This window comes from Hyperolius riggenbachi, chromosome 10, assembly GCF_040937935.1.
Source record: "Hyperolius riggenbachi isolate aHypRig1 chromosome 10, aHypRig1.pri, whole genome shotgun sequence".
Taxonomy (NCBI): Eukaryota; Metazoa; Chordata; class Amphibia; order Anura; family Hyperoliidae; genus Hyperolius; species Hyperolius riggenbachi.
In genome coordinates this window covers 93,171,195-93,315,373 of record NC_090655.1, presented here as the reverse complement: position 1 = coordinate 93,315,373, position 144,179 = coordinate 93,171,195, and the positions used below count along the sequence as shown (strand labels likewise).

Here is a 144,179-nt window from a genome sequence, read left to right as displayed (position 1 = left end):
ACAAGTCACACTTACCTTCCATGTAGTCTACTCCTCAAACTCTTTCTCCTCTCCTGCGTCCTGTTTGTCCACTGTGATCAAGGGAATTCTCCGTCCTCCATTTTGAAAATGGCCATTACCCATAACAGCTTTCTGGTCAGCACACTGTTAAACTGTAACATCGCCCAATTGAGCCATAGGGAAACATGGACATTACCGGGCACTTCAGTTGTCCACTCAGCTATAACTGACAGCAACTGATATATAACTGACAGCAACTGATATATTTCAGTTCTGACAAAATGTTGTCAGAACTGGAAGGGATCATTGTCAGAAGAAAATGGAACACTTCTGAGATGAACTGATGGCAAGGTAACTATTTAATGTTCATTTGAAGTTACCTCATGTGTTTATTTTAAATATTTTTACTCAGTACAGGTTCCCTTTAAGCCCACAGGGTTGTTTAGTTTTTTAGTTACATAGTTACATAGTTATTTTGGTTGAAAAAAGACATACGTCCATCGAGTTCAACCAGTACAAAGTACAACTCCAGCCCGTCCCCCACATACCCCTGTTGATCCAGAGGAAGGCGAAAAAACCCCCACAAGGCATGGTTCAATTAGCCCCAAAAGGGAAAAATTCCTTCCTGACTCCAGATGGCAATCAGATAAAATCCCTGGATCAACATCATTAGGCATAACCTAGTAATTGTAGCAATAGATGTCTTTCAACGCAAGGAAAGCCCCCTTTAAATGCAGGTATAGAGTTTGCCATAACGACTTCTTGGGGCAATGCATTCCACATCTTAATCACTCACTGTAAAGAACCCTTTCCTAAATAAATGGCTAAAACGTTTTTCCTCCATGCGCAGATTATGTTCTCTAGTCCTTTGAGAAGGCCTAGGGACAAAAAGCTCATCCGCCAAGCTATTATATTGCCCTCTGATGTATTTATACATGTTAATTAGATCTCCTCTAAGGCGTCTTTTCTCTAGACTAAATAAACCCAGTTTATCTAACCTTTCTTGGTAAGCGAGACCTTCCATCCCACGTATCAATTTTGTTGCTCGTCTCTGCACCTGCTCTAAAACTGCAATATCTTTTTTGTAATGTGGTGCCCAGAACTGAATTCCATATTCCAGATGTGGCCTTACTAGAGAGTTAAACAGGGGCAATATTATGCTAGCATTTCAAGTTTTTATTTCCCTTTTTGCATCTGAGCAACTTTCACCTCCCATTCATTTGCCAATAACTTTACTCATTACAATGAATTGATCTATATCTTGTTTTTTCCGCCACCAATTAGGCTTACTTTGGGTGATACATTTTGTTAAGAATTAATTTATTCTAAATCCACTTTAACAGGAATATTAAGAAAGAAATGAAAAAAAATCATTATTTCTCAGTTTTTGGCCATTATAGTTTGAAATGAATGCATGCTACCGTAATTAAAACCCATGTATTTTATTTGCCCATTTGTTCCGCTTATTACACCATTTAAATTATGTACCTATCACAATGTATGTCGCTGATATTTTATTTGGAAATAAAGGTGTATTTTTTCAGTTTGCGTCCATCACTATTTACAAGCCCATAATATTTAAAAAAAATATATTAATATACTCCTTTGACATGCATATTTAAAAAAGTTCAGACCCTTAGGTAACTATTTATGTTTTGTTTTTTTTATTGTAATTTCTTTTTATTTTTTTTATTAAAAAAATGTATTTGGGTAATTTTTGGTGTGGGAGGTAAACAGCTAATTTTAAATGTAAAAAATGTATTTATTTAAAGAGGAGCTGTTAGGTATAAGGTCTCAGAGAAAAAAACACATATATCAGTAGCTAAAGATTGGCTGTACTTACATTACATATGCATTTCACTGTCCACGTTTGGATTTCACAGAATTTTTATATAGTATTTGCAGAGAATGATGCTCCTGACAGCTCATGGCAGGTTCCATGTTTGTCTGTCTCCTATGAAGCCAATTGTGTCGTCATGTCCTCCCTGCTTCCTGATGATTTGACTCACAAAAAAGATCCTACGGACAAAACTACTGTGCAGTGAATAGTAATTAGCCATGTGGCTAGGAACAATAGCGGACTCATGCAGTATACTCTGCCCTGTGATTTTTTTTCTGTGCAAGCTGGGATAGCCAGAATGTGGAGCCCCAGCCACGTGGGGCTTGTGAGGATGGGTAAAGGGTACTTGGTAATATTTACCAGTGTTTTTCTATTGTCATTACTACTGTAAATATTTTTTAAGTTTCATTGTTGAAGGGAAGACAATATTTAGCAATTTCATCTTCACCCCGCACCCTTTTTAATACCATTATTTTAAAATATTTACTAATCTAGTGGAGATAAGGATGAAGGATGAACAATAAAAAAAAATGTTGTTATAGACAATATTTTAGGATTTCGGCTCCCCCTGCACCCTTTTTTTCCTAGGGCCCTTATTTAATGTATGTCCCTACATCAAAGGCAAAACCCCTAACCAGTACTCTATCCAGCTAAAAGGGAGAAAGGTTGGTGTGAGAGTATGAGATAGAGAGGAAATATGATGAGATATTGCTGAAACAGGAACTTTGGCAACACTCCGCGCCAAAAACAAATAGCGAATACAGCTGTGTTCAAAATTATTCAACCCCCAATGCTGTAAAGGGTTTTAGGGAATTTAGTGTACATTTGTAATTGTGTTCAGAATGAAATCTTACAAGGACTTTTTAAAGAACCAAATGCAACTAAAATGACAACCTATTGTTTTTGTAACACAGTATCAAATGTTTTTTTTGTGTGTGATTTCTTCATTGACAAAATTATTCAACCCCTTAAAGACTACCACTCTTAAGAACAGAGGTTCATTCAAGTGTTTTCGATCAGGTATTGAAAACACCTGTGGATGTTAACGAGCCGCAATCAAGCATAATAAGCACCAATTAGGCAGATTTAAAATGACTGTGATACTCAGCTCCTTCTAGACATTTACTGGTGTGTTTATAAACATGGTGAAGTCAAGAGAATGGTCCAGGAAGACAAGAGAAGAGGTGGTTTCTCTTCACAGGGCAATGGCTATAAGAAGATTGCAAAGATGTTAAACATACCAAGAGATACCATAGGAAGCATCATTTGCAAATTTAAGGCAAAGGGCACTGTTGAAACGCTACCTGGTCATGGCAGAAAGAAGATGCTGACTTTGACTGCTGTGCACTACCTGAAGCGCAAAGTGGAGAAAAGTCCCCGTGTAACTGCTGAGGAACTTAAAAAAGATTTGTCAGATGCGGGTACTGAAGTTTCAGCTCAGACAATAAGGCACACACTGCGTAATGAAGGCCTCCATGCCAGAACTTCCAGGCGCACCCCCTTGCTGTATCCAAAGAATAAGAAGAGTCGACTGCAGTATGCCAAAAGTCATGTGGACAAACCACAAAAGTTTTGGGATAGTGTTCTGTGGACTGATGAAACAAAATTATAACTGTTTGGGCCCATGGATCAACGCTATGTTTGGAGGAGGAAGAACACGGCCTATGAAGAAAAGAACACATTGCCTACTGTGAAGCATGGTGGGGGGTCAATCATGCTTTGGGGCCGTTTTGCTTCTGCAGGTATAGGGAAGCTTCAGCGTGTGCAAGGTACCACGAATTCTCTTCAGTACCAGGAGTTATTGGATGAAAATGTGATGCAGTCCATAACAAACATGAGGCTTGGGAGACGTTGGACCTTTCAACAGGACAGTGATCCCAAGCATACCATTAAGTCCACTAGAGCATGGTTGCAGACTAAAGGCTGGAACATTTTGGTGTGGTCATCGCAGTCACCGGACTTAAATCCAATTGAGAACCTATGGTGGGACTTAAAGAAAGCAGTTTCAGCATGCAAGCTTAAGAATGTGACTGAACTGGAGGCTTTTGCCCATGAAGAATGGGCTAAGATACCTGTAGATCGCTGCAAGACACTTGTGTCAAGCTATGCTTCACGTTTAAAAGCTGTTATAACTGGAAGAATGTCGTACTAAGTACTAAGAAAGAATGTCACTTGGGGGTTGAATAAAACTGATAATGATATGAGCATATAAAAGACATTTGTGGTTATTTCATTATAGATGTTATGTTATATTTGTCTGACTTACAAGTGCCTCTTTGATTTAATTGTAAACAAGATGCCTGAAATGATCAAAATCAATGTCAAACTGGCCAAAATACTCAATTTCAGGTTGAATAATTTTGAACACAACTGTAAAACAAATGTACACCACTAAAGGAGCACTGAAATTACAGCACAAAAATTTAGACATTAAATGAGCTACAGTATGTAAGAAAGGATTCAGTGGGGATAAAACATAGTCTACTACAAAGAAAATACGGTTTATCAGGGGCGTAGCAATATGGGGTGCAGAGGTAGCCACCGCATCGGGGCCCTTGGGCCAGAGGGGCCCTGAAGGGCACTCCCTCAACTACAGTATTAGCTCTTTATTGGTCCTGTGCTGGTAATAATCACTTCTATAGATACTTTGAATAGTAGTGATTACTAACAAACAGTTCCCCATCCCCTTCTTGCACGTCTGACACTGTAGTTGCCATTGGCAGGTTTTGGTGCGCCGTATCAATTGCTATGTATAGAGTGCTTGGGGGGCCCCATTGTAAATCTTGCATCGGGGCCCACAGCTCCTTAGCTACGCCACTGCGGTTTATCCATCTCTTGTGACCATTGTCAGGAACTGGGCCCCATGGCAATCCTGCTGTGACAGTACTTGACAGTTTTAAACCAGATTGAGAGTAGGAGCAGAATTATTTAAGGGTAAAACAAGGCTGTCGCCCTCAACCTCACCTTACAAGACTCAGCCACCACTTGTAGTCGTCTGCAAACGAATCTGCTAGACACCATACACACTGTCTATGGTAATTACATCAATTTCATGCACTGCTGTCGAGCTGCACACACTAAGGCTGGCGTTCACATATCTAAGGTCAACCACAAATCTTAGGTCAAACTATGGGAATACCACACACAATGCAATCTCACACAGGTAACAATACAACCGAGCATACAATATGGCACTGAGATGTAACACTATACACTGCAGTCTTTCTAGGAAAGGTCAAGTCCCTGTTTAGTACACAGAAGACTAACTTATTAAATAAAGATGTAATATTCCTAAAAGGTGTAACAAATGCAGAAAGAATATATACAAAAATAATATTTACAAGAACAAAAGCCAGTGAAAATAATGCCTGGTCTCCCATAATGCTCTGGGAGGAGAAATCCACATAGCTTAACAGCCCTGGCTAAGCATCACTGGGAGGGAGAGGCTACATACTAATATACAGCAATATAAGTGCCTCTGATACTGAAACCAGGAAAATTGCCAGTACCATAAAAGTCAGTATCCTGAATAATTTGCTGTATTCTACTACATGTTTCTACAGTGCTTCTTTAACTTAAAGAGGAACAGTCGCTTAAAATCTCAAAATTTAAAACACAAAAATAAGAAATATGTTTCTTCCAGAGTAAAATGAGCCATAACTTACTTCTCTCCTATGTTGCTGTCACTTACAGTAGGTAGTAGAAATCTAACATTACCGAAAGGTTTTGGGCTAGTCCATCTCTCCATAGAGGATTATCAGCATGGCCTTTATGGCTTGTGCACACTAAGGGCACTTTCAGGATTTTTCAAGTGCCGGCGCTTTCAAAAATTGCCCTAAAAGCGCTTGTGCAATGATTCCCTTTGAGAGTGTTCACATATGAGCGGTTCGATTACGATCCGCTCACCAAAGCGCTGCCTGTCCCATTTTCAGGGTGATTTGCCAATAATGGCAGGTATAGGGAAATCGCAAAGTATTTAAAAAAGAGGTTTGAATTGCGATTTCCAGAGCGCTTTTAAGAATAAATACATTGTATTTATTCTTTTCCGGGTCAAAGAGTTAAATTCGCTCTGCAAAAGCACTTAGAAAAGCGCTGTACAAAACAAACTACCGCGCACAAAATCGCAAAACACTGGCGTCACCGTTTGCGATTTATGATGTGAACAAGGCCTTATCCTTTATAAAGACACTCCCTGAAAAGGATTTATACAAAGATGCTGGCCAGCTTCCCTGCTCACTGTACATTTTTTTGGCAGTTGAACGGAGAAACTGCCATTAACTAAGTGCATTTTGAAAATTAAGAAGTCCCCGTGAACCCCGCATAAGGAGACGGGTTAGTCCAAAACCTTGCTGGTTCTGTCAGATTTCTACTACCTACTGTAAGTGACAGCAGCATAGGAGAAAAGTAATTTATAGCTCATTTTACTCTGGAAGAAACATACTTCTTATTTGAATATGTTTACATGCATTTTAAATGTTAAGATTTTCGCAACAGAGGTCCTTTAAAGAGGAACTGTAACATGAAAAGATCCCCTGGGGGGTACTCACCTCGGGTGGGGGAAGCCTCCGGATCCTAATGAGGCTTCCCACGCCGTCCTCCATCCGTCAGGGGTCTCGCTGCAGCCCTCCGTGGAGTCCGTGCAGCGGTGACGTCAATATTTACCTTCCTGGCTCCTGCGCAGGCGCTCTGACGGCTGTCGGCTCCGAACTACACGGAAATACCCGATCGCCGTCGGGTCCGCTCTACTGCGCAGGCGCAAGTTTCCTGCGCCTGCGCAGTAGAGCGGACCCGAATGAGATCGGGTATTTCCGTGTAGTTCGGAACGGAAAGCCGGCACAGCGCCCCCGCTGGAGCCAGCAAAGGTAAATATTGAACTGACAGTCGGCACAGTCGCCGGCTGTTCGGAGGGCTGCGGCGAGACCCCCGTGGGACAGAGGACGGCGTGGGAAGCCTCATTAGGATCCGGAGGCTTCCCCCACCCGAGGTGAGTACCCCCCAGGGGATCTTTTTCATGTTACAGAGTCTCTTTAAGTTAAAGCTGAACATTATAATAAGGCATGAAGATCATGAAAAGACTCCTAGCACACAGTAGTTTAGCAGTACGTGATGTGCATTAGGGATCCACAGTACTGAATCAGCAGTGCCATCAAATGTACATCAAAAGGCTCATTAAAAAAATCAAGAGATCTCTATGCTGGCAAGTTTAAAATACCAGGCTTTCATATGATGCGGTCATACGCTGCATTTAATATTCATCAAGTGTCTGCCTTGTATTAGCTCAGTGGTGTAATGCTTGGCTGGTTTGCCTCTGGCATGTGTGCATCAGGTACAGAACAATCCATATGCTACCTGCTGACATGTAACAAGGGATTACCATTTTACACATGATTAATTTACAGAACTCGAAATGGCATGATATGCTATACCGGCCAGTTTGTTTGAATAAAAAATAACGTTCCACGCTGTGCTACAAAGAATACTGGAATATGGTGGGATGTGATAACACGCAGAGTACCAAGGCTCTTATCTCTCAAACTTACAGTGGTTTGGTCTGCTTAGGAAGATTCACTGAGATATGAAAGACTGCAGAGAACTGACCCGTGGATTGGACTGGAGCTGGCTGCACACTACAGAGCTACTTACTAAAATCCCATCTGCAGTTTAGCAAACACAGCCGAGTTACTGTATGTGACGCTCACTTTAAAGAGGAACTGTAACCAAGGATTGAACTTCATCCCAATCAGTAACTGAAAAATCTTTACCTTTTCTTGACTAGTTCATCAGGGGGGGACTGCATGGCTGATATTGTAATGAAACCACTCCCACAGTGTGATGCCAGGACCTAGGTCCTGACACTTTCCTGTCTGTGAGCCTTGTTGCATTGTGGGAAATAACAGCTGTTTCCAACTGCCAAGCACCCAGTATTTCCCTTCTGTGGCTGTGCATATGTATATCTATGTAAAAAAAAAAAAAAACTTTTAGCCTATCATAATGATAAGGGGCGTGGTCACAAATAATGACAGTTGGTGCTGTGTAATTTTTTTTTGTCTGCCAGTAGTAAAGATGATGACGTGCAGGCTGATTGTTGATCAAACAATATAAACAAATCACATGGTGAACATCAATCATTTCTTGATCTCTTCTACTTCTTAACTTCTTACTCAATGTATTGATTTATTTTTTCCCCTTTTCGCTAAAGTTCCTCTTTAACATGTTGTACGGAGAATCACAATCACTGCATGTTGTTTTTAAATACTTTATAGAAGCTTACATTTGCTCTGTAATTTATTCTAAAAAAACTATTTAAAATCACATGTACGATTCTGGCACACAGTTTCATGTGCTTTTGTAGGATGTAGAAGTCATAATAATATGTCATAATATGACATCCCTAGGCGCTAATCTAAAATTGCCAGCCAATAACTCTGTAAGCATACAAACAACAACTACTGATGAATAGTGCTTGTTTTTATATACTGGTATGTATTTATTTTTTCCCTATATTGCTGTCACAGTAAGTAGTTGAAAATCTCCCGGATTTCAGAGGATTTGGATTAGTCCATATCCCCCTAGGGGATTCTCAGGAATTTCCTTAATTTCAAAAGCACCCTCTGAATGGCAGTGGTACAGTCCTAATGCCAGTATAGTGTGCACACAAGTAAGCAGGCTTGCCTGCATTGCTCCATAGGTCTTTTCCGCAGAGTGCTTTTGTAAAGAATAAGGCTACATTCAAAGTGGCGGTGGCATTGCGTTTCTTGTGGCAGCAGGAAGCAATGGATCGGGAGAGCAGCACTGCATGTTATGCTCGCGCTGTGTCGAGTACAATTGAAGCATACAGTCAATGAAAAGTGTGTTTTACTTTTACTGGTAACGTGTGTCACAACTTGTTATACCGTAACACACCTGCCGCACTACAAACGTCACATAGGCGGTGCATTGCAGTGCCGTAAGTTTTATTACACTGTGTTGCAATCTGATTGCAACAAAACAAATTTAGTGTGAAACAGCCCTAAACCACATAACGACCAGCTAACGCCGATAGGCAGCGGCTAGTCGTTGGTGGGTTTCCATGGAAATGGCCACTCCTGCGAGCGGCCGTTCCATGTCAGTTCACGGGAGCGTAGTGTTTAGCCAAAATTTTCAAAATTTCGCGTCACTATAATTACGCTTGCGAAATTTGCTATTACGATGCAAAAGTATGGTAGCGTAATTGCCATTAAAATCGTAATTGAAAATACCGTAAGCGTAATTTTCAATGCGTAATTTCGCGTTTCGTTAACGTAATTTCGCGTTAAACCATAACGTAATTTCGCATTTCTTCGTAATTTCGCGAATTTCGTAATTACTTGTTAGCAGGGTTGCTCGCGAATTTTCGCCAAAGGCATTTTCGCCTGCATGGCGAATTTTGATGCGAAATATCACTACATGGCGAATTTTATATGCGAAATAGCATTCCGTACCGCGAAAACGACGCGAAAATTAACGCTTACAGTAGTATGAACTATCGCGAAATTACGTTATGTAACTACGCTTACAAACGGTTGCATGCAAGGCAAACGAAATTTCGCGATACCCACTGTAATGCGAAAATTACGCGAAAATTACGCTTACGCGGAATTTCGCGAAATCCTTCTTCATTACAATTATGTACTTACGGCCATAATCGTAATTACACTAATTACGCGAAATTTTGTGAAATCGTAATTAAGTCATTACGCTCATCTCTACACGGAGGGTGTCTCCGTGAACAGCCTGCGAGCCTCTGATCGCGGCTCGCAGGCTAAATTTAAACACGCGGGGAAGAAATCCCCTGTGTTTACATCACACGGCGCTGCTGCGCAGCAGTGCCGTAAAGGAGATCGGTGAACCCCGGCCTCTGATTGGCCGGGGATCGCCAGCATCTGATAGGCTGAAGCCTATCAGAGGCGGCGCAGGACGGATCGCCGTCCTGTGCCGCCCATAGGAAGGGAAGGACAGGGAGCGGGGGCTTTGAGGAGCCCCCTTTGCTTGGCCACACAGAGCGGCGGCGATCAGACCCCCCCAGCAGGACATCCCCCTAGTGGGTAAAAAAGGGGGGAAGTCTGATCGCCCTCCTGCAAACACGATCTGTGCTGCGGGCTTTTAAAGTTGTAGTAATTTAAAATCACACACAAATCTGTATGTGTATCTGTCACGATCGGTGTAGCAGAGAGAGGGTCTGATTACCGGTGAACTGCAGTATCACCGAGAATGCAGAATATACCCGATTATCGATGATCTGCAGTATCACCGATAATCCGATATAACGCTAACCTCTGAACACCTGAGTAGTGTAAGTGCTTGGTGCAACAGTAATACCTCGAGGACTAAGCCTCAGAAACAAGTGCCATACAGTATGAAGTACTGCAGCAATACAGATTCCTTTCGAAGGCCTGGACTCTCCCGGGGAAGGAGTCAGGCGGAGCGTAGGAAGGACAGAACGTGAGTGACACCTAGGAGAGAGTGTCACTAACAGATCTGGGATCTGCCTCTAACAGTAAGGTCAGTTCTCGAAGTCAGGCAAGCCAGGTCGTAACACACGGACAAATACAGTACAGATTCAGAACGCAGAGGCGGAGACTAATAAACAAGCAGGGTTCGGCAACAGGGTATCAGAAATATCGGGGTACAGAATCAGGAGTCAGATGCAGAGTCTAAGAGCGAGCCGAGGTTCGGCAACAGGGTTCCAGAATGACAAGGTACAAGATCAGAATACAGAAGAATAGTAACAAGCTTGAGGAACCTGAGGAGCAGGTTCCCAATGAATACAGGATGGGCCCTGGGGCAGTAAATACAGAGCTGGCCCTGTGGAGCAGGTGCCCAGCAAATACAGCGCTGGCCCTGGGGAGCAGGTGCCCAGCAAATACAGAGCTGGCCCTATGGAGCAGGTACCCAGTAAATACAGAGCTGGCCCTGTGGAGCAGGTGCCCAGCACATACAGTGCTGGCCCTGAGGAGCAGGTGCCCAGCAAATACAGCGCTGGCCCTGAGGAGCAGGTGCCCAGCAAATACAGAGCTGGCCCTATGGAGCAGGTGCCCAGCACATACAGTGCTGGCCCTGAGGAGCAGGTGCCCAGCAAATACAGCGCTGGCCCTGAGGAGCAGGTGCCCAGCAAATACAGAGCTGGCCCTATGGAGCAGGTGCCCAGCAGATACAGCGCTGGCCCTGAGGAGCAGGTGCCCAGCAAATACAGAGCTGGCCCTGTGAGCAGGTGCCCAGCAGATACAGAGCTGGCCCTATGGAGCAGGTGCCCAGCACATACAGAGCTGGCCCTGTGAAGCAGGTGCCCAGCACATACAGGCATGAACTATCTCCTAGCGATAGAGATAGTTCTCAGGGTCGGGAAGGCCAAGTCGGCAACTCACAGACAAACAAAGTACAGGATCAGAAGACAGAGGCAGAGTAGTCAGACAGGCAGAAAGTCATAACAGATAATCACAATCAAACTAGTACTTTAGACTATCAACAGAATCTAGCTAAGTGTAGGATTACAGCTCCAGCTGGTCCCGGCACACTTTCGGATCTGACTAAGGGTCTGCGTGCTACCACGAAGTGATTGCAACGACAGGCAACCAGCAACTGACTAAGCAGCAGAATATATAGTTGCTGGACTCTGCTGCCCCGCCCGAACCATTCAGCCAATCATGAGTCCTACAGGAGTCAGCTGACCTTCCTGATCAGCTGACACTTCCCCTGCTGGTATAAAGGTCCTGCATTCAGGCCCGCGCGTGCATAGCTCTCCATCTGTCTAGGTGCACTAACAGACCCAGCCACACCAAGCACATGCTGCTGCATGCAAACAGCCGCTTTGCTGTCAGGACATGCAGCGGCTTTTCCGCGTTCCACCACACAGCCAGACGCATGCAAACCGCCGCGTAGGACGCGGAGTCAGCCGCCTAGCTCTTGGCACACGCGGCGGCTTTTCCGCGTTTCCTCACAGTATCGATTTTTTTGTGATTTGCCAGTGTTTCAATACTCTACATTGAAGCGCAATCACTCCTAAAATGCTGCATGTCCTGTGATTGTAATTTTGCTAATCACAATCTCTACTGTGGAATTTGTTACATTTATTTACATTGGCAGAGAGTTTAGGGAAATCGCTAGTTATTTAAACGCTCAAAAAAGCACTCTACTGGGTTCCGGTCACATGTTTAAGGTGTATATGACTTAGACACTACTGATGTCAGAAGATACACAGCACTGCCAGGCAACTGGTATTGGTTAAAAGGAAATAAATATGGAAGCCTCCATACCTCTCTCACTTCAAGTTCGTTTAAAGTGGGAGTATACTCCAAAACTAAAGTTTCACAAACAAGTCTTAGTTACATACATATTTGAAAGCATTTCCAGTGTGTAAAATTGTTTATTTTCACTGCAGAGAGCAGTAGAATCTTGTTTTTCTCTAATCCCTCCTCTTGTCCCCCCCCCCCCCCAATTCCCTTTAGATTGTAAGCTCGCAGGGGCAGGGCTCTCTCCCCCTTTTGTGTTTTTGAAAATTAGTATACATTTTACTTATGTTACTTTTATCACTGTCATTACCAATTCTGCATTTTGTATTATTTATTTTGTATCATTTTTGTATTTTGTCACTAATTATGTATCTTGTATATTGGTGTACACTATTGTCTGTATTATTATGTACCCCATGTTAGTTTCTTACTTTGTACAGCGCCAAGGAATATGTTGGCGCTTTAGAAATCATTAATAATAATCATCAGCAAATGCAAGAATCTCTCTGTGCCTGTGTCTTCACTGTGCTCCACTCCCTCCGCTGAATAGACACATCACCCTGGCAGCTGAGTCACTTCAGCAGAAAAGGAGGGGGGCAGAGTGAAGACACAGGCACAGGGAGATTCTTGCCTTTGCTGATGACTAGAGATCAGCAAGTTTCTACTGCTTTCTGCAAAGAAAAAAAATATTTTATACACAGGAAATACTTGAGTATTCTTTCAAAATGTTTTGATGTAACTGAGGCCTCTTTCAGATGGATGGACTAACTGCAAGCTTGTCAGGCAGTTCAGCATCCCATTTGCTGCCCACGAGCACCATTGAGGAAACAATTAAAATGCAGCCGAGTGGCAGCATTTGTAACACCATGCGCATCATGCGGTGGTGCTACCCAGCAACAGAGAAGCTTAGCATGGCTGCAGCTGCACTTAGATGTGACTCCATGGTGGGGCTCCCTGTAAAGTGCCTGTACCGATCACTAACAAGTGCCCAGTCGGTGCAGGAGAGTAGCTGACAGGCAGCAAATTCACTTCCTGTCAGCTGCCCATCTGAAAGAGGCCTAAGGCCTTTAACCCACTAAGAATCGCTGCAGCGCTTTAAAATCGACTGTGTGCAGCGATTCCTAGGGCGATTGCGATTACCCAACGCTTAAAAGTAGAGTACAGTAAGTACAGTAATTTGTACAGCGCTTCCGATTAGCGAATTGGGTCATAGGTGCTTCTCATTGACCAATCAGAGAAGCGTCTGTGACCTCCTTCTGTAGGGGGCCGGGCTAGGCACGGACGCAGGAAATCCAGACACCAGGTGAGTATTATAAAGTTTTATTTAAACCGCAATCGCTCAGCCCCCTCAAAGCGTTGCAAAATCCCTTTGAGAAGCGATTTTGCAGCGCTTATATACTTTAGCATTGAGCGCTAACATGCTCAAAATGCTACATGTCCTGCGATAGCAATTACCCCTAATCGCAATCACACTAGTGGGTTCACCACCACCCACTTTCATTGACAAACCATTTTTGGCAATCGTAGGCAACTCCAAAACGCTGCCAAAATCTCCCTAGTGGGTTTCAGCCCTTAGAGTGGTTACTGAAATTTTAGTTTGGGAGTAGGATCCCACTTTAAAGCTCTCTGGCAGTTTGACAAATTCCTGTACTGCCACCCAGGCCTCTGCAAAACCAGCTGGCTTTTAAATAAAGATAGCACACACAATGAGAATTGCAGACAGAGTCCCCAGACTTGCTACTGTTTAAGGTATGATAAAATGACACTAGGTGAACACGGGTTAATTCTGAACAAACAATTTCTGAGTTTGTTTCTTTATTCATTTTGTTCTTGAATGCTTTCATCGGAGTATTTGTGCTATAAGAGAAATCAATGGACCTGAGATTATTATTATCTGGAGTGTTCTATGCTTTTCATGCTGTGATTATCTGAGCGGAGTGCTTTTATGTATCTGCCAAAACATTTGTTTATATAAAATAATAAAAAGATGACACAGACTTTATTTCACTTTCTCGCTTCACAGACAAGTGGCTAGGGATGGTCAAAGGGATGCAAATTATTTCTGTGTTCATACAGGATTGTGCACATTTTGTACGTACATTTAAACATAGTTTGGTTGAAAAAAAAATAAAGACATTCGTCAATCAAATTAAACCAAAAAGGGGATTGAAAAACCCATCCTGAACCCGCACATATCCCAGTTGATCCAGGGGAAGGCGAAAAACCCTACAAGGCCTGGACCAATTAGCCTTAAAAGGGAAAATTCCTCCCAGACTCCAGATGGCAGTCCCTGGATCAACTCTCCCGGCAACTTGAAAGTGTACCAATCAAATTCTACCTTTGCAGGGTGTGAGTGGACCATATTCAAGCTGCATAAATGTGCATGATCCTGAAATATTTGCATTTCATTTAATTGCAAATGGTGCAAGGAGCACGAGCTAGTATTAAATGCAGAAAAAAAACTGATGAATTGGTTGTGCAGTGCAGAAGGTGCCTTCCCACACTCAACCCAGTTTCCATCAAGGGCACTGATGTCTCCAGATTGTCTAGCATACGGTTCTTATGCACCACCAACCCCAATGATCTGAAGTGGGTGGATAACAGCACCAAAACCCAAAAGAAGGTGCAGCAAAGGTTGTTCTTCCTGAGACAAGTTAGGAAGTTTGGAATGCCCTGGAACTGATGACTTGCTTCTATACTGCCAGCATTGAGTCTATCCTCTGCTCCTCTGGTACGGAGGCGCAACAGCGAGCGACAGGCTCAAAATTCAAAGAATTAACAACTCTGCAGAGAGGATCATCAGGTCACCTCTGCCATCTCTGGACCTCCTGTACACCTCCAGATTGTGGTCAAGGGCAAACAGGATAGTGAACGACCCCACGCACCCTGGCAGTTGCCACTTCAGTCGGCTTCTCTTAGGCCACCGCTACAGCACCATCCCCACCGGAACACCTTTTACCCCAAAGCTGTCCTCCTGAACTGAACCCTTAAGCTCCCTTCTTTATCACTCATGCATCTTTTTTAGTTTTATTATTATAATATTTATATAGCACCGACATCTTCCACAGCACTGTACAGAGTATATTGTCTTGTCACCTAACTGTCCCTCAGAGGGGCTCACACTCTAATCCCTACTATAGTCACATGTCTATGTATGTATTGTGTTTGTGTTGTAGTCCAGGGCCAATTTAGGGGGAAGCCAATTAACTTCTCTGTATGTTTTTGGGATGTGGAAGGAAAGACACTCCGGCAGACACTGGGAGAACATACAACATCCATGCAGATAGTGCCCTAGCTAAGTTGAAACCGAGGACCCAGTGCCGCAAGGCAAGGGTGCTAACCACTATGCCATCCGTGCATTGCCAACTCCGACTTGTCTGTACCTTCTCTGTATGTCTGATACCTCTAAATGCCTGTCTGTAAATTGCTCTTTTTGCCATGTCATCTGCGCCATAGATAATTCCATGTGCGACACTTGTCACTTTAATCAGCGAATAAAGCCTGATTCTGATTCATTGACCATCTCTACATGTGACCACCCCACTGGCCACCCAGAAACTGTTGTGTTTGGTTGAACCATTTCAGAGCTGCTTAAATTTGTATAAAATCAACATAAATTGTGCATCAACTCAGAATTATTAACATTTCATTGACCGTCTCTGCTTAAAGTGGACCCAAATTAAAAATACAAGATTTCAGAAATAAAATGTATTTTCTAAATTATAATAATAAATGGCAGCATTTTTTCATCTGCATGATGACAAATATAAAATATTTTACATTTATTGGAGGAACCCCTCCCTTCCTTTCATATTGTCGGGACAGAATCCGGCAGACTGGTGGAGGAGATAAAAAACAAAACACAGGCTGCTACTGATGATGTCATAGGGGAGATGATCTCAGCTTGAGATTTCACATAGATGACGCCCTGTGAGGGAGGGTAGCAGTTGACAAACACACCCATGATCTAAAACCTCCTACTAAGCTCAGAAGTAATGGCTGCCACCTGTATAACCCTAAATATGAAAAGAGAAGGGTAAAAAGCATGCACTGAAATGCTCATAGGCTTGAAGGAGTGTTTATTTACAGTATCTTTGTATGTGTCGGAGTGGTGCAACTAAATATTTTTAATTAAAAAAAAGTTTGGTTTGGGTCCGCTTTAAAGGACAACTGTAATGAGAGATCGATATGGAGGTTGCCATATTTATTTCTTTTTAGGCAGTACCCAGGGCCGGCCCTAGACTTTTTGCCGCCTAAGGCAAATTTTAAAAAAATTGCCACCGCCGCCCCTTCCCCCCCCCCCCCCCCCCCCCCCGAGAGGGGGGGGGGGCGCTCTGGGGGGCCGCCGAACTGGAGGGGTAGCTGGCAGGACGGGGGTATTGGGCCAGCGGCGGGGAGGGGGGTCGGACCCCCCCCCTCCCTCGCCTGGGTCCCCGTCCTCCGCTCCCTTCCAGCCTAAATAGACGCAGCCGAAGTGTAAGAGGCACGGGCGGGGAAGACACTCACCTCTTCCTAGCGTGCGCTCCACTGACGTCACTTCCTGCAGCGTCCTGCAGGAAGTAATGTCAGTGGAGCGCACGCTGGAGCGAGGAGGAGGTGAGTGTCCTCTCCGCCCGTGCCTCTTACACTTCGGCTGCGTCTATTTAGGCTGGAAGGGAGCGGAGGACGGGGACCCAGGCGAGGGAGGGGGGGGTCCGACCCCCCTCCCCGCCGCTGGCCCAATACCCCCGTCCTGCCAGCTACCCCTCCAGCTCGGCGGGCCGGCTCCCCGCACCCACGGACGGGCGGGTGCCGCACTGCCGCCCCTGGAAATTTGCCGCCTGAGGCAAAAGTTTCACCCCGCCTCATGAGCGGGCCGGCCCTGGCAGTACCAGTTGCCTGGCAGATCTACTGATTCTATGCCTCTAATACTTTTAGCCATAGACTCTGAACAAGCATGCAGAAGATCAGATGTTTCTACCATTATTGGCAGATCAACAACATTAGCTGCATGCTTGTTCCTGGTGTTATTCAGACACTGCTGTATGTCCTGTCCTCTCACTTCAGGTGTCCTTTAACCACTTCCCCTCCCCCTGGACGAGTAACTATGTCCCTGCACAATCCTATGTCTCCGTGCAGGAACGTAGCAACTACGTCCCTTTCTGCTCGCCCCCTGCGCACTCCCGTGATCGTTACTACCGCCAATTGTTAGCCAGGAGATCAATGAGTTCCTATTAATTGATCTAAGTTCCCGTGTGAATGACTGCTGCGGTCTATTAGATGGCGCCACCATTCACAAAAAATGATATTTACCCATTCTCGGATTACTTCTTGTTTGCGTAGTAATACTACACACAAGGAAGTTATGCACAAGGACATCTTGTGGCCAAATAGTAAAATTACATCTGAACACTTTTTTCATCAAAAGACATTTGTTAAAATGCAAAATCAACCCCTTACCTCCTAAACTCCACCATGGTTACACCCCAGAAAATTTGTTTAAAAAAAATCTATATATATACCGGTATATAAGAGAAAAAAATAAAAATAAAAATAAATACATAAATAGTTACCTTAGGGACTGAACTTTTTTAATTTGTATGCCAAGAGGGAATTTTACTGTTACTTTATAAATTATGGGATTGTAATTAGGGATGGACACAAAACTGGAAAAATGCACCTTTATTTCCAAATAAAATATTGGTGCCATACATTGTACTATGGAAAAATGTAAATGTTGCAATAACCGCATCAAATAAAAAAATAAAATGTGTGGGTTTTAACTATGGTAGCAGGTGTTTTTTTTTAAACTATAATTGCTGAAAACTGTGAAATAATGAATTTTTTCCATTTTTTTCTTATTTTTCCTGTTAAAACACTTTTAGAATAAAATAATTCTTAGCAAAAAGTACCCACCAAAGAAAGCCTAATTGGTGGTGAAAAACAAGATAGAGATTGTTTTGTTGTGAAAAGAAGTAATAAAGCTATAAGCGAATGAATGGAAGGAGCATTGACAGGTGAAAATTGCTCTGTTTTTTTAAAGGATACCCGAATTGACATGTGACATGATGAGATAGAGATGTGTATGTATAGTACCTAGCACACAAATAACTATGCTGTGTTCCTTTTCTTTCTTTCTCTGTCTGAAAGAGTTAAATATCAGGTATGTAAGTGGCTGACTCAGTCCTGACAGGAAGTATCTACAGTGTGACCCTCACTGATAAGAAATTCCAACTATAAAATACTTTCCTAGCAGAAAATGGCTTCTGAGAGAAAGAAAGAGATAAAAAGGGAAATTTCTTATCAGTGAGGGTCACACTGTAGTCACTTCCTGTCTGAGTCAGGACTGAGTCAGCCACTTACATACCTGATATTTAACTCTTTCAGGCCTGGTGCACACCAGAGGAGTTTTTCTGAGCGTTTTGAGTTTTTAAATCTGCTGCTAAGGTTATCCTATGTGTCTGTGCACACTGGAACAATGAGGTTTTGTAAAAAAAACCCATAGCATTACATTGGGAAGAGCTTTTAGAGGTTTCAGAAGCTCTTCCCAATGTAATGCTATGGGGTTTTTTACAATACCTCATTGCTCCAGTGTGCACAGACACATAGGATAACATTAGCAGCAGATTTAAAAACTCAAAACGCTCAGAAAAACTCCTCTGGTGTGCACCAGGCCTCAGACAGAGAAGAAAAAAAGGAACACAGCAGTTATTTGTGTGCTAGGCACTGTACACACACGTCTATCTAATTATGTCACATGTCAGTTTGGGTGTCCTTTAAGGGGAAAAACCCTTGGAGTTGAAGTGGTTAAAGGAAACCTCAAGTCACACAAAAAAAAACCACCACAGTTTATCTCTACCAACTCCTGCAGTCCTCCTGTGCCCGCGCCATCATAGAACAATCCTCCGGTCCCCCGCAGTGGCTAATTTTCAATTTCAGCGACAGAGCCAATCGTTGGCCACTGCGTCTATGTGGCCCTGGCACATGCGCAGTACGAGATTTTCACGGACACAGGGCTGCTGCAGTGGGCCAGTAGAAGCCTCAGGTGAGTTTAACTGTTTTGTTGGTTATTTATTTATTAGGTTTCCTTTAAAATTGGAGTAAGCTCAATTATTGAACATAGTTTACATAAAAAGAAACACAATTTTAGTTATTAGCTTTTTTTTGGGTGTTTATTGACACAAGAACACTGTTTTCATTTGTCAAGGAGCATTAACTCCAACTAGCTTTCTAAATTTCCCGAAAAAGAAAATAGCTTTGCAGTTTACACACGCATGCAAAATATTTTCTGAACATTTTGCCACCCTCCCGTCTCATCGCATCAACAGCCATTTAATCACTGCTTTGACAAGGCCCGTGAGGTACCATTTTTCAATTAGAGCCTTATTTTTTAATGGGGGAGGTGATGAGTGCAATGTGATGTGCAGAGTTTGGCGTTTGATCCAGTAGCTGTACATAGCACGATGCTTGTAACATACAGAATGCAGAGAGTGCCTGGCAATTGAACAGGCTTTTTAGCAATTGCAGTTGATGTCTTCAGTCACCTCCAGCTGTGAACTGTGGCAGCCTCTCAATCTGCACTGCGGTTTCAGACCATTTGGAGTAATCTCAACCTGTACCGCGAGTTTGATCATGACACAGTAATACATTCGCTGCACTGTAAAGTCTTAGGGGTGCGCAGTTAACCTCAGGAGGGGCAAGGTGATTGTACTTAGTGATACTATCCAGTTTTGCCGAAGACTTTTAAGAAAATCATAGGAATGCTATATAGGTAAAAATAATAACAAAATGCTAGCTTTTAAACGACAGCTGTATCAGAGGTTTGAAGACTGGACCTGGTGAGATGTTTGCTTCAGACGGTTTGAAGCAAAATTCCTGTGGAGCATCTAAACATAGATCAGTTCTAAACTATTAGAACTGATCTTTTAATTCACAGCATTCTGTTTTTCTTTTTTTTTATTATTATTATTTAAACTAACAAACACAAATTGCATTTCTTTGCATCCATGGAAACAGAACAATTTTTGGAGTAAACATTGCCCAAAAAGTAATTTGATGCAAAGTAGGTGTGGTCAGTGAGATGCAAATGTTTGCAGCTTAAAAATAGACCAATCAAATCCCATTTTGGTGTGACTGGTCAATTTTTAACTGGTGTGGGAGTGAGAATCTACACCGCATCTGCGGCTTTCTAAGCCTGATGCAGCATAGATTCTACGCCACTGTCCCAAGCCAATCCCTGCTCGCTGCCACAAACTCTGCTGTCACATGACAGCCAAGCTTTCTGCTATGAGTAAGAAGCCAGTTTCCTTGGCTCCTTACTAGGTGAGCACTGTGAGCCAATCACAGTGATCACCAAACGGCATAGTGAAAAAAAGGCTCTGGTCAGAGCCATACCATCCTAAATGAGTTAACCACTAGCCGACCGCGTTATGCCGATGGGCGTGGCCGCGGTGGCAGCCCCAGGACCGCCTAACGCCGATCGGCGTAAAGTCCTGGGGCATGCATTTGCAGGAGATCTCGCGCAGGCTGCACGCGCATCTCCTGCTTCAGTCTCCAAACGGCGATTGACGCTCGGGAGACTGTAACAGCAAAACCGCAGCTTAATTGTATTGTACAGCGATGCGATCTGCAACAGCGCTGTGCTGGGGACAGTGGTGTGACACGGCTGTCCCCCTGGGGCAATAGAGAGTGATTGTCTCTTATAGGCTGAAGCCTATGCTTGCCGATCACCGTTATTGGCTGCCTGGGGGGTGGGAGGGAGCGAGGGGAAAAAATATTCAAAAAAATACACAAATTTAATTTAAAAAAAAGAACATAAATATTTATATTAAAAAAAAAAAACACTGCAGGGGCGATCAGACCCCACCAACATAAAGCTTGTTGGTGGGGACAAAAAGGGAGGGGGAATCACTTGTGTGCTGTGTTGTGCGGCCCTGCAGCTTGGCCTTAAAGCTGCAGTGACCAATTTTGTACAGAATGGCCTGGTCACTAGAGGGGTTTAAGCTCATGGTCCTCAAGAGGTTAAGCTGAATGAATTTATATACATAATATGCATGATTCTACATCAACTTAAAATATTGGCATCTCATTGAAAGAGAGTCTGAAGCCTCCAAAAATACCTGTTTTTACTTGTCAGTTCTCTTCTGCATTAATGTCATAGCTGAAATGCTGCATCCCCGTGGCTGAATGCTCAAATAATACCCCCAAAATCCCCAGGGCAAATTTCAGGCTCCTTCCTGGAAGAGGCAGAGCTTTGCACAGTAGCTCTGCCTCTACTCGCATCGCATCAATCTCCACGGATCTTCGTCTCCTCCCGCCCCTCTCAGTCTTCTTTCACTGAGATGGGCAGGAGGCGGAGATCCGTGGGGATTGATGCGAATGGAGGCAGAGCTACAGCACAAAGCTGTAGACCTGGAAAATCATGGAATTTTGCCCTGGGGATTTTGGGGGTATCAATTGAGCGTTCAGCTGTGGGGATGCAGCGTTTCAGCTATGACATTAACCACTTCTCAACCACAGGGTTTTTCACCTAAAAACCACAGCAATTTTCACATTTCAGGGAGGCAAGGGTTAATGGGCATAATGGGGGGTATAATTTATTTTTGAAAAAAAAACCTCACTGAGGCTTCCTGCACACTGCAAAGCCATTTTCAGATTCTGATTCCGATTCCGAATTTCAATTCCGATTTTCCCTGAATACATTCAACAGAAAAATGGATCAAAAAACGCAGCATGCAGTAAAGATTAAAAATCGGAATCGGATGTAAAAACCGATTAAAAAGCGGAATCGGAAATGCATGCAGTGTGCAAGAGGCCTAATGCTGATCACTCAGGATCCTCTCATGAGTGATCTCAGTAACTGTAACAGCATAGTGTTTATACACATTCTCAATGAATGAGCACTGTCATTGGCTTTGGCAGTGCTCATTCAAACTTGCAAGCACTTTGATTGGCTTTGTGAACACATGTTCACATCAGCCAATCACGGACCAGCGGGTGCCTGACGCGTACGCGCATGCGCGTGCACGCACAGCAGGAAAATAAACAGGAGTTGCTTATCTACACCCCTGTGACTCAGGTGAATTTTAATGGGGCGTAGATAAGCGTGGCTGAGGTTGCCAAGTGGTTAATCCCGAAGAGAACTGACAAGTAAAAACTGATATTTTTGGAAGCTTCAGACTCTCTTTAACAGGGTACATTTAAAAGAGTAGAGAAAAACACACGGCAACAGTTGAAACAGGTTTTTTTATTGGAGTACGAAATAAGTGTTTTTTCTTAAACAGACTTTGACTTTTGAGTCTTCTGAGGGGAGGTAAGCCCACCACTATCTCACCCCCTTTTATGGTTTAAATCTAATTTTACTCTTTACTGGGGCCTCTATTTTACTATACGTTGTATAACCACACTGGCAGAAGGGTATTTTTGCCCTTATTCTTTGCTATGGAGAGTGACATCTTTTACCTGAATGGGGACTAGATAATCAGCAGTGGTTGCCTTGAGGGTAATCCAATTTTGTGAGTAGTTTTCATATTATTTATACAAACAACTTCTACCTAACGTACTACACTATAGTGGGCTCTCGATTGTTCTTCCTTTCTTTTGTGCACAGTGTGATGGCATGACCAGACCATGCTATTTGCACTACAGTTCCTCTTTAGTTTCAAAGGTTTTTATGGTAAAAATGTCCTATTAACAACATAAAAACAGACATGATATGTCCCACTGGGACAATTATCAACTTGGTATGAACATAATATTACAGACAAGAGATAACTTGAACAGAATTACATTTCCATCATAACATTCACGGGCAACTGCAGAGATATCAGGTTCAACATAGTTACATAGTTACTCTTTAACCACTTCAGCCTTCAGTCGTTTTCACGTTATGCATCCGAGCAATTTTCACCTCCCATTCATTAGCCTATAACTTTATCACTACTTATCACAATGAACTGATCTATATCTTGTTTTTTTCCGCCACCAATTAGGCTTTCTTTGGGGGGTACATTTTGCTAAGAGCCACTTTACTGTAAATGCATTTTAACAGGAAGAATAAGAAAAAAACGGAAAAAATTCATTATTTCTTAGTTTTCAGCCATTATAGTTTTAAAATAATACATGCCTCCATAATTAAAACTCATGTATTGTATTTGCCCATATGTCCCAGTTATTACACCGTTAAAATTATGTCCCTATCACAATGTATGGCGACAATATTTTATTTGGAAATAAAGGTGCATTTTTTCCGTTTTGCATCTATCACTATTTACAAGTTTAAAATAAAAAATTTTTAGAAATATTTTATCTTTACATTGATATTTAAAAAGTTTAGACCCTTAGGTAAATATTTACATGTTTTTTTTTATTGTAATGTTTTTTTTTGTTTGTTTTTTTTTTGTATTAAACCTTTTATTTGGGTATTTTTGGGAGGGTGGGATGTAAGCCATTGTTTTATAATGTAAATGTGTCTTGAGTTTTATTTTTTTTACTTGTAGTTGTAGTTTTACTTTTTGGCCACAAGATGGCGGCCATGAGTTTGTTTACATGACGTCACTCTAAGCGTAACATACGTTTAGAGCGACGTATGGGGGACGTTACAGCCAGAAAAAGCACAGCTTCCGAGAGAAGCTGTCGCTTTTTCAGCGGGGGAGAGCAATCAGTGATCGGGCACCATAGCCAGGCTAACGAACCGCGGCCGGGAGCGCGTGTGCACGCGCGTGATCGGCCGCGGGAGCGCGCCGACGCGCACATGGCCTCCTGGGCATAGCTACTACGTCCAGGAGGCCAAAGTAGTTAAAGGACACCCGAGGCGAAAATAAACTAATGAAATAAACAATTGTATCTATCTTCCTTCTCCTAAAAATGACTTTTCAAGATATTCCACAGTTTTATTTTATATTTAAATCTAATTTTTAAGTTTGAACTGTTTTATTGTTTTTGCTCAATGACACATTCATTGAAGTGTGCCAGAGCTAAAATCTATGAGCTACTGACCCTTTTTATCTCTTTCCTGCTCTCAGAAGCCATTTTCTGTAAGGAAAGTGTTTTATAGTTGGAATGTCTTAGCAGTGAGGGTCACACTGTATGTGAGTCATGACTGAGTCAGCCACTTACATACCTGATGTTTAACTCTTTCAGGCAGAGAAAGAAAAAAAAGGAACACAGCATAGTTATTTGTGTGCTAGGCACTGTACATACCCATGTCTCATCTCATCATGTCACGTCACCTCAGGATACCTTTAAGCCATACATTAAACGATATCCAAGGCAACACAATAAATCTATCTTTACTTACCTGGGGCTTATTCCAGCCCCTAGAAGTCATGTGCGTACCTCGCCGCAGCATTTCTTTGTTACAGCTGATACTAATCCTGCAATAAATCTGCAGTTTGTCTACTTCATGCTTTCATGGAAGCAGACGTGTTGTTAACATCCTGTGTTCACCAATTAGCTCTCTGCCGTGGCAGGCAGCTGATACAGCTGAGGGATCAAATGACAACAACTACTACTACTTGTGCTTGGTCACAGATGAGGGGGAATTAGACTAGCTAAACTCTCTTAGCCTGCCTGGCGTTCTATCAAGATCGGCTGTGGCTGCGGGAGGGTTTTTTTTTTATAAAAAAAAATCTATTTCATGCTGCATGAAAGCCCACTAGAGGGCGCTCCTGCCGCGTACTTCTGATCGCCTCAGGCGATCAGAAGTAACAAGAAGGGCCGCGATGAGCGGCCCTACTTGTTTTGCTTTTCTCGTCGCCATGGCGACGAGCGGAGTGACGTCATGGACGTCAGCCGATGTCCTGACGTCAGCCGCCTCCGATCTAGCCCTTAGCGCTGGCCGGAACTGATTGGTCCGGCTGTGCAGGGCTTGGGCGGCTGGGGGGACCCTCTTTCGCTGCTGCTCGCAGCAGATCGCCGCAGAGCGGCAGCGGTCAGGTAGCACACGCGGCTGGCAAAGTGCCGGCTGCGTGTGCTCCTTTTTATTTGGCGCAAATCGGCCCAGCAGATCCTGAGCGGCACCCTCCGGCGGTAATGGACGAGCTGAGCTCGTCCATACTGCTAAGGAGGTTAATACATACAGGGTGAATTTCTGTATGCTTTCCTTCTGTCCTGTGCAAGAGTTCAGGTCCACCTTAAAGAGAATCTGTAATGTAAAATTCTTACAATAAAAAGCATACCATTCTATTCATTATGTTCTCCTGGGCCCCTCTGTGCTGTTCCTGCCACTCCCTACTGCAATCCTGGCTTGTAATTGCCATTTTTATGCAGTGTTTACAAACAAAAGACATATATGCTGATACGCTGAGATTAGCTCAGTGTGTGAGTCATACAGAGTGTGCAGGGGGCCTGGAGAGGGTGTGTATAGCTTCTATCCAATGACATGCAGCACAGCACATTCGAGCCTGAGTGCCTGAGCCCGACAAAGCCGACAGAGGAGAGAAGATTAGATCATATAACAGAGATAATACAGCCACTGTGAAAATAGGAAAGGCTGCAGTAAGACAGAGCACATTAGAACAGCTATAGGAACATACTGTATAGGATATAAGAAATAAGGCTCAAAATTGTGTTACAGAGTCTCTTTAAGATGGCAGTCTCCTCATTCCTCTCCATCTGCGTGTTTCCGCGAAGCATTATTCAAACTTTGATCCAATGCGCTGCTGTGCGCAAATGACTAATGCACTCTCTTTAAGAACAGCGGTGAACGTATTTGAAAATAGTTTTAGAATCCATCAGGAATAAAGGTCTCTCCCCACCTGCAGAAACACTGAACCTTATACTTCCCTGGAATCATTTACACTGAAATACAAACCGACAGATTGGTCCAACCATTAATTAAATCCGCAGCATTTGTAATTCACCACAATACCGTATCAGCTGCGGATAAAGACTCCTTGCGCACATACACAATGCAAATTAGAAATGTATTAGGCAGTAAATAGAGAAAGTAATCAGCAGGTTTCTTCCCGTGGAGATTTATATACGTATATATTATCAAACTCCAGCCACATAAATTACATTTCTACAGTCAGGTAATGAAATAACGCTCCGTATTTGCTTAATGGCAGCTTCCCTGGGAAATCTGCGCAGAGAGGAACTGGCAAGCTGAATTCATTTGTTTAGACCAATGGCTCCTCACATCAGTCCTCAAGGACGTTCAGCAGAGAAATCCTCTTTCTGAGAATAACAGAACATGATGGCTCAATCAGAATCCGTCATTAGGCGAGACTTTAGAACTGATCCTTGACCAATATCCACCATTTCAAGTTCTGCCGATTCATACAGATTATACCTTCCCCATTGATTATACCTTCCCCATTATGCATTGCATCAATAACCTTTTATTCTGCTCTTCAATTACATAGTTACATAGTTATTTTGGTTGAAAAAAGACATACGTCCATCGAGCTCAACCAGTACAAAGTACAACACCAGCCTGCTCCCTCACATATCCCTGTTGATCCAGAGGAAGACGAAAAAACCCTTACATGGCATGGTCCAATTAGCCCCAAAAGGGAAAAATTCCTTCCCGACTCCAGATGGCAGATGCCTGCCTTTTTTTATTTTCCTTTATTCTCTTTTATAAAATGCTGGCTGCCTGGCTGTCATTGCCGTCAGTAGATGGAGTCTTACACCTGAAGCAAGCAGAAGTTAAGAGTACCTGATTTGCACACTTGTTCAGGGTCGTTGAATGAAAAGGTATGAAGCCTTACATTACATAACCAGTACTATGTTCACAGTGGAAGTTATGTTTCCTGTAAAGACAGGATTGCAACCCGGGGCGGCTCTACCATGAAGCAGACTGAATCACATGATTCAGGATAGCAGACTGTAGGGGGCAGCATCAGCTTTACACTCAGCTGATCTTATTCAGTCTATTCCTCTGCTCTGCTGCTTTTGCCTGACTCAGGTAAGCTGCAGTTTATTGCTTTGCATGTATGAAAGAGGAAAGTATGGTTGGGGTGTGTGTGTGTGTGTGTGTGGTGTGTGGTGTGTGGTGTGTGTGTGTGTGGTGTGTGTGTGTGTGGGGTGTGTGTGTGTGTGTGGGGAACGGGGGGGGGGTGTGGTGTGTGTGTGGTGTGTGGTGTGTGTGTGGTGTGTGTGGTGTGTGTGTGGTGTGTGGTGTGTGTGTGTGGTGTGTGTGTGTGGTGTGTGTGTGTGGTGTGTAGCACCCATTCACTCACCCATCAGCATCCAAGCCAAAAAAAAAGGCCTCCGTCATAGAGATATACGTAAATTGCATATATATCAGTGGTTTCCTGGGAGATATACTCACAAGTTTGGTTCAGGAAGCAAAAAGTCTAGAAAAACCGGCCCAGAATGCAATGGAACAGAAAAATCGCACTGCCTATTGGGCTTGATTCACTAAACCGCGATAACTGATATCATGGTCGCGCTAACATTTTGCGTGCTTTATAACGAGCGTACATTTTTCGTGCGCAATCACGTTTGCGTGTGAAAACATTACGCGCGCTATAACACGTGCAAAACGTTAGCGCGACTGTGATATCAGTTATCACGGTTTAGTTAATCAAGACCATTATACGACTGTTGTGTCGCATACAGGCAATGGGAAGTATGTTTTAATGTCACCATTAATGTGTGCGTTATGCAGTAATGCACTACTTGCAGTGTGTTGGATGGTGCACGCTGTTACACTGCAATGGCCGGCAAAAGTGTAACCAGACGTAACAGGGCCCCCCTGCAAAAATGATAGCATGGGGCCCCCTTGGTCCCTGAACCCCACGGGATTGGGAGCTGGTGAATGGCAGCAGAGAGTGTTCTGCTGTGAAGCAGCCTCTGGAAGTAGGAAAAAATTACATACAGTATGTTCCTGCACATTTTGTGATGGTACGGGGAGGGTTTTTTTTTTGTTAATTGGCTGCACTTGCGGTTGGCGAGAGGGAAGTGGAGGGGTAACCAATGCCTCTGGGCCCCCCAGCAATGGCAGGGGTCGCAGGGGTGATTGTTACACCCATGGTGGCCGCACTGTAAAAGTCACATAAGTGGTGCATTGCAGTGTGACTTTCCACGTTATAATGCGGTTGTTACGTCACACAACAAAGAACCGCTGTGACATAGCCTTAAAGTGAACCTCCGGACTAAAAATCTACTCAGCAGAACTGAAAAGGCTTGGTGTTTCTTTAACAGTTTCACAGCATCAGAACTTTTTTTTTCTTACCAAAGCATCATTTTTAGCTGCATTTTTAGCTAAGCTCCACCCATCAAAGAAAAAAAGCCTGGGCTTTTTTTTCCCTGATGCTGTGCAGAGCATGATAGGATTTCCTATGTTGTTATTCACGTTGCCTAGCAACTGGGAGAGGTGCTCAGGACACAGGACAGTTGGAACTGTGTCTCATGCTCCCTGTCACCTCCTTTCAACCAAAAAGATGGCTGCCATCATGAAATCAAACATTTGCCTGTTCTTTTAAAACAGTGTGGGTAAAGGTAGCCATACGCTGGTCGATTTGCCATCAGATTCGACCAACAGATAGATCCCTCTCTGATCGAATCTGATCAGAGAGGGATCGTATGGCTACCTTTACTGCAAACAGATTGTGAATCGATTTCAGCCTGAAACCGTTCACAATCTGTTGTGGTGGTGGTGGTGGGGGTGCCGCAGCTCCCCCCCCCCCCTCCGCCGTATACATTACCTGCTCCGCCCGCGCGACTGCCCCCGGTCACCACTGCTCCATCTCCGCTCTGGTCTCCAGGTCCGGCATGCTTTCCTTCTTCCTGCCCGGCAGGAAGTTTAAACAGTAGAGCGCCCTCTACTGTTAAAACTTCCTGCCGGGCTAGAAGAAGTGAAGCATGCCGGACCCGGAGACCAGACCAGCGCGGAGACAGAGCAGCGGTGACCGGGGGTAGTCGCGCCGGCGGAGCAGGTAATGTATGCGGGCTCTATTGCATTGGTCGTCGGGTACTCGAACGCCGCTAGCGACGCGCTCCCTACCCGTGGGCGATCGACGGTAATTTTCCGCACGGAGCGATCGAGGGGATCGGACGAAATGGATCGAAATTCGGCGTGTTGCGGGAACGATGTGACAGCAGATTCTATCCCAGTGATCGAATCTGCTGTCGATCTGGCGGGAATCGGCCTAGTGTATGGCCAGTTTAAGAGATTATATTACCTATCTATTTTAATTAACATAACTAATGTAACTTAATGACAGTAAGTATGTTTGTTTAGGCTGGAGTTCCTTTTAAGCTGGCCACTAACGGTCCAATTTCGGAAGTGAAATATTGTAATACATCGTTCACTACACCATCAACGAACCAATCTTTGCTTCCTATCTATCACAACCAACAAGAAAATCCAAATTTTGGATTTCCGAAAATTCATTCGGACGACATTTTTTTCACTCGTTCATATTCGATTGTGTCCACCAATGGAGATTATTTACAACCAATTCGATTAGAATTTCTGATCGCTCGAACGATTTTTCGCTAGAAATTGGACCGTTAGTGGCCACCTTTAGACATTTTTAAAAAACGAAGAGCCCTTTCACACAGAGTTCATAGCATTGCGATCTTATTGTACGTAGCACATCCATCATAGCGAAAGATTCGCATTGCGCGGTAAGGCTGCGGTGCAATGACACAGTGGAGCATACAGTACGATGAAAGTATGCCTCACTGCCACTGTAAACAGGTGTTACCCGGCTAACACACAGCATGTTGTGCGTTACTGTGTCAGAACCTGCAGTGCAGCACTGGATGTGAAAGGCCCACAGAAATGTGAAATATCATTGCATCGCATCAGACTGCCGAACATTGCACAATTAGAGCGTCACGCGGTACATGGTGACATGCCCTAAACAAGTGCGCATTACCATAGCAACTCTCACGTTACACATGCACCATGGGTACAGCTTATTTGCACAACAGGCGGTACTCTACTGCCAGTAGTACCGGTAAAATTGCCGCGCACTGCATCAAGCCCTAGATTTGATAAAATCATTGAATCAAACTGAGGTCAAAAACTAAAGGCTTGTTCAATGACTTTGATATACCAATTGATAAATAAAGGCCATTCATTCATGAGACAGAGCTGCGCATGATCAATGTCTGCACTGCATCAAGCAGTATTAACGTATCAGTCAATATTCAATCTAACTAAATCTGGTAAAAGATCTAGTGTGGCAATGTAGGGATCACGTAAGTATTAGCAATCAACAAATAGTGTATGGGAGACTTTAGAGGCAGGGAAGCAACACAACAGTGCTAGTGGCACTTTAGCAGTGACAGATTGCATACGTCTCACTTTAGGGGACCATCTTCATGTCAGTGTTACCAACTCATCCCTTTAACTACTGACACATGAACTATACAGGTCTTGTGGCTAGGTAGATGCAGATATATGGCATATGCAAGTTGCCTAAGAATCCGCACAACTTAGATTGGTCAGTAATCAAAGTACAGATGAACTGAGAGAGATATGGAGGCGGATATAATCATTTCCTTTCAAACAATTACAGTTGCCTGTTAGTCCTGCTGATCTCTTTGGCCACAGTAGTGTCTGAATCACACACCTGAAACAAGCATGTGACTAATCCAGACCCTTGTCCGGGGTCTGTGGCTCATGGTATTAAAAGCAGAGGCTCATCAAGAATACCAGGCAATCTGCATTCTTTAAAAGAAAATAAATAAGCCAGCCCCTGATGTCTCTGGCGGTATCCCTGCGACTTGAATTCAAAGGATGAACTCCAGGAACTGAAAAAAAAAAGAGAAACCAGGATTACCAATATAATTGTGAAAGCCTGACATGAAAACCTAGTGTGCAGGTGTCCTCTGATGTCTTTAGTGATGCTGTACTGTAATCATATGCCCACAATGCCTTAACCATGATAAAAGGAATAGTGCTATGATAAAACCTCACTACACAGATACTGAATATAGGCTACCACTAGACAGATACATTTTTACAGAGGAACCAGTAAATTGTACTCATACAAATACCAGATGTGTGTTTCTTTTGAAGTCAAGTCTGCCAGCATCTTAGTGCAGAGCTACTGAGCTTGCAGAATGGCAAATAAAGCCTGCATAAGAACAAATCTGGCCGTCCGCACATTATCAGGTACCCAGGGACCAGCAGAGACTGACAGAGGCTGACCAGACTAAACTACACAGAGTGCATGCAGCCACAGAAGCTGTGACACCAGCTGCTTAAACACACTACAAATAGAACAGTGCTGGCTTCTAAAAAGTGACCCTTCTCAGCTGAAAACAGGACTTTTTCTTTACATTGGCAGCTGTTAGTATGAGAATACTGTACATATATTCAAAGTTATTAGGTTACTTGATACTTAGATTATATATACGTTTTGTATTTTGCACACTTGTGCTTAAATAATAATATAATGTGGTCATTTGGCCAGCCGCTGAGCATACAGCACGTCATCCCCATACATATCATGTTCGGGCCAGCGCCGCTTGCGTCATGCGTCAATATGTACGCGTGACGCGGGCCAGCGCCGCTTGCGTCGTGCATCATTACGTACGCATGACGCGGCGACGTGGAAGGGGGTGTGGCCACACTCCTTGCTGGATTCGCGGCGGCGAGTAATGGAAGATATTTAAGGCTTCCCCATTTTCCACGTTTTTATCTCCGAAGAAGCATCTTTAAGGGTGCGATACATGTGAGGTCTGTACTGCCCATTGGACCTGGGGGTGACGGTGCTCTAGCTCGGTAAGGTCAATTTTCCACATTATCATTTGTGTATTTTCCTGCAGGCCATTGCTTTACATACTCAGCTGCTGCTTTGCAAATACACTTGGAGCAGCAGGCAGCATCTTAGGATTTTCACATTAGTGATCAATTACTATTTTCATATACTTATCGATGTTTGGCACTCTGTATGAACATATATATTTATGGATTTGCATATCATTATACCCCCTTTGGCCAATTAGGCAGCACATTTGTTTTTAATTTTTGGGATAAGTCCTTAAATAAATCATTATATATTTTACATTTGTGTGCAGTTGTTGTATTTAGACCATGGACTACTTTCTTGTTGTTTAATAGTGAGGATACTGTATAGACACATGTATAGGTAAACTGTGACAGAGAATTATTATTATTGATTTATATAATGGCAGCATCTTCTGTGCTCCTGTACAATAGATTACAAGGTATAACAACACAATATAAACAGTACAACAGTTAACAGTACAAGATAATGGTGGAATACAGGTTATGGTGTGAACAAATGAATTACAGATTTTTACATAATGGTATGTAAGAGAGAGTATGCTTGCCTGAAGAGGTGCATTTTCAGGTTGCGCCTTAAAAGGGTAAGTGTGGTGAGTGGCGGATGTGTTGAGCGAAGGTGTTCCAGAGAAGTGGAGAGGATCAAGAGAAGTCTTGTAGGCAGGAGTGAGAAGAGGTGACCAGTCAGGAGGACAGGAGAATATTGTTGGAAGAGCGGATATTGTCTGTAGGATGGTAAATACGTTTATTTAGATAAGAAGGGGCTAGGTTGTAAAGTGATTTGCATGTGAGAGTAGTATAAAACCTGAAATGCAAGGAGGAGCAGAAGTGCTGGTTTAATAGAACGCCTACAGCCTTAAAGAGACACTGAAGCGAAAAAAAAATATGATATAGTGAATTGGTTGTGTACTATGAATAATTACTAGAAGATTAGCAGCAAAGAAAATATTCTCATACTTTTATTTTCAGGTATATAGTGTTTTTTCTAACATTGCATCATTCTATAATATGTGCAGATTACACAACACTCAGCATTCAAAATAAGTCTTTCAGAGCAGTCTGTGAAGTAATGACCTCTCCTCTAGCAGAGGAAAAGTAAATAGTCCAGGAACAGTTGAGATAATAAAAGTCAGATAACAGCCCTCTCCACGACTAACTTAGTCGGAGAGCTTAATGGCTTGTTTGCATAGAGATAACAACTGGAGTTTCTCAACTCTTCCTGTACTGGAAACAATTACACTGATGTATCTGATCTTAATGTTTTATTTCTTAGCTGTGCTACACATACAAATCATAATATCATCATTTTTTTTTCGCTTCAGTGTCTCTTTAAAGAGAAAAAAAGGGGCGTTCCTACAGGGTTTCCTGGGCTGCCATTAGGCAGCCCTCTCTCCCTGGCCGTTCCCTCTGCAGCTCCCCCACCTCCCTACATGCAGCGTCATGACCCAGAAAGGTCACGAAAGTGAAAGAGGGCCAGTGCGGCCCACAGGAGCTGCGGGGAGCGGCGGTTTTGGCGGCTCCCTGATCCACTCAGCCCCCCGATCAGGTAGCCTACTTTTATTTAATTTTATGAGCTCACCTCAGGCTCTCTAACTCTCGCCTCTCAGTAAAACACACATGAATATCCGTTAGAACACATTTTAATAGCAATCAATGTATGCCAAATACACAGCTATAACAATTAAGTAAATATCACGTTACAAAAGTTACATGTGTAGTTAGACTTTGGAAAAATAAAGGTTCACTACTCACACATTTGTGTATATTTTACTGTACATTTTACTGTTAATAGAATCACCACATTTATGAACAATCTGAAGCCAACCTGAAGCAAAAATAAAACTTACGAGATAATTGTATGTGTAGTACAGCTAAGACATAGAACATTAGTAGCAAAGAAAAGAGTCTCATATTGTTTTCTAGTACAGGAAGAGTTAAAAAAAAACAACTTCAGTTATCTATGTAAAACAGCTTCTCTGAGCTCTTTGATCCACTGGGTCGAATACATTCCCTTATTAAACAGCCAAGAAACAGTGAGAGACAGCTTGAGATAAGGTTTTACTGCAGGAAAGTTCAAAGGGTGTGGTTTCTAAACTGCATATATGACAGAATGATGCAATGTTATTAAAAAAAAACGAAATGAAAATATATATATGAGACTTTTTTCTTTGCTACTAATGTTCTATTCGTTAACCGTACTGCATATACAATTCATATCATAAGGTATTTTTCGCTTCAAGTTTGCTTTAAGACAAAGGCTTTCAGTCCAATTTCCAAATCTATCATACAACTTGCAGTACAGATCCCCGAGATATAAAGCGTCTGTGTGCCATTCCATTATTTCCATCCAAACTGTGCTTTTATACCACTGAGAAAGAGAACTGCCATTTTCAGTGCATTTTCCCAGTCCCAGTAACAATACATGGCATCCATGCAGGCTTATTCAATTAGGGAAATAACTAGGTACAGACGGAAGTAACTTGTTTCAAACAATGAGAATAATCCCTCGCTGATCTGACTCAAGTCCTCAGAAAGCACATTATCAATGCTCTGTGCACTGAAAAGGCTAGATGAGTTTTGTCAGACTCCATTGAGAAATTATTTGCTCTATGCTGGATTTCTTCTATTTACCATGGAATATGCTGCAGCCTGACAAAGCCCAGTCAGTAGTCTCTGAACAAAGCAGCAATAGGTAAGAAAGGCGACAGTGTCCCCAGACTGCTCCTGCATTAATGTATGCATTGACAGCTCTGCCCGAGGCAGAGACATTGACAGCTGGAGTGTGTGCGGATGTTATATATGCTACAGAGACCTACTGTGAAAATAGCAAGCCAGCTAGCATATCTAGTTTTTCTATAAGTTCAACTGTTCTACTTATAAGCGAATTAGTAATGCAGGTATGCATATTAGTAATGAAAATTGATGGTTACTACATCAGCTTCTCGGTTTTCAAAAGACACAGCTGCTTTACTGCACATGGCCACTAGAGTGAGCTCTCCTCTCACTTCCATTCCTCAGACAATGAACACAGTCTGCTACCTTCAAAACAGCAAATTAGAGATGGAGAATAAACACCACTTTGACTTTTGTAAATAGCAAAGTTTTGCATGGATAGTGCTACTCTAATCCACAGACTGATTCCAACAAATATGTCAAATTATTTGATAACCACAGCTTTAAAAAAAATGAATTGGAGTGTGGAACTTTAAACTGGCAAAACCAGCCATTGCACCACATACATTAGACATATTCCACCAACCTGTACAAAAAAATGGCTCCAATATCCATTCAAGCAATCAAACTAGGTATTTTACCTTATTATATAATACACAGGTACTGCAGTGGTTTATTAAAACACAAAAAAAATTACATTATGGCTCAAGTAATTAAAAAACAATTCTTTTTGGACTAATAGGCTTTGGCCCTTTAGCCTGTAAACGTTCCTGGGCGTAGATTCTGTCCTAAAAATTGCTCCTGTAAGTTCCAGGACTTACATTCTACTTCCAAGAATGAAAACCACAGCTCAATGTGCACTCCTCTATAAAGAAAATCTGTAACGAAAAAACGTCCCCTGGGGGTACTCACCTCGGGTGGGGGAAGCCTCCGGATCCTATTGAGGCTTCCCCCATCCTCCTCGGTCCCACAGTGGCGGCGAAAATCCTCCCGGAGTGGCGGCGATGTAAATATTTACCTCCGTAGCTCCAGCGCAGGCGCAGTATCCGTTCTTCCCACGGAGATAGGCGGAAATAGCCGATCTCCATCGGGCCACTCTCGGTGCAGGCGCAACTCGCCTGTGCAGTAGAGTGCACCCGACGGAGATCGGCTATTTCCGCCTATCTCCATCAGAAGAGCCGAAACTGCGCCCCTGCTGGAGCCTGGAAAGGTAAATATTGAACAGGCTGTCGGATTTGTCGCGCCGGCTTTGAAGGGCTGCAGCGAGACCCCCGTGAGACAGAGGAGGACGGGGGAAGCCTCATTAAATCCTGAGGCTTCCCCCTCCCAAGGTGAGTACTCCCCAGAGGACGTTTTTCTTGTTACAGTGTCTCTTTAAGGCCTCTTTCAGATGGGCAGCTGACAGGAAGTGAACAGGTGCTCACCCCATGGAGTCAAAACTGAGTGCGGCCGCAGCCATGCTCAGAAGCGACATGTCACAGTTCGCTGCCACCGGGTAACACCATCACGTATCGACAGTACCTAACACCTGAATGGTGCTTGTGAGCGGAAGATGGATACTGAACTGTGCAACAAGTGTGCAGTTTAACAAGGTCACAATAAAAATTAAAGATTTTTTTTTTAATCAGATTTGAAACCCTGCCTATTAACCCCTTGTTAACCTCTGTAATACCTATATCTGTTTATACTCCTTTAATGACTGTTGCATGTAGCGACTGGATGCAATTGCAAGGGCGATAGATTGGGGCCCCAATGCACTACAGATGCATTGCTCTAGAGTGCCTGGTGATGCTGCTTTACGGCACTGGGGCCCTTGAACTGTCGCCCCAACAAATGCATGTGATCACTACAGAAGTGCAAGCTGGGGAAAAGTGTTCACAGTAATGATAAAGTGAAACAGTAATGAAAAAGTGTCCAGCTAGTAATGAAATAAGGCATATGTAGTATTATTTAGGCTACATTCACAGTGGGACATAGCAGAGCTGCGTTATAAAGTATTATAACGCAGCTAACCGCACTGCAATGATAATCCTATGGGACGTTCACAGTGCAATGTTCACATTGCATTGTAACGTGTATCTAGAGTTGAGCTGAAATTTTCATAATTTCGCATTACTATAATTACGCATGCGAAATTTGCGATTACGATGCGAAATTAGCGTAGCGAAATTGTCATTAAAATCGTAATTGAAAATACCGTAAGCGTAATTTTCAACGCGAAATTTCGCGTTTCGTTCATGCCGTAATTTCGCATTAAACGCTACCGTAATTTCGCGTTAAACCGTAACGCTCCGTATAATATAAAAAAGCCGCCGACTTTAAGGGTTAATAGCAAAGCCCCCTTAAATGCTAAGAGCCTCAAATTTGGAGAATATATTAAGGAGATCAGGAGGAATAAGAGGAAAAAAAATTTTTTCAAAAAGACCTTATAGTTTTTGAGAAAATCGATGTTAAAGTTTCAAAGGAAAAATGTAAACATTTAAAAACCCGCCGACTTTAACGGTTAATAGCAAAGCCTGCTTAAAGTTTAGGAACACCAAATTCCCAGGGTATATTAAGGGGATCAGTGGGAATAAGAGGAAAAATTTTTTTTTCAAAAAGACCTTATAGTTTTTGAGAAAATCGATTTTTAAGTTTCAAGGGCGAAAATGTCTTTTAAATGCGGAAAATGTCCGTTTTTTTTGCACAGGTAACAATAGTGTATTATTTTCATAGATTCCCCCAAGTGGGAAGAGTTTTACTTACTTCGTTCTGAGTGTGGGAAATATAAAAAAAAAACGACGTGGGGTCCCCCCTCCCAGACCTCTTTAACCCCTTGTCCCCCATGCAGGCTGGGATAGCCAGAATGCGGAGCACCGGCCGCGTGGGGCTCCGCACCCTGACTATACCAGCCCGCATGGTCCATGGATTGGGGGGTCTCGGAAGGGGAGGGGCAGCCAAGCTTTCCCCTCCCCCTCCGAGCCCTTGTCCAATCCAAGGACAAGGGGCTCTTCTCCACCTCCGATGGGCGGTGGAGGTGGAGGCCGCGATTTCCTGGGTGGGGGGTTCATGGTGGAATCTGGGAGTCCCCTTTAAAAAGGGGTCCCCCAGATGCCCACCCCCCTCCCAGGAGAAATGAGTATAGAGGTACTTGTAGTACCCCTTACCCATTTCCTTTAAGAGTTAAAAGTAAATAAACACACAAACACATAGAAAAAGTATTTTAATTGAACAAAAAACATAACCACGAAAAAAGTCCTTTAATATTCTTAATTAACCATTAATACTTACCTGTCCCTTTAAATAAATGATCCCACGCAATATCCTCGGAAATGTTCTATCAGTTACAATGTAACAAAGTTATTATGTAACAACTTTGTTACATTGTAACTACGCCGCACCCGACGCCACTCGCCGCTCAGCCGCCGCATACGCGTCCGTGCAGGACGCTAAGTCCCCGCAGCTCCCGCTGTCCACCCCGCCCACATCTGTCACCCACATGTCACCCACATGTGGGTGACATGTGGGAGAGGCGGGGAGGGCAGCGGAGCCGGCGGGGACTTAGCGTCCTGCACGGACCCGACAGAGCTCTGAGCTATATAGCTCAGAGCTCTGAGAAGCATCTTTGTATTTGGGCTCCAAGGAGCCCCATTGGTCCTTAGCAGACCAATGGGGTGCCTTCAAATCAGAAGGAACCCCATTGGTCTGCTAAGGACCAATGGGGCTCCTTGGAGCCCAAATACAAAGATGCTTTCGAGAGCTCTGAGCTATAGCTCAGAGCTCTGTCGGGTCCTGCAGCGCAGACGCGGCGGCGGCGGTGAGTGACGTCGGGTGCGGCGTAGTTACAATGTAACAAAGTTGTTATATTGTAATAACTTTGTTACATTGTAACTGATAGAACATTTCCGAGGATATTGCGTGGGATCATTTATTTAAAGGGACAGGTAAGTATTAATGGTTAATTAAGAATATTAAAGGACTTTTTTCGTGGTTATGTTTTTTGTTCAATTAAAATACTTTTTCTATGTGTTTGTGTGTTTATTTACTTTTAACCCTTAAAGGAAATGGGTAAGGGGTACTACAAGTACCTCTATACTCATTTCTCCTGGGAGGGGGGTGGGCATCTGGGGGACCCCTTTTTAAAGGGGACTCCCAGATTCCACCATGAACCCCCCACCCAGGAAATCGCGGCCTCCACCTCCACCGCCCATCGGAGGTGGAGAAGAGCCCCTTGTCCTTGGATTGGACAAGGGCTCGGAGGGGGAGGGGAAAGCTTGGCTGCCCCTCCCCTTCCGAGACCCCCCAATCCATGGACCATGCGGGCTGGTATAGTCAGGGTGCGGAGCCCCACGCGGCCGGTGCTCCGCATTCTGGCTATCCCAGCCTGCATGGGGGACAAGGGGTTAAAGAGGTCTGGGAGGGGGGACCCCACGTCGTTTTTTTTTTATATTTCCCACACTCAGAACGAAGTAAGTAAAACTCTTCCCACTTGGGGGAATCTATGAAAATAATACACTATTGTTACCTGTGCAAAAAAAAACGGACATTTTCCGCATTTAAAAGACATTTTCGCCCTTGAAACTTAAAAATCGATTTTCTCAAAAACTATAAGGTCTTTTTGAAAAAAAAATTTTTCCTCTTATTCCCACTGATCCCCTTAATATACCCTGGGAATTTGGTGTTCCTAAACTTTAAGCAGGCTTTGCTATTAACCGTTAAAGTCGGCGGGTTTTTAAATGTTTACATTTTTCCTTTGAAACTTTAACATCGATTTTCTCAAAAACTATAAGGTCTTTTTGAAAAAATTTTTTTTCCTCTTATTCCTCCTGATCTCCTTAATATATTCTCCAAATTTGAGGCTCTTAGCATTTAAGGGGGCTTTTCTATTAACCCTTAAAGTCGGCGGCTTTTTTATATTATACGGAACGTTACGGTTTAACGCGAAATTACGGTAGCATTTAATGCGAAATTACGGCATGATACGACTGTAATGCGAAAATTACGCGAAAATTACGCTTACGCGAAATTTCGCGAAATCCTTCTTCATTACAATTATGTACTTACGGCCATAATCGTAATTACACTAATTACGCGAAATTTCGCAAAATCGTAATTAGGTCATTACGCTCATCTCTACGTGTATCGTTGGTAACACACTGCTTGCAGTGCATTACCTCTAAACGCACACGTTACCAGGTACTCAGGAAAGCATACTTTTCATTGCCTGTATCCTTCACTGTTCCTACTGTATGCAACGGTAATGCAGCATTAATGTGCGTCACCACAAAAAATTGCATCCACATCTACTTTTTCCCCATAAAATGACTATTAAAAAATTACCCAGAGAAAGACTAGATTGTCTTGAAAAACAAAAACACTATATATATATATATATATATATATATATATATATATATATATATATATATATATATATATATATATATATATATATATGTTCAAGTATGAGTCTAGAAATTTAGTTTTGATCCACTGCATAAAAGTATAGGGGTTGACTTATACACGAGTCACAGGCAACACTGAGCACACTGAGTAATGTGTGTATTTTTTAGTGACATTCACATTTGCAGCACTTTACCCTGTGGCAAGTGATACTTTGAGAAAATGAAACGCCAAGAAAGCACAGGTCTGAAAGTCCTGGCCACAACAATTAACAAGGAAAGGGGCAGGGTGGGAAATACTGGGCTTCAGGTGGGAGAATTAATGATTGCAGCACTTGGGGGCCTGGAAGAGTTATTGGCTGCACTTAAGGGACAGCAAGGGTTAATGATTGCAATACTGTATGCAGTGCAGTCATTAACCCCTCCTGAGCCCCAAGTGCAGCCATTAAAGAGAAACTCCGACCAAGAATTGAACTTTATCCCAATCAGTAGCTGATACCCACTTTTACATGAAAAATATAATGATTTTCACAAACAGACCATCAGGGGGCGCTGTATGACTGATTTTGTGCTGAAACCCCTCCCACAAGAGGCTCTGGTACCGTACGGTACTCTGGGCAAACTGCCACAATGTAACAATGACACACACAGGAAATGGCTGTTTATAGCTGTCTGTTAAAGCCAGAACTGCTACATAATCTGCCCACAGTAACAATGTCACCATGTAATACATGTCAGAATGTGAATATGGGAGAGGAAAGATTTTACAATGAGCAAACTCTGACTAAATCATGTATACATAATTATTGTAAAAATTAAGCACCTTTTTATATTAAATTATTTTCACTGGAGTTCCTCTTTAACTTTACTGGGTAGACTTATACTTGGGTCAATGAAAAATTCCAGCTTAAGAGGGTTGAATATTGGAGTCGACTTATACACAAGGTCGAATAGTATTCAAGTATATATGGTATATCACATTTTAGTAGTATAAATAATTAAAAAGTAACTGCTGTATTAAAAGCAACACAGCTTAAGTGTCAACAATGTCAGGGTCCTTAAAAATCTTTTTTTGGTTCCGCAGACGGGAAGCAGTTCAGCTTCCGTCTGCCGCCCACGACTGACATTTGGGTGCCATTAAAGTGCAGCCAAATGGCCTCAGTTGTAACATCATGTGTGTCAAATGTTATCGGGCAGCAAAAACAGTGCAACCACCGTGCTCAGATGCAACTCTATGTCAGATGCTCGTCGGAGGCCTAAGGGCTTGTACACACGGGCAATCGCAGGTCATTTCCCACCGGCTGCAGCGATTGTCGCTAAAACACTGCGCATTCAAGAAAATGGGCAGCGCCTATACTGTAGTGTGCTGCCGTTTACGGGAACCCCACGTTCTGATCACAATTTTTTCAGTGGTTTCAGCCAACACTGAAAGCAGCATGCTGCTTCAAGGGTTGCTTCCTGTCCTGTCTCCGTGTCCCACTGTGGGGAGGAAAACCGCCAAAAGCAACAGGAAGATGTTAAATGCTTTTACTGCATGCTTTCAGAAAAGCATTTGGCCGACAAACCAGCAGACGCCCATGTGAACTGAGCCTAAATGTGATCACTCTGATTGGCTATCAGTAATCACACAGTCAGAAGCCAGTTAGATTGCAGTGTAAAATTTATGGCTAAACCATTTTTTTTTTCAGACTCCGCTTAATAGGAGAGCTCTGTGATACATAGCACATGCTTACAATACAGGGGGTGTAAAGTAGGATAGGGCAATAGTTGCTCCGTCAGGCAACTCCTTTAACAGTGTTGGTCATTCATTGGTGTTCATGGTTTCAAGGCCTTGCACCTGCTGTTATTGTATAAGTAAGTAGTAGCAGTAGGGTATTGTACCGTGTTAGCCATCAGTAAAAGCAAGAAGTTTTAAATCAGGATGATACCATTTATTGGCTAACTACAAATGAATAAGAATGAACAAGCTTTCGGCCTTGCAGCCTTCGTCAGGTTTACATCCTGTTAGTTTAACTAACAGGATGTAAACCTGACGAAGGCTCCAAGGCCGAAAGCTTGTTCATTCTTATTCATTTGTAGTTAGCCAATAAATGGTATCATCCTGATTTAAAACTTCTTGTATAAGTAAATGGAGCATCTGATAATGGAAATATTTTCCTTCCACTTCAGTACAAAAGAAAATAACTCAAATCATCAATACAAAAGTCATTTTATAATGAAGTATCTTTCATTTTTCAGTCTGCAACTGCTAGATTCAGTTTTTAGAAAACTTGCTGGAAACCATGACAACAGTGTACAGCTTGGTGTAACTAATACCCAGAATTTCCCTCCATTTCAATGGCTCAATAAAACAAAATGCAAAAAGTAAAACTTGTTTCATACCTTTGCAAACCACCTGCTCTGCTGGGCTCAGTGCAATTCATTCCACAGGGGGGAGGATGACAACTACACATATGCAGGGATTCTGGCTCTGTGTATATGTTACAGCCAAAACCTGAAGTCTGGCCACCTCGGGTTTGGCCAGTCAAAACCAGAAGTGGCCTTCTCACTGCAGCCAATGTGAGAAACAGATTGAATCCTGCCGGCTCCTTCTCTCCCCGGCTCTGGCTCCTCCCACCACCACCCTCTTATTGAGTTCCAGCAGGCGCGGACACAAGCGTTCTCCCCCCAGAGTCGTTTGCCACGTCAGGGAAGCAGAGCCGGGAAGCTGCAGACAATTCTTCTGCCAGCACCCGCTCTACAGGATGGTGACTGTCACAGGACCCCTGGTGGCCAGACCGCAAATTGCCTTCCAATTGGTTTCACCACACAGGCCATGCAAGCTATGGTCGCAATCGGTGCACGGAAATCGACGGAATTTGGGCAGCAGCCCGACTAGAACGGAGCCTGTAAGGTACGGTAATTACAACTTACACACTATTTCAGGGTATAACTGCCACCACCTCTGTTACCATGGGACAGAGGAGCCCACTGACTGTCTGAGCCTAGCTCTACAAATAAAACAGTTAAACACACTCTATTCTGTCTAGCTAGCAACAGTACAAGAGTAGCGTCTCTTCAGAGACCCGGGTTCAGTTTCTGTATGGCTGAAAATAGGGTAGCTGGAACAACAACTGACGATAGCGTCGGTTTATTGAAAGCAATATAAATAATTAATATATACAGAAAATTATTAAAATCAACAATTATATAGCCGGTATGAAATAAAAAGGGAGAAAATACTTAGGGTTCGTGGAAAGATGTCCTTATGTGGGAAAACTTGTAAAGTCCTTGGTTCAGTTCAGTAGCAAAGTCCAAACAAACCAGATGCCAGCATGTCCTCAAGCTGGCAAGGATGTAATCAGGAAGATGTTCAAAGTGGAGGACACTGAGTTTGGCTCCTCTGCCATTCTTATGCCCCTGATCCAGTAGGAGGGAGTGAGGGCGGGAGCCACACATCCCCTTAGAATATGAGTCCTCCCCTTGTCCTAGGGACCAGAAATCATATCTAACCATATATGGGCTCTATCTCACAGAACCGTACAGGTCACGGCAGATTTACTAACATTTTCAGGTCTGTATCGATTTACCCAGCAGCCTGATACCAAACATTAGGGGTAGGACCCCTGTGGTATCATCAGGGCACTTTCGAACTGCCTAACTGGCAGTCTTTACCTCAGAATGTTCTGAAACGTTTTCAGAACCAGCGCCAGGCCAGGCCCAGCATGCTCTGGAAGTTTGGGGAGCCTGCCAGCCTGGCAATACGGGAAATATGACACATATAGCAGTTTATGGAATATTACAGTAACAGTAGGTCAGTTCTAGGTGAAGGCTCCTTTGAAGCTTTTGGGCAGCAAGCTACGTGTCAGCTCCCCTGCTGGGATTGTAGCCAGAGAGTCTGACTTTTCCCCACTAAATTGGTTCTGCCATCCTGCTTATCAACTTCATCTGATGGATGGGCCATTAGCACAGCTTGATGCCGGGGACACTCTGCAGCAGGCTCCTGCCCTTTTGGTGGAAGGAGGGAAAGAACTGTCTTTTAAAAAAACTTAGAAATGTCAGTTTTCTGATCACTGCAATGACTGACAAATCTGACCAAGAAATTGGAAAAATACACGGCGAATCCTCCAGATTCGCCTACATTCCTCCCGGCTGTTTTGTGACAGCTGGGAGAAAGAGAAACTCCAGGTTGCTACGGGTAGCCCCTACACAACCAATCCAGATTCTATTGATCTGAATCGCAATTGAGGCAGAGAATCGATTGCGATCGCATTATCTTCACGGGCGGTTCTAGGACGCGTCTGCGGCCAAGCAACCGTCCGTGACAGTGACCTGTGAAGAACCCTAGCAATCACAGGTACCTCTGTTTAAGGCCCAGTTCACATTAGCATTTTTTACGGAACCGGACATATGGATCAGGCCAGCTGGATCCGGTGAAAACGGTCCGTTTTACAGCCAGTGTGCTGTAAAACATCAGTTTTCATTGGTTCCTATACGCTGCAAAACCTTCCGTTTCCGTTCCGCTGAGCGAAGCGGTCCGGAAAATTGGGTCCTGCAGCATTTTCTCATGTGAACCGGCCTAATAGTTTATTATGTTTGAATAGAATAGAGATGACAGGTTATGTTCTTCTATTTAGAGATAAGTGTTAAATATGGATAAAATGAGACTTAATAAGGCAGATTTACTTACATTCTTCATTTTTTCATCATTAATTCTGTGTTGCAATACAAGCTTGTCACTGGCACAGGAGTCATCTGTATCCCCCACTCAGAGATTATCAGAACTTCCATAGTGGGACGGTAGCGCATTAGTTTCCTGTAGAAACAGCAGGATTTTTTTTTCAAAGACCATTTTCAAAATAATCTGTAGCTTTCAATGTAAGATTGCCCACTGCCTACACATTCAGTTCTGTGAGCCGTTCGACGTTTCAATCTGACCATTTTATCCGATCTAAGGAGAATCAGTACTGCAACATGACCACATCGATCCTTTGATTGATTTACATCTGAAATCGGTCAAAAAGGATTGATCGGGAAGCAAGGGCTCGATAAGACACGGTATGGGAGGGAGGGGGTGGTGACAATAGATTTTATGCTGAAATCTATTAGAAAGAGATGTGCTGTGCAAGGGCAGGCAATAGATCCCTTGGTGATCAGAGAGGGATCTATCTAATGCCGGAACTGGTAGCAAATTAAGAGCTTAAACTACCCAATTGAGGGGGCTTAAAAAAAAAAGGTGGGAGCGAGATAAGCATATTGCATATTTTTGTTCAGGGTCACATGTTATGACCTTTTAGTGACCACAAATAAATGAAATACTTTTTTCCTTTTATAACTTTAGTTTGGTGCCAAGAAAGCAAGGCCTGTTACTTTGTCTACACAAACATGTCCATTGTTAGCCATATAGAACGGTGCTAAATTAAACTCAATGAAAAGCTGTCCGTACAATTGCTTCTCCAGGCTGTGGGAGACCTGCTCAGCAACATATTTGACTATCCACATTGATGGCCAAAGCCTGATCAATACGGCTGATTGAACACCTGAATTGTACAGGGAACAATAGCAGCCATACAAACGTACTACCGAAAAACAACCGCGTCTTGCTGAGATGTACAATTTGCAAATGGATAGTCTGTCAGCCTTGAATGTCAGCACAAAACACACTCAGGCGTACTATTATTTTTCTTATCCAGAGTAGTTCTATTATAACTTTTGTTATACAAACGGACTTAGAATATTTCCAGGATGAATAAAGATTAAACTCCAAAATATAGACCAGATTTCCAATTAGCAGCAAGACTGAACTTTTTATGCAAAGCCAGGAATTGAAAAAGACAGTTAATGTGACCTGTATTATAATGAAATTCCAGTTTCGCTTAAAATTTGCATGGGTTAAGTGTTGTATGAATCTATTTGTAATTTAATGTTATAAAAAGAACATTACCCATACCAATTTTCAGCAAGTTATGAATTTCTGAATTTTCAAAACTGTCTGCAATGAGAAACAGCACTTAAAAAAAAAAATGAAATCTCTACTCTGCTTCTATTACAGACTGACCAGTCATTTTTCTCATCCTGCATGGGTAATCAGCTTCACAGAGCAGAAATGCTAATTATCTACACCTGTATTAACAGCTGGCCCCCTATGCAATTAACTTCACCTAAGTTATCTCCTAGGAGATAATTTTCATCTTTTCTTTAACCATTTCTGCCGCCCGGATGTGATCCTCACGTACAGACGGCTGCTCTGCTGTGGTGTCGCGCTTCGGTACGCCCCCGTGCTGTTCCCCGGTAGCCCTGTGATCAGTGAACGGGAACATGGTTCCCGATCACCGATCAAAATCCCCAGCAGAAAAACCGATGGTCTCTTACAAGAGGCTGCAGTCTTTCTGCAAAAAAAAAAAGTTTCCCCGTCCTCCATGTGCTTCCGGTTAGCAAGAAGCACAAGATTAAAAACAAATTCAAGGTGGCCAGCTTGTGGCCAAATAGTAAAACTACATCTACAAACATTTTTGAAGGGAATTCACACACATTTTAACATTTAAAATTAACTATTTATTTCCCACACCAAAAAATTACCCAAATAAAATTTTTAATGGAAAAAAAATTACAATTACAAAAACAAAAAAACAAATAGTCACCTAAGGGTCTGAACTTTTTAAAATATACATGTGAAGGGGGTATACTATGAACATTTTTTAAATTATAAGCTTGTAAATAGTGATGGACGCAAAACAGAAAAAATGCACCTTTATTTCCAAATAAAATATTGGCGCCATACATTGTGATAGGGACAAAATTTAAATGGTGTAATAACCGAGACAAACGGGCAAATAAAATACATCGGTTTTAATTATGGTAACATGGATTATTTTAAAGCTATAATGGACGAAAACTGAGAAATAATGTTTTTCCATTTTTTTCTTATTAATCCTGTTAAAATGCATTTCTACTAAAATAATTCTTAGCAAAATGTACCACCCAAAGAAAGCCTAATTAGTAGCGGAAAAAACAAGATATAGATCAATAACTTGTGATAAGTAGTGATGAAGTTATTAGTGAATAAATGGGAGGTGAAAATTGCTCTGATGCATAAGGTGAAAAATCCCAGTAAGCTGAAATGGTTAAACTAAATTTTCAACATTTTACCATTGAAAAAGCACCCACAAGTTGGTGAAAAAGGGTTATTAAATTTATGTTACCGTGTTTTCTTGCTTGCTGGTGGCTCAAAAGACATTTTATGACATGTTGTGAAAATATCACCTATGAGAACACTCAGGAGAAAAAGTAAATTGCATATGGGCCCTGATGGCAGCAGCTTATAGGATCCCTGAACTGCCATGATGCGATAAACATGGCTACCCATAATACTAGTAGTACAGCAGTACAGAGGCACCAGTAGTGTAAAATTTGATTAAAAGTTTAAAAACAGGGGAGTTAGTGGTGGACTTACCTCCCCAGTGTAGACACAAGATACTGTTGATTTGTTCAACATAAATTAATTTATTTACATACTCCAGTAAAATGCAACGCGTTTAGTGGGCAGATCCCACTTCATCAGGCTATAATGAGGAGTTCAACAACTTATGTGTTCTGGTGATCAGCTTAGCTCCTCTGTCTATCCTGAGTGGGGACAGGTCTAATACTCCCCACCTGCCTATACAGTGGTTACCTGGACGGTAACCCAGACTTGTGAGTATAATCACTACTTACCTTCACATTTCTTACAAATTCCAGTACATACTACATTATACTGGGCTCTCGGTGTCTCCCGCTCTTATCTACACATAATACTAGTCCTACTAAAAGATTGTCGCCGGTTACCGGGGCCGGCAGGGGGGCATACGGAGAGGAGTCAAGGAGGACGCCGGGGGACCTCGCCGCCTACGGTGGGCTGGAAAAAGCCCCAGGTAAGTGTAATCTTTTAATTTCTGGCACTGCTCAGGGTCCCTTTAAAAAAAATCAGCAAACGCTAATGGTGTGAACAAACCCTAAGAATAGCTGAGCACGGGATGATGATGACAAGGGACCAGGAAGACTTCAGGGGGCTAAAAGAAGCCCTAGGTAAGTAAATGAGGATTTTTTTTTTCAATTTAGGATTCCTTTAAGGTGTGCACATACATGCAGGGAAGAAGTGGGAATGGGAGGGTGATAGCCTGCCTCTTCCTGTATGAGAATGTTGAACATAGTCAAGTGTCCGATTTTTCAAGGAGTGATTACTGGGACTGGGGGGAATGAGTACAGGGACGGACAATGCAGAAAGGTATGTGGATCTCACATAAACATATGCGGACACATGCTTACCTTTGGTAGCTATTCCTCAGGTATCCTTTAAAGGCAATGGAAAATAACCATTTGATAAACCAATCTGCTATATTAGAAACACTGGAATATATGTATGTCTGTCTTCATAATTTTTTTTTTAGATTACACATGCAATATATAACTGTAGTATCAAAAGTTCAAGGCAACGCTTTAAAAATCAATTAACACAAAACATCTGCTGTACAAACTATGCTTGGTCCACTAGAAAAGTGACAATAGAGACTCAACGTGTACAATAAACATGCACAATGCATATCTAATGTATTCACATTAAACGGTTTCTGTACTGCCTGTGACTCTGTAATGCGGAATAACAAGAGCCACATCATAAGAGATACAAGATTTCCATTTGCAAATGTAGATTTTAGAAAAGCAGGAAATGTGAACTATGACTTCTTCAAAATTATTGCTGAAAAGGAAAGCATTTACCATACAAGCAGAACAATGAGGACGACAGGTATTTACTTGTTTTCCATTCTATCATTCTCAACTCCGGCTTAAAAGTAGATTTATGTGACCAGTTAATAAAATATTCCTGAGATATCAGTTATTGCAAATAATTTAAAGAGACTGATACGTTGACACTTCTCCATAGTCTTCTACCCCTTTATAGCCATTCATTTAAAGTGGACCTGAATTCAGAACATCGTCTCTGCTCTAAAAAATACACAACAGCATAATAACCTTTAAGCAAAAAACATTTCTTTGTTACGGCTGATACAAATCCTAAAATAAATCTGCAGTGTTTCTGCTTCCTGATTCATGGAAGCAGACATATTGTTAACATGCTGTGCTTTCAAAATATCTTATCTGCCATGGCAGTCGTGACACAGGGGAGAAATCTAACTTAAAGGGAAGGAAATAAATATGGCACTTGTCAAAGATTACAAGCATTACTTTTCTGCACACAGTTGTCGATGTGTCAATGGTAGTTAGAAGCTGTGCTAGTTGCAAGTGTCTAACTTAAGCCCTCCTAACAGAAGGACATTTGTCATATACTGAAACACAGCTTTCTTGAGCACTTTATAAACATGACATATATTAAAGGACATCAAAGGTGAAAATAAGCTGATGAGGAAAACAATTGTATCTATCCTCCTCCTAAAAATGGCTTTTTTTTTTTAGATATCCCACAGTTTTATTTTATATTTAAATCTATTTTTTAAGTTGTTACTGTTTCATTGCCTCTGCTCAATGACCCCTTCACTGAAGTATGACAGAGCTAAAATCTATGAACGATAAACCAGGTTATCTCTTTCCTGCTCCAGGAAGTCATTTAAAGTGAACCTTAAGTGTCCCAAAAAAAATGAGTTTTACTCACCTGGGGCTTACCTCAGCCCCCTGCAGCTGATCGGTGCCCACGACGAGTCGCTCTGATGCTCCGGGTCCCGCTGGCGGCCACTTCCGGTTTCGCCGTCAGGACCCGTCAGGCTGGGGAACGCGGCTGATACTACGCGTTCCCAGCCAAAATAGCACCCCTATGCGGCCATACGTCCGCATACGGGTGCCTATGCGGACATATGGCCGCATAGGGGTGCTATTTTGGCTGGGAACGCGTAGTATCAGCCGCGTTCCCCAGCCTGACGGGTCCTGACGGCGAAACCGGAAGTGGCCGCCAGCGGGACCCGGAGCATCAGAGCGACTCGTCGTGGGCACCGATCAGCTGCAGGGGGCTGAGGTAAGCCCCAGGTGAGTAAAACTCATTTTTTTGGGACACTTAAGGTTCACTTTAAAGGGAACCAGAGAGGATGCAATATACATACCTGGGGCTTCCTCCAGCCCCATACGCACGGATCGCTCCCACGTCGCACTCCTCCGCTGCCTGCATCAGCCGCCACCGGGTCCCGTCATTGCCGCGAGTCGGCAAGTCGGCCGGCGGACGCGGCCAATTCTCCGCATCACAGGGTGCTCTCCCCATACAGATACGCATGTGGCTGTTAACTGCGCAGCCGCATGCGTACATGTATGGAGGGAGCCCCTGTGATGCGGACAATTGGCCGCGTCCGCCGGAAGTGACGGGTCTGGTACCGGCGGATCCAGGAAGCTGAGGATGGCGGCGTGGGAGCGATTCAGGCTTATGGGGCTGGAAGAAGCCCCCGGTATGTATAAAATCTGTTTCTTTTTTCACCCCCCCGTTCCTCTCTGGTTCCCTTTAATGACATGAAAGTATTTTATGGCTGTAATTACAGTACTTATCAGTGAGGGTTATGCTATAGTCTGACCCGGTGCTGACCCAGACAGAAACTGTCACTTGCATACCTGATGTTTAACGCTTTCAGGCAGAAAAGGAAAAAAAAATAGCACAGCATCTTTATTTGTGTGCTTGGCACTGTACATACACGTCTGTCTCACGTCACATGTCACCTTGGTTGTCCTTTACATTGCATCCTGCTTCTGTTATGTAAATTTTTGTAGAGGTAGCTAAAATACATTTTCAGTATGCTGATCCTTTAACCACTTCAGTCTACAGGGTTGAGATTTGTTTACATCTGAGCAACTTTCACCTCCCATTCATTTGCCAATAACTTTAGCACTACTCATCACAATGAATTGATCTATATCTTGTTTTTTCCGCCACCAATTAGGCTTTCTGTGGGTGATACATTTTGCTGAGAATTAATTTATTCTAAATCCATTTAACAGGAATATTAAGAAAGAAATGTAAAAAAATAATTATTGCTCAGCTTTTGGCCATTATAATTTGAAATTAATACATGCTACCATAATTAAAACGTATGTACTTTATTTACCAATTTGTCCCGCTTATTACACCATTTAAATTATGTCCCTATCACAATGTATGGCGCCGATATTTAATTTGGAAATAAAGGTGTATTTTTTTAATTTGCATCCATCACTATTTAGAAGCCCATAATTTAATAAATTATATTGATATACTCATTTGACATGAATATTTAAAAAGTTCAGACACTTAGGTAACTATTTATGTTTTTTTTCTTTTTTTATTATTGTAATTTTTCATTTTATTTTTTATTAAAACTTTTAAGTGTTTTAAAATTTATTTAATTCATAGTGTTTTTTGGTGTAATTTGCTACTTGGCCACAAGATGGCCACAGTCAAACAGTCCTGGGAGCGATCGATCTCGCTCCCAGGAAGAAGTATGAAGACGGGGAACTTTTTGATCTCAGAAAAGCTGCAGCGTCTGAAGAGACGCTGTCGGCTTTTCTCCGGGAGGGTCCGATCAGTGAAAGGGATTTATAATCCCTTTCATTGATCGCTGGGCTAACGGCCAGCAGCGGGGGCGCGCACGGGGGCCCGCGGGAGTGCGCGCAGCCTAACTGGACGAAAATTTTCGTCCAGTTAGGCTGAAGTGGTTAAACACCTTTTTAAGTATACCTATGTATGCTACCAACTGTACTTTTAGGAAATGGTATTTGCCTGACTTGTGTGTTTGTGGCTTCAGTATTGCCTAGCGTTCTGGACGAGCTGAGCTCGTCCAGTAATGCCGCTGTGCACCGCTCCGGCCCTGGTGGGCCGATTTGCACAATTTTTTTTTTAAACACGCAGCTAGCACTTTGCTAGCTGCGTGTTTGTTTTGAACGCCGCCGCTCCGCCGCGAAAGAGGGCCCCCCCCCCGCAGACCGGGCCCCTTGCGCAGCCTGGCCAATCACCGCCAGGCTGCGCTATGGGGTGGATCGGGACTCTCTGTGACGTCACTCCGTTAGACGCCATGGCGACGGGGGAAGCCCTGAAGGAAATCCCGTTCAGAAAGGTGATCCTGCGGCGATCGGAAGGGTGGGAGGGAGCAGGGAGGGAGGAATCATGTAGCTAGGCAAACAAAACCCTCTGAACGCCCAGCAGGTTAAAGCAAGCACAGCTAAAGAGTGTGTGTGTGTGCGTGTGCGTGTGTGAATATTAATCTGATGAAATTTGACTATAGAAGCTCCTGTATAGACGTGTGCCTGTACTTTCATTACAGGGAATTTGAAGTAAATAAACTTATGATATGATTTGTATATGTAGTACTGCTAAGAAATAAAACATTAGGAGCAGAGACATATGTCTAATATTGTTTCAGGTACATGAAGAGGTAAAGGGAATCTGAAGTGAAAATAAACTTATGATATAATGATTTGTATGTGTAGTACATCTAAGGCCCCATACACACATCAGACCATAGTCTTTTGAAAATGAAAGATCACAGACCAATCTTACCACCCTTCATGTAGTATGAGAGCCATACTCTACACAGTCTTTTCTATGGAGCTGAACTCCCCATCAGCCAGAAATCTTTGCAAGATGCTGCACACAAAGATGCTGTACAGACACAAAAGATCAGTATCTGCAAAAGATCTGTTCCTGCCAAAAATCCATTCCTGCAAATTGCAATGATAGTCTATGAGATCTGCAGATCATCATACACACATGATTTAACTGACATTCATCTGCAGATCAGATCCACCAGGATGGATTTTCAGATCTGCAGATGAATGTCAGTTAAATCATGTGTGTATGATGATCTGCAGATCTCATAGACTATCATTGCAATTTGCAGGAATGGATTTTTGGCAGGAACAGATCTTTTGCAGATACTGATCTTTTGTGTCTGTACAGCATCTGTGTGTGCAGCATCTTGCAAAGATTTTTTTCTGATGTGGAGTTCAGCTCCATAGAAAAGACTGTGTAGATTATGGCTCTCATACTACATGAAGGGTGGTAAGATTGGTCTGTGATCTTTCATTTTCCAAAGACTATAGTCTGATGTGTGTATGAGCCTTAAGGGTCCGTACACACGCACTACATCCGGCAACGACGGGTCCGTCAGACCCTCCCGCTGGGCGGACGTTCAGCCGACAGTAGTGCGTGTGTACGCGCTGTCGGCAGACTGATAAGGCTGTTTCTGAACAATCCGCTCAGCAGGAAGAAACTAAAAGTGAACTGAAATTTTTCTCAGCAGTACTTAAAAGGCTTGGTGTTTTTTTAACAGTTTCACAGCATCAGAACTTTGGTTTTGTTAACCAAGCCTCATTTTTAGCTGCACTGAAGCTAAGCTCCGCCCCATGAAAGAAATCTGCCCGGGTATTTTTCACAATGCTGTGCAAAGCATGATGGGATTTCTGATGTTGATCTTGTTGGGTAGGGTGATCAGGACACATGACAGTTGGAACTGTGTCATGCTCCTTGTCACCTCCTTTCAACCAAAAAGATGGCTGCCCCATGAAATCACAAACATTTGCCTGTTCTTTTAAAAAACAGGGTGCGTAGGAGATTACCTATCTTTTTAATTAACATAACTAATGTAAATTAACCATTTCAGCCCATGGGTATTTTTCACCTTATGCATCAGATCAATTTTTACCTCCCATTCATTTGCTAATAACTTTATCACTACTTATCACAATTTATTGATCTATATCTTGTTTCCGCCACTAATTAGGCTTTCTTTGGGTGGTTCATTTTGCTAAGAATATTTTTTTTTTATAAATGCATTTTAACAGGAATATTAAGAAAAAAAATGGAAAGAAATCATTATTTCTCAGTTTTCGGTCATTATAGCTTCAAAATAATACATGCTACCATAATTAAAACCTATGTATTTTATTTGCCCGTTTGTCTCAGTTATTACACCATTTCAATTTTGTCCCTATCACAATGTATGGCGCCAATAATTTATTTGGAAATAAAAGTGCATTTTTTTCAGTTTTGCGTCCATCACTATTTACAATCTTATGATTTAAAAAATGTTCATAGTATACCCCCTTCACATGCATATTTAAAAAGTTCAGACCCTTAGGTAACTATTTGTTGTTTTTTTGTTTGTTTGTTTTTTTAATTGTAATTTTTTTCCATTAAAAATTTTATTTGGGTAATTTTTTGGTGTGGGAAATAAAAAGTTAATTTTAAATGTTATAATGTGTGTAAATTGCCTTGAAAAATGTATGTAGATGTAGTTTTACTGTTTGGCCACATTGAGTTTTTTTTTTAATGTCCTCCTCGCTTCCCGGAAACTTTTTTTTATTTCTTTTTTTTTTTAGAAAGACCGCAGCCTCTGATAAGAGACCGTGGGCCATATGCAATTCACGTTTTCACCTAAGTTTTCTCCTAAGTGATATTTTCATAACTTGTAAATAAAGTACATTTTACACCACCAGCAAGCAAACAAATGCTCAAAATAATTTTGGCAGTGCTTTCTCACCTACTTTTTGGTACTTTTTCATTTGCAAGGTGCTAAGAAGTTGATTTAAATTGAAAATGAAAAATTATCTCCTAGGAGAAAACTCAGGAGAAAAAGTGAATTGCATATGGGCCCGTCTGTTTTTCTGCTGGGGACTTAAATCGGTGAACGGGAACCATGTTCCCGTTCACTGATCTGAGGGCTACCGGGGGACAGCACGGGGGCGCGCCCACGATCGCGCGCGGCACTGCAGCAGAGCAGCCGCCTGGACGTGAGGATCACGTCCGGGGTGGCTTAAATGGTTAATGACAGTATGTTTGTTTAGGCTGAAGTTCCTCTTTATCGTTTCAAAAGTTTGCCATAAACCATGTACAGTTAGTAAGAGGTATTACCGGAATCAATGTTTGTTGGTTTGATGTCTGCATCTCTGCTCCTCGACTACCACCGGATCATACGTCACTTACTTCACCACGGAATATCAGAAGAGCAACATTGGATGGGAAAAACTAATAGTAAAAATGACAATTTCATTTTTAAATTCTCAATCCTTGTCCAATTATACTTCAAGGGATTCAACCTAACAGTGATGCTGTCTGGCTTTTACATGCTAAATAATCAGCCACTTTTTGTTGTTATTCCTCTTCCTGCTGTGAGACAGAAATCTTATCTAGGGTAAGGAACACTCTGCAAAGCTGCTTTCTAAAGAGTCTTCTTTGAAATCCACTCCTAGAGCAGAAGGTCATCAGCAGCACTATTTATCACAGCTTCTCAGCACATGCTGCTGAACAGTAGCCTTTGGGAAGACCTGCTGCATTAGGGCAAGAGTGGACCGCCATCCGATTCCCCCGCTAGGTAAACACAGCAAGGGGGAGCAGGCGATCAACACAAATTATTGCTTTAAATCTTAACAGTTAAAGAGGAACTCCGGTGAAAACAATGTAATAAAAAAGTGCTTCATTTTTACAATACGGTAATTATGTATATAGGATTTAGTCAGTGTTTGCCCATTGTAAAATCTTTCCTCTACCTGATTTACATTCTGACATTTACCACATGGGGACATTTTTACTGCTGGCAGGTGATGTCAGTGGAAGGAGATGCTGCTTGCTTTTTTGTCAGTTGGACCCAGCTGAAAACAGCTGTTATTTCTCACTATGCAATGAGGTTCACAGACAGGAAACTGTCAGGACCATGGCCCTGACATCCCACTGTGGGAGTGGTTTCACCACAATATCAGCCATACTGAAGCCCCCTGATGATCAGTTTGTGAAAAGGAATAGATTTCTCATGGTAAAGGGGGTATCAGCTACTGATTGGGATGGCCACGGTTTCTTTTTAAACTCCACTTTCACAAAAAAGAAAAACTGCTGCAAACATCAGCATTTCACAAATCATTCTGCAATATTAAAAAGGATTTCCTCTTCAACCTGCTGCCAGTTATAAAATTACTAAAAACTGATTGTAAGCACTAATTGCAAGTCTTTTCAGGCTGGAATCTGTATTTTGTTTGCAGTAAAGAACATAGCTGGATACTGTATATATACACACACACACATACATACATACCGGTTCTGGACGCAGCTAATTGAAAGCTATGCCATTTGAAGACTCATCTCTGCCAGGGCGTAGATTTCAATAATCCGTCTTCGCACTCTCCCATCATTGCTGCTCCTTTGTCACGATGCTCCGCTATCTAATGACAGCTGAGCTGCATGCTCTGGTCAGGGGCAATTTTCATTGGTCCCTAACCCTATGATCACTGTGAGCCAATCACAGAGATCACAGAAGAAAAATGTTAAACTCTTGAGTAGCTGTGTGCTTGTATGCACAAATAGAAAAGATAACCAAGTTGAAATGTTTGCCGTTCAAGCTAATCTATAGTAAAAAACAAAAAAACAAATACTTAGGTGTGCAGAAGGAAACCTCTGGGTACTCCAAAGGCTTCCCCAACCCTCCTCGACCCCTCCGCAGCCAGCCAGGACTGTCTCCCTCCTCGGCCAGGACTCGCCACCCCAGTGTAAAGACATGACCACAGTGCGGCCATTAGAGTCCGCACCAGCACAGGAGCCACTAGTTACTTTCATTTGTAATTGTTTTTGGTGAAAACATTAAGCTCTTTTATGATGACCTGTTCAGATACTGGACTTTTCAGAGATGGATGTCTATAGGAATGAACAAACACAAACCAATTCTAGCTTTCCAGCAATATACTGTTCAGGGATGATCAATGAGATGCAAATAATCTCCTTACACTCAAAATTCAAGTAAATATTATGCAGCTTGAAATTGGATGGATAAAAAAAACGGACAGGAAGTCATATTGATTGGTCCAATATCAAGCTGAATTTACATGAAATTTGAACGCAATGAGAAATTATTGATCATCCCCAATACTGTATAGTTAGTTACTTAAAGTGGACCTGAACTCGTGCACTGGACAAAAGGAAAACATGGAGTATTGCACCCTGTAGAGACTTTAGACTGTCTATTGTCCAATTCCCTCATTTGTGTCTAATCACTAGTTGTAATTTGATCTCCGTGTCACATGACTGCCATGGCAGATAAGCCCATTTGAAAGCACAGGCTCTAAACAATATGTCTGCTTCCATGAATCAGGAAGTAGAAACAGTGCAGATTTATTGCAGGATTTGTATCAGCTGAAAAAAAAAAAAGAAATGTTCTATGTTTAAAGGTTATTATGCTGTTGTGTTTCTTTTAGAATAGAGGACAGTCTGAGATCAGGTCCGCTTTAATAAAAAGCAACAAAAAACTGTGCAGCATCAGATAAGCTCCCTGCGGTAAAACAGTCTGTTAACTCTCTCTGTACATTTTCATGAAGATGCGCTTCTATAACTGTTACTACAGTATGGCTAATCTTAGAGCAGAGAGAAAGTGTTGACTATATTTCCACTTTAATCTCCCTAGCGATAACCACATTCAGTTTTCAAGCTGAAAATGCTATTCTCAGATGGTTAAACCCCTCCATTCGGGAAAGTGCCAGCGCTGTAGTATTCTGTACACAACATTCAGTGTTCTCTTGCCATCTAGTGGATAAATTAAAAGAATGCAGCCTTCAGCCTAGTAAGGTTTGTCTGTTCTGCTGCCATCTAAGGGCTGAAAGCACATTATGCAACAGCTGCATAATACTATTTCCAACATGCTTTAAATATTTAAAGGACAGAAGCAAATGGAGCATGCCATATTAACTCTCTTTTAAGCAATACCAGTTGCCAGGCTGTCCTGCTGATCATCTGCCTCTGATACGTTTAGCTATAGACCGTGAACTAGCATGCAGCAGATCAGGTGTTTCTGATATTATAGTCAGATGTGACAATTAGCTGCATGCTTGTTTCTGGTGGGGTTCAGACACTACTGCAGCCAAATAGATCAGCAGGGCTGCCAGGCAACAGGTATTGCTTAAAATGATATAAATATGGCAGCCTTCATATATCTCTCATTTCAGTTTTCCTTTAAGGCCCGGTTCACATTAGCGTTCGCTATCCGGATTTTCCGGATCTGATCCGGACCGCATACTGTACAAACGGAACGTACGTTCCGCATAGCAATGCAAAGGCTATGCGGACATTCACATACGTACGTTCCGTACAGTACAGAGCCGGACCGAATCCGAACTCTTTTCCAACATGCGCTATTTTTTGTGTCCGGATCTCCGGCCCACGTATCGTGACCGGAGCCTGACAGCACCATCCGGAACACAGAAACCAATGGGAAACGGAAGGCACAGAACACACTGCCTACAAAAACCTGACGTTCTACCCCACTTCCTATGCGTATCCAAGCGGCCATTTCGGATGGGGACACATGGGCCAAGCATGTCTGGAGTGGAGCAGCAGTGACAGACGTGCTGGAGCGGTTTGGCAGAATATCGGAGGTGGAGGTGATGCCTACAGCGGAGGAACCTGATTGTACATGTGCACCAGGTGCACCTTCTGCTGACCCCAACATTTTTTAATTTATATTTAACTATTTTTTGCCCACGGATCCGGATGGCAGCCTGATGCATGCCTGATACAAACGGACCGGATCCGGATCGGAACCGTACGGTTCTGATAAGGATCAGGTCAGGATCCGATCAGGATCCGGTCCGTTTACTTGCCAAAACGCAAGTGTGAACGGGGCCTAAAGCAGACCTGAACTCAGAACTTCCTCTCTGCTCTAAAAGATGCGCAACAGCATAATAATTTTTAAAGAAAAATAAATGTCTTTGTTAGAGCTTAAATAACTCTTGCAATAAATCTGCAGTGTGTAATTCCTGCCTTTATGGAAGCAGACAAAGGGTTAACATCCTGTATTTACATATTAGCTGTGTCTGCCAAATTTCTGCACTGGCACGGCTGAGAGCTCAAATTACACTTGTGATTGAATACAGATGATGGAATTAGACAGGCTATTCTCTCTAAAAACACATATGGCGCATCTCTCGGTTTCCTTGTGTCCTGTGCAAGAGTATAATACTCATTCACATTCAATAAAAAAACTGTCATTATGTTCACATTTTGCTACTTTTTCCTCATTCTATGCATACTATGTGCAGGGCTTGGGGTTTTTTTTTGGGGGGGGGGGGGGGGGGGGTAATATGATACATAAACTTTTAGACTGTTTCTGGGTGGGTTTTGAAGCAAAGTTTTATTTTTTTGATTTTTAAATACATTTCACTGAACAAATCCCAGTAGAATTTTCCCATGTGTAAAGCAGAATAGACTCTTCGGTTATATCAGTTATTAGGGGAGGGGGGGTTCAGGGTGCAGTTTAGTGTTTATTATCCAGTTGGCTAGCAGAATATTGTATTTATTACTTAGCTCAACAGCTGGAGCGGGTTAGGGAACACACTAATAGAACAGGAGGCTGCATCTCTAGTTATGTTGCTGTACACTCCGTTCACCATTTTTAAGCTGTGAAAATAAGGACTCTTGAGAGCCACCTTTCTTCTCCAGGACCTAAGCACATACTCTCACCCAAAGGATGATGAGGGACACCTGTTCAATTCCTCATGAATGCAATTATCTAATCAACCAATCACATGACAGTTGCTTCAGTGCATTTAGGGGTGTGGTCCTGGTCAAGACAATCTCCTGAACGCCAAACTGAATGTCAGAATGGGAGAGAAAGGTGATTTAAGCAATTTTGAGCATGTCATGGTTGTTGGTGCCAGACGGGCCGGTCTGAGTATTTCGCAATCTGCTTAGTTACTGGGATTTTCACACACATCCATTTCTATGGTTTACAAAGAACGATGTGAAAAGGGAAAAACATCCAGTATGCAGCAGTCCTGTGGGCGAAAATGCCTTGTTGATGCTAGAGGTTAGAGGAGAATGGGCTGACTGATTCAAGCTGATAGAAGAGCAACGTTGACTGAAATAACTACTCGTTACAACCGAGGTATGCAGCAAAGCATTTGTGAAGCCACAACACGCACAACCTTAAGGCGGATGACCCCACCGGGTACCACTCATTTCCACTACAAATGGGAAAAAGAGGCTACAATTTGCACAAGCTCACCAAAATTGGACAGTTGAAGACTGGAAAAATGTTGCCTGGTCTGATAATTCTCGATAACGCCAAATTCTGACTAACAGAATGAGAACATAGATCCATCATGCCTTGTTACCACTGTGCAGGCTGGTGGTGGTGTAATGGTGTGGGGGATGTTTTCTTGGCGCACTTTAGGCCCCTTAGTGCCATTGGGCATAGTTTGAATGCCACGGGCTACCTGAGCATTGTTTCTGACCAGGTTCATCCCTTCATGACATCCTCTGATGGCTACTTCTAGCAGGTTAATGCACCATGTCACAAAGCTCGAATCATTTCAAATTGGTTTCTTGAACATGACAATGAGTTCACTGCACTAAAATCGCCCCCACAGACACCAGATCTCAACCCAATAGAGCATCTTTGGGATGTGATGGAACGGAAGCTTCGTGCCCTGGATTTGCATCCCACAAATCTTCATCAACTGCAAGATGCTATCCTATCAATATGGGACAACATTTCTAAAGAATGCTTTCAGCACCTTGTTGAATCAATGCCACGTAGAATTAAGGCAGTTCTGAAGGCGGAAGGGGGTCAAACACTATTAGTATGGGGTTCCTAATAATCCTTTAGGTGAGTGTATATATAGCTATACATGATTATACCACCCATCCACTCTATAGTGCAACTGACTCAAATATATCTGGATTGTCATTGTAAACAATGAGAATTCAATGCCATGTTAATTCAGTGCTTGGTCAGAGCAGCTGTAACTTTTTTTTTATATAGCGAGATGAGACATGCCTGCTTTATCAATAGCATCACGTTTCAGTGATAAACTGTGAAAATGAATAAACCTCAGGCACTAGAACAGAATCCTGTTTTGGCCAAAGTAGCAATGTGGAAGCTGCAGATAGTGGCCATTAGTGATGGTCGTGTCTAGGAGAACTCATGGAGAAACGCGATTTGTTTTCATCAGCTGATAGATTTGCTGAAAGCTCAGATTTGCTGAGATCACATCCTGCTCTAGCACATGATCATGACTAGCAAATCAGAGACTTGCATATCTATCACCTGACCAAACTGATCACATGCTTCTTCTGTGATTAGTCACAGATGAGGGGGAATTAGACAGACTAAGCACTCTATATATACACTCAAGGTGGATTTCTCTGGGTTTTCCTTCTGTCCAGTGCAAGAGTTCAGGTTCACTTTAACAAATAAGCCAAATTCCCCCCAATTCAGTCAGATCCTCTAAAATTCCCAGGCTGGCTTCTATGTAGCAAGCACACAAACATCTATGCAGGTGAATATTTGTAATTGTGATCACTTGTGATGGTTCACACAAGTGCTTGTGCCATCAATAATAGCCTGGACCTACTAGTCTACAGTTTATGATTGAACAGTGAATGTGTGTTGATGTGCAGTGGGATGCAGGGTCATGAACTCCATAATTGCAGCTTTATGCACCCACAACTCTTACATGCATGTGTTCCCATAAGAGTGAGTCATGTGTGCTGTTGTGCAGTGGGATGCAGGGTCATGAACTCCATAATTGCAGCTTTATGCACCCACAACTCTTACATGCATGTGTTCCCATAAGAGTGAGTCAAATGTGCTGATGTGCAGTGGGATGCAGGGTCATGAACTCCATAATTGCAGCTTTATGCACCCACAACTCTTACATGCATGTGTTCCCATAAGAGTGAGTCATGTGTGCTGTGTGCTGATGTGCAGTGGGATGCAGGGTCATGAACTCCATAATTGCAGCTTTATGCACCCACAACTCTTACATGCATGTGTTCCCATAAGAGTGAGTCAAATGTGCTGATGTGCAGTGGGATGCAGGGTCATGAACTCCATAATTGCGGCTTTATGCACCCACAACTCTTACATGCATGTGTTCCCATAAGAGTGAGTCATGTGTGCTGTGTGCTGATGTGCAGTGGGATGCAGGGTCATGAACTCCATAATTGCAGCTTTATGCACCCACAACTCTTACATGCATGTGTTCCCATAAGAGTGAGTCATGTGCGTTGATGTACAGTGGGATGCAGGGTCATGAACTCCATATTTGCGGCTTTGTGCACCCACAACTCTTACATGCACGTGTTCCCATAGGAGTAGGCAAAAATGAATGAACAAAGATGGTGTTTGAAATTCCAGTACTTTTAATGATCTACCTCAGATTCACATCACAAAAATCTTGGTCACAAAAGACAATCATCTGCCTAGCAGTACACCAGATCCTACAATTCTGCAAGGCATGAAGACATAGTAAAACAAGCCTACTGATCATAAATTAATAATGATTATTTGAATCAATCATTGCATTTTAAGAATCCTGAACACAACAAGTTTATTAACAGAGGGTGGGTGGCATGTAGTGTTATCCAACATACAGGTAGACATCTTCAGTGAGATAGCTGCAGCAAACCTGGGAAATTACAATACCAGAAACAATGAAAAGTCCACATAGTAGAGCAGCTCATGGATGCAGCCAACAATTTTTGCAGAACTATTTACTGACCGCTGTATAGGGAGGGAAAAAAACATCTATATGCTGAATTCGATGAAGTCAGAGCTATTGGTAGAAAATCCAGATGAAGGTGAATGGTATCTTTTCTACCTATAGTTATAGCCAATCAGGACTCCGTTTCAATTACCTGGATCAAGTGGTCCCATTACAAAGCAGCCTTCAACATTATAAACTGTCAATTCACATTTCTAACGCCACGCAGAAATCATCCTATTTGTACAAAAAGCAATCAAGTACTCATCCAATCTATGGAGCTGCTGAATGCCTTGAGTCAAGAAGCAAATGCAGCCCCTCCCACTCAGGAGGCCAACCTCCAGTCAACCCTTTTTTAGCGCTTTCCCAAAAAGAGCAGAATACTTTACCACCTCATTGGTCATCTAAGTCACATGAGGTTTCCAAAATGTGACAGAGTAGGTGAGTTTGTATAAGAGACCGGTTTTATGCACAATGGGGCCCTGGGCAATGACACCCTGGCATTGTGTCCCTCTGTTTCTGACCCCAACCCCCTGTAAGCATTTGGGCCCTTTGCTTCTGACCGCCACCACCAGGGTGTTCCCCTGAGGCCACAGAGACGGTTTGCGGACACCCCTGGCTCTGCAGGGGAACCCAGGGACTACTATACACTTGAGCGGGAGACTGGGAGTGTCTGCAAGCCAGCTCAGTGGTCTCAGAGGAACACCTTAAGTGTGGGGGTCAGAAACAAAGGGGCATAATGCAGCTTATTGGGGGAGTTTGGTCAGCTTGCGGACCCTCCTGATCTCCCCCTCAACGCATACTAGCCCCTGGGCTCCTCCGCAAAGTATTTCGGCAGCAGAGTGAACTCCCCTTTCCACCCGGCGCCCTCCTCCATCAGTCTGCGTGCTTCAGTTTTCATCCTCTCATAGAGGTCACTGAGAAGAGGCAGCCAGTGGGGAGGAAGACTGGAAGCACACACACTGATGGGAGGAGCACACCGGCCAGAAAGGAGAGTTCACTCCCGCTGCTGAATACGCTGCTGGAGGCCACTATACACTGGAGGGAGGATACCTGGTAGGCCCAGCAGCCTCTCTGGGTCTTGGGCAATTGTCCAGTTTGCCCCCTATGGAAGCACTGGCCCTAAGAGTGTGTGTGTGTGTAAGAGAGAGTGTGAGTGGGTGTGAGAGAGAGGATGTATGTATGTATAAACACATACACGGGGATAAAAAAAAAAGTGTAGAAAATGTCTGCTTGCATGTGTGCAGCTTAAAGACAGAGCAAAATTAGTGACTGCATCCAAATTAGTATTGAACAGTTTTCAAAGTATACCTGTCTCAGGAGAAATACGATAGCAAACACTGCAGGCACTAAAAGAAAGAAAAAAAAAAGAAACCTTAATTTCCTGGCTTTATTGCTTTCAGAATGACTGGCCTAGAATCCATGAGCAGATCACTGGATGGGATACTGTATTGCATCCGTCCTGCTGCTGAGTGATTTACAAGAGCCTGACTAATGAGCAGCCTGCAGGTGGAGCAGAGTCCTGCCGCACACAAGCAATGCAGACAGGAAGTTAGAGCTGTAGTAACATCCGAGGAGGGACATATTAGGTAAGGTAATATCCAAGCTGCAATACTCATGATTCAGAGCTTTTGTAAAAAAGGTAGAAAACATATTTTTCTGAAGACAATATCAATCCACAAAACACTCTTAGAGATGCTTTGGCCGACACACGATCGTCTTGGGAGGAAAGTCTGTACAGCAATCATTGCAAAACGGTCACCTGAAGTAATCACCAATGAAAGGTTTGTGCAACAGAAGTTTTGAGTGTACCCATCTCTCATGTTATACATACAGGTTGTCCTCAGTTAACGAATAAGATGGGTACTGTAGGTTTGTTCTTAACCTAAATCAATTCTTAATTTTGGAACACTGTGCTATCTCTGTCCCCTGTGCATCCTGTGTCACCTCTGCCCACACACGGTGAACTCTGTCCTCCTGTGCCCTCAGTGTACTGCAGTAAGATGTCATTTTACTGGTTTAAAAAAATTTTCTTGGAATTTTTGAAAATCAACTTTTGCATAAACTTCAAGGCCATTTTGAAATTACCAATTTGACAGGTTCTCGCAGAATAAAATTTCACATTTTTGGACTGTTTGTAAGTCGGGTGTTCGTAAGTCAGGGACTATATAAATTGTACATTAATACACACAAACACATAACCTGACTGGTCTTCTTATCCCACAACTCTGCAGGCATCCATAAGTCACATGTAGGGGATGGTCACAAGCCTGGGAGACTTATTTAAAGATTCCTGGAGTTATATCATGAAGCCATCTCCAGGTCAGGCACATAAAATGCCATTCTTTTTTCTTTCACCTTTAGCAGTCCATTCATTGTTCTGCACACATCACTATAGCCAGCTATAACCCTGCGTTAGCAGCTCTGTTAGAAGAAAACCTAAACAGATAAAGAGCAGCAAAGTATTACATTTATATAATAGCTTCATTCATTCCTCTCAGTTTAGGCACATTTTTTTTATTTTCAAATGTACCCCAAGTACAAAAAAAAAAACAAACAAGAAAAAAAACAGCACATACATTTCCATTCCTTATCTACTGGCAACCCCCAGACACCCATACAGTCTCCCAGGCACCCAAGCGAACACTGCGCACCTGATTACTACTTCCGTAGGCTCTGAGTCAGACAGGACCAGGGTGGTTCACACAGTGCGCAATGCACACATTCCAAAAATATGTAAACTGTATTGGCCAATGTGTGCGTTATACCTCTGCCTCTGATACAGGCGACCTGGGTTCGAATCTCGGCTCTGCCTGTTCAGTAAGCCTGCACCTATTCAGTAGGAGATCTTGGGCAAGTCTCCCTATCACTACGACTGCCTATAGAGCGCGTCCCAGTGGCTGCAGCTCTGGCGCTTTGAGTCCACCAGGAGAAAAGCGCGATATAAAATGTTCTGTGTTTGTTTGTATACCATACACTTTAATTAAAAGCCTGCGTACACATACACACACATGAAAGTGTTCTGGCTGCACAGCAGATCCCAGCAGCTCTCCAGCTAGCCTGGAGTGGCAGAGAAGGAAAAAAAAAACAAAAAATGTATGTCCTGGCATCTTACAGTGCCAATAATTACACCCTCCTACTGTAAAAACACACACTTCGGGTTAATATTTTGTTTTAAAATTTGCCTCTGCTAAAGTGCATACTAAATTAGGGCAATAAAAATACACATATGTGATCTGTAAAAGTCTACAAAGAGAAAACTAAAAGTCCCAATGATCAGGTGCTCTGCACAGCCCCTCTAGCTTATTATGGATTTCATATAGATAACCACCACAACGCAGCATTGACCCAGTCACCCGTAGTTCTGGGACTCGATCTTTTCCTGGTGGTGTGCGATTGTGGCAGTTAATACCACACTCTTCCATAAAGTTCAATGAGTGTGTAGATATCCGATGCAACACTGAATATAGTTGTCTGTGGAGGTTATGGGGAAAGACAGACCTAGCCTCACATTCAACCTGCCTCTCGTGTCCTATGGGAGAAAGGTGTTGCCAGAAACAACAGGGTGGGAGGGTCCCTTGACCAACAAAGTTGAGGACTGTATTGAAGTAGTAGAACCACCATGTGGTTTTACTGCAGTCACCCCCCACCTTCCATAGACCCCATTTCCCTGAAAATAAGCCCTAGCTGGAATTTTGAGCATACTTTAAATATAAGCCCTAGCCCAAAAATAAACCCTAGCGGAAGTTAAAGAGGAGGAAGAGGCAGCCGGCAAGCAGAGACACAGAGGTGCAGTGCCCATTGGGCACCGGTCCTGTCATACCAGCACACAGCAAGGTTATCAGCTGTGTTCAGGGATGACAGGGCAGGTGCCTGATCAGTACAGTAGCATACCTTCAGATCCAGGGACAGCACAGTAAAAAGGGGCAGGAAATGTTCTGCTGAGAGACACTTCCTGATCGAAATATAAGACATCCCCTGAAAATAAGCCTTAGCCCATCTTTTGGAGCAAAAATTGAAGGAATGAATGAATGATACGGTCTTATTTTTGGGAAAACATGGCGCCATGCCTTATATTATAGAACTTGGTGTCACAGAAAGCTTGTGGAATTCTCCTCAAAGGGAACATAGCAGCAATAGAAGCAGCAAACTGGCAGAAGCTCCAAGTCTGGAATTGGACTTTAGCATCACATGAACAACGATCTTATCTACGTGTAAAGCACACAGTCCGATTAATGGAAACTAGAGGCCATAGCCCCCAAACTCTGTGTTCTACTTTCCCATGGTTTAACAGGAAAAACACACTGACAATGTGACAATGACAACACCCATCCATATTTGTTCTTCTGCAGTGAGCCGGATTCATGAGCTGTACTGCAAACAGAGAACGCTGGTTTGCAGCATATTATTAGAAGGTCTCTAACGTCAGCAAAGAGACAAACTGTATGCACAAGAGAAACACTTAAATCAGAACTCTACTCATATGTAATTGCCATGTTTTGTGGTTGCTGCAAAGTTCCTTCTTCGATCACCCTTAAAACTAAATACCGCAAGTATCTGAAACCAAAGCTGAAGACCCTGCAGCACATATAAAATGATCTTCATGTAAAAATAATGGTAATGGTGTCCTTTGCCTGCCAAGGAAAATAAAATGAACTGGTTTTGCTGCTGTAGCATGTGGAATGCAGAGCCAGGAGTTTTAGGAAGCATCCAATCACTTGTTCACCATGAAAATGGTCTCTCTCTGATCAAATCTCATCAGAGAGAGAGATCTGGTCCCTGTCCATACACTGCAAACCGATTTTAAATAGATCTCAGCAAAAAACTATCCTAAATTGGCCTAGCGCCTCGCGCCTCCGCGGTAGCCTCCACATATGACAATGTCCCCCCGGGTGCCCACGCTCTGTAAATTCTCACCTATCCACTGAAGCGAGTCCTGGCCTCCTTCACAGTCACCACCACGTACCAAGTTGCACATGAATATGTGACATGCGCCTAGTGGTACACGTGCTTGCAGTATGGCAGAGGAGGCCAAGAGTAACATCAGCTGACCACTGTTCTCTCCAGGCTCTTTTGACCGGGTGCACCACCTGGCTAATTTTGGTGAGCACCCGGCTGTCATCGACTAACCTCCTCATCCTCCAATGCGGTAAGCATAGTAGCGCCGGGCCCTACATTCTCCCGTCGCACACCACCTGGCTACTTTTTCATGCCACCCAGGGGAAGGTGGCTGGGGGTTGTCGTGATTTCAGACACTGTTACCGCCATGCACCCAATCCAGCACTTCCAGTACTTCTGATCAATGCTTAAAGAGACACTGAAGCGGAAAAAAATTGTGATATTATGATTTGTATGTGTAGTACAGCTAAGAAATAAAACATTAAGATCAGATACATCAGTCTAAAGGTAGCCATACACTGGTCGATTTGCCATCAGATTCGAACAACAGACAGATCCCTATCTGATCGAATCTGATCAGAGAGGGATCGTATGGCTACCTTTACTGCAAACAGATTGTGAACCTATTTTAGCCTGAAACCGTTCACAATCTGTGGTGGTGGTGGTGGTGCTGCCGCCGCTTCCCCCCATCCCGCATACATTACCTGCTCCGCCCGCACGACTCCCGTGTCTCCGCTCTTCTCCACTCTGGTCTGCTCTGGTCTCCGGCATGCTTCCCTTCTCCCTGTCTGGGGGAGGTTTAAACAGTAGAGCGCCCTCTACTGTTTAAACTTCCTGCCGGGACAGGAAGAAGGGAAGCATGCCGGAGACCAGACCAGAGCGGAGACGGAGAAGAAGAGCGGAGACACGGGAGTCGCGCCGGCGGAGCAGGTAATGTATGCGGCTTTATTGCGTCGGTCGTCGGGCACTCGAACGCCGCTAGCGATGCGCTCTTTACCCGCGGGCGATCGACAGTTATTTTCCGCACGGCGCGATCGGACAGAATGGATCGAAATTCGGCGTGTAGCGTGAACGATTGCCAGCAGATTCGATCCCAGTGATCGAATCTGCTGTCGAAACGGCGGCAAATCGGGCCAGTGTATGGCCAGCTTAATTGTTTCCAGTACAGGAAGAGTTGAGAAACTCCAGTTGTTATCTCTATGCAAACAAGCCATTAAGCTCTCCGACTAAGTCTCAGTCATGGAGAGGGCTGTTATCTGACTTTTATTATCTCAACTGTAAGTGAACTGTTTACTTTTTCTCTGCTAGAGGAGAGGTCATTACTTCACAGACTGCTCTGAAAGACTCATTTTGAATGCTGAGTGTTGTGTAATCTGCACATATTATAGAATGATGCAATGTTAGAAAAAACACTATATACCTGAAAATAAAAGTATGAGAATATTTCTTTGCTGCTAATCTTCTAGCCGCGATTTTTCTGATGCAGATTTCCCCTCCAGAATCCGCATATAGTGGACATAGGCCCTTAGACAGATTTCAGCACATAAAATATCTGAATCGGATCGTCGATCGGCCCACAAAATGCTAGATGTCCTTTGCTGCTCAAAGCCTCATGTTAAAAAAAAATAAAAAAATAATAATAATAATAATAATAAGTCGTAAAAATGATTTAATTCCAGTGAGGAGAAAAATCTTCCAGTTTTGTAAACAATCTGCAGGAGAAATTATATTCTGCTATTCTCAGAGTAATGAATGCGGCTTTTAACTACGGTAAATATTCTACTGGCAATGTGGAAATTGCTCATCTTTCTAAGCAGATTCAGAAAAAAGACACACACAAGTGGGATCTCAGCATGACTGGATATAAACATCTCTTGCTTATCACGCCGACAGAGCGAGAAGGCTCTACATGTCACTTCAGAAGGTTTAAATAAGCAAGAAGAAAAATAGAATTAATTAGTGGGAAATGCCAATTAATAGCATGCAAATCAACACGAAATCAAAAAGATACATTCAGCTAAAAATAGTATTTTATGGCGATGTGTTAGAAGAAAACAAAACAACTGCGCTATGATTATTTCCTTCATACAGTAAACAAAACACACTCATCTCAAAGTTCCATTTAGCCGAATACACTCTCCTCTGGTCTCACAAAGTGACCAATGACACACAACTAAGGCAGACACTTTTTGTGGTTCTCAGTGACTCGGAAAGTTGCAGTGGATGACATGACTCAATGAATAACCGTTCAATCGCGTTAATCACATTATCACAGGGCATGTAGAAGGTACTGAGCTCGCAGGAGAAATGGTTCATACGCATTACACAAACGGATGAGCTGATGAGGCTTTTAGCACCAGCTCGAAAGAAGTTTACACAAAGGGACATGGTGTCACATGAGCATGGCTAGCAATGTCTTCTGACAGCTCAAGGGTGCCTGGGAATTACTACCCATTACCATAGAGGCAGCCATAAATGAAGTTTTACAAGGTTGCTGACAGTGTGTCAGAACACTCCTTATACACAACCCAGTGACTGCAGCAGTGTGAAGTCATCAAATTGTTAGTAGTCCCACTGTAGCACAAAGCAGAATCTTTTTTTGTCTGTTTTGCCACATCAGAAAATGGACAGTGAAAGGATCCTATGTTATTATAGGATTCATTCATACCGGTCAATCCGCAATGGATCCAAAACAAAACTGGAACCTACACAATATTTCCTGAACAGCAAATGAGTTTTCCATAGAAGCCTATGGTGGAAACACAAGAAACAGAAGAGAAGCAAGGTCCGGGCACCAGATACGTTGCAGTAATCATCAATTTATTTCATCCCACCAAACAGATACAAATCACGGCTGGTCTGACAGCAGTTTCGCAAAAAACACTTGCTTCTTAAGATATATATTGCCCGGAGGCATAGTGTGTTGTTCACCTGGACCCCACCATAGGCTGCCAAGTGTGTCTACTGCCGATTTCTTAGCTCTCCAATCTGTAACTATGGTGGAAACACATCTGCTCCAGACTACAACAGACCATTGGAGCAGACACTAAAGTCCATTTCTGCTGGACATTGTAGATCCAGCACTAGTGGAAACCGAGCCTCAGACTACAGAGAAGCTACCCACGTGATTCTTATGCACGCAAGTACAGCTATCCGTTTCACCGCAGAGTACAACACAAAAGCTGAAGGAGTCCTCTTACCTATACATTCCTGACCAGTACATTCCTCCTCTGCTATATGCCCATCTCCTTCAGCAAACCCCCCCCCCCCCAACACACATCATTGTTTCAAAACATTAACTGCCATTTACCCAACTTACAGTAGCAGGAACAAAATGCCAGGGGGTGGGTCTTGTGACACCACAGCCTTTGTCAAGGTCTGTCAGAAGCCAATCGGTTATCACAGACATGGAATGATGTCATGTTTAGAAACAACTGTGCAAACGTGAAGGAGACAGGAAATCTGCTGCGACATCCAGATTTGCCCATCAGAAACATGCAAATAAGTGATTCCAATGACGTCTGTACTGTTCTCTGAAGGAGAAATTGGATAGCTGCAAACTCTCATAAATTAGTACTATCACACCAAATCAGGGGACACATTGGTCCTTTCAGGCAGGGGTGCCCAATAGGTCGATCGCGATCTACCGTTCGGCCGCGTCATGTAACATTTTGTGGCTGGCAGAATTTGCTGCCAGCCGCTGGCCAATCAGAACAAGAGGCGGAGAGGAGAGGGGCGGTACAGCCGGAGAGTAGAACGCGGCCGTGACGTCATAGCTGGGGGCGGTGCTGGGCCTGGGCACAATGAGTCAATGCATGCTGCCCCGCCGCCCCCTTCGCTTGCCGGTGTTGTGTCTGATTACGCTGCCTGTGGATTTACGCTGCCCCGCATGCGCAGTAGGAGACTGTGCGGCCACAGTTCCCATTGAATGATGCTGCTGGAGGTAAAATACTAAATATCTCCGCTTCCACACCTCCTACACTCCCCAAATTTTCAGGGTAGGGAGGGAACCCCCAGAACGACCTCTATGCCAAATTGCAGCCCCCAAGCCCCGCTGGTTCCCGAGATAGGTTACTGTAATCTGTCTCCTGAACCAGCGGGGCTCGGGGGCTGCAATTTGGTATAAAGGTAGTTCGTGGGGTCCCTTCCCTACCCTGAAAATTTGGGGAGTGTAAGAGGTGTGGAAGCGGAGATATTTAGTATTTTACCTCCAGCAGCATCATAAACTTCACACTGAGCATGCGTGCTACTCAGTGTGGAAGGGAGCTTCCGGGCAGCGCAATCAGACATTACACCGGACTCAGGAGGCACTCGCAGCGCGGCTGATGGAGGGGAGACCAGGAGGAGCCCCAGACACCGCCGCTGGAACTGGAGGGAGGTGAGTGGCCCCTACGCCTACCTACACTATACCTGGCTAACTATACTGAAGGCACCACACCTAACTACTCCATACCTGGCTAACTATACTGAAGGTCCCTGCACGTAACTACACTATACCTGGCTAACTATACTAAAGGTCCCTATACCTAACTACACTATACCTGGCTAACTATACTGAAGGCCCCTATACCTAACTACACTATACTGAAGACACGTATACCTGCTACCTAAATGTCGGTAGATCTCCTGGACTCGGCAAATTTTAAAGTAGCTCGCGATTTGAAAAGTGTGGGCACCCCTGCTTTTAGGTATACAAATATGAGGAAAGCTATCTGTATTTTTATTTATGGTCTGAGATACGATATCTTTATGGATTTGCACAGTCACATGTTCTACAATGACCACTTCCTCAGTATGAACAATTGGTAAGGAGCCTTCACAGCCTTAAGTTACCAAAGCTTCTTCAGGCATATTTCCAGATGTAAGCTGAAGTAAAACACTGATGCAGGTAAATAGTAAACACAAAGATGACAGTTGTGTTGGTTACTGTTTAGATGTCATGTGATCAGCAGGTATGTATGGTTAATTGTATGGTGTGTGGCCACCTTAACTCTTTCGGGCAGGGAAAGAAAAAAAGGAGCACAGCATAGTTATTGGTGTGCTTTGCACTGTGCATATACAGGTTCATCATCACGTCAACTCGGATGTCCTTCAACCACAGAAAAAACAAAAATACGTCAGTAAACTAGATCACTGAACTGGTAAAAAGGCAAGTAAAAGAATAGGCACTGCTGCTGTGTTCATGGTCCCATGTCTTCAGCTATGTAGTTCAGGTACACCCTCACTTGCTGTGACCCTGCCCACCAGTTGGGGTGAGTTATCCGAAACAGAATCCCATAGCTCATGATCTCTAGAATTGAAGGCATGGAAACCCATGTAATGCACATTATTTCATGGACCCCTCAAGCGAAAAACTCTGGTATTTTCAGTCAACTCTAAAAAAAGACCAACACATTTTCAAATTCTGCTGCACACTATAACTGCTGAATCAGAAAAGCTGTACATTTCTCCTGCCCAAATAGCCTTGATGGAGCAAGGAAGGACTGATCCAGACTGGAAGATGGGTGTGGCCTCCTGCTCCTCTTCACTCCACCCCTCCCTGCAGAAAGTGCATGCTCCATCACTCCCACAGGCACAGAAATAGGATAGCCAGATTATGTTCTGCATACATACATGCATCTAGTATCTCTAGCCATGTTAAAGCGGACCTGAACTCAGAACTCTCTCTCTCTGCTGTAAAAGATAAGCAACAGCATAATAACCTTTAAAGGTACAGAGACCAGGCAGATTGGTTACTTCTGGGTAACCTGGGAGCACAGAAAGGGTAAACTTCCTGTGTTTACATATTAGCTCAGAATTTGACAGACAGCTGACAGCTCAAATTACACAAGTTCATTACTTGCTTAGAATGGAGTATTAGACAGGCTGTTCTCTATAAATACACACAGGGTGGATTTCTCTGCGTTTTTCTTGTCTCCTGTTCAAGAGTTTAGGTCCGCTATAAGTATGGACTCACTCCAAATTATTACCGACTTGTGCGGGACTGCTACACTCATGAAGCATCAGTTACATCTGTGTAATAATGATATGAACTGTCCTTTTTTAGTGGATTTCGACAACCCATTTAAAAGCAAAATAACACAACTGCAAGAAATGCAATTCAAAAATTATTCTAAATTTCATATTTTGTATGGATTTTCCAGTTTTAAACTTCAAACCAATAAAGCTATAATAGATCATAGGAACCTCCAAGTAGCTTCATTAAGAAGGCGCAGTTTTGTTTCTCGTGGAAATAAACTGCCAAGATCAAATAATCAGAAATTACAATGCACAACATTTACAATCCATGTGCTCATGGAAGAATGGTCCCAAATTCAGGTTACTCTAATATAAAGAATAACTGTACCCACCTAGAAAAAAACAAAAACAAACTGTTACATACTCGCCTAAGAAGAGGGAAAGCTCTGGATCCTATAGAGGCTTCCCAGTCCTCTCTCTGTCTACTGGTTTCACCGCTGGGCCCTGTTCAAATCTCCTGCCGGCTGCATCTTTTGGTCTCCTTGGAAGGCTTCAGAAGTACTCGAGTATCAGAGTTCTTCCGAAGATGAGCTGCTCCGTACTACACGTGTGTAAGTCTGTGCTCGGAAACAAGCACTTTGGAAGCCTTCTGAGGAGGCCCAAAGGTTTCCTAGATATGAAAGTTGAATTGCCGCAATGAGGGCCCGGCAGTGGAACGAAGGAACCAAGAGATGACTGGAAAGGCTCTATAGGAACCAGAGCCTTCCCTTTTGAGTATGTAACTTTTTTTTTTTTTTAGGTGGGTTCAGTTATCCTTTAAGAGAAAGGCAGCATCCTTGCCATAGCACCATAATGATCCCCCCAATCTAACTACTACATTCTACCAGACAGGTACAATTATACCACCTGTTTGCCTGTTTAGAGATTCACTTCCCCGAAGCTTACTGATCACGTCAATATTCCTGAGTATTATTATAAAAAGACCCCTTCCACCAAGATGAAAAAGATCACAATGGAGAATCACAATAAAAAGGGGGAGGGGGAATAAAGTTACCACAATTTACAAGTGCAAATATTTTCCAAAGTATGATGTCCTTGTTTATCCGAGTCATTGGCTTCCATTCGCAATGACCCAACAAGTCACTCATTTAAAATACTCTGCAAGACCGAGATTAGATTTTTCAGTCCATAGATGTAGCCAGTGTCTTTCCCGTTATTTGGAAACACATGAGCAAAATCAATCATCCTCACATCCACCTGCAAGCTTTCCCTGGGCTCTGTGGAAACGTGACAGAAAACATTTTCCAGTTTAGACAGGCGATTGCCATTTAGATGTTCCAGTGGAACATTTTGACTCTTCCACGATCGATCTTGCTCTGCAGATTCTCCTTCCGTGAAAGCCTGGCTGTGAAGCCTTTTAGGACAGGTCTTCTTCTGCGTCGTATAGCTCCTAGGTAGTTTTTTCTCTGTACGTTCCTCTTCCTTCCCACCACCCATAGAGCTCACCATGTTAATGTTGTTATTACACTCTGGCACCTCAACATCTGTAAACAACTCTTTAGGGATGTCAATCTTATCCAGGATTTTACCATCCACTGGGCTTTTAGGGGTCTGTGGATAGGAAGCATCGTAAACAAACAGTAGGGAACTTGCATAAAAATGGAGGATGTCTTGGTTCTCAAACCAATTAAGAATTAGCTTCACTTTCTGGAGACAAACAGAAACTGCATCCTTCCTCAGACAGCAGCCATTATGGAAGAACTTGGAAATACCTAGGAAGCAGAAGACAAATATTAACCACTTAAAGACAACTGGACGAATATATTGTCCAGGGTTGTTGTGGAGAGTGCACCACCAGTTTGCTACTAAATGAGGCACATGTGGTATCATTGTAACCGTGATGAGTTGTAGAATTCATTTTGGTGTGTCTAAAAGCTGTGACCCACGTCACATGAAAATTAGGTAGGGACAAACTCAATCAAACATAAAAAGTCATTTTCAGAATTATGAACAAACTTGGGAAAGTTTTAGCGACACTACATGAGACATATGTGGTATCATTTCAACCATGATAAGTAGTAGAATAGAGTTTATAAAGAGTTTTACGGTTAAGGTCCATGTCTCTTGTATTCTTTTTAGTCACAAACTGAATCAAAAGAAATTACATTTTGCATATTCTGTACCAAAATAAAAGACTTGTAAAATGAAAACAAAGTGACAGAATATAAAAGAAAAAAAAGATATAGGGTTACCTTAGGAACCTGGCTTTTTAAATATTTATGCCATGAGGGTATATTACTATTATTTTTGAAAATAAAGTCTTATAATCATCGATAGTGTACAATGAGAAAGCAAAAGACAAAAAAATAAAATAAAAAAAAGACGCCTTTATTTCTAAATGCAATATTGTCACCATACATTGTGCTAGGAACATAATCTAAATCTTGCAATAACCAGGATGAATGAGCAAATAAAATTAGTGGGTTTAACTTATAGTTAGTATTGTTTAATGTAAAGCTATAATGGCTGTAACTGGGGAAATTGTTTTTTTATTTTTTCCTTTATTTTCCCTTTAAAATGCAAGGTGATTGCTAAACAAAATTAACACACACTAAAAGCCTAATTCGTCCTAAAAAACACAATATATAGATCATTTTGGTGTAATGAGTAGTAATAAAGTTATTGGCGAATGAATGGGAGCAGCGCCTATATGTGAAAATTGCTCTCGGGCTAAAGTGGTTAAAAATGTCAGTTTAAAAAAAAAAACAAAAAAACATTTTTCTTACAAATATGGCAATGAATTTACATTCCCCTATTTTTATAGAGAGGATGGCTGTATAAAGTGGAGAAAGTTTATTAGCAGGCATATAAAATGGTTTATGTTTGCCCAAAGATGTGGAGCAGGAACATGTTCCCAGCATATAGGGTACCAATTTGTTAATATAAGCACAGTGTTCTCCCCAGAATTTTTTTCCAGCCATGTGGCTTGAAAAAGTAGCTGGGTGTGGCACAAGGGGGGAATGAACGGCCAGCACAACTCTGATTACAGCACAGGAGGAGGTGGAGCACCCGACTATAAGATCCTGGGGGGAGAACACTTCAAGAAGAAATACAAGGGCAGAGGGAAACGGGAACTCATGCAGTGCTGCTTTCAGAATGTCTGTGGTGAAATAGTATTTTGCAAGGACAGAGATAGGCTGACAGTTTTGACAGTGGCATCATTATGTGTAGTGGAAGTGGGTTAGTAAAGAATGTAGGATGTGGTTTTGCAAGTGATGCAGTCATACTTTAGTGATTTTCAAATAATTTAAAAGGACACCTGAAGAGAGAGGTGTATAGAGGCTGCCATATTTATAAGCTTTTAAACATTAACATTTGCCTGGCATCCTACATAATGTGGCCCTATCCACCAAGGCATCTCCGAGGTTAATTCACACAACTCACCCTCTTTCACAGTCTCTTTTGTTAAGGTCCTCCCATAGTGCTGGTTTTGAGTTTCATAGCTGTCAGAATCAATATGGTACACCTAATAAAAAGCACAAAAAGAAACATAAGCAGACATCGTCAACTTCAGATACCTCCAAAACCTTTTTATTTGTGCAGTCGGCTTGTGCTACTGTCAGACCATTACGTTGTACATCTGCCAATACTCACAGAAGCCATCAGCCTGGCGATAGGCACTTCTGGCCCTAATGCTCAAATATGGTATTCAGGTGCAGTGTGTGTAGCAGCTGCCTGGCCTCAATTCAACTATGCAGAAAGATAGGAAGATATATTTACTGTAAGCTTTGACTGACAATTTTTTATATAATGTTCTATTATAAATAATGTACATATAAATGCGTGTCGCCTAAGAAAGACTTGCAATTAACGAGGTTTAAATTACTACAACATTTCTTAATGAACAGTACTTCACATAGAGGTGATGGATACAGAAAAACAAGGTAAAACACTGCCATCTAGTGCAGAATGCTGAACATAAAAGCTGGAATAATTGCCAGAAACATAAAAATGCATAGAAAGGCTCAGATCACTCTACGTACAGCAAAGGGCAGGAGTCTGACAAAAAGGCCTTCATTTAATTGTATTAAAGCTGCCTGAAGCAAAAAATAAACGTATGATATAATAATTGTATGTGTAGTACAGCTAAGAAATTGTTTTCCTGACAGCTGGAGATAAGGTTTTACTGCAGGAAAGTTTAAAGGGTCATTATTTCTGCTTTGTTTTATAGTCCAAAGCATACAGTAGAGTGTGCTTTAAAAATGAAACAGTGGGAGGGCATTCCAGAGGAGGGGTGAAGCACGAGCGAAGTCTTGTAAACGTGAATGTGAGGAGTTGATTCTAGAGGAGGACAACAGAAGATCATGTGCTGATCTGAGATTGCGATTGGGTTTGTATCTGGAGATTAGTGAGGATATGTACAAGGGTGAGAGATTGTGGAGAGCTTTGTAGGCTAGGGTTAGCAGTTTGAACTGAATCCTCTGGTTAATTGGCAGCCAGTGGAGAGCTTGACAGAGAGGGTCGGCAGAGGAAGATCGAGACGAAAGATGAAAGACGAGCAGCTGAGTTCAGTACCAACTGGAGCGGGGCCAGTTTGTTAGACGGTAGTCCACAAAGAAGTATGTTGCAGTAGTCCAGACGAGAAATTATGAAAGCATGTATTAACATTTTAGTTGTGTCTTGAGTGAGAAAGGGACGGATGCGAGATATGTTTTTGAGTTGGAGATGGCAGGAGCTGGTTATGGAGTGAACATGAGGAATAAAAACGCGGCCGCTGTTTGCGGTCACGTCCATTCACTCCAGGCAGTGCGATTGGGTAGAGGACCGCTCGGTCCTCTTCCCCAATCACTCAGCACGGGATCCCGACGGTAATGGCGGCGGTAGCGGCGCGCACACGTGCGGAGCGGCGGCGGGAACGCGCGATGTATTACACCGTCATGTTGCCATTAACAGGCAAAAGCATGACGTTTTAATACGCTATATTGCCGTTAAACGGTTAAAATAAATCCTGTCTATTAGGTGTATGCATAGAAATTATCACTAAACTCTAATCATGGAGGTGATTGCTTTGGTCAATTCAGGCCTCATTCACAACTAAAATAAAAAACGCAAACTAAAGCGTTTTGCAGGCTCCCCCCCCCCCCCCCCCCCCCTCCCCCTCCCGGTGCTCCGCTGAGCACTGAGTTTCTGGTTAAAGCACTTTTCTAAACGCTTTTCCAGAGCGGTATTGTAATTCACTCCCTGGCGCAAGTCAGGACGTGAACTCTTTGACCCGGAGAGGAATAAACACAATGTATTTAATCTTACAAACGCTCACGCAATCGCTGCACAAAGCAATTTTGTGAGCGTTTTTTTCCTATACCTTCCGTTATAGCAAGAACGGTACAGGCACCGCTTTGCCGACCACCAAGCGAACGCAATGCGCTGGTATGAACCTTCTCAAAGAGATTCATTGCACAAACGTTTTAAGGGCGATTTCGAAAATCTCCTGCGCTTGAAAAAGGGCAAAACCACCCCTAGTGTGAACGAGCCCTCAGTGTTATGTACAAATCTTACAGAATTACTTATCACACACTCACATTTTGGAGGCAATCCAGGTTCAAGCATACCTTACAGAATGCACACACACAACTTAACACAATTACTGTCTGATTCTGACTTTGTTGCAGGGATAGGTCCTCTGGTCTTTAAATGGTGGTCACTTAAAGTGGACCTGAACTCTTGCACAGGACAGAAGAAAAACATTGAGAAATGCACCTTGTAAGTATTTTGAGAGTTTAGCCTGTCGAATTCCCCACTCATCTGTGCCTAAGCACCACTGTAATTTGATCTTTGTTTTTTCAGCTCAGGGATCTCCTCTGCCATGGCAGAGCAGTTAATTTGTAAACACAGGCTGTTAACAATATGTGCTTCCATTAAAGCAGGAAGTAGGCACACTGCAGATTTATTGCAGGATTTATATCAGCTGTTACAAAGAAATGTTTTCTTTAAATAGTTATATGCTGTTGCTTATCTTTTAGAGCAGAGAGGAAGTTCTGAGTTCAGGTTCACTTTAACTAGCTTACATTAATCAAAGATCTCATGCCAAGTGGCAATTAAAATACCCTACAAGAATCCATACAAATGCATAGCCCCCTCCCCTAGAATACATGAGAGGGTCACACACTTTGTGAAGACTAGTTGGAAATCCTAAAGACATTAATCTCTCTCTATTTGAAAAGCTTTGCTTACATGACCCACTTGAAATGGGTATAATATCCCTACTGTACTCTGTTCAGAATCGACCACCTGACTCAGAAAAGACAAAATATAAGACGAGCGGGGAAAGGATCTGACAAGAGAAATGACACTGGACGAGTGTCAGTTTTCGAAGACCCTGCACACACACTCAACATTGCTTAAACCGCACACACACACACTCAACATTGCTTAAACCGCACACACACACACACTCAACATTGCTTAAACCGCACACACACACACTCAACATTGCTTAAACCGCACACACACACACACACACACACTCAACATTGCTTAAACCACACACACACTCAACATTGCTTAAACCGCGCACACACACACACACACACACTCAACATTGCTTAAACCGCACACGCACACACACACACACACACACACACACACACACACACACACACACACACACACACACACACACACACACACACACACACACACACACACACACACACACACACACACACACACACACACACACACACACACACCATTGCTTAAAGAGAACCCGAGGTGTGTTTAAAAAATGTTATCTGCATACAGAGGCTGGATCTGCCTATACAGCCCAGGCTCTGTTGCTATCCCAAACCCCCCTAAGGTCCCCCTGCACTCTGCAATCCCTCATAAATCACAGCTGTGCTGTGAGGCTGTGTTTACATCTGTAGTGTCAGTCTTGGCTGCTCCCCCGCCTCCTGCATAGCTCAGGTCCTTGCCCCATCCTTTCCCTCCAATCAGCAGGGAGGGAAGGGATGCAGGCGGGGACCGGAGTTCTGCAGGAGGCGGGGAGAGCAGCAGACTGACACTATAGAGATAAACACAGCCAGCTCTGACAAGCTGTTATTTATGAGGGATTGCAGAGTGCAGGGGGACCTTAGGGAGGTTTGGGATAGCAACAGAGGCTGGGCTGTATAGGCAGATCCAGCCTCTGTATGCAGATAACATTCTTCAAACCCACCTCGGGTTCTCTTTAAACCACACACACACACACTCAACATTGCTTAAACCACACACACACACACACTCAACATTGCTTAAACCACACACACACTCAACATTGCTTAAACACCACACACACACTCAACATTGCTTAAACACCACACACACACTCAACATTGCTTAAACACCACACACACACTCAACATTGCTTAAAGGGAAGGTCCAAGCAAAAAAAAAAAATGAGTTTCACTTACCTGGGGCTTCTACCAGCCCCCTGCAGCCATCCTGTGCCCTCGTAGTCACTCACTGCTGCTCCAGTCCCCCGCTGGCAGCTTTCTGACCTCGGAGGTCAGGGCCAAATTGCATACATTTTTACACATTCCCGCTAGTGCAGGAACATTAACACATACATTTTTACGCGTTAGTGGTGCAACTCGTAAATTTTTGTTCCTGCACTAGCTGGAATGCGTAAAACTTTATGCAATGTGGCCCTGACCTCCAAGGTCAGAAAGCTGCCAGCAGGGGACTGGAGCAGCAGTGACTACGAGAGCACAGGATGGCTACATGGGGCTGGTAGAAGCCCCAGGTAAGTGAAACTCTTTTTTTTTTTTTTGCTTGGACCTTCCCTTTAAACACCACACACACACACACTTAACATTGCTTAAACACCACACACACACACACTCAACATTGCTTAAACACCACACACACACACACACACACAACATTGCTTAAACACCACACACACACACACCATTGCTTAAACACCACACACACACACACCATTGCTTAAACACCACACACACACACACAACATTGCTTAAACACCACACACACACACACACAACATTGCTTAAACACCACACACACACACACACAACATTGCTTAAACACCACACACACACACACACAACATTGCTTAAACACCACACACACACACACACAACATTGCTTAAACACCACACACACACACACAACATTGCTTAAACACCACACACACACACACAACATTGCTTAAACACCACACACACACACACACAACATTGCTTAAACACCACACACACACACACACAACATTGCTTAAACACCACACACACACACACACAACATTGCTTAAACACCACACACACACACACACAACATTGCTTAAACACCACACACACACACAACATTGCTTAAACACCACACACACACACACACACACACACACACACACACACACACACACACACACACACACACACACACACACACACACACACACACACGGTCGCTTGAACGGCTTGTACACACCAGCCAACTACACGATATCTGCCCACTATTCATGTGAATTGTTCCACCCCGATGCCAGATATCGGTCGCTCGTCATTGTGGTTTGCCATTGTCTGGCTACATTTTTTTTAAAGAGTGTAATTGGATATGGCAAAATCTTGTTTATCGGGCATGTGTACAAGAATCGCAAAACGCCTGCGATTACCTGGACACTGCGGCGGTTTTGGAGCAATCGCGATCAACTGTGCTATATATGCTAATCGCAATCGCGAACCGCCGGCAAACCGCTGCATATAACACGTTTGCGGTTAACTCTAACCACAAACGCGGCAGTGAGAACACTGCCATGTGTTACATGTTGTAGCGTTTTTTTTTTAAAAAAACGCTAGCGGTTTGCCTTGAGCGGGAATCACGCGATTCCTGCTCAAGTGAGAACGGGCCCTTAGGGTAGCCTTCAGACTACTGTGTCAGAACATTTTAATCATGCTGATCTACAGGGATTGGACAAAATAATGGAAACGCCTAACATTTTGGCATCATAATCTTTGAACAGGTTTTAAGCAATAAAAACTTGACATATGTTACATTTTTTTTTAAGAGAGAACCTGAGGTGGTGCGGCGGGGGGCAGATGGGACACAGAGGCATGTTCCCTGCCTCACGACTAGGGATGATCAATGAGATGCAAATACTTCCAAATTATGCACTTTTTTATGAAAATATATGCAGCTTGAAAAGGGACAAATTTATTTAAACCTGGGTTTAAATTGATTGGTCCATTTTCAAACTGCATATAATTGCATGAAAATGTACATAAAGTTGCATCAACTCGGAAGAATTTGCATCTCTTTGATCATCGCTACTCATGACATGCCGATGTGTCCCCCCCACCCCACGAAATTAGTGACCATACTTGTTGCTATTCCGGAGGGTCATGGCAGGAGAGGGATTGCCTGCTCAAAACGCCTGCGGGGGCATTCCTGCAGGCTTTCCACAGCTTCCATTGGGCAGCTGTCTCTCCCTGGTCATGCCCCCCTTTTCCCACCTCCCTGCACGCTGGAAGAGAATCTCTCTCTCTCCTAGCATTGTGACCCCAGATGTCAGGAAAGCGAAAGTGGGCCCTAGCAGGCCTACAGAGCGGCAGGTATGGTAGCTACCTGATCCGCCCAGCATCCCACACCCCCCCCCCCCGATCATGTAGCCTAGTATTTTTTGTTTTTTATAACCCCACTCAGACTCTCTTTAAGCTTCCACCAGATTTTACCACTAATGCATAAATTATATGAAAATACAAAATTAATGGACAGCATCACTCATTTTAGAAAAATCTTGCAACCATGGGCCACCTACAGAGGCAACATGATTGTCATTCTAAACAGTTAAAGTTAACCAGAGACTGGATAATGAAAAAGATTTATACATACCATACCCAGGGCTTCCTCCAGCCCCATGCGCCGGGATCGCTCTCCCACGCCGCCGTCCTCCGATGTCTGCAGCTACGAGAACCGGGTCCCAGCAGCCACTGGAGAGATACGTAGAGGCCGCACTTCTCCAGCGTAGCTGGCTCCAATGACGTCAGTGACGGGAGCAATTACTCGTAGTTGCAGACATCAGAGGACGGCGGCGCGGGAGCGATCCAGGTGCATGGGGCTGGAGGAAGCCCCAGGTATGTATAAAATCTTTTCACTATCGTGTTTCTGGTTTCCATTAAGCTGCATATCGTGGTAAAACCCCTCCCACAGTGTGATGTCATGACCATGGTCCTGACAGTATGCTTTCTGTGAACCTCATTGCATAGTGGAAAATAACAGCTTTTTCCAACTGCTAAGCAAGCAATACATACCTCTGTGCTCAGTAACGAACATTCTGTACAGATCACCTGGCAGAACTAAAGATGTCACCACCAGTGATAAATTCCAGAATGTAAACCGGGGAGAGGAAAGATTTTACAATTGGCAAATAATGACTAAGTAATCGATTAATGAATATTGTAAAAAAAAAAAAAAAAAAAAAAAAGCAATTTTGTTCTTTACGTTAATTTTGGGTTACACAGTAATCTGTGGGGATTAGGGATAGTGGAACATAAAAAAAAATATTTCCTTCTGAGTGTGTTAAGCAGATATCCGCCCTGGATGCTTAGAACATAAATGGGTTTCTTCCTTGAATGGGTCTACCAAGGCTGACTAATTTATTATAGCTTGGATGGTGGGCCTCTATATTCCCACACTTCCACTTCTTAAAGAGGAACTTTAACCAAGGTTTGATCTTCATCCCAATCCCCTTTCCCAGTAGAACACTTTCACTTTCCTCAAATAGATAATCCCACAGTGTGATGTCATGACCCTGGCCCTGACAGTTTGCTTTCTGTGAACCTCGTTGCATTGTGGGAAACAGCAGCTTTTTCCAACTGCCAAGCAAGCAGTATCCCTCTCTGTGAATAGAAGAATCCAGGAAATTCGCACACTCAACCAACCAAGTCCAATATTTATTCAAATGTACTGACACAGTTCCATTCCATAAACAAACGATTCGTTTTGCGGGGCCTCGTGGGGTCCCCTTTGTCAAGGTAACAACACAGAACCATTCACCATCAGAACAGACCACACGGGGCCCCAAAATGAATCATTTGTTTATGGAACGGAACTGTGTCACTAAGTTTGAATAAATATTGGACTTGGCTCATTGAGTGTGCGGATCTCCTGGATTGTTCTGTACATTAGCATTGATCCAGCACCTCCACGGTGGTGTGCGTGGTGAGAGGAAAGATTTTACAATTGGCAAACACTGACTAAATAATCTATAAATGAATATTGTAAACTATAAGCAATTTTGTTCATTATGTTATTTTCACTACAATTCCTCTTTAAGTGCCAGTTTCCTAAAGCAGGACAAGATTAACGAAACCCTATGTTGATGCATACAAATACAGAACATTCTGGTGAATCAGGGGCCTGCCAGCATCAAAACACACTAATATCACTGAAGCATGTCATTTGTCCCGGCAGGCAATGTGCAGACTGTACCTTCTGTATCACGGGGTGAATGGCAGCACATTGACATTTCATACACACAATGCCTTGACCACACATGATGAATAGCTAGTTGGGATCAAACTGTTCAGTACACGCAGAATTTACAAGTTCAAGAGATGGCCAGAGTTCACACTGTCTTTTCTAAACCGCATGTACATAATAGGAAAGCCAGTCAGTGTCAGCAATGAGGAGAATGTCCTGGATAACGAGACCAGAAAGACACATTTAAAGTGAACCTGAAGCTGAAAATAGCATACGGTACATTAAGTAATCATGTATTGATTGGATTCATCCGAATACTTTCCTGGAATCTCACTTGAAGTGAGAGGGATACTGAGGCCATCATATTTATTTCCTTTTAAATGATGCACATTGCCTGGCTGTCCTGCTGATCCTCTATCCACTTAGCCATAGACCCTGAACAAGCATGCAGATCAGATGTTTCTGACTGAAGCCTGACTGAATTAGCCACATGCTAGTTTCAGGTGTGTGATTCAGACACTACTGCAGCCAAAGACATCAGCAGGACTTGTCAGGCAACTTGTATCGTTAATCATTATGGTAGCCTCCGTACCCCCCTCAAGTCAGTCCCTTTAAGCCCAAAGCATGTGAAGGCCATCTTTGCTGAGCTTATGAATACCTAATCTGCATACACATTTTGAGTCAAGGATAAGAGACAGTGTTAGGCCTGGTTCACACTTGCGCTGACGTGGCAAACTGATCCGTGAAAAACAGATCTGATGACCGCGGTCAATCGGATCGGTTTTCACTTTGATGCCGTTCCACTGCTTCCATTCAGTTTCCTCACATCCTGACCCCCGGCCCCAAACTGTATTTTTCTATTTAGAACAGTCAGTTTCTTCACTAGTGTGAAGAAGCGTTCCGTGTTTTCATTGCCCCCAATGCAACGCTTTAGCTTCTGTTCTGCTGGGCTCAGGGGTCCAGAAAAGTTGCTGCAGATCCAAAGTTGCGGTCCGTTCAGCGGATCGCACGGATTGGATCCATTTGAATGGCCGGATGCCAATGGATCTATAGGTTAACATTGGATCTATTTCATACCGATCCGGGAACAGACTTTTTATTAGGCCTTATGCCTAGTACACATTATGCAATTTTCCATCAGATTGACGGTGGAATGGATAATTTTTCTGATCTATTTTGTATAAAAGCAATAAAAAAAAAAATCAATCAGAAAAATTAGCGGAAGTCAGATCAAACTGGTCAGAAATAATCAACAACAGTCAATCTGATGGAAAGTTGCATCATGTGTACTAGGCATTAGAGGCACAGTATGAAGTCAGGTGAAGAGGGAGATAACCCAATACGGAAGCTGCCTATTGTACTTTTTAAAGGCTGCGCTTTTGGCTTCAGTCGTGTACAAGTCCCACATATGCAACAAGCAAGCATCTAAATGAAGCAGAACATCTAATCTGCCCGCTCATTCTGAGTGCATGATTGAAGAAGTGTAGCTACACATGCATAACCTTGACAGTTTCTGCAGAAACTGTAACTGCGTGTGCATTGAAATGCAGGTTACTGCAGAACCTGTAGCTAGGTTACCACATAAACAGACGTTACCTCTGCCCAGGTGTGAATATATCCCAGAAGATTATTGTAGCTACACCCACAAGTGTGTACATATCCCAGGAGGTTATTGTAGCGAACACACACACACACACACACACACACACACACACACACACACACACACACACACACACACACACACACACACACACACACACACACACACACACACACACACACACACACACACACACACACACACACACACACACACACACACACACACACACACACACACACACACGTTTCTAAATAGGAAGCAAAATACCCTTTCCCCCTCATGTATCTCATGTGTTTGTTCAGGGGCGCCTCTAGCCATTTTGTCACTCCAGCAGAGAAAACCTTTGGCATGTACAAGGCACAGAGATGGCAGCTGCCTGCAACTTATGCTATGTAGATGCAGCAGAAGCAAGTAGTAGAACACCCATGGGGGTGGGGCTTAGTCCCAGGGTGGCGCTGCATTTGGGGGCGGGGCTTAATTCAGCAACATGGCACCCCCAAGACCAATGGCACTTCAGGCAATGGCCTGTACTGCCTATGCCTAAAGGCTCCACTGCGTTTGCTCACTGTACTGCATCACAACCCCCACAATCTTAGATCAAAAAGATCTAATAACTTGGTCACCACCAGAGCCCACTTAAAAACCTTTGGAGACAGAGCCTTCTGTCATGCTGCCCCTACACTTTGGAACTCCGTGCCACATCCAATCAGGACATCTCCATCCCTGGAAGCATTTAAGTCCAAACTGAAAAGCCACCTGTTTCGTCTGGCAATTATGAACACCTGACTATTTCCCCTGTAGCACAGTCCAGCCTGCAACCCTGTATTGTTTTAAGACATATCTACAGTTTGTGCTTGGAGTCCTATGGGAGAAAAGCGCTTTACAAATCTTCTTGTATTACATTGTATCTTCCCTTTAACCCCCTACAGTGAGGAAGGAAGAAAAAAAGGAGGAAAACCAAAACAAAAAAAAAACAGCCTAGTTCTAAGTAGGACTGGAACTTTACATACACAGGTTTATCTTATGCTGGGAATACACGATGAGATTTTTCAGCAGATTTACTGTACGATTGTTTTTCCGATTGTTTTTCTGATTGATCTGCATTCACTTCTATGAGAAAGCGATCAGAAAAACCATCAAAAATCAGATCAGACATGTCAGAAATTACCTATCAAACCATCTATCTGCCAAAAAAATCTCATGGTGTATTCCCAGCGTTATATTACATGTTGCTTCAGGCACCCTTCAAAGTTTCTAGGAATAATCTCCCTAGCGTTCGATTCCTGCGGCCCTGCGGCCGCGGGAACCTTTTTTTGCACTTTTTTTTTTCATGTAGCTAGCCTATCGCTAGCTACATGATTGCCCCCTCTGTGCGGCGTCCCTCCCTCCCCTCCAATCGCCGCCGGTGCAATGGCCCGTCCGGAAATCCCGTTCTGAACGGGATTTCCTGGAGGGCTTCCCCCAGGCACTGATTGGCTAGGCAGCACACGGGGTCAGGGGGAGGGGCGCTCGGTACACGATGGATAGCGGCGCATCAGCGGCGATCGTCTCCAACACGCAGCAAGCAAAGTGCTTGCTGCGTGTTTAAAAAAAAAAAAATTATTAAAAATCGGCCCAGCGGGGCCTGAGCGGCACCCTCGAGCGTCTCTGGACGAGGAAGTGTATAGCTGAAAATTTGCAGACGCTGTAGATGCATTGAGAAGTGTGTGCGTTGTTTACAAGCTCTTCCCAGAAACTAGCTATATCCACAGACTCCAGAATGTTAAATTCTGTACCTCTCAATGATCCCGGAATGGAAAACAGAGTTTAGGATTTGTATGAAACTACTCCTACCCACATCTTGATATATTAATTTAGTGCGTGCTGCGGTCAGATAAAAATTCCATTTGAAATGTGAAAATAGTTTTACTTCTTGGCAGATAAATTCCAGGCATTTTCTCACATCCTAGTCTTTTAAAAGGCTTCATGAGGCGTATGTTTTATTAAACAGCAGCAATAGCGCTTAATCCCACCATGTTTATCTAAGCTTATGCATCTCCCACTATCACAACATCTACCGCCTTCTCTCCTGTTCATCTAACACTTGAGACTCAAATATAATCTGCTTGCTGTGAAGAGCAGTCTGATATAACTTGTAAGCCTGCCTTCTTATTAGCAACCAAAAAGGATACAGTTTCACAGAACTGCTTAAAGAGAAACTCCAGTGAAAATGATGTAATACGGTAAGGGCTCGTTTCCACTATCGCGAATCCGCATGCGTCCAACGCATGCGGATTCACACATGGTATACAAGTGAATGGGCCTGTTTCCACTGTTGCGTTGGTGATGTGCGTTTTTTTGAGCGGTGAAAAAACGCACAAAAGAGCCAACGAATTCGCCTGAGAGTGGAATGCATGCGAATCGCATGCAATGTATTTAATAGGGAAATCGCATGCGTTTTCCCCATGCGTTTTTTGCCGCGAATTCGCATGCGAATTCGCATAGGTACCGATGTAAATTCACACAGGCAGTGACATGGTTAAAATCGCCTGGCTCCTTGCCATGCGAAATCGCATGCGAAATCGCAGCTAAATCCGCATGTGGAAACGCAGCCGCATGCGATTTCTTCTGCGGTGGAATCCAGGCGATTCCGCACCGCAACAGTGGAAACGAGCCCTTAGTGCTTTATTTTTAGAATGATGTATAAATGATTTAGTCAGTGTTTACTCATTGTAAAATCTTTCCTTTCCCTGAATTACATTCTGACATTTATCACATGGTGACATTTTTACTGCTGGCAGGTGATGTCAGTGGAAGGAGATGCTGCTTGCATTTTTTGGCAGTTGGAAACAGCTGTTATTTCCCACAAGGCAACAAGGCTCCCACAGTGTGATGTCAGTACCTCAGTGCTGTGAGGTGCTGACATTACATTGTGGGAGAGGTGTCACCACACAAATCAGCCTTACGGAGCTCCCTGATGATCAGTTTAAGAAAAGGAATAGATTTCTCATGGGAAAGGGGGTATCCGCTACTGATTGGGATGAAGTTTAATTCTTGGTTACGGTTTCTCCTTAAAGGACCACTATCGCGAAAATCGTAAAATTTAAAAAAACATATGTAAACATATACAAATAAGAAGTACGTTTCTTCCAGAGTAAAATGAGCCATAAATTACTTTTCTCCTATATTGCTGTCACTTACAGTAGGTAGTAGAAATTTGACAGAACCGACAGGCCAACAATCAAACTGATAGTTAAGAAAACAACAAGTACAATCCTGTAACACCACTTGTGACAGTAAAACATATGGCACAGACTACATCTGTTAGGTAAAATAAACAGGCCAAAACATTCCCCCATCAAAGCACTCATTGAGACAATCTCCAAACTGATTCTGGCAGCACACAGGGAAAATGCATCTACACTGAACAAAGAGGACTGGTAAATATGCTGTGAAGAGGGCAGGAGGTGGCGCACATTCAAGTTGCTATGGGGAAGAGAGGAGGGGTGACAGCATGATGGGGCAGCTTCCAGCAGGCAGGGTGAGGAGGGGACACTGTGCTTAGTCTTCAACGTCAATTAACAGGTGAGAGCGATATAGAGGCGGCCATATTCCTATCCTTTTAAATAACACCAGTTGCCTGGTTGATCTTCTGGCAACAGTAGTGTCTGAGCAACAACCCTGAAACAAGCATGCAGGTAATACAGTCCCGACTTGAGTCAGAGCACCTGATTTGCATGCTTTTCAGGGTCAATGCTACTAACAATCTTAATTGTACAATTTTACCAAATCTACTGTATGTAGAAGGGTAAACAAACAAACTTGCAATGGATACTTTAGGCGGTCGCTCATATTGCATAGAAGTGGTAAGATTGTACAATAAAGATTGTATCATGTATGGACACCTTTAGGATTGTAGCACAGGAGAGAACACAGTAGATTGCCTAATGTTAAAGAAAGAATGAGATGAAAAACTTAAGAAAAGCAAACCAGTAGTGTTGTTGTTCCAATCCGGGCCATTCGAAAATCTGAATTGCCATACACTGCACTTCAGCACCAAAGCTAGCTGAAATGGTCACAGTGTTGTGCTCCACATGCATGTGGGGGGATTGCTATTTATTAGGTAGCAAGTGTTTGCAAATCTCACCAGGGTCAAATCAGAATACAGAGAAAATTAAAGTGGACCCAAACCAAACATTTTTTTAATTCAAAATACTTAGTTGCAGTACTCTGACACATACAAAGATAAATAAACACTCCTTTAACCACTTGCCGGCCGCGCACTCATACCGCGCGTCGGCAAAGTGGCAGCTGCAGGACCAGCGACGCAGTTCTGCGTCGCCGGCTGCAAGCTAATTAATCAGGAAGCAGCCGCTCGCGCGAGCGGCTGCTTCCTGTCAATTCACGGCGGGGGGCTCCGTGAATAGCCTGCGGGCCGCCGATCGCGGCTCGCAGGCTAAATGTAAACACAAGCGGAAATAATCCGCTTTGTTTACATCCGTACAACGCTGCTAACAGTAGCAGCGTTGTACCAGAACAGCGATCCCCGGCCAATCAGCGGCCGGGGATCGCTGTCACATGATAGGCAGGAGCCTGTTAGAGGCTGCACAGGACAGATCCGTTCCTGTGCGGCTTCGGATCTCCGGGGAAGGGAGGGAGGAGAGGGAGGGGGGAATTTCGCCGCGGAGGGGGGCTTTGAGGTGCCCCCGCCCCGCAACACCCAGGCAGGCAGGAGCGATCAGACCCCCCCAGCACATCATCCCCCTAGTGGGGAAAAAAGGGGGGCGATGTGGTCGCTCTGCCTGCACCCTGATCTGTGCTGGGGGCTGTAGAGCCCACCCAGCACAGATCAGCTAAAACAGCGCTGGTCCTTAAGGGGGGGGGGTAAAGGGTGGGTCCTCAAGTGGTTAAGCCTATGAGCATTTCAGTGCATGATTTTCACCCTTCTCTTTTCATAACTAGGGTTATACAGATGGCAGCCATTACTTCTGAGTTTAGTAGGAGGTTTTAGATCATGGGTGTGTTTGTCATCAGCTACCCTCCCTCACAGGGGCATAGTCTATGCGAAATCTCACACGAGCTGAGATCACCCCCCCTGTGACATCATCAGTAGCAGCCTGTGTTTTGTTTTTGTTTTTTATCTCCTCCACTAGTTTGCAGGAAAAAACCCGGCAATAAGAAATGAATGATGAGGGGTTCCTCCAATAAATATAAAATATTTGATATTTGTCATCATGCAGCTGAAAAAAGGCTGTTATTTATCATTATAATTTAGAAAATAGATTTTATTTCTGAAATCTTGTATTTTTAATTTGAGTCCACTTTAATTTAATCAGTCATTATGTATCTGTAGTACTTTAACCGCTTCCAGACCTTGGTAATTGATATGATACGCCGTGTTCGGGACCTGTTATTCCTGCCAGGGAATTGATTTCAATTACCACGCCACACACTTCCGCCTATCATGCGCTTTCCTGTCGGTATGACGGTAGAGCTCAGTGAGCGGGTCAGGAACCAATTTCATTGACTCCTGACCCTGTGACCAGCATGATTGGCTCCGAGTGATCACAGGTTTATAAGCCAATAAAATCGGCTCATGACCGGGTCATGGAGCTCTGCTGTAATACCAACAGCAAAGCAAGTGAGCTTCAGAGACGGGACAGCGGCGCGAACAGCGAGTGAGACTGGTCCGTGCGGCTTGACGTCGGTGAGACCCATTTTCTTACCAAAAAGTCATTGATACTTAAAGCAGATCAGAATTTCCGCTCTGCTCTAAAAGATAAGCAACTGCATAATAACCTTTAAAGAAAAAAAAGATTTCTTTGTTATGCTGGGGATACACGGTACGTTTCTGTACCGTGTATTGACCAGCTGATCCGGCCAGCTGATAATATTCAGCTGGTCCGATCACACTGCTCGACTCCCGCCCGCTCGATTCCCGCCTGCGGACAATGGCAGGAATTGAGTGCTGTTAAGGAAGTGCCAGCGGGGGCGAGCGGCAATCGATCTGCGCGGACGAGTGGCCACCAGTCGACCCGTGTAATCCCAGCATTACAGCCGATACAAATCCTGCACTAAATCTGCAGTGTATCTACTTCCTGCTTTCATGGAAACAGGCATATTGTTAACATCCTGTGCTTTCAAATTAGCCTCTCTGCCTTGGCAGTCAGCAGACACAGCTGAGGGATCAAATTACAACTTGTGCTTAGCACAGATGAGGGGGAATTAGACAGGTTAAACTCTCTAAATACATACAGGGTGCAATTCTCTATGTTTTCCTTTTTCTCCTGTACAAGAGTTCATGTCCACTTTAACCACTTCACCACTGAGGGGTTTTACCCCTTGAGCACCAGAGCAATTTTCACCTTTCAGCGCTCCTTCCATTAATTCGTCTATAACTTTATTATTACTTATCCCAATGAAATGAACTATATCTTGTTTTTTTCACCACCAATTAGGCTTTCTTTAGGTGGGGCATTATGCCAAGAATTATTTTATTCTAAATGTGTTTTAATGGGAAAATAGGAAAAAATGTGGGAAAAAATTACTACTTTTCAGTTTTCGGCCATTATAGTTTTTAAATAAAGCATGCTACTGTAATTAAAACCCATGAAATGTATTTAACCTATTTTGGTTCCTGGACGTAGTTTCTACGTCCAGGAACCATGCGCGCTACCGCGCGCCCCCGCGGCCGATCGTGCGCGTGCACGCGCACTCCCGGCCGCGGATTCGGTAGCCAAGGAATCAATGTATCGGGCTACGGAGCCCGATCATTGATTCCTCTCCCCCGCTGAAAAAGCGACAGCTTCTCTCGGAAGCTGCGCCTTTTCTGGCCGTTCCCTCTGCGATGAGTCACTCTAAGCGCGTGCTACGCTTAGAGTGACGTCATGTAAACAAACTATTGTTTACCTCCCACCCTCCCAAAAGTACCCTAATAAAATTTTTAGTGTAAAAAAAAAAAAACCATTACAATAAAAAAAAAAAAAAACATGTAAATATTTACCTAAGGGTCTAAACTTTTTAAATATCAATGTAAAGATGAAATATTTCTATATTTTTTTTATTTTAAACTTGTAAATAGTGATAGATGCAAAATGGAAGAAATGCACCTTTATTTCCAAATAAAATATTGTCGCCATACATTGTGATAGGGACATAATTTTAACGGTGTAATAACCGGGACATATGGGCATATACAATACGTGAGTTTTAATTATGGAGGCATGTATTATTTTAAAACTATAATGGCTGAAAACTGAGAAATAATGAATTTTTCCATTTTTTTCTTATTCTTCCTGTTAAAATGCATTTACAGTAAAGTGGCTCTTAGCAAAATGTACCCCCCAAAGAAAGCCTAATTGGTGGCGGAAAAAACAAGATATAGATCAGTGCATTGTGATAAGTAGTGATAAAGTTATAGGCTAATGAATGGGAAGTGAACATTTCTCACGTGAAAACGACGGAACCTGAATGGGTTAACCATTTGTCCCGGTTATAAAACCATTTAAATTATGTCCCTATCACAATGTTTGGCGACAATATTTTATTTGGAAATAAAGGTGCATTTTTTTCAGTTTTGCATCCATCCCTAATTACAAGCCCGCAGTTTATAAAGTAACAGTGTTATACATGCAGCGCAGCGCGATCATTGCGGGGGCTTAGATCAACGAACGGGAATGGATTTTCCCGTTCATTGATCTCCGTGCGAGCAGGCGGCGGCGTGCACGAGCGGCGGGAGCGCGGACAGCAGCGGTAGCGCGGAAGGTACGGATTTCTCCGTCACTGTTTTTTTAGGGGGGAAAAAAGGGACGGAGAAATTCGTACCGCGGGGGTTTAAGTGGTTAAAGTGCAACTGTCGGGCATAAAATCAAACATCAATTCTTTATTTTTATCTGGTAAACAAGTAATAAGGATGCTAACCAGGCCATCCAAAAGATAAAAACGCTTACTTTTCTTCTCCATAAAACATCATTCCCCAGTTTACCTGGCTCTCATCTTATCTGGCTCTTATCTGGTACATCTGCCGCACAAAGGAAGTTGCAGCGCATGCTGGGATTTCTTTTTTTCTTCTTTAAATTTCCCCTCAGACATAATGCATCTCGATAGGCTGAAGCCTCTTTTCCTTCCATTTTCCCCTCCTACACCTATGTTACTCTCTGAATGGCAAATATTTCTCATGCTGAGACAATGCACTTTCTACTGCAGAGCTGGGTGGGAGTGTCTGAAGACTTGGAGGAGGGCGGGCATTAATACACAGAGTAAGGGAGGAAATGATGTCAGGATTGGCTTCAAAATAGACAGTCAAAATAGTAAATCCTAAGAAGGATTTTTTCTTTTTTAACTGTAGAAAAATCACTCAAATCAAAACGTGGACAGTGCATGCATATGTTATGTAAGTAGAGCAAGTATTTATCTACCTATATTTGTGTTTGTTTTTTGAGATAGTATGGCTGACGGATTCTCTTTAAGGGGCCAGACTAGTAAGGAAGTGGTTAAAGAGAAAATATTAAATCCAGGCTGTCCAGACACCCCTTACCTAACAATTTTCCTTCCTTTCCGCAAAATCACTAGTTGTCTTTAGTTTAAAGGAAACCTAAACTGAGAAGGATATGGATTTTTCCTTTTAAAATAATACCAGTTGCCTGACTCTCCTACTGATCCTGTGTGTCTAACATTTTTAGCCACAGCCCCTCAACAAGCATGCAGATCAGGTGCTCTAACTGAAATCAGACTGGATTAGCTGCATGCTTGTTTCAGGTGTGTGATTCAGCTACAACTGCAGCCAAAGAGATCAGCAGGGCAACCAGGCAACTGGTATTGTTTATAAAAAAAAAAAAAAAAATCATCCATATCTCTCTCAGTTTAGGTTCCCTTTAACTACTTGCAGTCCCTATGACATAAAAATAGGTCTCTGCACTCTCCTTTCTACAAAATCTTAGACAACACTGTTTATTTATCTCTGACCTGATAACATCATTTCAGAGCTGTAAAATAATGACAGCAAACCCCTCTCCTCCTCCTAGGCAATTCAATGGCAGAGCTAATTAAAAAGTGTAAAATACACATTCCAGGAGCAGACAGTAGCAGATTGTACACATTACTTAATTGTTACATTAATACATTATCAAAACAAATGAACTGTTTAAATAAACAGGGGTTATAGACAAATAAAATGGGTGGGTTTAATGTACAACAGAACTGCTAACATTAAAGCTATAATGTATGAAAGTGGGTACATTGTATATTTTTTCACTTTTTTCCTTAATTCACTTTTAAAATGCATTGAAAATAAGGTAGTTACTAAATAATAGCCACAAAAAGCATTATTTGTCCTGAAAAAAACAATATATAGATCATTTAGTTATAATTATTGATAAAATTATTGCCAAAGTAATCACAGCTGAGCTGAACTGTGAAAATTACAAGAGCAGTGAAGTGGTTAAAGTATAGAACATCCAGAAGGTTTTTTTTTTCCTAAACAATGAAAGTGCCGCTGTACTTATTTCAGCAACTCAGGGTAAACCTCCATCCCAAGAACAGCATGTAAAGCCCTCAAACAAACAACGGCCTAAAAGTAAGCCACGTTTTGCCATTTAAAGGATATTATATAATGAATTCCTGCCAAAACACACTTAGTCTGCAACAAACTAAATTCACATTTGGCTGCCAGACAATATTTTCACGTCAGAACAAAAAAAAAAAAAAGTAAACAATGCATGGACAACATGTGACTCATCCAAGGATCTTGCGAAATGTCTCTAAAAAAATTAGTCCCCTGCAAGCTTATTATGTTTGACCATGTTCCAGTACTCAAATGGGGATTTAGAACAGTAGGTGTAAAAGCTTTGTGCAGGGGATAATGGCCGATAAGCTCCATTAGAGGCATTAACCCAGTTCATTGCCGGGTAAGCTGGTAATTCACATTGCTAAGACTAGCTGAAGATACGACCTAAACAGAAGACACAATGCCAGGAGGCATGCTATCTGACTGACAAGCTAATTAAAAAGCATGAAAAAAAAACACAAAGGATGAATCTGAGATACCTGTGGCAGTTATGGTAAGGATATTGGCCTCAATTCACTAAGCTGAACTCCTGTCTGTAATAACTCTTCTGAGCTGTTTTACAGTTATCACCATGGTGATATAATTGTGATAACTGTAGAACAGCTCAGAAGAGTTATTAAAGACAGGAGTGAAGCTTAGTGAATTGAGGTCTATGTCACAGCAAAATGTTTTTTGTTATTAGAAATGATGGATTGGCTTATGGATCACAAATATTGGAAAAAAACTAATTTAAATATGCCAAAATCGCGAGGGGGTGAAATTCAGCATACCTACTTAAAGTGGACCCAAATTAAAAATACAAGATTTCAGAAATAAACTCTATTTTCTAAATTATAATAATAAATAGCAGCCTTTTTTCAGCTGCATGATGACAAATATAAAATATTTTACATTTATTGGAGGAACCCCTGCCCTCCTTTCATATTGCCGGGACAGAATCCGGCAAACTGGTGAAGTAGATGGTGTCCAGCAAAGGAGAAATTGCTAATGGCTGCCACCTGTATAACCCCAGTTATGAAAAGAGAAGGGTGAAAAACATGCACTGAAATGCTCAGTCTTGAAGGAGTGTTTATTTATCTTTGTATGTGTCAGAGTGGTGCAACTAAATATCTTGAATTAAAAAATGTTTGGTTTGGGTCCGCTTTAAAGAAAACTTGTAACTGCAAAAAGTTCCCCTGGGGGTACTCACCTCGGGTGGGGGAAGCCTCTGGATCCGATCGAGGCTTCCCCTTTCCTCCTGTGTCCCACGGCGTTCTCGCCATGCCGCTCCGAACAGCGGGCATGTAAATATTTACCTCCCCGGGTCCAGCTCAGGAGCAGTATCCGCTCTCCACTCGGAGATAGGTGGAAATACCCGATCGCTGTTGGCCCGCTCTACGGCAAGTGTCCTGCGCCTGTGCAGTAGAGCGGACCCAACAGAGATCGGGTATTTCTGCCTATCTCCATAAGGTTTGCCGCAACAGCGCCACCGCTGGAGCCAGGAAAGGTAAATAAATCAGCGCTTGTCAGGCTTGTCGAGGGAGGATTCCAGGACACTTCGGGGGAGCCAGCGCTGGACTGCCTGCAGCTACAGCGGAGAGAGAAGCCTCATTGGGACCCTGAGGCTTCCCCCTACCGAGGTGAGTACCCCAAGGGAACCTTTTTTTTGGTTACAGAGGTTCTTTAAAGGGAATCTGAAGTGAAAATAAACTTATGATATAATGATTTGTATGTATAGTACAGCTAAGAAATAGAACATTAGTAGCACAGATATGAGTCATGTTTCCAGTACAGGATTGAGTTAAAGGATACCAGAAGCGAATAAAAGAAGTGAAACAGGGGAGCAGGCATATACTACCACCTGTCCTGATGCCCACTGTTCCAACCCACCCCCAATTCTCCTCTCTAGCCCTCCATCATACCTAAAAGATGCCCCCCGGGACCCTCTTCCAAGTCGCCGGAGTCAGGCTACCTGCGCAGGCGCTGGCCGGGAGCGCACTGCGCATGCGTATGACATGATGCGCATGAAGTACTGATGCGTTAACACTAAAAATAAAAATGAGACATCTTTCATACTAATGTTCTATTAATTATCCATACTACACATACAATTCATGATATACTTTTTTTCCACTTCAGTGTCCCTTTGATTACAATTTGTGTATTCTCAACACTATCTGTCCCAGGGTAAGGGAAACCGGGTCACACAAATTGCAAACGACAGATTCTTACCAATCCCAAGTACACACAATACAGGTTTCCCGTCAGATCAATGGGAAATTTCCCATTGTCCTATAGCTTTGAACATGTTTGATCTGCTTTAGATCGAGAAAGGGAACAATTTTGAGATCAGTACTGCAGTAGTGACATGCTGAAAATTATTGGATGGGAAATTTCCCACTGATCTGAATGGAAAATGATATTGTGTACCAGGCTTAAAGGGATACTTAAGTAAAAAAAAAAAAGATTTTTACTCACCTGGGGCATCCCTCAGCCACCTGAAGCTGTATGGTGCCCTCGCAGCCTCGCTCTGATCCTCCTGTCCCCGCCGGCGGCTACTTCCGGGTTCGACGACAGCCGCCGACAGGCTGGGAACGCGAGTGATTCTCCGCGTTCCCAGCCGCTATATCACCCTGTATGCTGCTATAGCAGGATAGGCACCATACAGCTTCAGGGGGCTGAGGGATGCCCCAGGTGAGTAAAAATCTTTTTTTTTTTTTTTTTTACTTAAAGTGAACCTCCGGACTAAAAATCGACTCAGCAGCACTGAAAAGGCTTGGTGTTTCTTTAACAGTTTCACAGCATGAGAACTTTGTTTCTCTTATACAAGCCTCATTTTTAGCTGCACAGAAGAAAACTGCCCGGGCTTTTTTCCCCTGATGCTATGCAAAGCATGATGGGATTTCTGATTTTGGTCTCGTTCTGCTGTTTTGGTGCAATTTTTTCTTTTTTTTACATTTTTAATTTGACATTTGAAGCCCAGCGCGTGCAGCTGGGAGGGGTCATCAGGACACAGGACAGTTGGAACTGTGTCTTCTGCTCCTTGTCACCTCCTTTCAACCAAAAAGATGGCAGCCCCCATGAATCACAAACATTTGCCTGTTCTTTTAAAACAGGGTGGGTAAGAGATTATATTACCCATCTATTCTAATTAACATAACTAATGTAACTTGAGGACAGTATGTTTGTTTAGGCTGAAGTTCCCCTTTAAGTATCCCTTTAAGATAAGTTTAGCGATAAGTACTGACAAAACTAAAATGCTCTGACAAACAAGGATGGGAAGATCACTACAGGACATAAAAATGGGGAATAAGAATTTGCAAAATAAATACTGTCGCATTAACCTAAACATTCATAGTATTGTTCATGCGGAGGTGCAACGCAAAAGCTACGTCCTTACCAATGGACATGGATCATGAGAGTCAAACTGTGAGCGATCACTTATATTAAGCCCCTCACTGACTATGGATGGTCAATGAGATGCAAATAATTCTGAGTTGGTGCAGCATTATGCAAATTCTAAATGAAAACATATTCAGTTTGAAAACTCCAATCAAATGTCACCTCAGTAGGATATGAGTGCTCCATTTTCAAGCTGCATAACTGCATTCAGAATCTGCACAATCCTGCATCAACTCGGAAGTATTTGCATCTCAATGACTATCCCTAATATAAGCATTTAAAGGCTGCAGTGAGCGGGACCTCATTTCAAAATAACAATTTTCCATATGTTTGCCTGCAGACAGCCAGAAAAATGTAATTAGATCTTTGAAAGAAAAGCTTTCTGGCAATGTGATGAAGTCATTAACGGTAGCAAAGAACTAGTACAGGTCCTCTATTGTAGGAAATTGTAAACATTGAAACATACATAATAAGTAAGGAAAAAAAGCAGAACCTATCTGCACCCAGGTCAAAACTCAATGAGTCAAAAATATAAAAATAATTTCATTTATTGATATGCATTAAAACATGTATATAAAAAAAAAAAAACATACAAATGAGGGTCTGAGTATCTGGACAGCTGAGGGAAAAACAATTGATGTTATAACATTCTAGCAATATAACTTCTTTACACATGCTGGCAGCATGTGAATCACCATTAGTTCAACAAAATTTGTTGAACTAATGGTGATTCACATGCTGCCAGCATGTGTAAAGAAGTTATATTGCTAGAATGTTATAACATCAATTGTTTTTCCCTCAGCTGTCCAGATACTCAGACCCTCATTTGTATGTTTTTGTTTTTTTTTTATATACATGTTTTAATGCATATCAATAAATGAAATTATTTTTATATTTTTGACTCATTGAGTTTTGACCTGGGTGCAGATAGGTTCTGCTTTTTTTCCTTGCTAAATTTCAACCCAAGTCACTCTGAGTCATATAGACTTTTCTATGTATGTTTGTATGGTTGGGAGTGGATTGGTGTTGGATGAATCGTTTATACAATCTCTTATACATAATAAGTACATGTTTCTTAAAGATAAATAGAATCAGAATCATTTATTTTGCCAAGTACAACGGGGTTGCACCCGGAATTGTTTTTGGCACATACAGGGTCGGCGATAGTACATTAAACAAATAGAACAAGTACAGTATAATATACATACGTGGCATTTATACAGCACTTAAAGGGAACCAGAGCTAAAGTAAAGAAAAGATTCTATACATACCTGGGGCTACCTCCATCCCCATACGCGCTGATCGATCCCACGCCGCCATCCACCGCTGCCCGCATCTACAAGAACCGGCTCCCGTCACTGACGTCATCGGAGCCGGGCTACGCTGGAGAAGTGCGCCCTCTACGTATCTCTCCAGCGGCTGCTGCAGAGATATGCAAATTGCGCACTTCTGCTACTCTACGTTACTGGAGGGGGCGGAAGACCAAAAATTCCCAGAAGAGAGAGTAAAAGACAAGGATAACTTCATCTTTGTGTTTGATTACACACCTATGTCAGGAAAAAGGAAATAATTTCCAAAAATTGGCTCATCTTAGAACGTGACACAGGATTAGAAGATAAGGTGCTTAAGGCACCTACTATAGCTTACAGAAAGGGGTTTACCCTGGGTTCTGTGGTTACCCAAAGCGATCAGATTCAGCAGCATCAGGATAATTGGCTAAACAGTAGAAGAATTATGGGAAGTTTCCCATGTGGTTTTTGTCCTACATGTAGCCACATGCTGAGAGCATCGAATGTTAGGTTGGGACATCTGGACGTCCAGATCAAACACTTTATTACATGTAGAACCGCATTTGTCGTTTATGTGCTCTTCTGTCCCTGTCTTCGATATTATATCGGTGAAACCACGCGTCCTATGCGTGAAAGACTTGTGGAACACATCAGGTCTATAAGAAAAGGTGAAGGAGGAGTACCTAGGCTGGTCGAGCATTTTAGTACGGCGCACAACAGCAACCCTTCACTATTGAGGATGGTAAGCTTGGTGCATGTCCAGAATCCCAAACGGGGAGGGGACCGTGAGAAAATATTGTTGCAGCGAGAAGCTTATCTAATTTCTAAAACCGAGGCCAAGGGTCCGTTAGGTTTCAATGATAAAAATGACCTTGCTGTGTTCCTTGAAAGGTAGAAATAAGATGACCTAGGCTTTTCTGCTCCTAATGTAAATACTAGATATGCATCTATAAATTTGCTGTAAGGGAATATTTGAGGGAGGGTTTATGTATGGGAGGGGTTAAGTGGGAGGGTAATGTGAATAGTCAAGCTATTTCTAATATGGATCTCCTTGATGTATTTCCTTCTTGGGCTGAATCTGTGGCGTTGTCTTTCTTGTTTCATTACACTTGGTGACCTTTTCTCACTTTTTGCTAATGATCTTCGTAAATATTTACATGTATGAGTTACCGTGTCTCCTATCTAGAGTATTCTTCCAGGTGGATGCACAGGCCGCCTGGCCATTGCTCCCCCTAGTTGGTCAGTAACCCTGTACTAAGAGCAACAAGTATTTTGCTAGGGATTGGCAGCATAATGTATCCCACGTGGATGAATGGACGCATGGTATGCGACGTTCAGCTGTGGGAGGCAGCCAACCCACATATGTCGCATGCGCATGCCTATTGCATATATGCGGCTGCGTCATGCGTACAGGAGAATCTGATTGGTCGACGGGGTCATGTGAGCGCACCCGGAAGTTCTTTAAAAGGGAAGCGCTGTCTTGCTGGCGTGGAGCTCCTGTCCCACGCTGCCAAGATCTGAAGGGTCCTTGATGATGCATCTCTGATGTGAAACAATTGTTGACCGAGGGGTCTCTATGCTGGGTGCACCTGGATGGGGTGAAGTATTGCCTTTTTGCTGTCAAATCTGTTGGAATGTTTGCTGCAATGCATCATTAAACACAGAGGTGTGCATTTTACTGGTGCCCACGTTTTTCTTTGCCTGTGATGAATAAAAATGGCAATTACAAGCCAAGATTGCAGCAGGGAGTGGCAGAAACAGCACAGAGGGCCCAGGAGAACATAATGAATAGAATGGTATGCTTTTTATTTTAAGAATTTTAGAGTACAGATTCTCTTTAACAATTAGATTTAAACATAAAATAAAACTGTAGAATAACATTTTTAGGAGAAGGAAGATATACAATTGTTTATTTCATTCGTTTATTTTTGCCTTAGGTGTCCTTCAAATGTGATAAGTAGTGAAAAAGTTATTGTCGAATGAATGGATTTTACAGGGAAAAACAGTAGTGAAGTACTTAAAATCAGGGTTGTGGAGTCGGAGTAATTTTGGGTACCTGGAGTCAGAGTTGGTAGTTTCAGTTGGTAGATTTATAAACTGGAGTCAAAGTGAGGAGTCCACAGCCCTGGAAAGTATTAGACTAAGGAGTGGGAGTCAAAGCCATTTTGGGAAACTGGAGTCAGTGGTTTTATAAACTGAGGAGTCAGAGTTGGATGATTTTTGTACCGACTCCACAGCTCTGGTTAAAATGTAGAATTTTTCACGATAGTGGTCCTTTAAACATACACTGCTGGAGAATGGCAGCAATGGATAGGGATGGATGAGGCAAGAAACTGAAGGAGACCAGGGCACCAAATGCGGTGTTGTGTCATTAAAAGAAGAAAGCAGAGGCAACTGTGTAAAGTTGCGATTCCTGGGCGATAATCATTTCATGATTAAGTTTTCCATATTTGCATGCAGATAGGTTGAAAAGATGCCATTGTGTTTTTATATATATCTGCCTCTGACTTTCCAGAGGACATTATATCCAGAGTTTGCATTTTTACACAGGAAGGCCCAATGCCCACAAATATCACATTACTGAACACTGCTTTGCCATAAACAAAGAAGGAAATGACCTTGGGTATAAAAGGAAGTAACGTTCTTCACATTTCTGGATAAAGTCTGCTAGAATAGGCTACTGTATGTGTGAGCAGCAGGCACAAAATGTTTGCTACACAATAATACAGGAGCAATGGGGTTTCCCCCTTTTTCAAGAAAGAGGAGGGAATCAGAGGAGATGCTTGCAAAGCCTACTGGGAGAAGCCATCATTTACAACAATAAATGAGATTTAAGAGAAAAGTACTATTTTATAAAGAAAAGAGTGCCATGATGAAAGCTAAATGAATACTTCTAATATATCAGAACAATCAAATTAAGTAATATGAGGCTGAGCAAGAGACTGAACCTGGCAAGGAACTCATACCCCTCCGACTCATGGGACTGACATGCAGTCAAAGAATGGACAACAATTACAACCATAGTTTTCAATTTGACAGGATATACCCCAAGGGCCCTTCCACACCAAATCCCAGCTGAGCTACGGACAATATCATCGACAGGGCTCTGGAGTCGAGATGGAGCAATTTTTGGGTATTATTATTATTTATTGTATTTATAAAGCGCCAACATATTACGCAGCGCTGAACATTAATTTAGGTTACAGACAATATTTAGGGGTGACATTCAGCAATATGACAATACAGGAATAATAGAAAACCAGATCACACAGCACAGTATGAGTACCAGGTAATGCTTAGTCAGTCACTGGATTGAGCATGGAGATTAGGCAAGTTAGGTTCACTCAGATGCATAGCACGGGTGCACAGTAATGGAGGTGCATGATCAGGTAGGACACAAAAGGAGGAGGACCCTGCCCAAAGGCTTACAATCTAGAGGGAACCTAGATTGTACCTAGATACCTAGTGGGTACCTGAAATAGGTGGTTTCATAAAAATGATAAGTCGGAGTCGGATGATTTTTTTTGTACCAACTCCACAGCCCTGGTAAGTTTAGACTAAGGAGTCTGAGTAATTTTGGGTACTTGGAGTCGGAGGATTCATAAACTGAGAAGTTGATTTTAGTGCAGACTCCACAGCCCTGATCATCATAGTGATATTGCCTATAGGGCTTCCACATAGAGTGCAGTGAATTCCGACACAGTAACAAACAGCGTGTTGTGCTTTAGCCAGCCAACGTGCGCATTTACAATGCAACTTTTTGGTCATGCTGCTCTTCGATATGATTGCAATATACTTGGTGTGAAAGAGCCCTTTATCACATTGGTCAAATAAAAGGAGAGGGATTTTCGCTTCTCCTTTTAATGCTTCCCGGTCTGAGCATTTCTGAGGCCGGGTGCAGATTAGTCAGGTTGTTTAGTTAATCGGCCTTGATTTTAAATTGTCTAAAGGCACCTCAGAATATCTGGGAAGGTGAACATTTGATATGGTCAATGAGATGCTTATAATTCCAGCTTGAATGTAAATTGCCTGCAGCTTGGAGCCAATCACTTGCCGTTCCTGACAATTTTGATTGCCCCAATTTCAAGCTGCATAAAATTACCAGTATTCACTGATCATCTTTAGTGGACACCAAGCAGTGCTACGAAGGAGGATTTGACTTACCCTCATGCCAAGTACCAGGAAGCCAATCTCTTCCATCAGAGGGTACTTGCTGACCTGCTGCTGGATCTTATCAGCAGAAGCATACGGGTCATAACTCTTCTGCCCGATTTTCACATCCATGATGCATGGCTTATTAAATTTCCTAGTTACATCTTCCAGTTTTAAATAAAGATCTGTAGGACAAAAAAAAAAAAAAAAAAAGTTTTCACATACCGTAAACGTCTCTTAATTAAAAATGATAAATCCCCAAGACAAATTAATTTCTAGGTTAACACAGATCTCAGATTATGAAACACCAAAACCCAGCTACCTGACAGAGGCATCCAGGCTATTAAGCGTAAGTGCTAAAAGAGATAAAAAACACAAATTGGTGTGGCTCTGTAAAATGTATTAAAGGACAACTGTAGCGAGAGGTATGTGGAGGCTGCCATATTTCCTTTTAAGCAATACCAGTTGCCTGGCTATCCTCTGTTGATCCTCTGCATCTAATACATTTAGCCATGGACCCTGAATAAGCATGCAGCAGATCAGGTGTTTTAGACATTGTCAGATCTGACAAGATTAGCTGCATGCATGTTTCTGTTGTTATTCAGACACTTCTGAATCTAAATCGGGCAGCAGGGCTGTCAGGCAACTGGTATTGTTTAAAAATGAATAAATATGGTAGCCTCCATATACTTCTCACTACAGTTGTCCTTTAACTACAGGCTCACTATATACCAGCAGTTCTGGATGTGCAGGCTTGCTTTCAGGGGCAGTAAGACATGATTTGCATATTCAGGAGTGATGCATCATGGGAATCCACAGTTGCTCACTTAATGCTGAATTATTGCAAATAGCTTCTGTTTAAAGAAGGCAAAATTACATTTTGCTGACAGTTAAAGTGGATCTGAGATGAACTTTTACACATTGCATAATTGTGTTCCTTTCCTATAGTTTATAGGGCATTCCTCAAGCCAAATACTTTTTTGTTTTAACCACCTGGGCGGTATGGACGAGCTCAGCTTGTCCATCACCGCCGGAGGCTGCCGCTCAGGCCCTGCTGGGCCGATTTGCGCCAAATAAAGAGCAGCACACGCAGCCGGCACTTTGCCAGCCGCGTGTGCTGCCCGATCGCCGCCGCTCTGCGGCGATTCGCCGCGAGCAGCGGCGAAAGAGGGTCCCCCCAGCCGCCTGAGCCCTGCGCAGCCGGAACAAAAAGTTCCGGCCAGCGCTAAGGGCTGGATCGGAGGCGTCTGACGTCAGGACGTCGGCTGACGTCCATGACGTCCCTCCGCTCGTCGCTATGGCGACGGTGTAAGCAAAACAAGGAAGGCCGCTCATTGCGGCCTTCCTTGTTTATTCTGGGCGCCGGAGGCGATCGGAAGAACGCCTCCGGAGCGCCCTCTAGTGGGCTTTCATGCAGCCAACTTTCAGTTGGCTGCATGAAATAGTTTTTTTTTTATTTAAAAAAAACCCTCCCGCAGCCTCCCTGGCGATCTTATCAGAACGCCAGGGTGGTTAATACTCTAATTCCCTATAAACTAAATAAACCCCACCCACAGTTTTCAGAGAGCCTTGGCAGTAGCAAGGGCTCATGGGAGCTCAGTCTGGGCAGGAGGAGGGGGAGGTATTACTAGCCAGAGATTTCAGCTCTAAAGCTACGTACACACATACGACAACGATCAGTCGACAAAAGAACAACCTAAGTAAAGTTAGCTTTTAAAGGTGTGTAACGATCTGATCGTTAGAACGAACGTTACATCACGTAAAGCAACTATTGCGCTTGTGCATAAAAATGAAAAGTTCCATGGAGAAATAGCAAAATGCGCATGTCAAGCCTAGTACGAACGACCGTTTTCCAACGATGTACTACTTTTGCAAACGATCGTCATTGGAAAAAATTCGCCAAGCTAGATTGTTCGTTTTTAACGATCTAGCTCGTCCGGCATTAGACTTAATGGTCGATGGCTGCTTTTTTTTTTAAACGATCGTCGTTTGAAATGATCGGGGAACGATCGTTTCAAACGACTATAGTCGCATGTGTGTACGCACCTTAAGACTTCACCACTGGGGAGCACTGCCGGCAATTTAAGCTTGTCAGTCGAGATTGCTGGTTAGTTGAGTTCCAGATAACCAGGATGCTACTGTAGTATCTTTTTGTCATTCCTTATCAGGTTGTTCAATTCATATTTCGCCTATATGGGTCTTGGGTATTCTATAGACCGCCTAGGTTCTAGGCAATGCACATAGCATTTTGAAATGAAAGAAAGCATTTTGAACTTTGCCTGAAAGGCTTTAGGCCTTCTATAGAAGACTTGAATTTCAAACATTGCCTGTAACATATATACTAATCAGACCTTCTGCCTGTAATTAAAAACATGCAATGTTCAGTCTGAGAACTTTTGGGGTGTTCATTGGTGTCGCTATCACCCCTGGAGATATTTCCCCCCATTTGCTGTCCCTTTGACTTCCAAGGAGTATTGTGACTTTACTATGAAAACTAGTGGTCCTGGGAACAGAGCATAAAAGAAAGAAAAAAAAAAAAAAAGTTAAGAGTCTTAACTTTTCCAACCTATGAAAAATAACTATTTGTTGCTGTCAGATTTCCTCACCTCCTATGTGGACAGGAAATTGTGTAAATTCCCACAGATGGGAACAAATCAAGAACCAATCCATTGAGTCAAGATCCCTCATTAGACTAACCAGAACTACAATAAAATATTACCTGGATGAAACCTCTTAAAAAGGAGTAACTGTCGGGCATAAAATGAAAAATCAATACATTTTTATCTAGTTATTAGTATTAATACTAAGTACTAATACTAAGTATTAAGGATGTTATCCAGGCAATACAAAAGGTAAAATCACTATTTTTCTTCTCCATAAAACAATTCCCTGGCTCTTATTTGGTACATCTGCCGCACAAAGGACGTTGCAGGGCATGCTGGGTTTTCTTTTTTTCTTCTTTACTTCCCCTCAGACTTAACTAATGCAGCCTGATTGGCTGAAGCCTCTTTCCCTCCTGTTTTCCCCTCCCATGCCTCTGATTAGCCAATATTTCTCAATGCACTTTCTATTGTAGAGCTGGGTGGGAGTGTCTGAAGACAGGGAGGGGGGGGGGGGGGATAATACACAGACAGAGTAAGGGAGGTAATGATGTCAGGATTGGCTTCAAGATAGGCACAGACAAATTGGACAAAACATTTTTTACTACAGTATAAACATTAAAATCAAAATGTGGACAGTGCAATACATATGTTATTTAAGTAGAGCAAGTATTTATCTAATTACATATGTGTGTTTTTTTTCTGAGATAGTATAGCTGACAACTCCACTTTAAATAAAATGCAGATTCCATTCTATTCTAGAGAAATGGCACATCCCAAGGGCCAGTGGTCTCATAACCGTAAAGATTTATACTTTTTAACAAGGCTGTATGCTTTGGGGTGGGCTACATGTAATAAGAAAAAAAAAAACAGTGAACTTATACTGGAACCGTACGTACCACTTGTAGCTCCTGGAGGCGACCATGTGCCAAAATATTTTGGCAAAAATGTCCGCAAGTCATGGAGCTTAGAATCTGTGCAGTCGCTTGAGAAAACCTGTGAAAAACAATGAAATGTGGAAAAAAATCTGTCATTGACATTTGACTACTTTGCAGTCATTTCTGGCTCTGATCCCTTTACAGGCAGCATCTGTGAAATGTTAAGCTGACTGATCATGATGTTTTTTCCATGGGAAAAGAACACATCAAACATCAGAGACACAGTAGCTGTGAAGTCAAACTTTTTCCCTAACGAGCTTGTAATGGAGCAAAAGTGTCGTTCATTGGCTCGAGGTCTGTTGTATCTTGCCAATTGTCAAGGTTCAAAGACAGATGAATGATCACAGGCTGCGATGAAGGAGAGATGTCCTCAAAGTAAGAAACAAAGCTACTCATTTTAGAATTTGGTATAGATATAAATCCAAAAGTTTAGTCTGGCCCTGACTCCTGATTAAAGTGAATTCAGTAACACTGGATAAACAACTAAAATGAAAACATTTCCCAGAAATGGACAGGGTGAATGTCACCATTGACTAATGTCAAAACCATTTGGAGTTAAAGTTTATCTACAGAAAAGACAGAACATCCCGATAAACACAGCGAAGGACCTCACACACCCTGAAACAGACCAAAACGGCGTCAGGAAATTTGGGTGCACCATGAGGCCACCATAGGCAGTAATGTGAATTAAGGCTGTAACTGCGAGAAGGTAATTTGGGCGTCAGCAAAAGACAGAGCCCAAATTACTTAAAAAAAGTGTAAATCAGCCTCCAGCAATAGCTGGCAGCAGAGTTACTCCCTTCCGCCCCTCCTGTTTTTTTGGTTTCACCGTGTCCAAATTCTCTGGAGCGGTTTTTGCATATATACTCCTAGAACCCTCCTAGACACTAAATCAGAGCTCTAGTGAAGTCATACTGCAGGATCTGACTGGGACTGCATCACGTCATCTCAGAAGCCCAGCCTCCTGCAGCCTTCTGGGAGGGGCACTATGCACGTGTCACTCATGCCAACCTTACCCTGCGCCTTTTGGACAAAAGCCGTAGCCATTAAACCACTCACACACGGTTACATGGTGGTGGAGTAAAAGTTTTAATAGAGTACAGAACATAATAGCTTTGTGTAGGGACTGTACCTAGCTTAGTAATTCAAAGTAAAAGCACCCATAAACTTGATTTTTAGGTCAGATTCCCTGCAGATTTGATTCATATACTGTGAATCCAATTACCCCAAAATGTTCGTTGGAAAATGAACAATTTTTTTTAACCAAAAATCATTGAAAATATCAAAACGGACAGAACAGAAAATCTAGGTTCATTGGGGGCGGGGCAGAAGTGGTAGCCGATCGATAGGCCATACTGCATCGAAAAGTTTGATCAATTTTCAACATGTGGTGTGTGGTAAAAATCAATTCTGACCAGAAAGATCCTTCAAAAGATCGGAGATGCAGAAGTTTTGAACTCAAGCCAAGTCAGCTGGAAAACTCACCTATTTAAATGCGCTGGGGAAGAACTAGAAAATAGATTATTGAAATTACAGCTAATCTATAAAGACAGCAGAGTGGCTAAGCTCTGCCTGAGAGATGTTACTTATTGGTAATACAGTGATGTGGAAACTGCCCACACATTCTGTGAGTCCATTTAAACTTGCTGTGATGCAAAATGTTCTCGGCAATCTTTCCAGGCATATAAGAGGTATATTCAGATTATCTGTAACATATAACCCCGTTTCAAATTAGCGATACAAAACAGTCTGTTCCAGGATCGGGAGAGAACAGATCCAATGTTAACCTAAGGATCTGTTCACATTCGTCCGTTGGAACGGATCCATTTTGCACGATCCGCTGAAAGGACTGCAAGTTTCCTCCTGCAACAATTTTTCTGGACCGCTAAGCCCAGCAGAACAGAAATGGATCCTAAAGCCCTACATTGGGGGCAATTAGAAAACGTTTCTTCACACTAGTGTAGAAACAGACCGTTCTAAAGAGAAAAATCCACTTTGGGGATGGGATATGGGGATGGAAGCAGCTGAGTGGCAAAAGAGTGAAAATTGATCCAATCGACCGGTAATCAGATCGGTTTAAACAGATCAGTTTGCCACTAAATTACCAGTGTGAACAGGGCCTAAAGGGATGATTTTATTGAGGACACCCAGGCCCATATGCAATTCACTTTTTCTCCTGAGTTTTCTACTGGGAGATATTTTTTCATCTTCAATTTAAAATAACTTTTTAGCACTATGCAATTGAAAAAGTACCAAAAACTGGTTGCAAAATTACTGCAAAAATTATTTTCAGTATTTGTTTGCTTGCTGGTGGTTTACCGTGGGAGGTTTTCTTTTGCCAATTTGTTTTTATCATGTAACTAGCCTTGCGCTAGCTACATTATTGGCTGCTCCCTGCAGCATCCCCCCAGCGTCTCCGATCGCCACCGGCGTGAAGTCCCATCCGGAAATCCTGTTCTGTACGGGGATTTCCTTTAGGGCTTCCCCCTTTGCCATGGCGACAAACGGAGTGACGTCATCGACGTCGTGACGTCACAGGGACTCCCGATCCACCCCTCAGCGCTGCCTGGCACTGATTGGCTAGGCTGCGCAGGGGTCCCGGGGGGGGGGCCCTCTTTCGCATTGGGTAACGGCGGATCGGCGGCGAGCGAGTTAAACGCGCAGCTAGCAAAGTGCTAGAGCGGTGACCTCCGGCGTCTCTGTGCTAGGGAGGTTAAAGGGCATTTTATTTTAAGTTCTGAAAATTTCACCAAGGAGAAAACTCAGGAGAAAAAGTGAATTGCATATGGTCCCTTGGGTTCTCTTTTTACAGTTAAATTGGATAAAGCTGAGAATTACAGAGAGATTTTCTATGTGGTTCAGACACCAAAGTGAAATAAAAGTATTAAAAACAGCATAAGAAGTAGAGAAGGGAAAAAGGTAAACTTACCTCCTCTTGAGGAAAAAAACTCAATGGTGACATTCAGAATTGTAATTTTACTAATCCAAATAAGCAAACAGATTGCAACGCATTTCTCGGGTCCAGGTTCCTTAATTCTTCTTTACTCTATATACCAGGCATATAGAATAAAATCTCCAATAAGCTGTAGTGGGGCCTAGCGCCTTATTTTATTTTTTTTAATATGCCAGCAGACGCAGTCACCTACTCCCAAAAAAAGCGTTGCAAACTAAGAGTTTTGCTCATTTGGATCAATAAAATTACAGTTCTGAACGTCACCATTGAGATTTGTACTCAAGCGGGAAGTTTACCTTTACCTCCTCTATTTTCAAAACAGGTTTTAATAATCTTAGGGCTGGTTCAGACGGACGTTTGTGCAGCGTTTACCGCCAGCGTTCGGGGCTTGGCGTTAAACGCTCCCATTCAAGTGAATGGGAGCGTTTGTACCAAGCTTTCATGCGCGTTTACACGAACGCGGCGTTTGGGTCCCGATTTTCACTGGCGTTCAAGGAGCCCCTGGAAGCTACATGTTGCTTCCAGGGGCGGTTAACCGCGACGGGTAATGTTCCCCTAGGGGAAGAAAAAACGCGACCGCATCCGAACGCAATGCGAACACTGCTGAAAGCCCGAACGCATTGCCGCCGCGACGCCAACGAACGCGACGCCTCCAAACGTCCGTCTGAACCAGCCCTTATTTCACCTTGGTGCCTGTGAACCATGTACATAATCATACCACCTCGTGTGGAGGGTAGATCACTTTGTTGTTTTGTTCATAACTGCAGGGCGCCACTTTTTAACCCAATTGGGGTCGGGTTTGTTCTCCCCACCCACCTGCTGTTGTGTCACTTCCATGGCACACAAACGTGAGTATAATTATTTACGTCGTATTAAAGAACTACTGTAGGGAGAAAAGGAACGGGTTGAACTTACCTAGGGCTTCTAATGGTCCCTTGCAGACGTCCTGTGCCCATGCAGCCATTCACCGATGCTCTGGTCCCCTCCTCCAGTTCACTTCTGAAATTTCTGACTTTAAAGTCGAAAAACCACTGTGCAGGCGCAGACCGTACTGGGCCTGCACAATACACTCCCGGTGATGTCAGTGGGAGCGAGGACACGGCACACAGACGCAGTAGTTTTCCAACTTTAAAGTCGGAAATTCCAGAAGTGAATCAAGGCAGGGACCGGAGCATCGGTGAGTGACTGCACGGGCACAGGACGTCTGCGGAGGACCATTAGAAGCCCCAGGTAAGATCAACTCTTTTTCCCCTACCCACCTACAGTAATCCTTTAATCCCTGTGTCACAAAACTTACTACACTATATTGGCTCTTGGTTCTCCCCACATTCCCCTCCCCCTCTTTTTCCTTGCAGACAGACTTTGGGCGGGTTACAAAAGGAGGAAGATAGACTCCCAGTTAAGCAAATTACATTTTTCAGAAAAATAAATGCAGAAAAATAAAGTATTAGGCTCCCTGCACACTGCAAATCCGTTTTGCGATTCCGATTTTCCCTGACTGCAATCAACAGAAAAACGGAGGAAAAAACGCAGCATGCAGTAACTATTAAAAATCGGAATCAGATGTTAAAACCGATTAAAAATCGGCATCGCATGCAGTGAGCAGGGAGCCTTAATCAGGGTCGGATCATCTACAAGGAAATTCTAGGCAGTTGCCTTGGGCCTGGAGAGAGTCTAGGGGCCTGATGGATCCTAGCCCCCACCATATCTTACTAGGAATAAAAAAAAGCCAGGTGACCATCACTGGTGGGAAAAACTGCTAACTTGTCTAGGGCCCCCATTTCCTCTTGATCCATTACTGGTGCTAATATTAAAAGCCTGTGCAGCCCCACTGGCCATTCTCCATGGTAAATACTGCAATGTGACCAAGGAACAAACAGACTCCATTTCTAAGGATTGGCCAAGTACACCAGACAGTTACCATATTATAGAAGTCCAGTTCTCTTGGTCCACGAGGTGGAGGTTGTAATTGCTTAAGGACAGTTCCATCAGGATGCTGCAATATTCCTAACAAAAGCAAAAAACAAAAATTAAATTATTCTGTATACAATTATCCCTTTACAAACAAAACAAAAAGATCTGAAGTAAATTTCACAGGTTAAAATTCCACCCAGGTCACTCGCTGCATGCAGTCTTCAGGTTTGGGTTTCCTCCCACAGCACAGCAAAACTACAGGTAGGTTAACACTAAATTCCCTCCAAAAAAGCTACCGTAAATTAATTCCTCCCAAAATGATGTCTAGACTGTTGTAGGAATACTAGATAATTTCTTTCCTTTCAGGTTTTCAATTTTCCTTTGGAATTTAAGTATTTTCAACAATAAGTAACAGTAGAGAAGAGGAGGGGTTAATGCAATAAAATATAGAGATGGAATATATTCATCTTGCTTACTTGCCATCATTGTCAAGTAAGCAGGGCATTTTAACAAGTAACAACCAGGTAACCAAAAGCCTTGTGTCCCTTGGGTGACATTTCAGGGCACAATGCTGTACAGATACGATAGTAGCCTATGTTACTAAGGAGGAGGCGGAGCCACAACATGGTGTGCGATGGAGTGGCTTCTAGCCAGTGGAGCAAACCATGGATTTTTTGGGATTGCTCAGGCGTTGCTTAAAGGATACCCGAGGTGATGTGACGTAATGAGATAGACATGTGTATGTTTAGTTCCTAGAACACAAATAACTGTGCTGTGTTCCTACTGAAAGAGTTAGAGGAACTTCAGCCTAAACAAACATACTGTCATTAAGTTACATTAGTTATGTTAATTAAAATAGATAGGTAATATAATCTCTCACCCACCCCATTTTAAAAGAACAGGCAAATGTTTGATTTCATGAGGGCTGCCATCTTTTTGGTTGAAAGGAGGTGACAGGGAGCATAAGACACAGTTCCAACTGTCCTGTGTGCTGAGCATCCCTCCCCTGTTGCTAGGCAACGTGAACAATAACATAGGAAATCCCATCATGCTGTGCACAGCATCAGGGGAAAAATGCCCGGGCAGTTTTCCTTGATGGGGCGGAGCGTAGCTTTTGTGCAGCTAAAAATCTTAGGTAAGAAAAACAAAGTTCTGATGCTGTGAAACTGTTAAAGAAACACCAAGCCTTTTCAGTGCTGCTGAGTAGATTTTTAGTCTGGAGGTTCACTTTAAACATCAGGTATGTAAGTGGCAGTTCCTGTCTGTTAGGACTGGGTCAGACTACAGTGTGACACTTGCTGATAAAATACTACAACTATAAAACACTTTCCTAGCAAAAAAAAATGCTTCTGAGAGCAGGAAAGAGATAAAAAGGGACAATAGTTCATAGATTTTAGCTCTGGCATACTTCAACGAGTGTGTCATTGAGCAAAAACAAAAACAGTAAAAACGTAAAAATTTGATTTAAATATAAAATAAACTGAAATATCTTTAAAAGTCATTTTTAGGAGAAGGATGATAGATACAATTGTTATTTCATTAATTTATTTTCACCTCGGGGGTCCTTTAAGATCCAGCATGTCCCAGGTGAGGTTTTTTTGGGGGGGGATCCATGGAGGGAGGGAACTCAAGTTGCAGTTTTAATGTTTATTCAGAGGAGAGAATGTACTATTTAAAGAAAGCCACAAACAGCAGCAGAGAAAAATCAGGCTGCTGGGAACTAAGCAGCCTGGCAGTATGTGAATTGTTCAGTGCCTTTTATATATCACAAAAATCACATACATACTAGGTTGCACATAAATTATCTACAACAATGAAACATTAAGGGTTCGTTCACATCATTTAGTGCACATGGCCGTGCGATCGGAACAAAACGCATATGATCGCATGCCAACTGTGCCGCTATGTGACAGTGAATGGGTCAGCGAAGCGCTTCCCAAAACATGCACGCAGCAGTGCGATAGCGCATCGCACTGCTGCGCAGCGCATATGATGGGAACAGCAGAAGTGTTGTCTTTGCACTTCTGCCGTTCTTGCATGTCGTAGATATTACGCGTTGCTAAAATGTGCACAGTTGTGAAGGAGGCCTAAAGCACTTTTCTTCCTGTAGGACCCAAAGAGCATAAGCTTGTCTCAGATAAGTATGTAGCGATGTGTTCAGTTGAAAAATGTACAAGTATGCAATATTAAATGCCAGCAAAATGCATTTTATGATGCTCTCATGTCAAAAATTGTGAAACGCAATCGCAAAACACAATCCCAAATGAAGTTTGCAATTTTTACTAGATTGGCCTAGATCAAAACGCAGGGGAAAAAATGCAGGACTTTTTAGAAAATCGGAAATGTGGTCAATATAAATGCATTCCCACGATTCCAATTGTAACTTTACTGTACTTGCATTTGGAAAATCGCAAGTCTCTGAAAAAAAAAAAAAAAACGCAGCTGGTGTGAAAGGGTCCTTAACAGGTAGTTTTGCTGTTCTGATTTAAATGTCTCCAGGGTTGAAGCTGTCTTGATTCGGTGTGACAAGGTGTTCCAAAGGGAAGGGACAGCATGACAGAAGGCTCGGACCTTAAAGAAGGATTTTAGTTGGACTCTCGGGGCGGTAAAAGTTATTAGTGGTTAGGGTGCCTAAATCATCTAGGCAAATGCAACAAATTAAAGTGAACCGCCCGACTACTCCAGACAATCTACTCAGCAGCACTGAAAAGGCTTGGTGTTTCTTTAACAGTTTCACAGCATCAGAACTTTGATTTTCTTATCCAAGCCTCATTTTTGGCTGCACAGAAGCTAAGCTCATCCCCATCAAAGAAAACTGCCTGAGTATTTTCCCCCTGATACTGTGCAAAGCATGATGGGCTTTTGGATGTTGCTGTTCTCGTTGCCTAGCAATTGGGAGGGGTGATCAGGACACAGGACTATTGGAACTGTGTCTAATGGCCCATACTCACAGGCAGCAAAAGTAGCCTGTCGCCAGCACACGTGAGCGTGTGGGCGACTGGCCGGCGACAGCTCGTCGCCACGTCCCTCCGCGTACACACGCGGAAGAGGGACCAGCGGCCGCGACGGAAGCTGTCGCCGACGTTCCTCCTCCCCCCGCCGGAAGCTATGCGTATCCCAATGGAGGTTGCTGTCGCTAGTCTGCGTACTCACGCGGACTAGCGACAGCTGCGGCGGAGTTGCGGCGGCGACTGTCGCCAGGCGATTGAACATTTCAATCGTCTGGCGACATCAGCGACGGGCGACAGTTCGGGTTGCGCGCCCGTTCCGGGCGACAGTTCGGGGTGCGCGCGGCCCATACTCACGGGCGACCTGTCGCCGCAACACGTGCGCGCCGCGTGTTGAGGCGACAAAAGTCCCTTGTGAGTATGGGCCATCATGTTCCCTGTCACCTCCTTTCAACCAAAAAGATGGCTGCCCCCATGAAATCACATTTGCCTGTTCACACAAACATTTGCCTGTTCTAAAAGAGGGTGGGTAAGAGTTTATATTACATATCTATTTTAATTCACATAACTAATGTAACTTAATGACAGTATGTTTGAAGTTCCTTTAAAAGCTCCAAAGACTTATTATAGCAGCAAGTCTATGGAGCTTTATGTTACTTTGACAAAGCTTTATTACAGAAAACATGCTAGGGAAGGTCGTGAATTCAAAACTCTGGAGGGGGGTTGGAGGAAGGACAGGAGGACATTTGTCATCTGAACATTGATTAGGAAAACTAATAACTCGTACAGGAGGCACCAAAGGATTATAAAGCAACTAAAAACAGGTTAAGAGAGAGGGGCTTACCCCTAAATAGTATAGAACCAGTCAATTGTTTAAAAACTTAAACTCATATTGGCTATCATTCATAAAGCATTTCCGCATGCGGAAATGCTTAAAACAGATGACTTTACCGAACATTTAGCAAATTCTCCATTCATAAAATGAGCAGCGCTACTTAAAAACAGACCAGTGCCTACCTGCAAAAGAGTGCAAGCCCCACTTGTGGGGTCGAATACACACCGAGCATACACATGACCTGTCTACCACTGGAGGAGGATGTTGGTTTCCTGTAACAGCTTGCATGCAACCTATTAAGTACTCGTCCCTCCCACTGCGAAGAAGTCAATCCTCCATGGGAGGGGCCTAACACTAACTAAATCCTAACCTATATATATGCATAGCCTGGGTGCGCTACCAAATAAAATTGAAAATTGCGCAAAAGGTGGATCAGCGCAACACCAGGCCGCCTCCGAATGGCCTCCAATCAGAGATGCGCTGAGCCCCCCCAGGAACTACAAACGCACCTTGAACCCAAACAGAAGCTCTGTGTATTCGACCCCACAAGTGGGGCTTGCACTCTTTTGCAGGTAGGCACTGGTCTGTTTTTAAGTAGCGCTGCTCATTTCCTTGGTATGTACTAATTTAATTTGTTTTTGGTCAGCTGCTCCCACCTAACAGCCATGCTTCTGGTGTATATGCAGAGCTTCTGTTTGGGTTCAAGGTGCGTTTGTAGTTCCTGGGGGGGCTCAGTGCATCTCTGATTGGAGGCCATTCGGAGGCGGCCTGGTGTTGCGCTGATCCACCTTTTGCGCAATTCTCCATTCATAAAAGCTCTTTCCGCATGAAAAGCTGACATTCCCGAGCAGAGCGATAAATCACTGCCTTGTGTGGTGACTATCGTAACAAATGTAGCAAAATGTTAATTCATAAAGATTTACGCAAGCGGTATGAGGACGGGAAATACCACTCCCTTGGTTGTGGCGATAACAATGTTTTGTTAATGGAGACACGGACCTCCCAGGCAGCTGCAGTAGATCGGAAGACGGAGAAATGTATCAACTTGGCAGCTTCCTGTGTTTCCACAAGCCTACCGCCTGCCTACCGCCAGCCTAGTTTGGGAAATCTCCGCACTGCTATCACAACTGTATACATTTTTATGAATGAGCACACTGAAGTCTAAAATACAGACAGCTGTGTTCTCCCCCACAGATTCTCTTTACCGACAACATGTTTATGAATGATAGCCAATGTGTTTTGAAGACTGCAATCACTAGTAACAAAAAAGATGCAGATGCTCAGTACCTCTGGACACCTTTCAGGCAACTCTTGCGAGTACCTTGGGGTTTTTTTGTGCTGTTTTGAACTTTAACATACTACAAACAGTGGCTTTCAGTTCATCCCAATTATTTTTCTTTGGGCTTCATAGTCTACATTGATTGGGAAGGGCCATTCCATTAACACTGAGTGGCTGTGAGTGTAGTGGGGCCATAAACACGAACTGCACAAGAACAAGGGCACACATCAAGTTTGTAAATAATGGATATCAGATAAGCTACAGATACTGATCGTTCACCACATGTAGGTGTACGCCCAGCTTGTGTACAGTGGAATGCGAAAGTTTGAGATCCGAGATGAAAAAACTAACAAGTAAAGCTAGCCATACACTGGCCCGATTTGCCGCCGGTCGACAGCAGATTAGATCACTGGGATCGAATCTGCTGCCAATCGTTCACGCTAAATGCACCCGCGGATCCGATTTCCTCCCGAAATCGGATCGGTCCGTCGATCGCGCTGTGCGGGAAATTACTGTCGATCGCCCGCGGGTAGGGGGCGCCTCGCTAGCGGCGGCCGATCCGATACAGGTATACATTACCTGACGCTGGCTCCCGGGCATCTTCTCCGCGCTGCACCACTCTGTTCCTGCTTCCATCCCAGCGTACATTAACTTCCTGTGTCACTCCAGTGACCAGGAAGTTCAAATAGCGGGCGCTCTATTTGAACTTCCTGGTCACGGAGTGACACAGTGTACGCTGGGATGCGGTGCGGGATGCGGTGCAGTGCGGAGAAGAGGACCCGGAGCCAGCTTTAGGTAATGTATACGGGTGGGGGGGGGGGGGACAGGCGGCAGGAGCAGCTCAACAGATTGTGATCGGTTTCAGGCTGAAATCGATTCACAATCTGTTTGCAGTAAACACAGCCATACGATCCCTCTCTGATCAGATTCGATCAGATAGGGATCTGTCAGTTGGTCAATCTAATGGCAAATCGACCAGTGTATGGCTACCTTTACTTGTCTCTATATCTTATCTAAAGTTTAGATAGTTTACACAGCAAATCTAGCTCCAAACAGCTTCAATAGAATATGATTATTTCTTCCTGTGATACAACAGCAGCCATGTTGTTTGTAAATATTATACAGAGGCAAGCTTATCTGCATCTAGAGCACTCAGGCCCATATGCAATTAACTTTTTCACCTGAGTTTTCTTCTAGGTGATATTTTTAAACTTGTAAATAAAATGCCTTTAAACCCCCAGCAAGCAAGAAAATATTCAAAATTGTTTTGATAGTACTCTGTTACCTAATTTTTGGTACCTTTTCAATTGCTATGTGCTGGAAAGTTAGTTTAATAGAAAATGAAAATTATCTCCTAACTTTCCAGCACATAGCAATTGAAAAGGTACCAAAAATTAGGTAACAGAGTACTAGCAAAACAATTGTGAATATTTTCTTGCTTGCTGGGGGTTTAAAGGGCATTTTATTTACAAGTTTAAAAATATCACCTAGAAGAAAACTCAGGAGAAAAAACTAATTGCATATGGGCCTGAGTCTGTGACAAAAAAAAAAAATCTAATCCCCCCTCCTCCTCCCTTCTGCCTCCGAAATCTCTGGCTAGTAATACCTCCCCATCCTCCTGCCCAGACTGAGCTCCCATGAGCCCTTGCTACTGTCTGAAAATGCCAAGGCTCTCTGAAAACCTGTGGGCGAGGATTGTTTAGTTTATAGGGAATTAGAGTATTAAAACAAAAAAATATTTGGCTTGAGGAATGCCCTATAAACAATAGGAAAGGAACACAATTACGCAACGAGTAAAAGTTCATCTCGGATCCACTTTAATCTTCATGATTTTATTGTACAAATCGTTGGTTGTTACGATAAAAAATGTCAGTTAAATATATCATTTAGGAGACACACACACACACACAGTGATATTTGAGAAGTGAAATGAAGTTTATTGGATTTACAGGAAGTGTGCAATAATTGCTTAAAGAGAACCTGTACTGAGTAAAAATATTTAAAATAAACACATGAGGTAACTTCAAATGAACATTACAGTTACCTTGCCATCAGTTCCTCTCAGAAGCTCACCATTTTCTTCTTACAGTGATCCCTTCCAGTTCTGACAATATTTTGTCAGATCTGAAATATATCAGTTGCTGTCAGTAAAATATCAGTTGCTGTCAGTTACAGCTGAGAGAAGAACTGATGTGTCCATGTTTCCCTATGGCTCAAGTGGGCGATGTTACAGTTTAACTGTGTGCTGACCAGAAAGCTGTTATGGGTAATGGCTATTTTCAAAATGGAGGACGGAAAATTCCCTTGATCACAGTGAACAAACAGGACGCGGGACAGGAGAAAGACACTTAGGAGTAGACTACATGGAAGGTAAGTATCACTTGTGTATGCTTATTTTGACTTTTAATTTTCAGTTCAGGTTTTCTTTAAATAAAATTAGGAAGTCGCATACATTTGGGCACTTATTTTATTGATTCCAAAACCTTTAGAACTAATTATTGGAACTCAAATTGGCTTGGTAAGCTCAGTGACCCCTGACCTACATGCACAGGTAAATACAATTATGAGAAAGTATTTAAGAGGGTCAATTAAGTTTCCCTCTTAATTTCTCTGAGGAGTTGCAACATGGGGATCTCAAAACAACTCAAATGACCTGAAGACAAAGATTGTTCACCATCATGGTTTAGGGGAAGGATACAGAAAGCTGTCTCAGAGATTTCAGCTGTCTGTTTCCACAGTTAGGAACATATTGAGGAAATGGAAGACCACAGGCTCAGTTCAAGTTAAGGCTCGAAGTGGCAGACCAAGAAAAATCTCAGATAAACAGAAACAGCGAATGGTGAGAACAGTCAGAGTCAACCCACAGACCAGCACCAAGGACCTACAACATCATCTTGCTGCAAATGGAGTCACTGTGCATCGTTCAACCATTCGGCGGACTTTACACAAGGAGATGCTGTATGCAACAATGATGCAGAGGAAGCCTTTTCTCCGCTTACAGCACAAACAGAGCCGCTTGAGGTATGCTAAAGCACATTTGGACAAGCCAGCTTCATTTTGGAATAAGGTGCTGTGGACTGCCAAAATTAAAATTGAGTTATTTGGGCATAACAAGGGGCGTTATGCATGGAGGAAAAAAAACACAGTATTCCAAGAAAAACACCTGCTACCTACAGTAAAATATGGTGGTGCTTCCAACATGCTGTGGGGTTTTGTGGCCAGTGCAGGGGCTGGGAATCTTGCCACAGTTGAGGGATGCATGGATTCCACTCACATATGCACCCGCATTACTACAGCAACCATCTGGGGTGCGTGTATGGACGAAGGACAGCGCTCGGAGGCAGCAGAAGACAAGGAGCAGTCTCAGACAGACGATGTATAGTGTACTAGGCAATGGAGGGTGCATTGCACATTAGGGAGCCAACATCAGGCCAGCGAGGCAGTGAATGCGGTGTCACAAGCCCGATACCAGATTAATTTCAGTCGCTTTTATGTTGGCTCACCACGGCCGTCCTCTAATCCCCATTCATGAGCTAGCTTGGAAATTAGCATGTGCGGTTTAGCCATTTGCGCACTGAACAGCGGGTAGCACACCAGATCTCTCAGCGACATATCAGAGTTGCTTTACACACACTAGTTTGAGAGAAATGGCCCAGACTGGCAACCTTGGCCAAGAGCTGTCTAGTGTGTGTACAAGGCTTTAGACTGCAGCAACTTCAATGTGGAAAGTCAGATTACTACAAATCTCATCATGCTTCCTTCTCTTTAAATATACAATGTATTTTATACATTCCATGACAGTGACACAAAAACACAAATGAAATACAAAAATTGTCTGCGCTGGCCACTGCAATAAACTGGTCCCCTTTCTAACCTGTCTTGACAGGACCAAAAGTTAGGGCATGGGAAGCTGACAAGCAGTAAAGTCTCCACCTGTCAGCTGCTCTCCTGCATCGGCCGGGTGCTTGTTGGCACCCCAGTACCAGCGCTGTACAGGCAGCCCCCAATTGAGTGAGATCTGACTCGACATGTCGCGGTTCTCTAAGTAACACCACCGCTTGACACAAGTGGTGTTAAAACCGCTGCAATTCGGCTGCATTTAAATGGTATCCAAATTGCACTGACAGACGGCATACAGGAGGCTGAACTGCACAACAAATGTGCAGTTCAGCTTTCCATCTGAAAGGGGCCTGAGACATTGACTGAGCCCACACAGTACACACGGACCAACCTGCAACCTGATCATCATCTGACTTCAGTCTGTCGGACAATAATCAGGCATGTGTACGCGTGCAAACAACTTGACGAGCAACTGATAACAGGAGGTTCGCCCGATCCAACTGTCGGATCTATGTTGGTCTGCAGTGTGTGTGTGTGTGCGTGCGTGCGTGTGTACAAGTTGTTTGAAAGACTTACTTGTTTTGAATGTGTAGTTCGTCATTACTCTTGAGTGTGCAGTAAATTAATTGAGTTGGTCGTTTAGCCGTCTAGGCGTGTAGACATACAGGTTGTGTGGTTCGTCAGGTTGGTCGTGTAGTTGTGTGAATGTTGGACGTGTGTGCGAGCCTTTATAGATGAAGCTTATTAACAATCTGCATCTGCTACTTGTACAATTGATAGTGAGAGAAGAAGTGGGTAGAAAAACATTGCAGTCTAAATACAAAATATTACATTGAAGCAGTTACTCAATTTCCAGCATGTCAACACTTTCTCAACTCTGAACCCAGCACAGAGGACAGAACACAAGGCTCTCCCACAACAAATACTCAGGCTATTTTCTAGCAAAGTGAAGTACTTATTAGGATGCCTCTCCATGGAGGTCAAGCTAACCTACTAAAAATTCTTCTACAACCACTGCATCAGTGAACTGTGTTTAGTCCATGCAACAGAATTAGTGCTACGTGATTTTCTGTAAATTTCATCATCCTTAGAGTTTATCACAGCAGTACACAGGGCAAAGATTAAATGCAAGATAATTTATTATTTTTAACACAACAGCCCCCCCCCCCAGCAGTAAAGTAAACAGCAAAGTAAATACTGGGCTCTGAATGCAGTCACACACAAAAAAAAAAATTCTGGACGCCCGCACGCAGGGGGGGGGGGGGGGGGGGGGGCTGAGGAGGTTTACGGCAGCAGGACACCTGGATGGCCGCGCGCAGTAGGGGTCGGCGGCGCACGCCCGCGCACAGGAGAGGGCGGCGCACACCCGGACGCCCGCGCGCAGGAGAGGGCTGCGCACGCGCAGGAGAGGGCAGGGCTGGGCTGCGCAGGAGAGGGCTGCCCACGCGCAGGAGAGGGCTGCCCACGCCCACGCGCAGGAGAGGGCTGCGCACGCCCACGCGCAGGAGAGGGCTGCGCACGCGCAGGAGAGGGCTGCCCACGCGCAGGAGAGGGCTGCCCACGCCCCCGGCCGCCCGAGCGCAGGAGAGGGCTGCGCAAGCCCGGACGCCCACGCGCAGGAAAGGGCTGCGCACGCCCGGAAGCCCGCGCGCAGGAGAGGGTGGCGCACGCCCGGCCGCCCGCGCGCAAGAGAGGGCAGCGCACGCCCGCGCGCAGGAGAGGGCGGCGCACGCCCGGACGCCCGCGCGCAGGAGCGGGCGGCGCACACCTGGACGCCTGCGTGCAGTAGGGGGTCGGCGGCGCGCGCCGGAGAGGGCGGTGCACGCCCACGCCCGCAGGAGAGGGCGGCGCACGCCCAGACGCCCGCAGGAGAGGGCGGCGCACGCCCGCGCACAGGAGAGGGCGGCGCACGCCCGCAGGAGAGGGCTGCGCACGCCCGCAGGAGAGGGCTGCGCACGCCCGGACGGCCGCGCGCAGGAGAGGGCTGCGCACGCCCGGACGCCTGCGCGCAGGAGAGGGCTGCCCACGCGCAGGAGAGGGCTGCCCACGCGCAGGAGAGGGCTGCCCACGCGCAGGAGAGGGCTGCCCACGCCCCCGGCCGCCCGAGCGCAGGAGAGGGCTGCGCAAGCCCGGACGCCCACGCGCAGGAAAGGGCTGCGCACGCCCGGAAGCCTGCGCGCAGGAGAGGGCGGCGCACGCCCGCAAGAGAGAGCAGCGCACGCCCGCGCGCAGGAGAGGGCGGCGGACGCCCGCGCGCAGGAGCGGGCGGCGCACACCTGGACGCCTGCGTGCAGTAGGGGGTCGGCGGCGCGCGCCGGAGAGGGCGGTGCACGCCCACGCACGCAGGAGAGGGCGGCGCACGCCCGCGCACAGGAGAGGGCGGCGCACGCCCGCAGGAGAGGGCTGCGCACGCCCGCGCGCAGGGGAGGGCTGCGCACGCCCGGACGGCCGCGCGCAGGAGAGGGTCCTGGACGCCCGCGCGCAGGAGAGGGCTGCGCACGCCCGGACGCCCGCGCGCAGGAGAGGGCTGCGCACGCCCGGACGCCCGCGCGCAGAAGAGGGCTGCGCACGCCCGGACGCCCGCGCGCAGAAGAGGGCTGCGCACGCCCGGACGCCCGCGCGCAGGAGAGGGCGGCGCACGCCCGGCCACCCGCGCGCAAGAGAGAGCAGCGCACGCCCGCGCGCAGGAGAGGGCGGCGCACGCCCGGACGCCCGCGCGCAGGAGCGGGCGGCGCACACCCGGACGTCAGCGCGCAGGAGGGGGCGGCGGACACCCGGACGTCAGCGCGCAGGAGGGGGCGGCGGACACCCGGACGTCAGCGCGCAGGAGAGGGCGGCGGACACCCGGACGTCAGCGCGCAGGAGGGGGCGGCGGACACCCGGACGTCAGCGCGCAGGAGGGGGCGGCGGACACCCGGACGTCAGCGCGCAGGAGGGGGCGGCGGACACCCGGACGTCAGCGCGCAGGAGGGGGCGGCGGACACCCGGACGTCAGCGCGCAGGAGGGGGCGGCGGACACCCGGACGTCAGCGCGCAGGAGGGGGCGGCGGACACCCGGACGTCAGCGCGCAGGAGGGGGCGGCGGACACCCGGACGTCAGCGCGCAGGAGGGGGCGGCGGACACCCGGACGTCAGCGCGCAGGAGGGGGCGGCGGACACCCGGACGTCAGCGCGCAGGAGGGGGCGGCGGACACCTGGACGTCAGCGCGCAGGAGGGGGCGGCGGACACCTGGACGTCAGCGCGCAGGAGGGGGCGGCGGACACCTGGACGTCAGCACGCAGGAGGGGGCGGCGGACACCTGGACGTCCACAGGCAGCAGACACCTGGACGTCTGCATGCAGGAGGGAGAGGGAATACCAGCAGAGTAGGCGGGAGCTGAGCTCAGTAATACACACCTACTTTATCCTTGCCATACATGTGGCCAGCCACCTGATGCGATAGAGGGACGCAGCCATTCAATAACTTGTCCTTCTTCAGCAGCTCGGGCTCCTTGTCCCCCGGAGTGGACTGGCGGAGGGGCTCAATGGCTCTGTGGTGGTGCTGGGTTGCCATCCTGCAGCGGGATAGGGAATGGGATGAGATGGTGGGTAGTCAGGTAATAGCAGCAGCGTCCTCTTCTTCATCGGCCGCTCCCCATCTTCCTGTCCTCCGGCGCTGCGCTGACCAGCGTGCCTCCACTTTGCTCACCCCGGCTCAGGTACAGCACGCAACCAGCCGCTGCCAGGATCTCCAGCTCCTGCGTCACCGCGTTACTTTTCTGGCCGCTCGGACACCACCCACTTCTTCCTTGCTGACGTCACGAGCTCCCCCCACGAGCCACAGAGAAGGCTTTCTCCAGCACAGGCAGAGCTCACGTGGGGGAGTGGCTATGCGGAAACGTCAGGGTAGGTGTGATCGCTATGCAAATCTCAGCTGTGGGCTCGCCTGTGGTGTTTGTCCAGGCTGGGTGTGAAGCCCTCTGGATACACTGGCTTGGCACTGGCAGTGTGAATGCTTTGCTGATCCAGCTGATCCCATTTCATTGTGGCTGGACAGAGCTCTGTCAGCTTAGCAATGCGCGAAGCAGCCTTTGTGCAAAGGTTAGAGATAAGAGGAAGCAGAGCAATGCTCATGACATGCTGTCACATGGCCAATGGAGCTGCAGATTTTGAGAAGATAAGTTTTAACGGCTCTTATTTACTTACTCTTATGTAATGATTTCTAGGGACATTTTCACAGGCAAACGCAGGGGAGATTACAGCTGCCAAGAAAAAGTTGAGACACTAGAATATCTGCAGGTATCCTGCAGCTCACAGCACTGCCCCCTTTCTTTCCCTGATACAGTTGACTTTGGATGTAGCAGCAGCGTGTGTACAGAGCATGGAGCAGCAGCGTGTGTACAGAGCATGGAGCAGCAGCGTGTGTACAGAGCATGGAGCAGCAGCATGTGTACAGAGCATGGCGCAACAGCGTGTGTACAGAGAATGGAGCAGCAGCGTGTGTACAGAGCATGGCGCAGCAGGGTGTGTACAGAGCATGGTGCAGCAGCGTGTGTACAGAGCATGGCGCAGCAGCGTGTGTATAGCGCAGCAGCGTGTGTACAGAGCTTGGAGCAGCAGCATATACGCAGAGCATGGAGAAGCTCTGGGGAACTTAACAGAGTCAGGTATGAGCACAGCCCTGTGCCCTGCTGGGTGAATGCTTCACTTTTCCCTTCATTAGCATGTCAGCTGTCCTCAATATTATCTGTACCCAAACTGCTCCTGAGAAATCCAGGAACCCTGATCAGAAGCGGATCGGACATTTAGAAAATAATTGTCAGATCCTGTTGTTGGACGGTCGGAAAATTGCATTATGTGTACCCAGCATGATGTCCTACCATATTATTATACTGTATTGTGCGTGGCTGAGAGACCTTTCTGGAATCCCCCCCCCTCCTCCCCCCTTGAAAATGCTGGGTTTGCCCCTGATTTTAGAGCAGGGACGCTGTGTGTTTCTCATATAACGACTATTACACAAACATATGATAGAATAAATATACAGTATATGTAAGATGTAAGTTTTGCTCATGAGCCTCCTATACACAGAGCAACCTGCTGCCTGATTATCGTCTGACTTTAGTTTGTTGGATGATAATCAGGCATGTGTAGACAGACGAGTGACTGATAACAGGCGGTATGTCCAATCCAAACGTCAGATCTACTCATACGTCTGTTGGCCTTATGTCCTGCAGTTGGTTGCGTGTACACGACGTTTGAACGACTTGTACTTGCTTTGAATGCTGCCCTATCGTGCAGTCCGTCATTCCACTTGCATGCGCAGTATGGTCGTTTAGACCTGTGGACATACAGGTCGTGCTGTTGGTCAGGGCGTGCAGTTGGTCGTGCACTTGCATATCTCCCAACTTTTTGAGATGAGAAAGAGGGACACTTAAGCCACACCCCTGATCACGCCTCTGTCACACCCCTAGTCACGCATACCATAAAGATTTCATAAGAAAAATGTGTTGTTTTATAATTCAAACTACACTGGTCCTATTCTATCCTGGTTCATTTTCCTTCATATTAACATTTTAAAATTGGCAATATATCAATTTAAAGGATGGGAATAAAGTTTAGAGTCAATCAAACACATTTTTTAGTAGAGAAATATATATATTTACATAGAAAGAGGGACAAAGTCCTGAAAGAGGGACAAATGAGGAGGAAAGAGGGACAGAGGGACAGGGCTCCAAAAGAGGGACAGTTGGGAGCTATGCACTTGTTGTGCGCTTGGTGGATGCGTGTACTGGTATAGGAGAGTATTGGTGATTAGTGGCAGCAGATGTATCTTTTTTATCATACCTCTCACCTTTGCGAGATAAAATAGCAGAATAGGAAGGAACTTTAACCACCTTAGCGGTATGGACGAGCTCAGCTCGTCCATTACCGCCAGAGGGTGCCGCTCAGGCCCTGCTGGGCCGATTTTGATCAAATAAAGAGCAGCACACGCAGCCGGCACTTTGCCAGCCGCGTGTGCTGCCCGATCGCCGCCGCTCTGCGGCGATCCGCCGCGAGCAGCGGCGAAAGAGGGTCCCCCCAGCCGCCTGAGCCCTGCGCAGCCGGAACAAATAGTTCCGGCCAGCGCTAAGGGCTGGATCGGAGGCGGCAGACGTCAGGACGTCGGCTGACGTCCATGACGTCACTCCGCTCGTCGCCATGGCGACGAAGTAAACAAAACACGGAAGGCCGCTCATTGCGGCCTTCCGTGTTACTTTTGGCCGCCGGAGGCGATCAGAAGAACGCCTCCGGAGCGCCATCTAGTGGGCTTTCATGCAGCCAACTTTCAGTTGGCTGCATGAAATAGTTTTTTTTTTATTTAAAAAAACCCTCATGCAGCTGCCCTGGCGATCTTAATAGAACGCCAGGGTGGTTAACCAAGGAATGAATGTCATTCCAATCAGTAGCTGATACCCCCTTTCCCACCAGAAATCTTTACCTTTTCTCAACTACCGTAGATCATCAGGGAGGTCTGTGTGACTGATATTGTGGTGAAACCTCTACCACAGCGTGATGTCATGACCAAGGTCTTGACGATTTGCTGTCTGTGAACCTTGTGGGAAATAACGCTTTTTCCAACTGCCAAGCAAGCAATATCTCCCTCTGTGCATAGAACTCTCAGTAACAAACATTCAGTACAGATCACTTGGCAGAACTAAAGATGTCACCACCAGTGATACATTTCAGAATGTAAATCAGGGAGAGGAAAGATTTTACAATGGGCAAACACTAACTAAATGATCTGTAAATTAATATTGAAAAAAAAAAATTAGCAATGTTATTGATTATATTATTTTCACTACAGTTCCTCTTTAAAGTCGACACCTGGTCGGGCTAAAGCGTAACCCACGCTGATAAGGAATTACAGCCTTAAATCACTTTCCAGGCAGAAAACGGTTTCTTAGAGCAGGAAAGAGATAATAATAGTCAATAGTTCATAGATTTTATACTAAGAACATACAATGTAACTTCCGTTCCGATCGACAGGAATCGGATGATTATTTCTGACCTGTCTGATCTGTTTCTGGATCGTTAGTAGACGTTAGGCGATCGATGTACACACACTAGATTCACCATGTGGCGGCAAAGGTGTATTTACAGGGGTGTAGGTATGGCATGTGCCATAGGCACCTCTTCCTGGAGGCATCTTTGGTGTTTTTCATACAGATTCTAGTTTTCATCTGGGGGACATTCTGCTGCTTGGTTAATTTGTTTGGGGGACAAGCTGCCATTTTTTTGGGGATATCTATATAGGCTGACCAATTGGAATACTCTATTGTTATAGGCCATGCTTCACTTTAACTTGGACGCAACCAATTCAACTGAGACTACACATTAAAATGTATGGAGGGGCACCCTTCCTCCCTGGGGGCGAATTTCAATGTTTGCCATAGGCACTGTTTTCTATAGGTAAGCCTTTGCCTGGTGGTCTTTTTCAGTCGCTATGGCCAAGTTCAATCCAGCATGTGTATATAGCTTTAAGGTACTTTCAAACTGACACGTTGGCATTGATTTACTGAGACAAATAGCATGCCTTGTCAGAGTTAACATGCCTTTTCAGAGTAGCATAGCGAGCGCTACAAACTTATGCCTGCTAATTGGTAATGACGAGAGCTCCACTCGTCCTGCCCTGAGCCCCGTCGGGTCCAATCACTTTAAAGGACATTATCCCTGCATTTTGATTTGCCCAATAGGCTGCCTGTCACTTGACAGGAAACTTGCAGGCAGCCTATTGGGCCAATCAAAGTGCGGGGATAATGTCCTTTAAAGTGATTAGACCCGCAGTGGCTCAGGGCAGGATGAGAGGAGCTCTCGTCATTGCCAGTTAGCAGGCATAAGTTGGTAGCACTCGCTATGCTACTCTGATAAGGCATGTTAACACGGATAAGGTGTGCTAACTCTGATAAGGCGTGCTATTTGTCTTAGTGATTCCGGGCTGCTCAAAACCACAAACCCAGTATTGAAGGTGAAGGTGGAATCCGCACAATGTCAGTAGAAATCGAATAGCTTTATTGAATCAAACACGTATTAGGGTAAAATTTATCACCACATGCTGACATGTTTCGGACGTGACACCGTCCTTATTCATAGCATGGAAGGGACACTGTATTGCGCACTGTAACATGGTGCGTTTCAAACTCTATGAACAGGTCACACCTCATCAGTGGCTGTGTTATGCAACAGATTCCATTGGTACAGTGCAGGACATATGCAGGGCAATGCAAGAATTTCACATGTTGAAGCGCATAATAGTTGTCAATTCACGGACACATTCATCAGTTGCTTCTTTGCCTGCATTACAGCCTGGTACACACTTTCAATTATAATTGGCCAATCACTGACCAATTTTACCACCTCCATGTAGTATGAGAGCTTTACTACACAATCTGTTCATAGTATTCAAAATCTGTTGGCCCTAAAACTGCATGAAGATGGGAAAATCGGCCAATCATTGGTCAGAATTTGATGAATTTACCAGGCTTTACATTGAATGCGACTGCGAATGTTATTTTTGGTTGCATTGTGTGTAAATTATAACACAACGCAATGCCTCAGTATGAGATGAGCCTTAATGCTGACCTGAACTCAGAACTTCCGCTGTGCTCTAAAAGATAAACAACAGCATAATAACCTTTCACGGAAAAACATTTCTTACAGCTGATACAAATACTACAATGAATCTGCACTGTGTCTACTTCCTGCTTTCATGGAAGGGTTAACATCCTGTGTTTACAAATGTGCTGCTCTGCCGAGGACTGTTAAGATTCCTGAGCTGACACAGATGAGAGATCAAATTACACATGTGAGTAGTCATAAATGAGGGGGAATTAGGTAGGCTAAACTCTAAATACATACGGGGTGCATTTCTCTAGGTTTTCCTTCTGTCCTGTGCAAGAGTTCAGGATCACTTTAACATCTTTTATTAGTTAGAACCACAATTGTGTTGATTCCCAGTTTCCTCCTTCATTACAAAAACATACAGATACGTTAACTGTCATATCCCTAAATTGGCCCAAGACTACTGTCAACATCAGGGCAGCCATCAGGGGTGGGCAACTGACACTGCAGTGAGGGCCCCAGGGGCAAAGCGCTGGAAGGGCCACATGTGCTGGCTGCGGGCCTGTGGCTCACTAACCAGCACACTGCGTTCCAGCACTGAGAGAAGAGTGACATCAGCGCTTGAACAGATGGGGAGCAGATGAGTGAGCCCGCTACAGCAGACTTTCTATACTGGGACCCCACCTATATCTGGCTACAGGCTACCTATACTGGGCCACCACCTATACCGGGCTACCTACACTGGGGCTGGAACCAACTATACCTAGCTACCTATACTGAGGCACCACTTATACCTGGCTACCTATACTGGGGCACCACCTATACTTGGCTACCTTTACTGAGGGCACCACCTGTACCTGGCTACCTATACTGGGACACCACCTATACTTGGCTACGTATACTGGGGCACCTATATCTTGATACCTATACTGGGGCACCTGTACCTGGCTAACCTATACTGGTGCACCACCCATACCAGGCTACCTATACAACTGGGGGCAACTATACCAGGCTACCTATACTGGGGCACCACATATAGTTGAATACTTATACTGGGGCACCAGCTATACCAGGCTACCTATACTGGGGGCATCTACACCAGGCTACCTATACTGGGGCACCACCTATAGCTGGCTACTTATAATGGGGAAATGTATACCTGGCTACCTATACTGGGGCACCCATGCCTGGATACCTATACTGGGGGCACCTATACCTGCCTAGGGCAGGGGGACGAGCTCAGACAGAAGGGGACAAGAGGTAACACAGGGGGACAAAAGCGGCACAGGGAGAAAAGAGATGAGACGGGAACATGAGGTCACACAGAGGGACACAAAAGAGGCACAAGCTGAGGTGAGACAGAGGGACACAAAAGAGGCACAGGAAGAAAAGAGGGGGACAAAAGAGAACGGATAAAGGATAAGAATGGACCTACAAGTCCCTATCTCATTTGTTAACCAGGGACTACCTGTATTTTCCTAGTATTTGGCTCCACCCACAACATGCCATGGCCACGCCCACACTTTGCTGCAACACGCTGTGCATGCCGCTTTCTTCAGTGTCGGAGCCATGCACATGTTTCGCCGCAATGCACTTCGCGCACTGACACGGTGGTGGGGTGGCTAGTGGGCGGGCACAGCAACCAGTGGGTGGGCTCAGGGAGGGGGGCCCAGGCCTGATGATGTGTGAGGGGCCCCAAAATTTCTAATAGCGGCCCTAACATAGAACTATGGTAGGTATAAGAGTTTGAGGTCCTCTGAGGATCAGTTAGTGGTATAAATATGTACTCTGTATAGCACTGCAAAAGATGTCAGCGCTATGTAAATACTAAGTAATAATAAATAGTAATTCTCCTGAGAATAGTAAGCTGTCTCAGGCCCAGCCCCTAGTTCTCTAGGGTTAATAGAGCATGCCGGATCACACGCAACAGGTATGGCAGTGATTGATCACCTAACTCAACCTGTTGGTGTTGAATAGCGCACAGAACAGGCTTGGTTTGTGTGGGTGTGAGGTGTTGAGTCTGGAAAAATGAATCTGATTCAGAAGCAGCTAGCTCTCAGGGCTTTCATACGGTATAGGGGTAGGGCTGCACCTACGTTTTTTTTAACTACTGACATTCTGAGTATTTCCTCAAGGATTCAAGCTGAGTACAACAAATTGATCTCCTCTCTTATTGTATCTCATAGGAATCAGTGTGGGACAAAGAAACTCATCACAGGGCAGATCATTTCTTTTTGGACCTTTGGACCAAAATATCAGATCATTAACGATATATTATATTACAGTTATTGACCAGCACAACTTCTCAGGCAACTGACAGGGGCTACATTTAAAGTGTACTGGAGCTGAGTAATAATAAAAGTTTTATACATACCTGGGGCTTCCTCCTGCCCCATCTGCAGGGATCGCTCCCACGCCGCCGTCCTCAGCGTTCTCCTAAAATAAAACTTTTATTATTAGTCAGCTCTGGTTTCCATTAATGCTACGCTGCTGCTACTGTGCACTTCATACAGGAGTGGGCCACCGCCAGGACCGCCAGGACCCCCGTGACGCTCAGCACTATTGTGATTCTCCAATAACTGCAGGGACGGTTCTAGACTTTTCCTGCCTGAAGCAAACATTTTGAGGATGGACCCCCCCCCCATCCTGCCTGCAGACATTTGAAATGCAATAGTTACCCCACATACGTCACACCGCAATTACCGCGCATATAAACTGCAACAATTGCCCCCACTGGTGTCAGTGGGCATTATAGATACAAAAAATACCCCAACATGGTGCGTATTATCCCTCCAACCAAAGTGCAGTCACTGCACCTGGCCATCATTGGTGTTCAGTGGGCAAGTGTCCGTGCTCCCTCATCATTCCTGCTCCATGTGTGTGGCGGATAGGGGAGAGTGATGCAATGTTGCAGAAGGTCAGAAACAGAGACAGTTTCAACACATTCAACAAATTTCATGCAGATCCCTTTTTTAAAACCAAAGGATATCCCAGGATGTTTGCACATACATAGCAGTTAGTAACCAAAGCTTCTAACAGAATCAATTAGCATGAGAAAGCAAGAAGTTCAATTAGATTAACCCCCCTGGCGGTTTGCTAAAAAATCGCCAGGGGGCAGCAAATCTTTTTTTTTTTTTTTATTTTTTTTTTTTTTCATGTAGCGAGACATGATAGCCGCTGCTCAGCGGCATCCCCCCAGCCCCTCCGATCGCCGCCGGCGATCGGCGATCAGGAGATCCCGTTCAAAGAACGGGATCTCCTGGAGGGCTTCGTCACCGGCATCATCGACGTCGTGACTTCAAAGGGGATTCCTATCCACCCCATAGAGCTGCCTGGTACTGATTGGCCAGGCAGCGCACGGGGTCTGGGGGGGGGGCGGCTGCGGCGCGACGGATAGCGGCGGATCGGCGGGTAGCGGCGGCGATCGGGCACTGCACGCAGCTAGCAAAGTGCTAGCTGCGTGCAGCAAAAAAAAAATTATGCAAATCGGCCGAGCGGGGCCTGAGCGGTGCCTTCCGGCGGCATAGCCCGAGCTCAGCTTGGGCTTACCGCCAGGAAGGTTAAGAACAATTGTTTTTCTTTGAATTGTACTTGTAGATACATGTGCTATAAGATTTTATTTGAGGATACTTCCACAAAGCAAATGAACAATTTCTGATAGTTCCTGGTGTTTATATGTATGAAGGTGCCCATATATTTGTTTATATATTCTGTCGATCCCAGGCAGATCGGATCACTCTGATCTCCAGACATGTAATACAGATTGTTCTTACCCTCTCCACTGTGTCTGTAATCAGATGCCATAAGGTCACTAGCCTGTGCGTGAATCTAAGGAATGTCTTCAGAGGGCTGGCTGAATAGGGGCAGTCTACACGTTTTTTTCAACCTGTGAATGCTGTTCCTGTGACTTTGTACAAGAATTTGTAGGCCTCAGTTACTTTACTTACTTACTGCCGATCGGGACCCGCCGGAACTAATTTATTTATTTAAAAATGTAATTTAGATACTAGCTAGCACTAGACTAGCTAGTATTGTGTGCCGGCACCTCCCGATTGCCCGCAATCCACCCCCGATCGGCTGCTGGATACATTACCACACCAGGATCCAGCTATCAAGCAGCCTCCAGCTCAGCTCCGGTCCTCACTATGGGGAGGATCGGGACTGCGCATGACGTCAGTGACGTCATGTACGATCCTCCCCATAGGGAAGACTGCAGCTGAGCGGGGAGGCTGCGCCTATCGCGGGATCCCGGCGTGGTAATGTATTCAGCAGGCAATCGGGAGGATCGGGGGGCTTTGGGAGGTGCTGGCACACAATACTAGCTAACCTAGTGGTAGCTAGTATCAAAATTACATATTTAAATTAATAAATAAGCGCGGGGGCACGGACAATGCAAAACCTCCTGAGCATCGTAACGCTCAGGAGGTTAACTGAGATTAGTTAAAAGACTTGATTTGCAGAGTATACCTTAAAGGAGCATTTCTAGAAGCGCTGAAGAACAGTGTGATTCAGACTGCACAAGGCTATTATGTACAGACAGAGAGGCAGTCTTGTTCTGTAAACATCGAGTGTTTTCATATTTCTTAAAGGTAAACAATGTTCTTTTTAGATTAAGAGTCAGGTCCCTGGAATATGGAATTTTCCAGGCCATGCACAGTAAAGACTGTGCTTGTCATGATATCACGGGGTCTTATCAGCCAATAGCAGGCGATGAGTTAGTGATCCGTCCCTGCTCAGATGATGTCACATTTTAACTCTTTAAAGTTTAGTATAAGAAGAGCTAACGAGCTCCCGGGGGGGGGGGTTTCTTCTGACTTCTGGCTGATGACTTCCACTTTCTTCTCTTTTTGTAATGTCTTGTCATCTTATCTAACTGTATGCTGTATATAGGCCTAAGTGCAACGTAGTATAGATGTAACATAAGAGAAAGCCTGGTTGCCATCCGAAAGGAATGGACCAAGAGCCTGTAACGCAAAGAGGACTTACTACCGACCAATTGCTGCGCTGAGGTGTAACGAACATGTAGCGATAAGCATCTGTATATCTGTTTACTGAATAAACTTCTGAAACTTTGACGACATCTAAGAAGTTCTATCTCCTATGCTGTTGCTGTGATGAGTCGAGTTATCCCACTTCCTGTGATATGGTGCCGAACAAAGGTGTAGTGTTGTTGCCCATAGCAACCAACAAAGATTTATTACAGAAGTCATCAGAACATTGCTGCAGACAGAGACAAATAGTTTTTACGAATGCTGGGGAGCAGGAACAGTGTACAATTTTTCTAAGTTTGTATAATTAGTTATCTTTGTGGTGGGCACATGTAGTCATTAGAACAATGGTACTGAGACTCAGAGAGCCGACAGTTTTATTTTATGCACCCTTACAGGACCCTTATCAGTTTGCCGCCTCTAGAAAGTGTCATTTTTAAATATTTGCCTCAGGTCGCGTCATGGTAGATCCCGCAGTGGGTAACTGTAAGGGTTGCATACAAAATCATGCATTGCACATCCAGCATGAGACACTTTATGAGCAATGCATGAATGCTGCAACCAAATGAAAGTGTCACTGTTCAGGAAATGACTGAAATACTGAGACAAGGCGTAAATGAATAATGAGAGTTTATTAACCAAGAACAAAAAGGAATGTGACCAGCAATGTACATTAATCTCATGCACAGCAATGGTAATAATACGCAATGATAATCTCATGCAAACACAAGAATAACTCTGCAGGCTATTGTATTGAGACTGACATACACATGCAATCCGGAGTATATACAAATAGATCTCCCTGCATAAGGAGTAATGCAGAGCAACCCAGTCAGGGCCGGTTTAAGCAACAATGGGGCCCCAGGGCAAAATAAACCTGGGGGGCCCCCCCAACAGATACCCCGGAGCAAAAATTGGCATTAAGGGACCTTTTTGCAGCTGGTATAGTCAGGGTTTAAAGCCCCAATCGGTCGGAGCTCCACATTCTGGCTACCCCAGCCTGCATGGGGGACAAGGGGTTAAAAAAGTTTTAGGAGGGAGGACCCCACATAATTTAAAAAAAAAAAATTCCCACACTCTAAACATAAAAAAAAAATTGGGAAAATAGGAAAAAAATGCCAGGGATCTTCATACAGCCATATTGCGGCTGTATAGCGATCCCTGGCCAAAGCGCTGCGGCTGTGTATGGACCCCCTGGAAACCCCGTCAGGAAATTTATTGCTCTTTCTTTTGATACATGTATAATTACACTACCGTTAGGTACTAAAAGTGACATTTACCGCATTTAAAAGTATACTTTTTTCCTTCGAAACTTTAAAATCGATTTTCTCAAAAACTATAAGGTCTTTTTGGAAAAATTGTTTTTTCCTCTTATTCCCAATGATCTCCTTAACATATCCTGCAAATTTAGGGTTTCTAGAATTTAAGGTGTATTTGCTATTAACCATTAAAGTCGGCTGGTTTTTAATTGTGTATTTTTTTCCTTTGAAACTTTAAAGGAGTAGTACGCAGTACAGCCCGGAGGACGTCCGATGACGTCAGCGCGCCCGCGTGGGACGCAGAAGAGCCCGTCCTTGGAGCGCAGAAGAGCCCGACCTGGCAGCTGGCCTTGCCAGGTCGGGTCGGCCACCGAAGACGACCGGGAGCCTCTGGAGCGGCGGCGAGGTCACCTCCTGCCTGCCACGGGCTGGAGGAAGCCCCAGGTAAGTGGATATGGATTTTTATTTTTTTCAAGGCGTCCTTGAACCTTCCCTTTAAAATCGATTTTCTCAAAAACTATAAGGTCGATTTTAAAAAAAAAATTGTTCCCTCTTGTAGCCACTGGGGGCCCCTACAAGCTCTGGGGCCCTGGGGCAGCTGCCTCCTTTGCCTCTATGGTAGCGCCGGCCCTGAACCCAGTGTATATATTGTGTGCACACAGACCCCGGAACCTGCTTTATATATACACAGTAAATATTTACTAGTATATACAAGAGATAATTCGCAGTACAGAAGGAGCAAGCTAACAGGCAGTCATACAGGCAAAACATTAACCAGGATATTGAACCATGCAATGTAGTCGCTAGGCAAAGAATTGTCGAGAGCAAGGCTGGAGGTCATACACAGGTAATCAAGAACACAGGATGCAAGGGCCAGTAACTCAGGCTAGGAGGGCCAGAACACAGATACGATCAGGGCCGGTCCTGGACTTTCTGCTGCCTGAGGCAAAGATCGTGAAGGCGCCCCCCCCCCCCCCCGGGCCCCAGGCACCCCCCCCCCTCCCCCCTCCTTAAAGCAAAATTAAAGAATTAAAGAAGACCGCTTCAGTTTCTGCTCTACAGTGAATTAACTATCACATACCTTGCATTACTGGAGACCTGTAGGAAGAGTATGCTTTGAAGGAGAATGAAAAGTTTGGTTTCAGGGCTCCAGATTGGCAATCCTAAAAAAAAAGTCAAGTTTAATTCAATAGTCCATGAGAGTCCATCTGCTTGTTCTCCCTCCTGTCTTTCTTAGCAGAATTAAGCCTGATACACACTTTCAATTACGAGTGGCCAATCATTGACCAATTTTACCACCTGCCTTCATGTAGTATAAGGGATACCTACATAATCTGCTCATAGTGTGCAATATCTGCTGCCCAGCCTCATACTACATGACGCAGGTGGTAAAATTGGTCAGTAATTGGCCAATCATAATTGAAAGTGTGTACCAGGCTTTAGCCCTCATCTTAGAAGTGGATGTGTTAGAGGATTTAAATGAATCATGTATAATCCAGGGAGTGGGTTGGAGCAGTAGTTGGAGCACAGACAGCCCATGCTTTCATGCCTCCTTCCTTATCTCTCCTCCCAATCCAAACCACTAGGTGCCTTCAGTCAGTCAGTACCACTGGCAATATAGCTAGCCTAGCCAGCCCAGGTTGTAAGTATGGTACAGACCGTGCAGTTGGTGAAGCCTGCTGCTGCTGCCACCCTCCTGCATGTCCCCAACCCGACTCCTTTTATTATAGCAGGCAGCCAGTACAGACAGAGACAGAAATCATCACATAGCATTATAGCAGAGAGAAAAAAATTACAGGATCATCATTTTACCATACACCAATACCACTGACTTCTACCATGAGTCATCATTGATGACTACTACACACTACCTTAACCTTATTATACTAAATAATAACTTAAAAAAATAAAAAGGAATGTACCTCTCTCATGCGCCCCTCTCTTTTATGCCTCTGTTTTGTTTCTCTCTTTCCTGTGCTTCACTCATGTGTCTCCTCTACAGTGCTTCCCCATGCCCTATTCTCCTGTGCATCTCTCCTTTTCTCCTGTACCTCTCTGATGCCACCTATCTCTTGTGCCCCCTTTCCAGTGCTTTTCTCATTTGCCCCCTTTCTCCTGCGCCCCTCTCTCGTGCCTCCCTTCTGTGCCCATTCTCCCACCCCCCCTCCCTCCTGTGCCCATAGCTTCCAACTGTCCCTCTTTCGGAGGGACGGTCCCTCTGTCCTCCTCATTTGCCCCTCTTTCAGGACTTTGTCCCTCGTTCTATGTAAATATATATATTTCTCTACTAAAAAAATGTGTTTGATTGACTCTAAACTTTATTCCCATCCTGTAAATTGATATTACTAATTTTAAAATGTTACTATGAAGGAAAATGAACCAGGATAGAAAGGACCAGTGTGGTTTGACTTATAAAACAACATATTTTTCTTATGAAATCTTTATGGTATGCGTGACTAGGGTTGTGATGGGGGCGTGGTCAGGGGTGTAGCAGGGGCGTGGCTTAAGTGTCCCTCTTTCTCATCTCAAAAAGTTGGGAGGTATGCCTGTGCCTCCCTTATGTCACCCCTCTCCTGTGCCTCCCTTTTGTGCTGCCGCCTCTTATGTGCCTCCTTCCTGTGACCCCTCTCCTGTGCAGCCTGTCCTTCCCTTGTGTATTTTCCCCATGTGCCTCCCTTCTGTGGCCTCTCCCCTGTGCCTCCTTATTTGCCACTCCCTCTCCTGAGTTTCTGTCTTACTCTTATGCCTCTCCTTGCAGTCACTGCCCTCCTCCCTCTCCATGTTTTGATCCCCACTACCATGTCACCATCTTCCTGCTCCCACTTAGCCCCTTTCTTGTGCCCCCCTTCCGTCTTTGTCATCCCCTTCATTGATTCTGTTCCGCGTGCCATTTGCCAAGCCCTACCATCTCCCCCCCCCCCCACTTTGTCATCCCCTTCATTGATTCTGTTCCCCTTGCCATTTGCCAAGCCCCCCCATCTCCCCCCCCCCCACTTTGTCATCCCCTTCATTGATTCTGTTCCCGTGCCATTTGCCAAGCCCCCCATCTCCCCCCCCCCCCCACTTTGTCATCCCCTTCATTGCTTCTTTCTTTTCCCCTTGCCAAGCCCCCCCCCCCCCCTAATGTATACATTATAACATTACATCATCCCCAGACCCCCACACAATCCACCGTGAAGAAAAGCCTGCCCTGAGTGATGCAGGCAGCAAACAAAGTAAGTGACAAGTGACAGTGAGTGACTGAGTCTGACTCACTCACCGGGGATTGGGTCTCCCTCTGGGTCTGTGGCAGCGGCGAAGGGCGGGCATCCGCACCGCACGCATGCATGATCCTGCACTGGCAGGCAGGGGACAGACGGCTGTCTGAGGCCTGCGGCGGGCATGCTCCGCCTCCACCATTTCGGATCTCGCGCTGGGCCTGGGCCGGTGAGCGGCGGCCGGAGGCGGCAGCCAGCCAGAGCCAGCCTCATCATCGTCGGGTCACGCCGCCGCCCGTGCGTGACAATCAGCCGCAGGGCAGCAGAGGCAGAGCGGGCGACATCCGCCGCCAAAGGCAGCATCACATACAGGCAGCCTTGGAGGAGGATACAGCCAGGAGAGGCCGCAGCCCGTAGAGCTGAGCTCCGAGAGTCGTCGGACTCGGAGGCCGGCCCGGCGGCATCATGTGGGTGGCGGGCGGGAGGTGCGCACAGCCTAATGGGGGGCGGCGGGGGCCGCGTCTCAGAAGTTCACAGACAGTCCGGGCGGCCTCGACGGAGCCGGAGGGGAGCTGGGGAGGATCACTCACGGTGTGTGTGCAGGCACGAGGTCGGAGGCAGGTCGGGCACCACACAGGATCAGCCGGACTTCGTCTGCACTGCAGCCTGCACGCTCTCTCTCCTCTCCCCAGTCACTTCCTCTCTATGTCTGGTGCCGCCCCTCCACTTCCTGCCGCCTGAGGAACCCGCCTCACCCCGCCTCATGGGCGGGCCGGCCCTGGATACGATGAGCTAGCCCTGGAGCAGTGTTCAGGCTTGGCTTTTATCCTTGTGCTCAGGTGATCATCCAAATCTCCTCCCAACAATAGTCTGTAGAGGAGAACACGTTCTGGAAGAGTGAGCCCTCTGCTGACAGACAGAGAAACAACATGATTCACGATGAGTTCATATTGACATCTGCTGGTGAAGAGAGGAAGTTCATGAATCGTATTCACAGCAATCTCACCAGCAGATGCAGAGCCTGACAGTAACTGATTACCGTATATACTCAAGTATAAGACAACCCGAGTATAAGACGACCCCCCCAACTTTTACCTTAAAACCAGGAAAAAATTAGTGTCCCGAGTATAAGCCAGGGGTAGGAAATGTAGCAGCTATAATAAGGTGTAATCAGAGTAGGGAAACAGTTTAAAGGAGTTATCAGGGTAAATGAAGAAAATAAGCGCTACTTACCCGGGCTTCCTCCAGCCCCAAGCTTCTAGCATGTCCCTCGCCGCAGCTCTGTATGCAGCCATTCACCGCAGCTCCGTCCCGGGCCCGGCGATGACGTCAGGCCGACCTCCAGATTGGCTTGTACTGCGCCTGCACGAGCGGCGCTGTCAATCACCGCCACAAGGACTGGAGTGGACTCCTTTAAGGATTAGCACTATGCAATGCACATAAATGGGTGTTCATTGCCAGCATAGCATGGACTAAAAGCTAACAAGATGGATGAAGGACTGGTCCAGACGGCCCGTTGCGGTCTCAGCCTCTGCATCCCCTATTGATAGTTAAAGTGGACCTGACCTCTTGCACAGGACAGAAGGAAAACATTGAGAAATGCACCCTGTATGTATTTAGCGAGTTTAGCCTGTTTAATTCCCCCTCATTAGTGTCTAATCACAAGTTGTAAGTTGATCTCTTTCCTAGATCCTCTAACTGCCATGGCAGAGATGGCAGATAAGCTCATTTGCAATCACAGGCTGTTAACAATATATCTGCTTCCATGCATCAGGAAGTAGAAACACTGCAGATAGAAGTGACATGCTGGTCCCCTTCCCCCCTCCCCCCCAGTCATAACTTATTGCCAGTGTCACCCCCCCCCCCCCTCCCCCCTCCCCGAGTGCCTCCTCTATCAAAAGCCGGTCAGCTTGTGCAGGCAATTTTTTTATTGTGCCACACGAATGCACCGCAACTGATGTGACTGATCCAGTGTCTCCAAACCCCATTCCCCCATTGGCATATGCTACATGGTGTACAGCGGGAAGCCGGGAGAGGGGAGCCGTCACTCACCTGTCCTCGCCGGCAGAGTGGAACAGCGAAGTATCTGCCTGCTCTCTGTCCCCTATTAGCATGCACTGATCGGTGAATAGCACGAGCGGGAGCTTTTCACTCACCGTTCCTCGCCAGCAGAATTTCCCTGCGTGCCTGTTATGGACTCGCTCCTATGACGTCAGGCAGTGGCGTCTTGCCACGAGAGGGCGTCATAGGAACGAGTCCATTACAGGCATGCAGGGAAATTCTGCCGGTGAGGAACGGTGAATGAAAAGCTTCTGCTATTCACCGATCAGCGCATGCTAATGGGGGACAGAGATCATGCAGATACTTCACTGCTCCACTCTGCTGGCGAGGACGGGTGAGTGAAGACTCCCCTCTCCCGCCTTCCCGCTGTACACCATGTAGCATATGCCAGTGGGGAGATGGGGTTTGGAGACACTGGATCAGTCACATCAGTTGCTGTGCATTCGCGCGGCACAATGAACAAATTGCCCACACAAGCTGACCGCCATTTGATAGAGGAGGCACTCGGGGGGACGGGGGGCAATAAGTTAAGACTCAAGTATAAGCCGAGACCCCCACTTTTAGGACAATTTTTTGGTCCCAAAATCTCGGCTTATACTCGAGTATATACGGTAACTCACCAACTCACCTAGGAGTGTTTCACGTTTTCTTTTTCCTCCATCAGGCCCCACGCAATACTCGTTGCTGTGCGCAATTCAGAAACGTGTATAGTATAAACATGCACAGCAGAAGTTCAAAGGCTGCACTGTCTGATGTTCTGAGTTAACTGTCCCCCATCCCCTTCTTGCACCTCTGACACTGTGGTTGTCCTCGGCAGGTTTTTGTGCGCTGTATCAATTGTTATGTATAGAGTGCTTGGGGGGGGGGGAGGGCATGTAAAACTTGCACTGGGGCCCAGAGCTCCTTAGCTGCACCACTGGTCTTCTGCCCAGTGCTTAATCGCACCTGGAAGCAACAGGTTGCTTCCAGGATCTTTTATCGCCACGCTTCCGTGTCTCCTTGTAGGTATGAAAAATACTGCATGCAAGGAAGCACTGCCAAAAGCCAACAGATGCTTTTTGCATGGTTGCAGAAAAGTATTTGCAATGAGACGCCTGCAGGCAGCTGATTCAGACTTCCATCTGAGCCAGCCCTAAAATGCCTCTGTTATGTCTCACTGCCACGCCTGTTTGTGAACTTACTGCGAGAGAGAAAGGAACACAGCCTTGTCTTCTCTCAGTATTGTTCTAATTAGAAATCCGGTTACTGGGTGCGTTATCATAACTGCTTACAAAACTGTTATCACAATTTAGTTTGTTTAGTACACTTGTAACATCAGTGGATTGAGACTGCAATATTTATACCCACCACACGATAGCAAAAGGAGTAAAATCAGGCTCCAATTGATGCGTTGAAGCCAGGATAGCAGGAACAGGGGAACAAATTCTATTTATGACTGTTGCACTATTGAACTGCTGTTTCTGCTTCACTAACCCATTGTCACTAAGCTGTTGCTTTTATTTGATGCCATTGTACCCCTATACCAATGTGAATCCTGTTTGCCCACACCCTTCTCACAGGGCATATTGTCTGCCCCGAATAAAACCCCTTATAGTTATTGGTGTGTCGGAGTATTAAAGGGTCCTTTCACAGGACAGGTCATCGCTGGGGACAGTAGGAGAACCCAACTCTTACAGCAGCTCCTGTGGGAGTCAGTGCTACACGTGGGGGTCTCGTCCGGGATTCTAACCTAGCCCCTAGAGTGATGACTGCGCTAGGAACAACGAGCCAGGCCAGCAAAATGGACCCAGTCACTGCTGCCCGCTGGTGTGAAGAAGAAAATGGTAGACTACAGTTCAGTGTGGTGATGGGTATACCTGCTGATGGATAGACAGAGAATAAAATAGATAAAGCTATCACAGCCCTAGCACTTGATTGTCGGGTGTTCATCTTAGACACATGGACAGATCCGGAGATCTCTCACACATATGCCCTACTAGAAGTGAAAAAAGGCCTTCCCACTTGCTTCCAGAACACAATCTTACAGCTAACGGATGACATCAAAGTTCAGTTGATCTGACCAAGTCCCTCAACCAACCACTCAGACAGTTCCAGTGAAATGCCACCAAGTAAAAGAGAGGTCTGCTCAGCCTCTGTTGACTCTATGCCCACCACCCCAGGATATCCACCCGCTTCCTTCTACACTAATATGGGAAAACTGATCGAA

At 44.3% G+C, this 144,179-nt stretch overlaps 1 protein-coding gene across 1 annotated transcript; it reads right to left on the bottom strand.

Moving 5' to 3' along the window:
• Positions 1-71,383: 71,383 nt before the first annotated feature.
• IPMK (inositol polyphosphate multikinase) lies at positions 71,384-125,679 on the bottom strand. Its single transcript, XM_068255321.1, has 6 exons — positions 125,288-125,679; positions 112,997-113,082; positions 108,084-108,180; positions 104,597-104,769; positions 76,579-76,660; positions 71,384-74,906 (listed from the first exon to the last, which is right to left on the bottom strand). Exons 1-6 carry the CDS (start codon positions 125,442-125,444, stop codon positions 74,275-74,277), a joined length of 1,227 nt encoding a protein of 408 aa, XP_068111422.1. The 5' UTR covers positions 125,445-125,679; the 3' UTR covers positions 71,384-74,274.
• Between the last annotated feature and the right edge of the window lie 18,500 nt (positions 125,680-144,179).

Coding starts and splice junctions, on each gene's coding strand:
- IPMK (XM_068255321.1), bottom strand. CDS start 125,444: ATGGCAACCCAGCACCACCACAGAGCCATTGAGCCCCTCCGCCAGTCC. Junction 104,770..108,083: donor GCCTCCAGGAGCTACAAGTG/GTACGTACGGTT, acceptor TTTGTCCTACAG/ATCTTTATTTAAAACTGGAA. Junction 76,661..104,596: donor TCCTGGTACTTGGCATGAGG/GTAAGTCAAATC, acceptor GCTTTTTATTAG/GTGTACCATATTGATTCTGA.